The 143,815-nt window shown below is 40.9% G+C and overlaps 9 protein-coding genes and 2 pseudogenes across 12 annotated transcripts; 3 read left to right on the top strand and 8 right to left on the bottom strand.

Moving 5' to 3' along the window:
- The first annotated feature begins 30,290 nt into the window (after positions 1-30,290).
- On the top strand, positions 30,291-32,663 carry LOC144716809 (GDSL esterase/lipase At5g55050-like). Its single transcript, XM_078592060.1, has 5 exons — positions 30,291-30,584; positions 31,071-31,186; positions 31,277-31,516; positions 31,961-32,210; positions 32,302-32,663. Exons 1-5 carry the CDS (start codon positions 30,335-30,337, stop codon positions 32,517-32,519), a joined length of 1,074 nt encoding a protein of 357 aa, XP_078448186.1. The 5' UTR covers positions 30,291-30,334; the 3' UTR covers positions 32,520-32,663.
- Positions 32,664-38,622: 5,959 nt separating this feature from the next.
- Positions 38,623-40,993, bottom strand: LOC144716810 (GDSL esterase/lipase At5g55050-like). Its single transcript, XM_078592061.1, has 5 exons — positions 40,703-40,993; positions 40,100-40,215; positions 39,770-40,009; positions 39,076-39,325; positions 38,623-38,984 (listed from the first exon to the last, which is right to left on the bottom strand). Exons 1-5 carry the CDS (start codon positions 40,950-40,952, stop codon positions 38,767-38,769), a joined length of 1,074 nt encoding a protein of 357 aa, XP_078448187.1. The 5' UTR covers positions 40,953-40,993; the 3' UTR covers positions 38,623-38,766.
- A 15,054-nt stretch (positions 40,994-56,047) lies between these two features.
- On the bottom strand, positions 56,048-59,667 carry PLE (Microtubule associated protein (MAP65/ASE1) family protein). The gene is made up of 11 exons (XM_078592062.1): positions 59,523-59,667; positions 59,200-59,289; positions 58,923-59,129; positions 58,373-58,831; positions 58,139-58,294; positions 57,406-57,717; positions 57,250-57,337; positions 57,107-57,180; positions 56,956-57,030; positions 56,674-56,884; positions 56,048-56,589 (listed from the first exon to the last, which is right to left on the bottom strand). The coding sequence occupies exons 1-11, from the start codon at positions 59,529-59,531 to the stop codon at positions 56,216-56,218; spliced, it is 2,055 nt and encodes a 684-aa protein (XP_078448188.1). The 5' UTR covers positions 59,532-59,667; the 3' UTR covers positions 56,048-56,215.
- Positions 59,668-63,770: 4,103 nt separating this feature from the next.
- Positions 63,771-64,289, bottom strand: LOC144716812 (uncharacterized). The gene has a single exon (XM_078592063.1). The coding sequence runs from the start codon at positions 64,249-64,251 to the stop codon at positions 63,934-63,936; it is 318 nt and encodes a 105-aa protein (XP_078448189.1). The 5' UTR covers positions 64,252-64,289; the 3' UTR covers positions 63,771-63,933.
- Positions 64,290-72,426: 8,137 nt separating this feature from the next.
- On the bottom strand, positions 72,427-76,822 carry LOC144716813 (cytoplasmic tRNA 2-thiolation protein 1-like). 2 transcript variants are annotated; one of them, XM_078592064.1, is made up of 10 exons: positions 76,610-76,822; positions 76,119-76,233; positions 75,086-75,228; positions 74,160-74,279; positions 73,908-74,020; positions 73,746-73,838; positions 73,558-73,664; positions 73,005-73,071; positions 72,817-72,928; positions 72,427-72,725 (listed from the first exon to the last, which is right to left on the bottom strand). In XM_078592064.1, exons 1-10 carry the CDS (start codon positions 76,712-76,714, stop codon positions 72,588-72,590), a joined length of 1,113 nt encoding a protein of 370 aa, XP_078448190.1. In that variant the 5' UTR covers positions 76,715-76,822; the 3' UTR covers positions 72,427-72,587. The 2 variants fall into 2 exon arrangements, with proteins under 2 accessions (XP_078448190.1, XP_078448191.1); XM_078592065.1 differs by having other exon boundaries at positions 73,624-73,664; positions 76,610-76,821.
- A 1,796-nt stretch (positions 76,823-78,618) lies between these two features.
- Positions 78,619-88,171, bottom strand: LOC144716814 (Ubiquitin-like superfamily protein). Of its 3 annotated transcripts, none has more exons than XM_078592068.1 (17): positions 88,011-88,171; positions 87,545-87,674; positions 87,350-87,467; positions 86,702-86,809; positions 86,489-86,610; positions 86,208-86,408; positions 86,069-86,138; positions 85,826-85,977; positions 80,669-80,833; positions 80,534-80,605; positions 80,357-80,453; positions 80,106-80,273; positions 79,751-79,818; positions 79,632-79,679; positions 79,273-79,530; positions 79,005-79,166; positions 78,619-78,919 (listed from the first exon to the last, which is right to left on the bottom strand). In XM_078592068.1, exons 2-17 carry the CDS (start codon positions 87,671-87,673, stop codon positions 78,857-78,859), a joined length of 2,001 nt encoding a protein of 666 aa, XP_078448194.1. In that variant the 5' UTR covers position 87,674; positions 88,011-88,171; the 3' UTR covers positions 78,619-78,856. The 3 variants fall into 3 exon arrangements, with proteins under 3 accessions (XP_078448194.1, XP_078448193.1, XP_078448192.1); XM_078592067.1 differs by having other exon boundaries at positions 79,632-79,691; XM_078592066.1 differs by having other exon boundaries at positions 79,632-79,691; positions 79,748-79,818.
- LOC144700356 (5S ribosomal RNA) lies at positions 86,892-87,014 on the bottom strand (annotated as a pseudogene).
- A 539-nt stretch (positions 88,172-88,710) lies between the features above and the next one.
- Positions 88,711-91,977, top strand: LOC144716816 (uncharacterized). The gene is made up of 3 exons (XM_078592069.1): positions 88,711-89,570; positions 89,656-89,841; positions 91,519-91,977. Exons 1-3 carry the CDS (start codon positions 89,130-89,132, stop codon positions 91,807-91,809), a joined length of 918 nt encoding a protein of 305 aa, XP_078448195.1. The 5' UTR covers positions 88,711-89,129; the 3' UTR covers positions 91,810-91,977.
- A 21,485-nt stretch (positions 91,978-113,462) lies between these two features.
- LOC144716165 (photosystem I assembly protein Ycf4 pseudogene) lies at positions 113,463-115,547 on the bottom strand (annotated as a pseudogene).
- A 3,371-nt stretch (positions 115,548-118,918) lies between these two features.
- On the bottom strand, positions 118,919-126,703 carry LOC144716817 (E3 ubiquitin-protein ligase). The gene is made up of 6 exons (XM_078592070.1): positions 126,570-126,703; positions 125,917-126,044; positions 125,531-125,685; positions 119,539-119,600; positions 119,374-119,472; positions 118,919-119,307 (listed from the first exon to the last, which is right to left on the bottom strand). Exons 2-6 carry the CDS (start codon positions 126,042-126,044, stop codon positions 119,293-119,295), a joined length of 459 nt encoding a protein of 152 aa, XP_078448196.1. The 5' UTR covers positions 126,570-126,703; the 3' UTR covers positions 118,919-119,292.
- A 6,598-nt stretch (positions 126,704-133,301) lies between these two features.
- Positions 133,302-136,267, top strand: LOC144716175 (uncharacterized). The gene is made up of 3 exons (XM_078591251.1): positions 133,302-134,742; positions 135,417-135,995; positions 136,110-136,267. The coding sequence occupies exons 1-3, from the start codon at positions 133,302-133,304 to the stop codon at positions 136,265-136,267; spliced, it is 2,178 nt and encodes a 725-aa protein (XP_078447377.1).
- Positions 136,268-143,815: the final 7,548 nt, after the last annotated feature.

The raw sequence follows: 143,815 nt of genomic DNA on the forward strand, positions 1-143,815 counted from the left end.
TATTAGTCTATATTTTGATATTGAAATGTTTATAGTTAGTAGTCAATTGTGTCCCATGTGAGAAAGAAAATGAAGTAACGTTGGACTCTTTGTTTGGAGTGAGTTTGATTTTTAATCCATGTGGCCTCTGATGGGGGATTGGTCTTCATGAATTTTGAGACTTACATACAGGGTTCACCATTTCTCAACGAAATTCAGTCAACTCAAACCAAACTGATACCATCGGTTCGGAAATATCGGTTTTACCGAAAGTTCGGTACTGGGTTTGATTTCAAGAGAAAACGGAACTGAAAACCAGACCGAATATTATATTAAAAAAAATTACACAATATGTTGACAGTGAGTATTACACTCACACCAATCTTGCTCTATTAAATTGAACTAGGAACTGAACACCCCTGTGATTCCCTTGAACTGTCGTTGTAATTTTATTTTCGATTGACCCAAGTCGTTGAATACTAAAATGAACCAAAATTGCGGTTTAAAATTTTCATTATCTTACTTTACGATTCTTGATGATAATTATGCATTTGTCTCACCAATTGTTTCCCTATGCAGGGTAGCTTCCAAAAAAATTAATCAGCGCACAAAAACGCTTTCAAGACAAAGCTCTCCATGATGTTCTTTGTCTTCCCCATAACAGCAATTCCTGAATTTTCCTCGGAGGTATTTTATAAGGTGCGTAGATATGTGTAAATTGAGATACGTATAGGAGAATCATTTTGTTATTTAATGTCATATATTTCATTTATTTTGCTTCTATATCTACCCGGAGGAGGACAAATCTACATTTCTACATTATAGTTGTCATATGTTTCATATATTTCAATTTAAGACTCTGCTTTAACATTTCTACATTATAACTGCACTTCAAACTTTGTCTCAAATTAGTTTGATATTGGATGAATTATTAGAGAAATTGAAATTTTGAATTGTAATTTTGGATGCCTAGAGCACCTCTCTCGCATGATTTTGGTTCCTTTGAAAGCTCTGCATCGTCCGAGGGGAGTGTTGGCCACAGCGAAAAGAAAAAAAGAGAAAGAATGAATACGCGAATACACTTCATGCAATCTTTGTGCGACTCGTACTTGGGGTCGTGCTGTGATAGTAGAGAAAAATAAGTATAGTTGCAGTATGGTCCTATGGCAACATTTCCTTAATTTGCACCGTAAAGAGTATAAGAGTTGAAGGCTCAAGAAGGCAGCTCTTTTAACAACCATTAATGGCAAACATCTTTGACCAAAAAGGTAATGAAAAATTATACTTCACCGGTTGCCTGTCAGAGGTGAAAAAAGAAGAGCTTGTACATTTCATTTGTTAGTTGGCCTCACCGTGGAACATTGCATGTAAGAAATACTTCATACGACTGCTTAGATACATCGCACAGGAGGAGATATCCATTTAGTTGACAAGGGAGTGGAAAAAGCTTTGATACATGTGAACGAAAAAGCTTTCAAGCTTTATATTAAGTTCAAGGGCGGTATTCGTGACCGATTGGAGAGTGTTGATAGAGCGACCATCACTCTAGATTGTTCGACTTTTGAGAATCAAATCTGATTTATAGGTTTCACTGTTCATTGGGTAGACACGGAGTGGAAAATGTGTGAATGTATCCTTGCTATACGCCAGTTGGAGGTATCACACATTAGGGAGTGTTCGAGCAAGATTGAGTTAGAAGTTCTTGAAGAATTTAAGTTGAATGCAAAGGCTTGTGTATTATGACAGACAATGCTTCGAATAACACAAGAATGATGGTGATATTAGAATGAGAGTTGCGGCCAGTGAACGCCCATTTTACTGTAAAGAGACATGTCTCGTGTATAGCGCATGTGATCACCTTAGTTATGCAGGCCGGATTGAAGGCGCTCAATGTCGTCGACATTGGGCCCTAGTCAAGTTTGATTGATGAAGTAGACCTCACAAACCTTGATGATGTGTTGGATGCAGAGGAGTCTGATCCTCCTGTTATTTCCTTAGGGGATGTTGTTCGGCGCCTAAGAGAGTTGGTCATTGCTAAACGAGGATCGTTGAGGCAAGATGCAAAGTAATTTTTATACTGCAGACAGTTAAATATGTCAAACACGAGGAGGATCCCGATAGATTGCCCTACCAGGTAGAGCTCTACTTTCAAAATGCTATGCGGGTGCATTCATAAGAAAATAGTTATTGATATGATGATGTCATCCACTCTTCAAAACTGTGCTTTACTTGAAGCAAAATGGGACATAGTAGAAAAATTTGTCGACTTACTCAAACCACTCCAGCATGGTACTTTTGTTGCTATTCAGATCAAGGCACCGACGTCAAATGAGGGTATAGTCATTATTAAGGGATTGATGAGACAATCTTAAGCGAATTAGAGTGGGAGTATCAAACTCCTCTATGCTTCCAGTTGGACACGCTATCTCCGATAGGCAAAGGAACGCATTATCTAATGTATGTTTCGCTATGTGGGAGACGCTAGATAAATATGTGTTTGTACTAACATGAAATGAGGATTTCACTATTGCCTCTCTACTTGATCCATCTATGAAGCTTCCCTTGATTGATTCACGGGCTAAGAATAAGGTTCTATCTACCATCCGCAATATCATAGAGTCACATTCGTTATCCAGAAACCTTGGGAATCGACCCACCGGAGCATCTACTCTATCAACGACGAATGATTTCATACAAATGAAGCTCGAAGAACTACTAGATCTGTCTGAGCTACCACAAAGAGTTGATCCGATTGAAGAGCTCAACGTATACGCGACGCGCCCCCCAGCATTCGATACAGAGCTGTTGCATTGGTGGAGGACGACAGGTATCATATAATGTGCATTTTTAGATTCAAAATATCATGGCTTTCCTTCTTGAATATCTGATTGCTTTTATCCCCATAACAGGTCAGGTTTCTTACCCCGCATTAGCATTGGTGGTGAAGGAATTTCTAGCAGTCCAAGCGATGAGTGCCGCGTGTGAGCGTCTATTCTCAGAAGGGCGTCATGTAATCAACTATAGGTGTTCAAGGCTCACGGCAGAGAGCGTCAAAGTCCTGATGATGTTGAAGTCATGATACAACAACGATGATTTGAAAGAGAAAGGGAACGATGACGGTGATGATGATGATGAACCATTTGACATGTGTGTGAATGCACCCACCAGTTAGACTCTCAATATTTTATCTTCATCTTATGACATATACTCTGTTATTGTTCCTTGGCTGCTGTATTGAACTCTCCATTTATTTACACATTGAGAATTGTGTTATTGCTCCTTGACTTGGTGAACAAAAATCATGATGATGGTGATGGTAAATTCTTTCATTTTTTCATGGCGCAGATTAGTTGTCCAACACACGATACCGACGATGAAGATGGAAGAAGACCTTGAGCTAGATGCGAGACTCCTCTAGCATTCTTGTGGAAAACGAATCCTCCATCCAATGTTAAGAATACTCTATAATTACTCTGTCTTGGATGATTGTTCACTCATCTTTCAAACATATTTGGATCAGTATTTTTTAGAATTTGAATGAGTCATGACCCTCATATCTCTTTTCCATTTTACTAATTTTTTTTGGTTAGCACGGCGTCGATCACGCTAAGAGCACCAATCTTGCACAATGTCGCAATCCAGTAAGGGTAGCTAAAAATTTTAGTTTATGAAATGAGAACCCTACTACCCTATCTAATTCATGGTGGGCCTATATGTGCTGATATCTCTACTTTATTGTTTTATTTGAGTGATAGTTACATTCAGAGATTACTTGTTCAATTAGAGAACAAGCTTCAGAACTCTTGACGGAATCTATGGCTACTCTGACAGAATCTATGTCTACTCTATCTGAATTGTATTTTTTCTGGTCATTGAATGTGGTTCATTTCCTTCTTATTGTCTGCCTCGTTTTAATTTTGTGATCTCATTTTCAGAGATATTTACGGACGATGAGGGTGATTCAAGGAAAGATGATCGCCGCCTCCAACATCTAGATTACTCTGGGTTACAGTCAGCGGTGGGACATCAGCATTAGAAATTTTAGCCCTCATGGGATGACCTCACTTACCTTGATAGAGAATTGATCATGCTTTCTTTGATAAGAGCTCACATTCCAGGAAATTTATTTTGTATTAGATTATTGTGTTTCCTAATACAGGAACATTATTTTAGCCCTCTTGTGGATAATTTTTTGTATGATGTATAATGATGATTATTTAAAATATGTCTATGCATTACAGGTGGCTTTGTAATGCCACCTTGGACGTGAGTGCATGTATTTCTTTATGTTAAATTACAGTATGCCTAAATAACACATAAATGAAATCTATTCAAATCCAGCAATAGTATTTGTGACCATGGAAGTCCTTGAGAATAGACATCACTAAATAATTGGAACAGGATTTATGAAACATTTTTATTTTTATTCTATTGGCCTTTAACCAAAGTGCACCGATCAAGGCTCTTATTCTATGCTTCCCTAACACGTCAATTTTAAATTTTACGTCAATCTCATCAGGATACCCAAAATTTGATACTTGATAGCAGGATTCATAAGCATAAAGTCATGAACATATGTGAACAATAACATTATCACGTCGACGTTACATGCCCACTAAAAACTTGTTATTAGGATCATTTGAATTACCAAGATTATTTATTCAATGTTAATGTTAGTTGACATCCAATCTTACTAACAAATAAATACTATAAACATTTTTACCAAAGAATTAATGTTAATTATAAAAATTCAGTGCAATTATCTCACAGCTTGTATGGATTTTATTAATTTTGAGAATTTTGTGCAATTTTTGACTCCATGTGCGAATTTTGTTCACTTTGCGCAAATTTTGTTTGGTTTGTGCAAATTGTTCTAATTGTGAGAATTTTTCTATCTGTGTGAATTGTTCTATTTGTGCAAATTGTTCTATTTGTGCAAATAGTTCTATTTGTGCTAATTGTTCTAACTGTGTGAATTGTTCTAAATTTTCCAATTCTGTTAGAATTGTGCAAATTTTGTGTGAATTGTTCGAACATCTGTTCTAATTTTCGCACAATCAAAGAACAAAACAAAAAACAGACCCCTGTACGGTTCTTTTTTGCATTTTTTTTTTGTTTTAAGCGAACAGAACAGAATGACCATGTCAAGTACTTGCTAGCCAACACTCAAGCCAACCACCATCTACACTGGTGGCTGGCCTGATTGCCACCGACTCCTCCATTAGCGAGCAACTTTAAACAAACCCCCTTGTTGTTGATCTTCTTTTCTTATATTTTTCTTTATCAAATCCACTTAAAGATTAATGTCATAATAATTTCAAAACATTTTCTAAGTGAGATAAAAAAGGCCATCAAGCACTAGATAGAATTTTAGTGAGAAGAAATGGTAATGTTGAAGCTTTTCAAGAAATAATGCATGGGTGGGGGAGTTTATAGTAAAAAATGATAAAATTAATAAATTATGCATAAAATGTTTCTCAGGTGTTACCTTCATCATGCAGGTCTAGCAAAAAGGATGCAGAATGACTTCATCAAGGAAAATAGTAAGAGCATTTCACACCCAACCTTATCATGTATGTTTTTACTTTCCCATTTGAATCGACCCTTTTCTTAAATATCCACCTACATGCAATAAGTGTTATGCCTTTGATAGCATCAACTGAGTACCAAACTTGGTTTTGGTGCATGCGCTGAACTTTCAGTTCCATCACTTCTTCCCATGTCTATGATTTGAAATGTTGAGCCACCACATTAAAAGTTAGAGGGGCATCACCTATAGTGATATGTAAAACAAATTGACCAGGTTGTCGTAGTACTTCTGCAGACATACAAATTATTTGCATGTTCTTGAACAGACAAGGGGTTTGATCAGTGATATCTTGCAAATTAACATGATTAATTAGCGAATTTTACATTATATTTATGTCTTTTAATGACTATATTTGCATGTTATCATATAAAAATAAAGATAAATCACTTACACTTTGATTTAATTTATTTGGCATTTATAATATATTTAAATATTTACCAAGGGGCATCCACGTCATTCGCCCAAAATTCAGGCGAATAAATGGATGTATTTATTTAAATAAGAATAGAGAGAGAGAGAGAGAGAATGAGCGTTATTGGCTCATTATGGCATCGCAAATCGCGATGCCATAACGACCCAATCATAGATCATAAATAATCTATGTGGCACGCAAGGCGATGAAAAGTTTTTATTATATTTATAGTTGTTAGCGCGTGCAATGCACGCGCTAACCGACATTTCTATAGGAATCAACGCTTTACGGCGTCGATTTTCCGCGTACACGCGGAAATCAACGCCGTAAAACAATAATAAAAAAGAAACGGTAAACTTACGTCTCCTTTTATTTTATCATTTTTTTTGTAGGCGCCGACGAACGTTGTGGTCAAACATTGCGGCTAACGATTAAAAAGAAATATAAAAAAAATAACAGTCTTTTGTTTTTTTTATTTCAGAGCGCCGTGGCATTCTCTCAACCATCCAAAAAGGTGCATTATGCATCAACGATTATGCGCTGATGACGTGGACAATCACGTGTCAGGACGCAATCTGAGACAGCGAAAAACGAGGAACAATAATGCTGTCCAATCAGAAAAAGCTGATTTTTGAGATATTTTGAATAGAGATAAAAGATCCAACGGTCCAGATTTATCCTCATTAAAACCTTGATATCTTGAGATCTAGACGTCCGATTGGGTTGAAATTTTGAAGGTAGGTTTGTCTTTTCCCCCTCTAAAATACAGACGGTTGGATCTTTAAATGGAGGTCTGGAAATGGGTGAAAATGACATTTGGAGGCTCTCCCCATGCATTTGGCCAGGAAGGACACAGGAGGGGTTCTTGAAGTCGACAGATGTTGCTTCTACACTCAAATTTGTACCATTCTGATTTGTATTTCAATCATCTTCTTGAACGATTCTAAAGGCATGGGCAAAATGTACATGCCGTAGAAGTTTGTTTTGAATGAAATTAGCACTTGATTTTGTTTCGGATTCAAGATCTGATTTTTGATGCTTACTTCTGCATCATTTTTAAACATTTCTGCTTCATTAGATTTTTAATTTATGGTCGGATTTCATCTTTTCCCCAAATTCTTCACTTCCTCTCTCTAGATCAATTTGTCTAGTTTCTCTCTCTAGATTTCAATTTTTATTGTTTAGGAGTTTAATTTAATATGTAAAAAACCTAAAAACAAAATTTGATTCGAAAATTGATCCATCTTGAAGTCCAATTTAAAAATCCCTTTCTTGATTATTTAATTCCCTATTTTAATTCATAAAAATTGTTTTAATTTTATAATAATTGGGAAATTAATAATCTGAATTAATCTGATCTTAAAATTAAAATATTCTTATCTTGAATTTTCTGACTGAAATATTTAAAATCAAAATTAAGTCTTACGTAATTTTGATTAATTAAAGAATATTATCAAGCATAATTAAGATTTATTAATTGCAAAATTAATTCATCTTTGAATTAATTCATTGAAATTGGATAAAAAATCTTATTTGTTGCCTCCCTGTGGTTCGACCCCTTGCTTGCTCTATATTCTCTATATTTAGTGATTAAGGGAAATTATAAATTTTATTGTATAAGTCGAAACGTCAAATCAACGACAAAATTACGTGCGTTTTTAGGCTTATCAATGAGTCAGTATTTGTATTAGGTTTTGGAATTTTTCTGAGATTAAATTTACAACCATTATTTTCCATACAAGATATTCATCGTCTACTCAGATGACCCTCTTTGAAACAAAAAAATATTTTTCCTCACTGCAGTTGAAGTAGAATCCGTTTGTTTCTTTTGGATGCCCTACAAATTGACATATCTCAGACAACTTTACTTTGGTAGAAAAAAAAAATTATAATATAGCATGGTTAAAAAATAGAAGGTTTCTTTTGTTGTACAAGAAATAAGTCAACTTTTTATCATTTCACTGATTTCAAAATGCTGATTCACCTTAGCCCTTAAAGTCACACATCGCGCCATCACCCATTTCTTTGACCTAGTAATGTTTCTTCCTGAATGTTCATCGTTGATGAATGTTCATGTGAGTCTTCATCTTCATTACTCCTAAATTTGTGCCTTGCTCCTACGTGCAAAGCGTTACCTGCTCATAAACATTCACCTTTGGTTATCTAAAAGATAAGATATGCTACTGCCAATCAGAAAAGTTGTGAAAAGGAGGCGAGTTTATTTGTTGGAGCATAAGTGAGTGTTTATGAGCACAAATGACTTAGGGAGAAATTAAATCAAGGTTATGTGTAAATAAGGTCAAATATATACTGAATCAATACAAAAAATGACATACTTTGTCCTCCCCCCTCTTTGGTTACCTGACATCCATCATATAGAGTTCTCTGGCTTCCACCACATACGTAGATAAAGAGGGAGAGGGGGGCGGATGCCACTTGACTCACACATGCAGGACGGATTTGTCTAGTTAATATATTGGAAAGGTATGGGATCAGCCCTCCCCCTGGCATCGAAGAGTGCCAACTATCATGCCATTTTTGTCTTTTTAAGAAATAAAAGAATCTTCAAAGGAGCTAAAAAAATCCCTTATCTCTTTGGTAAAGTACTGTACTTTACAAGAGACCCAGCCCCAGATGGTTGATTTAGAACAGGAATAATTAAACAGAGTGTTGTATAACCTTCCTCATAGGGTACTTAAACAAACATGGTTTGAGCTTACACATTACTTTGTTTCAACCGTTTGAGTGCTATGGAAGCAATTATGTTAGCATAACCAAACATTCGAGGGAATGCTGCTTATCCGTTTCTCAACAATCATATGTTTTCACAAATAAGCTTTTCTTTTTATTACCAATTTTGTCTTTCAGGTTATGAAGTAACTACAAGAACTTTCAGATTTGGGACTTTATTCACTAAATGTTTCATTCATTCTGAACTACCAAAGTGTCTCGATCACTGTTAATTTTCAACTTTGATTGATTTTAAACCAGTTCAATTGACTTAGTAATCACCTTTCTAACAGTTAGTTATTTATATTGATAACATGATAAATGAATGGATATTTTGATACATTTTAAATGATTATGGTATTATTAATTCAGCATTTATCATCTTATTATTTGAATTAACTAAATATTTATCATCTGATGAGTATTCTATAGTTTCACATGTGCAGAAATTCATAAGAATGAGAAGATACAATTCTTCAAGAGTTGGAGAATTCTCTAGAGTTTAATTATTCTCAAAAGGGGGCTTGAAAGGAGAAAAATGGTGTTTTGGTCCTTCAAATGAGAAATCAGAGGAAGATGGGTCACTACCTGACCAGCCCATTGGGCTTTCAAAAGCATTACAAAGAAAAAAACTGAAGATCATAAGGGGAAACTCTCAACCCATAGATAAAAAGAAGCAAAAAGAAAATTCTTTCAATATACAAATACTCTTTTCTCCCTTATTTCCCCTCATTCAGGATGTTCTCTAGCAAGTGTCTGGCTAGAAGGACATGGCATATTTCAGCATCCAGGTTGTTCAACCTGCTTAATGTAAGTTTTTCAAAGTTTTCATTCAATATTGTCTCTTGTTTGCATTGAAAAATGCCTGATCCTGGAAAAATATAAGGATCCAAACATGAGAGGAAGCATTAAGGGCTCACCAGACTTGCATTGAGGTTTTAGGAACAAAGATTTCCATTTTCACGTCATCATCCATCAATTTACCCTTAAAATCCATCATTTTCTCACTCTAAACACTCAATTTTTCCCTACTTTCTCTCTACATAATCATTTCATTCTCTCTCCAGATCTTCATCCATATCCCTAGTTCATCCTCTTGAAGTTTCATAAAAAATATCCTTCATTTGCACCTTCAAATTCCATCTCAAACTTCTTCTACACCCTCTCATTAGTTTCTCTCGCTATCTCTTCATTTCAGTCATTCTCTGTCTAAAACCATATACTTCTTCTCTAAAATATATTCCATTCTCCCTCTAGATCATCCTTCAGTATTCCTTTCAAATTTCAAAAAAAATATTTGAATTCCATTATTTAGGGCAAAAAAAAGTGCAGTGTGTAGGACTCAGTCAAATTGACTAAGTCCTGACCATATTGGGTCAAGCCCAATAGGGCTTAGCCCATTTGGATAAGTATTGACTTAGCCAATCTGATGCAGGACAACGTCACGGACGAGGTCCTGCCATCACTGAGGGTTGAGACTCGGTGTCGAATTCGTCGGTGCGCGACGTCTACTCAGGGGCAGTCGTCTAGCACGGGATTCCTACGAGGACGAGCTACGATGGAATGCTCCGGGTAGGGGTTTCGTACGTGTAGTTGCCGACAAGCAATGGGAAGCCGACGACCGGGTGTCGACGGGGTCACCCGGAGATGAGAAAGTAGACCTCCTGATCCTCGTCCGACCGGACGAGGTTGCTACGGCACCAAACGGGATATATCCCGCCGGGTGCTGCTTGCACGTGACGAGCGAACCCGACTCGTACCAAACCAGGCAAGACGCTCAAAGTCTCGTAATGTTCTCTCAGCCTGTACCCCTCACCTGCGTCTAACCCGAGCGCGGTGGAGGCAACCAAGAGAATACTGCAGAAGATAAGAGACGACGCAGAACGGCGTACCTCGTTGTCGACCAGTGTGCTGTTCCCTAGCCTCAGCGTGGTTCGGCAGCTAGAGATCGTCGTTGGGAAGCCGGTGGTTGGTGATTGGGCAGCGCAGTGCGAGGGCAGTGCGCGGCGCAGATCAGTTCCCGGCGCGGCGGGGGCTCGTGGCGCGACGTAAACAGCGGACAAGCAGGCGAGCGGCGCGTTGAGCGCAAGGTGTTACAACCCGGCAGCGCGAGATGGCGCGCGAGTCGGGCCTCTACGAGGGCTAGAGGTTGCGGTTACTGGGTGGCGTCCTATCGAAGGCGGGCGCACCGGCGTCGCCGAACGGTAGCAACGGGCCGCGGGCGGTGTCGGCAGGTGGACTTTCAACGGGCTGACGGGACTCCCGGGCGTGCGTTTTCCATGCAGGCGGCGTCGATAAGATGCGCACGTTCGTGGCGGATGCAACTCCGCGCTTGGGGGCGGTCTGAGAAGCACAGCGGGCGAGTCCGTCGACTCTGCTCGGGGGAGAAGTGGTCGTTCGACGGGGCAACGCGGCCGGTCGTGAACTTTCAACTGGCTAATGGGACGCCTGGGCGTGCGTTTCCCATGCAGGCGCCGTCGATAGGACGCGGACGTTCGTGGCGGTGCAACCCCGCGCTTGGTCGCGGGTCTGAGAAGCACAGCGGGCGAGTCCGTCGACTCTGCTCGGGGGAGAAGTGGTCGTTCGACGGGGCAACGCGGCCGGTCGTGAACTTTCAACTGGCTAATGGGACGCCTGGGCGTGCGTTTCCCATGCAGGCGCCGTCGATAGGACGCGGACGTTCGTGGCGGGTGCAACTCCGCGCTTGGTCGCGGGTCTGAGAAGCACAGCGGGCGAGTCCGTCGACTCTGCTCGGGGGAGAAGTGGTCGTTCGACGGGGCAACGCGGCCGGTCGTGAACTTTCAACCGGCTAATGGGACGCCTGGGCGTGCGTTTCCCATGCAGGCGCCGTCGATAGGACGCGGACGTTCGTGGCGGGTGCAACTCCGCGCTTGGTCGCGGGTCTGAGAAGCACAGCGGGCGAGTCCGTCGACTCTGCTCGGGGGAGAAGTGGTCGTTCGACGGGGCAACGCGGCCGGTCGTGAACTTTCAACCGGCTAATGGGACGCCTGGGCGTGCGTTTCCCATGCAGGCGCCGTCGATAGGACGCGGACGTTCGTGGCGGGTGCAACTCCGCGCTTGGTCGCGGGTCTGAGAAGCACAGCGGGCGAGTCCGTCGACTCTGCTCGGGGGAGAAATGGTCGCTCGACGGAGCAACGCGGCCGGTCGTGGACCGCGGCAGCAGGGTCGCGCGACTCGGCGGGGCGTCGTGAATCAGGTGCAACTCCGAGGACGCGACGGGGTGGCGTGGACGGCTGGCTGATCCACCCAGGGAAGGGCCGGACCGGGGGAGGGATGAACCAGAGCGGTGGTCGGCTGGCGGCAGCAGTGGGTGCAACCTTCCTGCTCTTCTTCTTCTTCCCCCTTCTCCTCCTTCGCCTTCTCTTTTCCCTTCTCTACATGCGGGAACCCTTCTTCCTCAACAAGAAAAACATAGCCTTTTCCAAATTCAACGAAATCTGATTGTTAGGGCAACCTTGCTTCCCTTATAAAGGGGGGGAAGTTGGTTTGGCCCATTAGACCAAAATCCAAACAAAATGAAAGGAAAAACACAATAAATGAACCTACGACTTCGAGGGACGAAAACAACTAGAAGAAAGCAAAGGAACGATAGCTGGGAAGGGGGGGGGGGGGTATCCTTATGGGATGAACCTCCCTCCTGACACGCGACCATAACGAGTGGGAAAACGACGAACGAGGAAGACCAGGACTAAAACAACGAACAAACCGGAACATAAAGATGACGACAAGGTGTCCATTACCCGGAATATTTGAATCCAGGCATGCGTACCGTCGCCTTGGCTTGCCGAGCGGGCTGAACGTGTACGGCCGACAGTGTCGGGGGCGATTGTGACGTCGCCGAAGACGTACCTGGGGTTGCTGCTGGTGCTGCCGGGGGCGATGATGACGTCTTCAAAGACGCTACTGGTGGTGCTGCTGGTGCTGCGCCATCACAATCGAGCTGAACCTTAGTGGGCTGACTCACTAAGGCCAGCCCTATACTGCTCCCACCAGGCCTGTCGGCCCATCTGGCCTGCACCCATCACCGCCACCTCTGCCAGCATTGCTGGTGTCGCGCAGCCACTGCTCCGCCTCCACCGGTGCCATGCTGCCATTGCCACCTATGCCACGCTGCGGCCCCCACCACCGCTGTTCTGCTACCACTGCTCAGCCATTTTCGCTGCCGCCAATCACCAGAGCAGGTAAATTTTATATTTTTAAGATTTCAAAATTATTAACAAATCAATAAAAAGCAGAAAAAATAGAAAAAAATATGTTCTGTACTACAAAATTCCAAAAAATCATAAAAACCCCTGAAATTAATGTAATAAATTTTCAGTCTTTTTAAAATCTATTTAAATTCTTAAAAAATATTTAACTCTCTTCTTTAATATTTCTAGTCGCTTTTGGTGTTAATTAAATTCCAGAAAATTCAAAAAAAAATTCTATTTTTAGTGTTTATTTTTGTATTTATGCTTCAATTTAGATCATAGGAAATTATATTAATTGACAAAAAATGCATAAAAATATCATAATTTATATTTCTCACATTTAAACTCATTTCCTTCATTCCAAGCTGGAGAAAAATCTGAAATTAAATTTCCGCCTCTTTGTGTGGAGCGACTGCTTACTTGCCCTATATTAATTATAGATTATTTAAGTGAATATTTTTCATAAACATTGCTGGTTAAGTCTGAATCAAAACAACAACATAAAACCCCAAAATTAGACTTTTAAGTTATGATGAACTACAACTTCAGCTGATTACTTTTAGCTAAAAATGGTTACTGGGGAATGATGTTTTCTAAAGTTTATTATTCTTCTTAATCGGAATATAGTTTTTAACATTAAGATGAATTGACTTTGTAACATTTCAGATTCATCTTGACTCTGCTCTTCAAGTTGCACCTTCAAATAGTGCTTGACCCACTCATAAACTCATCCCTTCTGCTTGTGGTACCTTTATCAACTTTGTATAATGAAGAGTGACCTTTTTTAATAGTGATAAATAATTTGAGAACACTGCGTTGATCTCTAGATCAACCTACTGGTCTTAGAACCATAAAAAATAGGCATACTATACTCTTTGGCTAAAAACATAAAAAAAGCAACTTGAAAATGAAAAACGATAACCTATATTTCATTATGGTGTTGTAATATTGCCCAACATTATGAATGATTTATTAGCAAACGTAATGGTGGTAGAAAATCAAATAAGGTTGTGAAATAAATAAATCATTTTGAACTTGTTTTTTATTCTTTCTTCCTGGTCTCAAGAATAGAGTTTCAACTATCTCTTTTCTTTCAAATATTCACGATTCATTATTATTTGATATACCTGTTTGGGTGGTATTTGATATAACTTTTACTTTTCTCTTTTAGTCCAGATGTGGATGTGAACATCCTAATCAAAGTCGATAAAGGCACCACAAGCAGAAGGGATAATGCACATCCCAAGAATCAGAATGTTCAAGGTTTCCGTACTGTCCAAGAAGCACAAGCAAAAGAGATTAGGATTTCCGTACTGTTCTAAGTACACATCCCAAGAAAAAACATATTAAAATTTAGTCCAACCTTCAAGTGCTTAGTGTGTTCCTGCGGTGCATAAAGGGGAGTCTAGATATAGGCAGTTGTATAACTGTGGCACATTGACAAAAAATAATTTCTGAGGGGAAAATGAAAAAATATTACTATTAGAAAAGTGCCAAAATGTTTATAGTAAAAAAGAAATATTTCTAGTATAAATATTTAAGGAAGAGGAAATAGATATAGAATCTGTTTTGTTGGAGGAAGTGTACATTCTAGAGATATTTGTGGTAGAATTGGGTTAAATAAAGATAGAAAGTGACAGAACTGAAGGAATACAACTGTCATTTTGATGCAATGATGGCCCCAGTTCCTCTTCTGAAATTTGAAGTCTGGTATTTCACTAGGATCTGTCATTTTTATCTACAAGAAAAGGATGAGCAATAGTATGGAAACTTAGAAAAAGTTATGTTAGCTACATTCAACCAAGATACATGGGAGCCTTGTCCTGGCAGCTTGCCACTACTATACCACTTCAACAATGAGGATACAAATTGGATATATGTATGTGGCATGGTCTAAACTTCCCTTATATCATTTCTATCTTCTTCCTATGGCTATTATTTTTTAAACCATTAATTATGGGGTCCACTGTTTTAATTTCATTATTCTTTTCAGAAATAAGTTGAGGGACTAGTTAAGGGATCTAAAACATGGTGGGGGCACTATATGCTTTGATTGACAGTCTGAATTCAACTTTTGCAACAAAAATCATCAAAATCAAATCAAATTAGTAAATATAATAAGAGATTATTCAATAAGTTTGTATTTTTTGAAACTGATTCTACGCTTAAGTTTTCTATGGAAAAGTACATTCAAGTTGTTCATCTATTTAACCTGTAAACATATCCAGGTAATGACTAGAATGGTGCATCTCCTCTTCAATATCTTTAATCTTGCATTATGATCTAGTTTATCTTCCAACAATAAAGTCTGACTAGGGCGAATGGACATCAGAAAGAGGGAGAAGAAACAGGGATTTATAAACATGATCAATATAAAAGTATTTTTATACATTCTAAATAATTTTTTTTCTACACATTCATGGTCTTTTAAAATAACTCTCCTTGATTCATTTGAAAGGGATATAACCAATAGCGTCATTAAATTTTGCAATGCCATAGTTATCCAATGATTGCTTCACCTTTCTATAATTCTATGCGGCACATTTACAATTGTCTTTTTTCACCTGAAATATAATGATGAGTAGGCGACCTGGAGGAATAAAAAATCATATTTTTTGGCAACAAATGCATATCATGAAATTAAAAGCTCAAAAATTGCTTTATTTTTTTATTTCCTGTGCCTACATGCCACATTTGTAATGACCTAACAAGCCACCTTTTTGGCACTTGAATGCAGCGCCAAAAAGGGACACCACTTTTCTTTCAATATTTTAATGATTGAATACTCTCTTTTTTTAGTGCCAAGGAAAGCTGGCACCATGTCATTCACTTTCTGACAAAATAAGGAGCTCTGATTAGCAATCTAAATTGTAGATCTTCATCCATCTTGTGCTCACGTGAATAAGAGAAAACATGGTGTACGCACTCGCCAACTCTTCTTGGCCTAGAATGACACATAAGCTTCTTCAGTTAAAAATCCCCTATAATCCTGGATTGATCTGAACATACAAAGGTGGAGATTAAGCAAAACACAAATGGCAATATGTTGAGATCCTACTGTCTGACTGAGCTGAAATTATGGGGGAAGTTGTGTCTCCTGACATATATCCATCGTACGATTACATCATGGTGTAAGCCCCCTCTTCTTCTTGGCCAAGAGGGACACATAAACTTCTTTAGTTAAACAAATCTCACTAAAATTTAAATTTAAAAAGTTTCACTCATCATGATCTTAAAGTTCATTACTATGTTTTCTTAATATGAACTTGTAACAATGTCGTTTAATTTTAGTTTCACCTAAATCTTGAATTTAACATTATATTTTTAATATACTAAAAAAATGATATTTTAGTTCATTATTGATAAGTCAATATAAAGGTATTAAATAAGAGTTCACTAATGCACATTTTATTCACACTTCATAATAAATTCAAACTTGGAGCATGTGCATTTAGTGAAATATCATGATAGAACTCTCCACATATATTCATATTTAAAATATTATAAAAGTATAGTTTTTTGTTCTTAATATGACCACTTGGGCGATCAGCCTAGTGGGCTTAATTTAATCACTTCTTTGGAGAATTTTGGACCTTTTTCAGAACTAGAAAATTTGCTCTTATGAAAGGACCACGGGACTCTTTATAAAGCCAAAGGAGATCTCATTGGGCTAATGGGCCTCTCTCCTGAGAGAAGACCCAAGAAGAAATTCCAAGAGACCCTTTTAAAGGATTCAGATATTCTGGAAATGGCACTAATGGGCCTATGGGCTTGGCCCAATTCTCACCCACCAAATTGATCCATTGTCTAAGGCTGCCTATAAATTCTTTAGACTCCTTTGTAAAAGACATCCTGAATTTCATTTGGAATTTTGAGTGCAAGGGTGAGAAGATTCTTTTCTTGCTCTCTCTCTAGAGTTCTGAGAGTTAGTTAGGGCCAAGTGGAAGGTGAGCTTACAAGGCTTAGGTGGGAAAGAGAAATCCTGCTCTCTCTACTCCCTCTCTCGAGGGTTCCCTCCTCTCTCTCTGTCTCTCTCTCTACATTGGAGCTGCGAAGGGATCCAAGTAATGAGAAGCGTCCAGGGCTTATGAAGGTGTAAGGAGAGGCCTACAAAGCAGGTAAGCCCATTCTTTCTTTCTCTACCCTTCTCCTTCTTGACTAATCTTAATTTCTTGTGGTAGAAATCAAGAAAAGGGATTCTTTCTCTCTCTAGACCACCTGCCCTGTGGGAATCAGGTGTTCTTGGCCCAAGAACACACCCAATTCCATTCACAACATTTTCCTGATCCCACAAGTGTGGGATGAAACAGAATCTTGCAAATCTTGGTCGAAATTACATTTTAGACAAATATTTGTTCCATAAGAACAAGTCTATTTTCTTCTAAATTTCTTACCGATTTGATTTCGATGAATTAAATCAACTAAAAAATTTAGCAAAATACCTAAAAATCACTAAAACATGTCCGAAACTTACATTAGTTGTTTTACCCTCATTAAAATCATTTAAATGCGGTATTCATATCACTGTCATTTACACACCATTGAATCAAAATAAAATTGAGTATAATTCCTAAAATCTTAGACACCCATTTTTTGTTTAAATCCACTCAAATTTTGTATGGTTTCTTGCTGTTGTTCAACCCTCACTCCCCTATCAGTGATAAATATACACTCATTGACAAATCTGGGTAACTCCTGGCTCCACCTAGGTTAGTGATACTTAGTATCAATAACCTAGAACCATAGTTTTCCAGATTATCAATTATTGTATATTTTCAACAAATAATTTAATTCAGATGTAAATTCAGATTTTTATAGATAGTTTCCCCTTAGTGGATTGAAACCTTCTCTATCCTATACTGCTTCTATTTAGGAAAAAAACGAGCTATATAAATTTTATAGCATAAGCTTTAACAATGACAACACAACTATTCTCACAAATTTTGATTTATCAATTGTTGCCAATAACAACTGTGGATGATCCCTTCTTTACCCCACAATCACGTTTGTAGACTTATTGCTTCATCCAAGCTAAAAGGTTTTGGAATTCACTCATTGGTCATAGCAAATCTTACAACTGTCCACCCACAAGGCATTTCTAAATCTCAAGTCTATGGCCATTTGCACAACTATGACATGAATACCCTTATTCAAGATGAGCATAATACCATTCAGGTATTGATACTACCAACCCTAAGAAATATGACCTCTCTAAGAAACATAGTTTTTGAGTGAGGGAAAGCTATGAAGTTGGACTAATTTAGAAACATTGGGTAATTTACTTTACATCTATGATCTGTCCTTAATGTCTCCACACTAATGCTATACAATCAACCATACTTATCATATGACTAGGACTATACAGTTCTATTATATCATGATATTTTTTGGTCCATCCCGGACATCATATAAATAGGAATGTATAAAACATGTTTAAAGACTAATGATATCCATTTTGTGATGATATCATAATTTACCTAATAATTCCATGTAATCATGGACTTGAGTGATAAGCACTACATTTGCATTATATTGAATATATATTGTATCAATGAATATTGAGTGAGACATTCAATTTCAGATAGAATTGCATACCATGTATGTTCCAAAACTCCTAACCTGCCCCAAATACATCAAAAAATAGGTTTTCTCAAATTTAAAAGAAGAAGGTTTTAACAGATGTGTAAAAGAGGAGAAAGGGCCGAGGAAAGAGAACCAAAAGACACAAAGAATAAGTTTTCAACTATACCATATGCATAAATACTCTCTTACCTTCTTGCTTCAATCATTTAGAAAGTTCTCTGTAAAAGGATATAACATTCTCTAGTGCCTAATTTGTTTATAACTTCAAGTAAAATTTTCAAAGTTTTCATGCAATCTCTTCTCATTGCATCAGAAAATGTGTGATTCAGTTGGAATATATGGATTTAAGCTTGAGAGGAGACATTCCTGGCTCAAGAGATGTGCATCGAGGTTCAATGAAATTAGGTATATAATTTCTAACTATTTCCTATCCATTTTCATGTGCATGACACCATTTTTTGTCTAAACACATTTTTCCATAATTCTCTCTAAAATTATAAATTTCTCTCTAAAACTGCCACCACACCTCTAGTACACCACCAGAAGTTTCGATTAAAAACTCAACCATTTTGAACTTCCAATTCCATCTAAATTATCACCTTAATCTTTATTTTTGGTCTCCATATCTCCATTTCGACCACTTTCTCTACCCAAAAGTCATATGTCTGTATGGAGAGCCCAATCTACATCTCTAGTTTATTTATCTATAATTCACAAAAAATGTCTTTTACCTTATCAAAACTAGAGTTTTCTACCCACTGCTGCCGTTCCTTCTCAACGTAGCCAAATATTGGCTAAGCTCAAAAAAAGATGAACCAATATTAGTTGTATTGAACCCTCTTGGACTGGCTCAATTTGACCAAGAAGTCCAACACAAAAAAATTTTACCATCTATAGCTGCCTACCAACCACTGGACTTCTAAAATATGATATTTTGTTGCACTTCAAATTCCCAAAGAATAGAACAAAATCCAAAATACTACCATTAATTGATAGTTGTTTAAATTTCAAATAAACTATGGGAAAAGTTATGAGACCATAATTATCATTTTGTCTCCTTTTTTAATTTGAAGTTAATTACAAAAAATATAAATAATTAAAAAACATATTACCTCTTTGTTGTACCAAATTAAAATAGAAAAATTAAGATAAATTGGTTCACTTATTTTGCTCATATTAATATTTGAAACGAAATCCTAGAAAACTAAATATCAAAAAAACTAACATAAGATTGTGAACATATATATTTTTTGAAATAAATTAATGCCTTCCTTTGCATCCTGACATGTGGACGTTGTATTAAACATTGTGTATTTAGGTTAAGAAATATCATAAAATCTCTCGGGTATGTTAACATGAAAACAATGACATAATACATATTCAATATCTTAAATAGCCTGGCCAGAAATTTAGTACATCTTCATCTTCAATTCAGACGTATCTTATACCAGGGACAGATGATCCAATGATCATCCTTCGGTCATCTTCTTGTACTCTTGTTTTACTCAAGCTAAGAATAATTTGAAATCCCATGATTATGTACTCATAAGCCATAGTCAAAGCACATTCATCCACATGATGTTTGGTGTCTCAAGTCTACAAACCAGTTAAATGATTCTGCAGAAAATAAACCAGAATGTGGTTTAGCTCTAATATATTTTGAGGATTCATATAGACTGATGAAGAAAAATTCTTCCACAAATAGCACCCACCATCTATCATTTAGTGTATTTATACTTATGACCACAAAATTAGCCATACTTATCATATAAGTAGTTTATGGTTGTTCAAATAATAATTTAGATCTCAAGTACCCTTCAAGAAGGTTTATGAGGGATAATATTTGGAGAAAAGCGATCACTATATTATGATATCATCATAATTCATGAACTCACTCCGTACACAATGTGCCTCATGGTTTATACCCCTATAACCCTAGTTTGGACCTCAAAACATGGAACAATAGGATATCATCCAATACCTCAAATAAATGTTTTCAAAACTCTTATGGAGTGCACAATAACTGTTGATTGTCCTATCATGCAAATATGCAGATTCTAATCATGTATTTGTATTGTTCAATTTCATTGAAAGGACAACATTTTAAAATCATTATTTTTTATGTTGAATAAACTATAATTTTATACTTTTTTAAGATGTTTAAATATTTTACAAATTTCTGACTCCAAATTTTTTAAGAAACATGATGGCGAGGCCCTCAACTTATCCGTACTTTTTCTCTTAGGTATAGGTGAATTTTCATCCTTTTTCTTAGGTTAAATTGTTTTTCCCTTATTTTCCTCAGGGTTCCTATAAAAGGAACCCCACATGTAATAGAACGTAGACTTTTCCTTTTGAGAAAGAAATTTTTGGAAGAAGGTCCGAGTGACCTAGAGCGGCTCCGCCGCCGCCGCCGCCGCTGCTCGTCACCACCGCCGCCGCTCGCTGCCGCCGCCGCCGCTCGCCGATGCCGCTCGCCGACGCCACTCGCCGATGCCGTTCGTCGACGTCGCTTGCCGACGTTGCTCGTCGTCGCTGCTCGCTGACACCGTTCCTCGACGCCTCCACCAACGCCTCGCCGACTATCCGAGGACCTTCGCCCACACGAAGATTGAAACACCCTCCGGCTCGACGAAATGAGGATTCTCACGCAGAACCATACCGGGACATCTACACCGACAAGCGGGACGTGCCGTTCAAGATCGTCCCCGAGCCGAACGAACTGGCCCGCGCTCCTGCCGTGGGACGCCGACAACATCCGTCCTGCGTCAAAACAATTTTATCAGTTTGAAAATATTTATTTTAAACAAGTAATGTATTTATTAGTTTTCATTTTTTTTCTGGAATGCTCTAGCAAGATGTTCAAAGATAAACATAACTTACTAGTCAATAAATAATTTATTTGATATCTTGGCGGTCTTTGTTTCTGTTCTTAATTCCTTTTATGGTCGTTCCCAATGTTTGGCACTTTCCATACTTCGTTCCTGCAACATCTAGTAATTCAATTGATGTCATAAACTTTCAGTATTAAGGTTTTTTTATCATGTAGCTTCTAGTTTAGCCAAGTTTTGCACAACGATTGATTCAGACAACCATTTATCAAAGATTATTATGAGATCATTGGGAAAATGTCGACAAGCTTTGGGGATTGCATTAGCATTGAAGTTTCTCCTATTTCATAAATACTTTTGGCATGGAGAGAATCCTTAGGATCATTTTAGCAGTAATTCTTATATGTGGATCATAGAGACATGGACTAATAAAAAGGTCCAGCCTTTTCTTATCGTATGTGCACATAAGTTAGTATGAAAATTTGAATTTTAAAGTGGCATGTGAGATTGATTCAATAGTGCTAAAATCATTGGGAAAATGTCGACAAGCTTTGGGGTTATGAAAATTTCCTATTTCAACCATCATGTGTATGGCATGATTTTGTTAAGCATGTCATCCATATGACATTAAAATCAGGGACATAATGATGTTAAAACTTTTATTTCAAATATTTGTATTAATGCCCATGAAAGATGGCAGCAGATTTTTTATTGGAACATAGAAGAAGAAAGGAAGAAAACAATTATTTTTTGAATCTGATCCAACTGCTGCCTTTAGGTGAGCATAAGAAGATCCAAAACCTCCTATTATTTATTCTAAATTAAAGTTTCATCTATGGAACCCGCCCATCTGATTAGACCCAGATTTTGGGAGTCTAATATTTGCACCCTATGTCAATCCAAAGTTGATCATTTTACAGACGTAAATAAGAGAAAAACATAGTTTTGAAATTCTCCCCCAACTTTTTTGGCCAAGATGGTAACAACATTTTTTTCAGTCAAAGTTTTATGGATCTTAAATTGAATTTTTTAGTTTCCTGTTAACCATTTCATTTCATTCTTGAATATCTGTGAAGTACCAAGGCATGGGAAGTTGGTTGATAAACTCAAAATAAACATTTTAATAGATATCATTGTTGGAATTGGGTTTAATCAAGATATTTATAAAGTCTTGTACTCAGAAATAAATCTAGCAAATGATTAGTAAAAGTCATCCACACAAGGGACTGCAATTAAGGATATAGATGGTGACTGGTGACTAAAATTCAGATAATTTACACACAATTTGTATATATTAATATTATTGTAGCAGATATAATATGATGATGTGAAAGGGATAGTGTAGAAGAAAGATCTATCTGTACATATACTAAGGGAAATTTATAGTATTGTCTCAATATCAAAAAGACAATTAATTTCAGACCTAGTACACGACCTATTAGATGTAGAAGGCATGCAAGTATTTGAAGAAAAGAGACTAAATCATCTTCTTACTATGTCCACCTGTCACGCGGTCAAATTCCGAGCTAGGACAATTGCTCAAATCTGGCGCGTGCTGGCCTTAGTGATTGGAGCAGAACACTGAGCAACCTTGATCTCTTATAGCGGAAGTCTCTTGCAATACCTTAAGATTGCATAGAAGGGGTTAGAGGAAAGGGAGTGGACGCAGCCCCATCAAGGAATAGTGTCACTGCATTGATATCATAAGAGGTTACATTGTATTCGTGAACATTACATGGGGGAAGACCAGGGTTGATGCCGAGGTAATGAGACGAGGTGTCGTGCTTCTTAGTAGGCCGCCACTACGCCTTGAGGCTCGTAACCCCATGCATGCTCCCACCGGCATCGCTGTTACACGCGTGCCCCGGGGCCAGATGCCGCACGCATGTGGGCCTGGCGATCACACACGCCTACCCAACCTCTATGCAATCACATACGCCACAGCACCCGCGTTGACACCTTCCACTCAGTCCGCTCAGACGCCACCGTGATCGGCTCCCCAAGCTGGGTGCCACATGCCCAGCGCTACCCGAGGGGACGCCACGCACCCCCAAGCCGCCTCGGCACTCACTGTGCACCCCGCACACGCGGAACGCCTCATGCCCCCTGCCCCGCACACGCGGTGCATGCGAGGCCCATGCAGCCTCTGCGTGGCTGCCCGCACAACTCCGCATGCTGCCTCGGGACACTACTGCTTGGCCTACGCATCTCGCGCCCGCACGCGGCGCTTGACGCTCCCGGACGGCACTTGTCGCACGCACGTGGCGTTGGCACTCGCACGCGCGCTCTTGCATCCCGTGCACTCAGCATGTGTGGACTTTGCCTGATCTGCCCCGCCTAAGCATGAACAGGCACGTGCACCATCCGTAGTGTATCACCACTATGGGGGTGATGGCTTGAAAGATCAGATAGGGCGTCACCATCATTAGTGTGTTGTAGCACTAAATAGAACTCAATTATTACAGATCGTGAGTCGAAACGCGAACATGCCATCCCAATAAGCACACAGGCCACTGGGCAGGGAATGCCACTAAGTTAGGGGCCTAACACCACCCCATACTTATGGGGTTACAATAGCCCAGTTACAAAATTAGAGTGGGGTTACAATAGCCCATTTATAATTAGGGGAATGACAACATGACTAAAATATAGAAGATACAGAATGGGGAGGACGTTGACTGACACATATCAATATGCATCATGAACTATGTGGATTCTTCACTAAAGTATTCTTCTCTTTAATTTAATCAAATAACTTTGATTATTTTTACAGATTTTTCCACTTCTAATTTTAAAACCCATTGAATTTCTCAGATTCCTTGGACTTACTCTTCATCTGGTGTATCAATATGAATATAGATAAAGCATTAATAACATTTTTTAAGTTATAATGACAACTCCTTGCATTGGCATGCATTGGTCTGCAAACATCAGAATATACTAAATCTATGATTCCGTTGGCACATTATTATTTCTCTGAGAAGCGTGATTAGGGTAAGCTTCCCCATATAATAATATTAACAGGTTGTGTATGATTCAAAATCAAATAGACTCAAGTATGTACCTTTATCCAACTTAATTACTGATTAATTTGTGACAAGCGTAAGCTAAAAATGTCATAAGTGGGCCATGTTTACACATTGTTTACTCCTCTTAAGAGAAGCATCTACTTAGAGATTGTAATATGAGATATCCATTAGATATAAACAACCTACCAATTGTGCAAAATCAAATAATTTGTTCTAAAAATGAATAAAACAACTTTTGTTCTTAATGGTCACAACGTTACTGAGTCTACCCAAACAATAAAATAGACTTGGTGTTGATTTTTGTTCTAGGAATGTAATAGCAGTCTTCTAAGAATAATACATATTTAGGTCAAAGCTTGAGGTTTATTATTATGGCTGTAATAACAACACCATTTTTACCTAAAGCTCGACATCTGCCTTTTTCAGCTTTATCCTACTTCTCAACACCTAAAAAGTCATTTAAAATATGAGAAGCACATCCAGTATCCAATACTATAGATGTACAATTTCAACAAGACAAGCGATTACATAGATACCTAAATCATCAGCATGGTTCTTTTGAGCTGTGTCATTCAGGTACTTCTCCCAGTTCCTCTTTAAGTGACCCTTTTTATTTCTATGGAAGCACATTCCCCTTTCAGTGTTGTCTTTCATTTCCAGAGTTACTCTGACTTTATTATCTCCCTTTTCCAACATGTTGGAGAGACACTATATTTCACGTCTTCTTGTTCCAATTAACGAAGAGTACTTGGGGCTTATTCTTCTAAAGATTCCTGTCACTTTTGCTAACCATGGTTACCTGATCTGGAAGAGTGATTTAAAGTTTTTTTATGTAAAATTTAATTCTTTCATAGAGATATTGCATCAGGTAAGGATTGAAGACTTATGTCAATGGGGAGATTAACTCCAAGCACTATCAACATTTTGATCCATTTGATCATTCTGAGCATATTACTCTGTATTGATGACAACTTGGTTATATGAGCTTTGATTATAATCTTGGATCTCTCATATATCTGAACTCTACTTTACTCAGAAAACAACACTATCGATGAAGCACCATGGCCCTTGTCTCCATATATTTATGTTGCCTATACATTGCATGTTGACATAGACATGCCGCATTAGACTGTGGAAGAATCATATTTCAAGATCTGATACTCCAATATCTCTCCTTCCATAACATCATTCTTAGGCCATGTGCTCAAACTTAAGAACAGTACGTAAGATTTTTAGCTATTGTGTAAAAAATTGATGGTGTTACAATGCAAAAACATTGACGACATCCTTTATGAAATGGAATAAGGATGGTTAAACACTAGGCATCCATTACTCAATGTATCAGGTTTCTAGATGAAATATTAATGTACACGAGATATTTCTAATGGGCTAAAAAATTAAGCGTACCCTAAGATCGCCGTAAAATTTCTTCCCACAAAAAATAATCAATCCATGGAGTCCTCAAGTATCTTGAAGCCACGAAAAACTGAATATTTCTTAGCTGGGATCATAATCTCAATGTACATGTTGGAACCCTGAGTACTCTCCACTAAAAGAATAATTATATGTATTATCTAGCTCTAATATAATGGAACTTACCACTTGTTGTAATATCTGACCGTGATTGCTCATGTGGCCTGGAGTACGTTCCTCCAACCATCGAGTTTGGTTTGAGGTGTATGTTTATTAATCAATGGGAATATATTTGCCTGTAATCCTGGAGTACACTCTGTTGGGTTCTAGAGGCCTTGATATGGATGAACAAATCCAAAATTCCCCAGCAGAAGACTTGAATGGAATCAAACGACATCTATGAAATCATTGAATGATGTACCTTTGCACGGATCGCATCCGTGATTTCTTGGAACCGCGAGTGAGACGAGTTGAGCTGGTCAAGTGTGCAGCCTCTAGACGTATCCACACAATCCTCGACATGTCGAATCTCCTTCTTCTCCATGATGAGCCCCGTTTAATCTCCTTCATCATCGTTATATCGTCCTGATCACATTGGGGATATAGAGGGGTTGTGGGGAGAAGGGAGAAGAAGGAGAAAGGCCACTGAAAAATTCTGGCCTGTGTGAATTCCATTCAAGGCCTTCCCCTATTTATAATAAGTGGGTACTTTTAATAAAAACCCCAAAACTTAAGTATATCTTTTGACATCGAAAAGAACATTTGTGTGTGACCCTCTAGGCCCATGTATCAGTTTAGTTAACGACTCCTGATGGCGCACGCCATCAAGGTTCATCGACGACACCGTCCGTGCCGACCGCCACCGTCATCGAAGATCAGGTGAAGAGGCTCGTTATTGTTTTTGATTTCCATCATTTCTTTGTCGTGTTTTGTGTTTTTCGTATTCGTCATTTTGTTTTCGTGCCATTCGCGACGCGTCATGTGTGTTTGTCCTCGTCATCATGGGATGAGGCCCCTAGTTCTTTCCCCTTCCCTTTATTTTTATATTTTCAATTTCCCTTTATATTTCTTTATAATGGGGGCCCATTCTATAAGGGCCCCTAATGGATCAGTCTCCCCCCCCCCCTTTATATTTCCCCCCGCGGTGGTCAACTTGGCTCACTCGTTGAGCGGTGAAGCACTCTGTTGAGTCTGACGGATCCGAAGGACCAATCAGGTGGAATCAGTTGATTCCTTTGAATCATTTAGTGGTCATGGATTTTGACCAGCTTGGTTGATGCGAAGAACCAGTGGCCAACGGGCGTAGTAGTCGGATCTGGTCGAAGACCCCCCCCCCTTCATCCCACGGAGGAAACCTCCACTGGGGAACATCAGAGCCGTGGGTGCAACGTGAGAGCTCTTCTAAGCATGGGTGAGCAGAATTTCATGATGGAAATATATGTGGCTGGCAAGCCAATCACACATTCCACATCTCGTTCCATATTCATTAATAGAACATATTCATTATAGTGCACGTGTGATGCATATAATGAAGTCCATGAATACATGATCGGACTTAGTGAATTATGATGAGATCGTAATACGGAGATCACTAGTCTTTAAGCATGGGTTCTAAATATTCCTATTCAAAGGATACACGAGAAGGACATCGAAGCATCCAGATAGAATAGCACTATCTAGCCTCATTCATATGATGAGTATGGCCGGTCCCGTTGCCATTAGTGTGGCGACACTAAGGATAGATAGTGGGTGCTCTTTAGTGGAAAGAGTTCACTGAATTGATCCGTACGACTCCCTGAATGGTATTATACCGAACTGTCAATCAGGTTGATTCACGTCACGGTTGTGTAAGTGGTCCTTAGACTTGAGACACCAATGACGTCTTGTGGACGGGTGGTTGCACTTTGGCTATGGCCAACGAGTCTCTAATCATGGGATTCTAAACGGTCTTAGTTCGGGTGCATCAAGAAGTACATAAAGGCGATTGAGTGGTCAAGATGGGATCGTCCACCCTCGGTATAAGAGGCGACAGCTCAAGGAAGACGATGCAACGAAGTCCTTGGCCAAGGTAGTGAAATATCAGAGAAGAGTTCTCCGATGATTTCCAAATGCATCAATACTAACTCGGATGACCGATTAGGGTTTGACAATTGACCATACCCTAAGTCGTCCAAGGAGCGTCAAGTGGATAAGGGATTATACATACACGATAACCGATGTGAACAGGTTCCATGAGTGAGTCGATACACACTCCTTGGTATCTTCTAGGACACGAGGTGTAGCTTGGCACCCCACATGTCGGAGTCTCGACCTATCGATTGGGTTAAATCGATCTGACATTAATTAATCTATATGATGATATAGTTAATTGATTTGGAAGGCCAATAAAGGTTATTGGGCCACTGGAGTCGTTAACTAGACTGATACATGGACCTAGAGGGTCACACGCAAATGGTCTTTTGGACGTTGGAATATATACTTAAGTTTTGGGGGTTTTTATGAAAAATACCCACTTACTATAAATAGGGGAAGGCTCTGAAGGAAATTCACCCAGGCCAGAATTGTTCAAGGGCCTTTCCCCTTCTTCTCCACTCTCCCCACACCCCCTCTCCATCCCTGATGTGATCGGGACGACGTAACGACACCGACGGAGAAAGAACGGGGCTCGTCAACGAGAAGGAGGAGATCCGACGTGCCGAGGACCGCGTGGATACATCAAGAGGCTGCACACTTGAGCAGCTCGACTCGTCTCGCTCCGGGATCGAAGAAATCACGAATCGGATTCGTGTAAAGGTACGCCATTTTAATGGTTTTGTTGATGCCGTTCGATTCGCAATTACGTTTTCCGCTGCGCATCGTTTTGTGTTGCTCATCCATCTCAAGGCCACGAGAACCCAACAGTGGTATCAGAGCCAGGTTCTGCCTTAATTTGGATGAAGAACGGCATCAAAATCGTCCAAAACGGAGTGCAAAAAGTTGTTTTTCACTTAGTTTTGGGTAAATCCCGTTCGGATGTGTTCTCCGTTCCGTTCTGAGCTCTCTAGAGCTTGAACGGACCCCGTTCAGCGGCTGAGCGGGGTCTACCCATGGCGGAACGGGTCTCCGTTCATCCTTAACGTCACCCGTTGCCTCCCCATGGCGGAACGGGGGCGCCGTTCAGCGGAACGGGGCCTCCACAAGTCGGAACGGGGCCCCGTTCCGCCGAACGGGGCCACCGCAAGAGGAACAAGGGGGCCCCGTTCGGCGGAACGGGGCCACCGCTAGGCGGAACGGGGTCGCGTTTGATCTGAATGGAACCCGTTCAGCGGCGGCAGTCGACTGGCGCTCTAGCGGCGGCCGTCCGGCGGCCCAGCGGAGGCCCGCGTTATGTGGATCGGGTTTGACCCGATCCATTTATGGTGGGGCCCGCGCTGGCCGCCACCTGGCGAGGCCGAGTCAGACCCGATCCGCATTCGGCGGGCCCACGTTCAAACGTGGGTACGCGTGGCGGGCGCCACCTAAGTGCGCCGCTCGCGTGGCGGGCGCCAGCTAGGCGCCGCAACCCCGTGGCGGGCGCCACCTTGGCGCGTTGGCCACGTGGCGGTAGCCACCTAAGCGCGCCACCCGCGTGGCAGGCGCAAGCGGGACCCGCGAACTTTGAGAAACAAAAGGTTTGTATTCTTAAAATAGGGCTGCGACTACTGGAATTTTAACCCTTGTCGCAGCCCTAGGATAAGAAGCTCTCAACCACTGTGTTATGATAGTTCAACTACATTAATTCCGTAAAAAGTGTAATATTATTTATGCGAAATAATTAGAAATAATTATTTTAGGCACGAAATAAAGTCCCAAAAATTCTGGAAAAATATGGAAAATTTTATATTATTGATTCCTTGACACAAGAAAAATTTTAATGTTAAATTTTGATGTCATATAAATCAAAAATATAAATTCGAAATGTTGATTTCCTTTATCTGGTCGAATAATTTTTATCTTAGTTTATTTCAGCCAATCAAATTATTGTATATGTGGCAATGCGGTTCTGACAAATTTTTGTATATGTTGCACCCCCATATTTTCACTTGTGGTGTGGAGGTTTGAATCCCAGCTATGGACGGGATAATTTTTGCAAATCAACCCAATCGAGCAGATTCAACCGTATGGGATCGGAACGACAAGACTCGTCTTGACCAACACGGTCTAACCCTGTCGATCCAGCCTGGTCATATGACCCGGCTACAGGGTATTGATTCGCATCAATCTCCAAATTCCTTCTCGCATTCAGTAAGTTGGACTTGCCAGTTAGATGATAGATGACGTCCGCGTTTACCAAGCGCCCAGAAACGTGGAACGAGAAGGAAGATAATAGAACAAGCCTTTGACCACCTAGCGCCCAGAAAAGTGGAACGACAAGGAAGATAATAGAGCTAGCCTTTGACCTTATCAAATGCTATTCAACACGTTTCAACGTTTGCGGTCCTTTCTTATTTGGTCCACACGCGGCAGAGAAAACGTTTATAAATAGAGCCAGAATCAAGTGTAGCGGACAATAGCAATCGGCTAGCTGCGGATTAAAGATGGGCAGAAACACGAGATTCGTTTTCCTTGCCTTGGTCTTCTTTTTTGCGACGATCACAGAGATAGGAGCAAAGAGAACGGCCGTTCCGGCCATTTTCGTGTTTGGAGATTCAACGGTGGACGTGGGTAACAATAATTTCCTACCCGGAGACCAGTCGAAGGCCAACTTCCCTCACAACGGGATCGACTTCCCCGGTGGGACGCCAACGGGCAGGTTCAGCAACGGCTATAATGGGGTTGACTACTTGGGTAAGCTGCCCGTTAGTTTTGTTGTCTCTGCTTGGCCTTGGTGATATCTTCTTATGCCCTTAGCGCAAACGCCTTCTCTTTTACTATACCTTTTTTTAAGTCAAGAACTTAAAAGTTCAACCATATTTGATTCGGATTGTTCCCCTGCAGTTGAAGGTTTTCCCTTCAGAGAATGACTCGGATCGTTTTTTTTAAACCTGCGAAAAACAAGAAAAAATCTAAAACTCCTTCTTTATGGCCAATTCCGTTTATCTCAAATATTTTGACCGAGGAGAAAAAAATAGTAGAAAAGGATTTGCCAAATTCTAGAATTAACTGTCACCCTTTTAACCCGAAGGCTTAACTTTCAGTTACCGTTTGGAGTTCCACTAAAACCAAACGCGGTCGATCATTTGACAGCTTAATACATTGTAGAAAGTATGCAGCAAATATAAAAATAGATCACCTAATAATAAAACTAAACACCCATTCTTTGTTTTACATCAGCGAAGAAGCTACGGTTCAGAATGAGCCCCCAGGCATACCTTTCCATCACCCAAGATGCTTCCCTGTACCACGGCGTGAACTTTGCCTCCGGAGGGTCTGGCATCCTTGATGCGACGGTAAGTTTCTTTACTGAACTGCGTAATATTATTGCGCGACCCTGGCTTATGATTTCGCCTGCTCTTACACTAAGTATCCGGTCTATTCAGTCCCGGAACCTCTCCATCTCTCTAAACGCCCAGATCGACGACTACCGGAAGATCAGTACGCGTATGAAGAACCGACACGGCACCGAAGCAGCGAACCGTTTCCTCGCGGAATCTCTATTTGTTTTCAGCACCGGAAACAACGACCTGCTCGGTTACTTCGCTAGAACCGGACTTCAAAATGCCACGGAGCAGGAGTTGTTCATCGGGCTGCTGGGAAGTCAGTTCCAAGCCCAGTTACAGGTCCTTTTTAACCCTTTTTACGATGAAATTCTTAACGACGAATCAATAACGATGAATTCTTAACTGCTGGAAAATCAGCTTAAAGAAGATAGAGAACATACCAGAGTCCTTTCAAGTCTTTTAAGTCAACAGTCAGGAACTTTGTGTAATCTCTTAAGAATAATATGGGCCTTTCTGTGTAGATCAACCTGACATGTGAAATGTAATCCTGCTAAATCCATTCGAAGATATCCCGTAATTTTAATTAGGATAGGTTTAGTCTCTAGACATTAATAAAACCCCACAGTTGATGAAACCTCTGAATTCCCAAAGCAGTAGTAGAAAGTGAATCAATTTATGCGGGATTGAACGATGGCCAATACGAATTTCAAACTTCGCATGTTTTAGTTATTACATCTATCCGCCATCTGTTTTCTTATTTCTGATAGATCTCGACCATTACAGACTCTCTACAGCCTCGGAGCGAGGAAATTTGTGGTGTTCGGTTCTTCTAAGCTGGGTTGCGTCCCCATTCTAAGGCGAAATGTCCCCACGTCAGGATGCATTGAAGAGATGAACGAGCTCAGCCAGAAGTTCAACGGGGCCAATCTAGCCGTCCTCCGCAGCCTCTCCTCGTCCCTGACAGACTTCTCCTACTCCTTCATCAACGTATACGACGTTGTCACCGCTATCGAAGCCAACCCTCAAAGATATGGTACGAGAGCACCTGCCATCTTTTATTTTATTTTCCGTCCAACCCGTTGAGCTCGATTGACCCAGAATTTCCTCCTCTCTCTTTCTCTCAGGGTTTACGATTTTGGACTCTGCCTGCTGCGGCTCGGGGAGATTGAACGCTGATGCAGGCTGCAGACAAAATTCCACTTACTGCGGGGAAAGAGACCAGTTTTTCTTCTGGGATCGGCTCCACCCCACGCAGGCTGCCAGCAGACTGATCGCCAGGGCCGCATACAATGGGAGGAAGTACACAACGCCAATAACAGTGCGAAAATTGGCCATCGCTTAGGACGGGTGCTGAGCCCACTGTCCGAAGGCTTTTCATGCTCTGCCAAATATAAGTATTTCTTTATTATGTTTTTTTACTGTATGGACTTGCGACTCGGGATCAAACAGTGCCGTAAATAAATCCATATGATAGCCTAATTCCGTATGTTTTGCAAAGTGTTCAAACCTCTAGTAATTCAGCGATCACTAGTCTTTAAGCTAGGACTTAGTTTCGTAATATCTTAACAGAAAAAGGTCCTCTAGTATGAGTCTCTTAAACTGAAATATTCAGAGTATCAATGGTGATCGAGACATAAATAAGTTTCATTAGTCTAGAAATCAGCGGGAATAAAAGTTTAAGATAAATGAACATTCAGAGATTTAAAAATAAATAAATTCATACACAATACATAAACTCTTTTGGTATTACCGACAAGGGTTAATTTGCATCTAAATGGTTTTAGAGTATATTTGTTATCGCACATGAGCTGAATCCTGCGCTGGTAATGATATTCCAGTTGTTTGATGAAAATACCAAGTTGAAATTCAACCTTTTAACTCAACTATATATTCAGTTTTAAAATTTTTAAATTTTATTCAATTGTAATATTTGTATGCAAACAAATCTTTGTATAATTAAATATAGGAGCATGGTAGAAGGTTAATAAAGTAGGCCATCGGGATATTGAAATGGACATAGTCATTGATAACTATTCCATAATTTTATGCAGTTACCATTAGTTTGATTATCCAAAGACTACATTTGTGATGCTATAAACTAGACTATTTGAGTGTTTATTAATTTCATTAGAACATCATTATATACATAGCTTTTAATTGTTAAGCAAATTTAAAATTTTAATATATTTGAAACTTTACATCTATACTATAATTTTTTAAATTTCCCTTCATCATTCTAAAACAATTATGGGATTATCAGACGAGAAAAGTGTTGGTCCACATGGCGAGAGTTATCCAACAAAAGTAGGAATTAAGTATAGATTAAAAATATTTTCATAAATATTGCTTAAAATTAAAAGATATGCATAGTGTTGTTCAAATGAAATTCTTAAACATTTAACAGGACTTTTATGAATATAAATGTTTATAGAACTTATTTCAACTCTTTTATTTCCAGAAACATCAGGATTTGGTTAACTCTTTTTTTTTTCTATTATATGGTGCATAATTAAAAACAATTTGTCTATGTGAAAAACCAAAATCATGCCTGAAAGTCAATTTATATTAGAAATTGAAAACAGTTCACTCGTAAATAGTTCTATTGATCAAGTTCCTGAATTTTGATGTCATACTTTTGTTAAAGTGAAATAATTTATAATTTACTTATTTGAGTTGTGGCCAACATTTAAAGAATTTTTAAAACATTTGAAGAAATTTCTCCACTTAATTAGCCCTTGAATAGTTTACGAATAAATTATTTTATTAAATGAACCACATTGGAAGCTTTTTCCAATAGGATATATCAGTATAAATAGACACAATACTTGATGTATTGATAGCAACCTTGGTTCTCCATTGAAGGTTCTGGCTCATATCTTTTATACTGTGAACAAAAATAAAATTGTTATAGTCCTCGGATTCCTGAAGGTCTTAGTGGCTTCCTGTAGTACATCACAGGGTCTACAGTATGGGCAGTCGTAGTGGACAATGGGCATGCATTCCCAAAGAGTGTGCGCGTGATCAGTAATGGGCAATGGTCAAAATTAAAAATGGAGAAAAAACTAAATGAATACTAGAGAAAATGGATGGGGATGATTGTAAAACATAGATTTATATTAAAGGGTGATGCTTATGTGCAGCTTCGGGTTTGGCCAAGTTTTAGCCAGTGATTGGCTCAGAAAATCATTGTAGGATCATCATGATGGCATTAGGGTTCTTCATACAAGATTATCTTAGAAATATCATTTTTTAATTCCATTGAGACGTGTCGTGGTGAGAATCCTCAAGACCTTTGAGAATAAAGTTTGACAAAAGGGGCATAAACAATAGGGCAAATAAAAAAAATCCCTGCCTTTGTTCCGCAGAGATGCCCATGAATTACTATGAAATTTTGAGTTTTATAGTGGCACGTAGAATTGTGCTTAATATATTTAAAATTAATACCATGAATGTGTTAACTTTGGGATTTTAAAATTATTACTCTTTTTAACATCCCTGGTACATGGCATGATTCTACTGATTGAAACATGGTATCTTTCTCACATTAAATCATTGTCAAAAGGGTGCAAAAGTATTTTATTTCAAGTGTTTGTACTTTTTTTAGCACCCAGCGCATGTGGCCTGGTCATTGTTGACAAAAAAAGGAAGGATAAGTGACGGGGGACCATCCAGAAGATTGGGCAACTGTTCATGAGCAACCATGGCGTGAAGCTAGAGTTGACGCCAAGAATCCAAGCTTCAAGTACACGGCTGGTTTGTTTTTTTTTCTGTACTTTGTTTTCCTGAATTTTCAGAAGGGCTATTGTGTTTTGGGCCCCGACTGTTGTTGTTTTATTTTTTATGTAATGTTGGACTTTTAGGGGAAAAGTCTTCATCACGGGACTTTTCCCCTAACTCGGCCCACTTGGGCATCCTCCTTACCCAATATAAAGGGAGGCATGCCCAAGGGACTATTTGGAGTTCATTTGAAATTGAAAGTTTGAAGTTTCTTCAACTGGGCTCCCACCATTCTCCCATTGGAGATATTTTTACAGTTTTTTTAGATAGATCCGTGAAAGAAGCTGCATGTCATCCGCAACCATCAAGTTCACCACCGTAGAGCCATTGCCTCCACCAGAAGAATCACCGTCGCTAACAACCTCCACCTCTTCTTCAAGTTCTTGTAGCTGCCTGTTGTCGCCTGGCCACAGCGCCCGTGCTGCTGCAACCATGCCACTACACCAACATCATTGCCTCCAACAACTCATTTCTTGGATGTCTCACCACTATCAAGTGCCGTGTCAGTGCCGGTTCTTGGTAGCCGTTGCACATTCCTTGCACCCCAGCCTGTCGTGCTGCTGTGCCAACCTGCGCACTGTGCCCACCCACATGCCCACCAACGCGTCACGTCTGCTTGCATGCCCGCCAGCACGCCACGCCGCCAGTCGCGGCAACAACACCCGCTGCCATCCATCAACCACATGACCCACGTGCACTCCACGCATCCTCCACGCGCTCCGCATGCTTCACGCTCCTTGTTGCAGCTTCCTACAGCCTGCTCATGCCTCTGACATCAGGGCACCGACCCTCATGTTACACCGCCTCTCCTTTTATTTGCAGTATTATTAGTTCTTATAGTGTCATCATCCGATCTCTCCGCTGTCAATCATTTTACAAATATTATAGGATTAGCCACTTTTTCTCCAGAGATAGGATCTTATTCAAGGTGTTAGATTGATAGCATTCCCAAAGAAAGCTGGGGACGCTTGTAGACAGTATCTGTCCCCTGCCATGTGGGTCTTGAAACTGATTCATCTGGTCATTGGGATCTTGATCACTACCTAGACCCCTCCATATCGTTACCCGATATTCACCTAGTTAGTGGCGTGTCAACGTATTTTATCATTGTGTTTTCAAAGCTTCAGCATCACATAATTCGTTACATCCACCTCATTTATTTTCCCCCATTGTTTAACACATGCCGCTCGATCCTGGCTGTTGTGTTACATCAGAAGGCAAATAACCAATCAGGTTGTCTAATATGACACAACTAGTTCCTGGATGGAGGCGAAAGTAAGAAGATCCCACAAGTGATATTATTCAAAATTAAAATCATAATATCTGGGCATCAAATTGTTTGAATACACTCATATTTTATGGGTAGTATGATCTTTTCACCTGATGCATTCATACAATTGGATCTCTTTAGAGATACTATGAAGAAAATTAAAATAATTTTAAAGCTCACCCAAACTCCAATTGGCCAAGAAGGGACCAACCTATTTCTTCACTTTGAATTCTGTGGCTCTCATAGTGAATTTGTGAGTTTCCTCAAAATCACCAGATTTCTTTCTTGAAAGTATCTGAAATGACAAGGCATGTGCAACAAGTCGAAAAATTGAAAAATAGGGTTTTAATTCACATGGTTGATGGGTTTGATTTTTATCAATAAAATTTTACCAACCCTTTTATCATCCAATAATTATAATAAATTGATAAACAGAAATTAAAAAATATTGTATCATGACTCAAAACGTCAACAGAAATTGTAGTTCAGATTAAATTACACCATTTTGAGAGTCATCTAAAAATTATCTTATTAAATTATTTTTCTAGTGGAATTTAAAAATATCCATGAGTAATAAATGTGTCAGACATAAAACCAAAGAAGGTTAGTTTATAAACACATAATATGCATAAAGTGTAATTCCTTAGAAATTCAGAAATATTTAAATAACATATAGAATACAATATATAATGTAGTATTCAGGTGATCAAATTCATTACAAAATTTGTGAACTTTTACATGAAATATTTCTTATAAATGTATGGAGAACCCTTAAATATTGTTTTCAGATAAATTTCCAATAAAAACTTTGGAGGTTCTACCATAAATTTATGTTCATAATCATGAACAGGTTTTTATCATGAAGTATAAAAATTATGTTAAAAAAGCCACTCTATGTTTTCAAAAAAAAATACACCTGTATATAAAAAAATGATAATATATATATATTTTTAAGAATGACAATATATTAATACAAATATTATTTGAATGCCTGATATATATTTATGTTATCACCTATGAGGATCTTATTTGGTTAGTATACACCTATATTATAACCTTAAATGGATTTACTTATTTTTTTTATGTTAACAGACTTGAAACTTTTATATACATCATAACGCTTGCTACATCACGTTACAATTATTGAATCCTTGGACTCATGGAACGTCTAATTATTGTTTCTAGTTTTATGATGTGCATGTCTTAAATGATATCATCTGAAGTACTTCATCGTATCCTCTTTCTGATAGGAAAAAAATCAGCATTAAGAAATCATTGGAAAACGCTGAGTCATTTACACTTTCATAAGGTCTATAAGTAAAGTTGAATACCATATATAACAGTCGTTTCCTACAGTCAGGCAGTGGTTACCAGCCATCAAGCTACGATGATACATGTTGAAATTCAGTCAACGAAGGTAAATATATGTTTAATGTATCCCAAATTTAATTTAATGACATTAGAAAGCTTTTGGATTTAGGGGTCATCATAGAATCTCATAAGGCCACATCTGCTTACTTTTTTCTTTCAAGTCAGACTTGGAACGATCGCGAGTATTCAAGGATTGAAAGCATTTGAAAGTACGTATATCCGCCATGTTCTATTATAATACTTGAAATATTTATACTCCTTTAATCAGTCAAAGGACAACCTAATACCCAAATAAATAGAATTAAATCGAGAAGTTTCAATTTCAAATTCGAGAAACTCATGTAGAATTCGTAAAGAGATTCGCATTCAATGTTATTAGGGTAAGAAACTATAACTTTAACCATTTTCAGGTCTTCCAAATACTATCAAGTTCTTTTATCTCTATGTAAAAGAGCAAAGATGAAGCTTTGGTAGGGGAAATAATTTCAAATAAAATGATACTTTTCCGTCTCCATGATTCTGATGTATTCTCAAACCTGTCATTAAAGCCAATCATCATCCTGAAAATTCACGTTTTTTCTAAAAATACCCATTTATTAAAAAACTTAAGATCGCCATCTTGAAATGTCTGTACATTATACATCCGGAGACAGCTTGAAGTGGCGGTTGACTCTTCTGTGTTTTCATCTCCTTTCCAAAAACATGATGTCCCTTCAGCAAAATATTTCTGTTTTTTTTTTATTTAGATGTATCATTAGCATATTAAGCTTTTTGGGTGATGTAACCCTTCTCGATTTGTGGAAATTATCGACGCGGGTGGACTCTTAAAATCCTCTGATATCTGTTAACGGCGACTGCAAGATTTGGGTTTCGTAATTCTTAAAAGTATTTTCTCTAATAGAAATATTTTCGGGGGATTCTGAAGCGGAACATTATGTAGCCCCTGCTTCCGTTCCATTAATCTCTCATAACGGGACTTCCCGATTAACTCAGCTCATAATTAAAGGTTTGAACACTTTGCAAAACATACGGAATTAGGCTATCATATGGATTTATTTACGGCACTGTTTGATCCCGAGTCGCAAGTCCATACAGTAAAAAAACATAATAAAGAAATACTTATATTTGGCAGAGCATGAAAAGCCTTCGGACAGTGGGCTCAGCACCCGTCCTAAGCGATGGCCAATTTTCGCACTGTTATTGGCGTTGTGTACTTCCTCCCATTGTATGCGGCCCTGGCGATCAGTCTGCTGGCAGCCTGCGTGGGGTGGAGCCGATCCCAGAAGAAAAACTGGTCTCTTTCCCCGCAGTAAGTGGAATTTTGTCTGCAGCCTGCATCAGCGTTCAATCTCCCCGAGCCGCAGCAGGCAGAGTCCAAAATCGTAAACCCTGAGAGAAAGAGAGAGGAGGAAATTCTGGGTCAATCGAGCTCAACGGGTTGGACGGAAAATAAAATAAAAGATGGCAGGTGCTCTCGTACCATATCTTTGAGGGTTGGCTTCGATAGCGGTGACAACGTCGTATACGTTGATGAAGGAGTAGGAGAAGTCTGTCAGGGACGAGGAGAGGCTGCGGAGGACGGCTAGATTGGCCCCGTTGAACTTCTGGCTGAGCTCGTTCATCTCTTCAATGCATCCTGACGTGGGGACATTTCGCCTTAGAATGGGGACGCAACCCAGCTTAGAAGAACCGAACACCACAAATTTCCTCGCTCCGAGGCTGTAGAGAGTCTGTAATGGTCGAGATCTATCAGAAATAAGAAAACAGATGGCGGATAGATGTAATAACTAAAACATGCGAAGTTTGAAATTCGTATTGGCCATCGTTCAATCCCGCATAAATTGATTCACTTTCTACTACTGCTTTGGGAATTCAGAGGTTTCATCAACTGTGGGGTTTTATTAATGTCTAGAGACTAAACCTATCCTAATTAAAATTACGGGATATCTTCGAATGGATTTAGCAGGATTACATTTCACATGTCAGGTTGATCTACACAGAAAGGCCCATATTATTCTTAAGAGATTACACAAAGTTCCTGACTGTTGACTTAAAAGACTTGAAAGGACTCTGGTATGTTCTCTATCTTCTTTAAGCTGATTTTCCAGCAGTTAAGAATTCATCGTTATTGATTCGTCGTTAAGAATTTCATCGTAAAAAGGGTTAAAAAGGACCTGTAACTGGGCTTGGAACTGACTTCCCAGCAGCCCGATGAACAACTCCTGCTCCGTGGCATTTTGAAGTCCGGTTCTAGCGAAGTAACCGAGCAGGTCGTTGTTTCCGGTGCTGAAAACAAATAGAGATTCCGCGAGGAAACGGTTCGCTGCTTCGGTGCCGTGTCGGTTCTTCATACGCGTACTGATCTTCCGGTAGTCGTCGATCTGGGCGTTTAGAGAGATGGAGAGGTTCCGGGACTGAATAGACCGGATACTTAGTGTAAGAGCAGGCGAAATCATAAGCCAGGGTCGCGCAATAATATTACGCAGTTCAGTAAAGAAACTTACCGTCGCATCAAGGATGCCAGACCCTCCGGAGGCAAAGTTCACGCCGTGGTACAGGGAAGCATCTTGGGTGATGGAAAGGTATGCCTGGGGGCTCATTCTGAACCGTAGCTTCTTCGCTGATGTAAAACAAAGAATGGGTGTTTAGTTTTATTATTAGGTGATCTATTTTTATATTTGCTGCATACTTTCTACAATGTATTAAGCTGTCAAATGATCGACCGCGTTTGGTTTTAGTGGAACTCCAAACGGTAACTGAAAGTTAAGCCTTCGGGTTAAAAGGGTGACAGTTAATTCCTAGAATTTGGCAAATCCTTTTCTACTATTTTTTTCTCCTCGGTCAAAATATTTGAGATAAACGGAATTGGCCATAAAGAAGGAGTTTTAGATTTTTTCTTGTTTTTCGCAGGTTTAAAAAAAACGATCCGAGTCATTCTCTGAAGGGAAAACCTTCAACTGCAGGGGAACAATCCGAATCAAATATGGTTGAACTTTTAAGTTCTTGACTTAAAAAAAGGTATAGTAAAAGAGAAGGCGTTTGCGCTAAGGGCATAAGAAGATATCACCAAGGCCAAGCAGAGACAACAAAACTAACGGGCAGCTTACCCAAGTAGTCAACCCCATTATAGCCGTTGCTGAACCTGCCCGTTGGCGTCCCACCGGGGAAGTCGATCCCGTTGTGAGGGAAGTTGGCCTTCGACTGGTCTCCGGGTAGGAAATTATTGTTACCCACGTCCACCGTTGAATCTCCAAACACGAAAATGGCCGGAACGGCCGTTCTCTTTGCTCCTATCTCTGTGATCGTCGCAAAAAAGAAGACCAAGGCAAGGAAAACGAATCTCGTGTTTCTGCCCATCTTTAATCCGCAGCTAGCCGATTGCTATTGTCCGCTACACTTGATTGAGCTTTTTTTAAAACCTTGTTCTGGCAGCCTTTTTCTTTTATTCAGACCAAAGACTAAGGACTGCAAACGCTGAAACGTGTTCAAAAACTTTGATTCAGTTAAAAGATTCTTTTATTCTATTTCTTGGTCGTCGGCTATCTAAGACGTAGTTCTAACATACGGGAGGCAAGAAGAAAATTTGGGATTCAAGCGAATCCATTGCTTGTCAACTGGAATATCTGCGTCGTCTTTAGTAGACGAGAATCGCATCCGGTAACAAACGTTAACGTTTTTGTTGGCTTATTGCCGACGTGAACGGAGATAAAATTTGTAAGCCGACCAGCTTTATAAAAGTTTGAGTTAACAACTGAGATAACGACCTCAGTTGAAGACAGGTGTTTGTATAGATGAGTTCAAATGTTATGGTCTTACTTTGCGCGGCCGTTCGTCGTCTACGGCAGAAAACGACGTTCCCCTTGTTCAAACGCCCTTCAATGTTGAGATAGCTTTAAACAAATAAAACACAAAAAATATTAACTCATTTCGCAGAGTGCGCAGCTTCCCATTTTCGCTTCCTGGCATGTTCCCCCGGAGAATACAAATGGTCAAAGACGAAAAAAGAGTATAGCTTTGAAAATTAAATTTAGAATGAAATCATCAACTCGTTTTCTTTCTCCTGGATCTTACTCGTGATGGTTGATAAGAAACATGTTTCTCGGACCTTCGAGCTCTAGGTGCCTTTCATTCGACATTAGTAACTTTCTGACGACTATACCGTTCACTAGTTTTAAGTTCGTCTTTATAAAAAAAAAAGTTTGTTCTTTTACCCTTTCTACTCTTTGTAATGTACAGATTTTCTAATTCACGCTGATTAATTTCCCTATGAATTTTGAATTCAGGTTTATTTACTTATTTTTATGACAGTTTTATTCTTACAATAAGATAAATTATATGGTTTTCGAAAATATAAATAAAAAATAAAGAGAAATGGTTGAACATAAATAATTTTGATGTTTTAATAATGATTTCCTATTGATTCAGAAATAAATTTATCAATTTAAAATTGTAATACTAACCAATGAATTGTATTTGATAAAACTCTTATGCCTTTACATAGTATTTTTTAAGTGCAAATAGTATAGTGATTAAATGTATAACTGAATGAGACATGTAAAAGATAATTTTTCTCATGTAATATTTGTAATAAGTATTTATCTTCTTTGATCTATTCTTTTATCCTGAAGTTATTTTAATGTAAATGATGGTCAAATATTCCCTTATTTAACAAAGGTATACAAATGATAAACTGAATAAATGAAAGACATAAAACAATAAAATAGTGAATTTCTATTTTGAAAATATCATGTTAAAGGATTATTTAATTTTTCATTTTTTATGAGGATGATTAACTCAAAAAATAGGTTTAAATAAATCATTGTTAGTTTTGAGTTTAAACTGATACAAGATAGTATATATAGTGGATGATACAGGTCGTCTCCATAGGTAACAAATCTTAGGTATTTAACATCTAGTTGTTCTGACGCATGATAGGGGATATGCAATAGATAAGAGATAGTGACGTGATGAAAATGTGGAGATGATATGGTGATAATGTCCAGGAAATATGGATAAGATGAGCAATAATAAGGGGGAAGACTTTGATTGATTAAGTGAGAAAAAGGGAATAAATTGATAGAAGAAGATATGTGAGAAGAGGATAGTAAGATGAGATAGTGAATAAGTGAAGGTGATGAGATGGATGACTGACGATTTTACATTTGAATGGACTATGGAGTACGAGATGTGATGGGGATAGTGCAAGGATGTGGGGTGATGATGAAGGGTTAAAATAAAAGGGCGTAGTGATGTGTATCTATCTAATTGATGTGTTAAAAAATCATCAATCTAAGGCAAGACAATAACTTTCAGATCACTATTTTCTGTGGCATCTAGGTAATTTGCTGATGCAAATCAGTCTCTCAACTTCTCTATTGAACTTCTTCAAAGACTTGATGGATATTAAAAAATCTCAATCACTTTCAATCAACCTCTGTTTGAAGAAGTGATTTCCATGATGTTTTTCTGCAAAGATCGGAGGCTCATTTTATAGATCCAACCATATGGATGGATGGAGGAGAGAAAGACAAAACTGCATTAAAATTTTCAGCTCTATCAGCCTTCTGGTTCAGAACTCAAGCCCTGATGTGCGATGTCTCCTAGTTGTTGATCTAATTCATATATTTCTCTCTCCTCATCACCATTGCTGCCGCCACATAACATGTAGGATTTCTTGTTAAATATTTCCAAATATCCCCCAAGGATGGTGAGTATTTTTCCTTTTGGTCCTATATGGATGGTGCCATGTGCCCCTATGCCAAAAAAGACAAAAACTATAATATTTTTCCTTTTGGTCTTATATTCATGGCCCACGGTGTCCCATGTGCCCCTATGCCAAAAAGGACAAAAGCTGTGATGTTGTACCATGTCAGCATGCTGATAATCTCAATTTTAGGGTTTTGATTTGTCATCAGTAATTGAGATTATTCAATCAATATATATTCACTCATACTTACTCAGGAATATTTAGCTAGTGATGAGTACAGGTCGTCTCCACAGGGAATGATGATTTAGGATTTTATTTTGTTAGTCTATTAAACAACGATAAGAGAAAAAATAAAGACGAGAACATAATGAGCGAGATAATGATATCGAGTAAGAGGTTGTTAAAGTTGTAAGTCAAACTTAAACTTAGCAAAGAAATAGGAAATAGAAGTAGAATTATGTGACGTTATGAGAATAATAAGAATATTATTAAAGTACAACTCCGCAGCTGATGTGGCATCACACCACATCAGTTTTTTTTTGTCCAATCAGCAGCTGACACGCAAGCGCCACATGTACACGCGTGTGCCACGTGTACACGTGGAGTCATGTCATGACGCCACGTCCCCAATGTCTTTGTTGACTCTTCCAAGAGAGAGAGAGAGAAGAAAAAATAGATTTTTGTCTTTTTCCTCAGTCCACGCAGCATTTATTGTAAATGAAAGGGCTCCTTTTTTATTTGTCCACATCCTCCCTGAGCCAGAAAAAAGGTAAAATGTTATTTCTATTCATAAATGCTATTATGGCTTTGCTTTTTGCAATGCCATAACAGCCCAACTTAAGTGACCTTAATGGTTGGCCTTCGCCAATCATTATCTCATCTCTTTTTGGTAAGCATTTGGCCAATGGAAAAATCCCTGAAAAATCATATTCTAACTACAAAATTATAATATTTAAGAATTTGATGTCATAAAAATCCCAAAAAATACATAAAATGCAGAAATTTCATAATATCATTATAAAAATAGATTTAATCATTTTAAGCTTTATAACATGCATACATAATTAATTAAATGTAAATATGGTCCATGGTGTCGCGTTAGCATGCATTACACCTTATCTTTCTTAAAACACTGATATGTCAACATATGGGCATTGTGTGTATATGTGAATCTGCACGTGTTGACATGTTATCGGAGTCATATATATTAAGAGCTTTTATTATTTAACTTTATCTCTCATTTCTTGAAATTCTATTTATTTCAAAACAGGTCTGGTCTTTTCTAATTAGGCTACATCAACTTTCGTCATTGAAAAATGATAGTGCATCAATCATTGATTAGCCATTATGGCATGGTGATTATAGACCACATAGTCTCACTTTTATACAATAATTTGAGCACCAATCACTTTCGAAACCACTAATTGGTCATCATTAGATGAACAAATGGCGACATGTTGCACCGCACTAAGAAATTCTGAGAATGCTTTCATATTTTCCCGTAATATTTAATGTAAAGCCAAAAAATATATGTTCTCTTGCTTGGAGAAATCACATCTTGACGAATATAATGTCCAAAATTTCAGGAAAATCATATTTGAGTAAAGAAAATTATTTCATAAATGATGTCAGACAAATGGTAAAAATACCTTTTAAAATTAATTCTAAAAATATGACTTGATCATTTTAGGGTTGATAACACCCATATATAATCAATTAGTGCCAACCAATATGTAAATATCATGGTTTTGACTTAGGAAAATATTATCGAGGGAAGTTATGGATATTTCCAATATAATGACAAAAGAATTTTATTTCTGTTGTATGAAATGTTTGGGTCTTATATTCTCTCTTACTATTCTCCACACATATCAAGGTTATAAAAACGACCAGACTTAGGTTTGGTCTATTTTCATGTACCACAGTCCAGGTTTATGATTTTAGTTTTTCTTAATATATTTTCTTAAGCATGATCCATGGACACACATATCACCCCAACTCTATTTTTGAGATGAAATTTGAGCCTCTTAGAGCCATCCAGAATCTGCCTGCTACATCCTTCAACAAAGTTGATGGCTCTAAAATCATAATTTTTTCTAAATAAACTCTTAACAATGTTTCCGAAAATAATATATTTATTTGTTTATCTGTACAATGAACATTTTTCAATTTAGTTTCAAAAAAATAAACTCACTAATGATGTGATATATGTTTAATAGTTCATTGATTGTTAATGTTTAAATTGGGTCCTACTATGTTCCTTGAGGAGATTTATATCAGGTATCTAATATGGTGACCAATCAAATTGAGCAGATACAAAAATTTGAGCCTTCCAATTTAAGGGTAACATTTTCTTCCTCAAACATTGTTATGCCAGAGGCTCATACTGGCATTAATGGTTTTACAGAGGCATTTCTAAACAGCAAGCACCTTCAAGTTACAATGTATAGAACTCCTAGGGATCAGGTAGTTGAGCATGGTAGTGAATTTCCTAAAGTGTTATTACTCAGAGTGAAAGCCGTAGGAAAAGGAAGTAGAATAGAACACCCTCTTTTGTATCCATTATCAGCCTTTCCTATTTTTTTCATTTTCTATTGATTTCTTCTCTTTGGTGTGTTCTTTTGTCTTTTCCTTGCACGCAAAAGAGATTCATTTTTTATAGTTTTGAAATTTAAATTATTTAGGAACATACGTTCATGTTCAACTATTAAATTTATAAATCAGGTGATAAATGGGCCTCAAGGGATGAAAATGTCTAAACCTTAAATGCAGCATGAAAAATTCATATGTTGTCTTGGATTCTGCATCAATTGCAGATCTAAAATTTGTGCATGCTTACATAAATGCTAATCTACATCTTTTTATTTGCATCTAACAAGCATGTAACTATCTTGCAAAAAAGATAACTCTATATTTTTTGCTAAAATGTGGATACCTAGATGGGGCTTCAAATTGATGATGTACGCCGTCTAGAACATCATCCGGGTGGTACCGAGATGATGCTCAGATACCTAGGTGTGTTGTCGAATATCATCACAGATGTTGTCCGACGGATAAATCCCTATGGGAGTGTAACTACGTAATGATGTGTCCTAGGTGGAGCTACGTGCAGGCCCCGACTCGTGGAGATTTGCAAAGCTTCGAGCTTCAAGGTGGGCGACCGGTGATGGTGATAGGGACCTTCTGACCCTCGTCGGAGTGATGACGGTGATTACGGCACCGAACGGAATAATTCCGTAAGGGCTTGTGCGTAACAGACTGGCTCGACCCGTACCAAGGAAGACACTCAAATCGTAGTTTTCTCGATAATTCTCTCACCTATTCTAACCCGAGCGTGGTGGAGTGCAGCCAAAAATATACTGTAAGATGCAATATAACTGACAAGCAAGGGAACAGCATACCTCATCGGTGGCGGCGTTCGTCGTTAGTGTAGTTTTCGAGCCAATGACCAGGACGGGCAAGCACGGTGGAGGCGTGTCGAGAGGTAGCACTGTATAGCTGGACAGCAAGTGACGAAACGATGCTGGAGTCTACTGGGTAGGTCAAAAAAGATGGAGAATGCCAAGTTGCGTCAATGGCAGCGTAGGTCTGACAACGGCCAGAAGGCGTAGGGCAGTCAGCGACACACGATGCATCACAAATCTGGCATCTCGCGCAAGTGAAGGCCGCGGTGTGAATGCCCCGGCTCGATCATCAGGACAGCAAGTGGCACAGGATAGACGGGGGCATCGAACACACACCGAGAGACAATGCACAATTGTTTAGACGAAGTCACCGGAGACCAGTCAGCTCAGCGGAGCAGACGTGCGGTGGTAACCGACTGAACCTTCTAGTCTACGCACGAGGCCTAGGACTTGGTGGGGACCCAGCACAACCCCCCCCCCCCAACCGAGAACACGATTCGAGGGATCTTGTCAGCGGATCCACGAGGCGGTGCACCATTGGGAGGTCGACACGGGACCCCCAGGCAACAACGTAGACTCAGTCCGCGGTGTAAAAATAAATGAACAAGAGGGAGATGGAAAGATAGAAGGTTGAAGAGATGAGAAGATAGAACAGAGACAAATTCTCTTATTGCATAACCCAAAAAAGTACATGCGTAGAGTATGTATAATGCTATAACACAGGGTAAAACAGAGATGTCCATATACATAGGACCTCCTTATAAAATCAAAGACAAAACATGAAAATTCAAAGAAGCAAAAAGAGACACAAAAACATATTTGCGTGATGCACGAACACGACTCGATGATCATGGACACGATGATGACGCGAACGACGGGACATGCGACGATACGAACACGACAGAACAAACACACAAACCGGATAAAACAAAGGACTGAACGAGCATGGACATCCTTCTCTAGGGTATTTGAACCCGGGCGTCTTCACAGTCACCTTGGCGTGCCGGTTGGGATGAACGCAAAATGGCAGAGGCGTTGATGACAGTGATGGTGTCTCCAAAGATGTTTCTGGGGAATATGGCTGTTGCGCTTCATCAGGTGGTGCCATGCATGTTCCCTTTTTCAAATCCAAGAAAATGATTTGCATTTTTTTTTGTCACATGAAAATATTAAGTAGCTGAGCAAAAACTTCTCTATGATGTAACAAGTATCTTAATTAGATGACCCCACATTGGTACCCAGGTGGGCCGCATTTATTAGTGCTTTAATCCCTTAATATTGGTTGTAGTATCCTACTTCCCTCTCTTAAAAACACATTATTTTTACGATTAATCATCTCAATTTTTTTCAAAAAGTAAAAAGCAGACTTAATGTTATAAATCTTAAGATTAAGGCAAAAAATCAATCTATTGGATTACAATATAAAATGCTAAGAACTCGTTAATCAATTATCATTATCATATATGCCATTTCAACAATAAAAATTATATTTGTGGCATATAAAAATGTTTGAAAATGAATAATACAAAGTTCTGGAAAAATTGTAAAACTCTATAAATATATAATTGTTTTTTTTATTGTAACCTTCTAGCAATTAAAGGTTGCATGACTATTTCAATAAGCCTTAAGGGTTTAAGATCACTCTCAACCTAGATGATATTCAAAATGGGACAAAGAAAGTGGTGCTTCATAAAACTGACGTATCGTCACAATCATATTTTTTAGGCTTCTATAGATACGTCATTATGAATTACATCACAAATGAAAGAAATTGTCAATAAATGAGAAGTGGAATATCAAACTAATGATGATTCCTGCATAGTCTAATAGCAATGGTAAGTAGGTTCCAAATAGTTTTTTGCTTTACCACATGGCTCAACTATTTGCGATTAGTGGCCTTGATATAGATGAACAACTTTAAATGATCTGACATGGAAGACTTTCACGAATCCTAACGATATCAATAAAATCATGAAATGAATCAACTTGACACAGATCGTCACAATGATTTCTTCAATCCTCTTGTGAGTCATGTGTAGATGTGCATGTGTGCATCCTCCAGTAGTATCCAAAATGTCTTTGACATGTTGAATCTCCTCCTTCATATTGACAAGCACTATTCAACCTCTGTCACTGCTGTTACGTCATTACGATTGTTGGGTTCTATAGGACTTGAGATGGATGAACAGAACAAAAACGATGAGCAGCGGAAGTCTTTTTGCGAATCAAACGGCATCAACGAAAACCATTAAACGAGGTACCTTTGCACGAATCTCATTTGTGATTTCTTCAATCCCGGAGCGAGACGAGTCGAGCTGCTCAAGTGTGCAGCCTCTTGATGTATCCACGCGGTCCTTGGCACATCGGATCTCCTCCTTCTCGTTGACGAGCCCCGTTCTTTCTCCGTCGGTGTCGTTACGTCGTCCCGATCACATCAGGGATGGAGAGGGGTTGTGGGGAGAGTGGAGAAGAAGGGGAGAGGCCCCTGAAAAATTCTGGCCTGGGTGAATTTCCTTCAAAACCTTCCCCTATTTATACTTAGTAGGTATTTTTCATAAAAACCCCCAAAACTTAAGTATATCTTCCAACGTCCAAAAGACCATTTCCGTGTGACCCTCTAGGCCCATGAATTAGTCTAGTTAACGACTCCAGTGGCCCAATAACCTTTATTGGCCTTTCAAGTTAATTAACTATATCATCATATCGATTAATTAATGTCAGATCGATTTAACCCAATCGATAGGTCGAGACTCCGACACGTGGGGTGCCAAGCTACACCTCGTGTCCTAGAAGATACAAAGGAGTGTGTATCGATTCACTCATGGAACCTGTTCATCATCGGTTACCGTATATGTATAATCCCTCATCCACTTGACGCTCCTTGGATGACTTATGGTATGGTCAGCTGTCAAACCCTAATCGGTCATCCAAGTTAGTACTGATGCATTCGGAAATCATCAGAGAACTCTTCTCTGATATTTCACCACCTTTGCCAAGGACTTCGTTGTATCGTCTTCCTTGAGCTGTCACCTCTTATACCGAGGGTGGACGATCTCATCTTGACCACTCAATCTCCTTCGTGTACTTCTTGATGTACCCGAACTAAGACCATTTAGAATCCCATGATTAGAGACTCGTTGGCCATAGCCAAAGTACAACCGTCCGTCCACAAGACGTCTTTGGTGTCTCAGGTCTAAGGACCACTTACACAATCATGACGTGAATCAACCTGATTGACAGTTCAGAATAATACCATTCAGGGATTCGTACGGATCAATTCAGTGAACTCTTTCCACTAAAGAGCACCCACTATCTATCCTTAGTGTCGCCACACTAATGACTACGGGACCGGCCATACTCATCATATGAGTGCGGCTAGATAGTGCTATTCTATCCGGATACTTTGATGTCCTTCCCGTGTATCCTTTGAATAGGAATGTTTAGAACACACGCTTAAAGACGAGTGATCTCCGTATTACGATCTCATCATAATTCACTAAGTCCGATCATGTATTCATGGACTTCATTATACGCATCACATGTGCACTATAATGAATATGTTCTATTAATGAATATGGAACGAGATGTGTAATGTGTGATTAGCTTTCCAGCCACAAGGGTCTTTCCCTATTTATACTAAGTGATTATTTTTCATAAAAACCCCTCAAACTTAATTATATCTTCTGACGTCCAAAGACTAGTTGTGTGTGACCCTCTAGGCCCATGTACTAGTCTAGCTAACGACTCTAGAAACCCAATAATCTTTATTGGCCCTCCAATTTAATTAACTAAATCATCATCTAGATTAATTCAGGTCCAATCAATTTAACCTAACCAATAGGTTGAGTCTCATGCTCCACAAAATACAAAGGAATGTGTGTCGACTCACTCGTAGAGTCTGTTTGTCATCGATTACCATGTATGTGTAATGCCTTGTCAACTTGACACTCTTAAGATGAATTAGGGTTTGGTGAATTGTCAAACACTAATCAGTCATCCAAGTTAGTACTGATGCGTTCGAAAATCATTGGAGAAGTCTTCTCCAATATTTCACTACATTGGCCAAAGACTTAATCACATCATCTTCCTTGACTTGTATCCTTTTAAACCAAGAGTGAATGATACCATCTTGACCACTCAACCATCTTCATGATCTTCTTAATGCACCCAAACTAAGACCATTTAGAATCTCATGATTAGAGACTCGTAGATCATAGTTAGAGTGCAAATGTCCATCTAGAGGATATTTGGTGTCTCAAGTCTAAGGACCACTTTCACAACCCTGACGTGAATCAACCTGATTGGCAGTTTAATATAATACCATTCAAGGATTCATACATATCTATTCAGTTAACTCCTTCTGCTAAAGATCACCCACTATCTATCCTTAGTGTCTCCACACTTATGGCTACAGGATCGGCCATACTCATCATATGAGTGAGGCTAGATAGTGTTATTCTATCTGGATACTTTGATGTCCTTCTAGAATATCCTTTAAATAGGCATATTTAGAACACATACTTGAAGGCTAGTGATCACCATATTACGATCTCAATATAATTCACTAAGTCTCATCATGCATTCATGGACTTCATTATAATTGTCACACTTGAAAATTATTAATATGTTCTATTAATGGAATGAGATATGGAATGCGTGATTGGCTTAGGAAAATAAATCATGAATTTATCATTTTATCCTAAAATGGTGAATAATGCTAGAGCAAATCTAAAAATATAAGGCAAAAAAAGTATAAAAAGCATAATTTTATTGTTTAAATTTGATGTCATCAATAGGGCATGAAATAAGGCAGAAAATCCATCAAATATCATAAAAATAAAATCAAATTCGTAATAATTTATTATCTTATTTTAAAAAATTATTCAATATAATTTCTGGGTTATAAAAGGGATTTTTTTGAATACCATATCAAAGATACATAAGGTATCAAAACCCCATAAAGTTAAGAGTATCACTTAGAAATTGTATCATCATCTTAGGCTTTAGAAAATACAAAATTCAACTAAACACATATATTTTATAAGAATCTAAAAACTAGTGCATTGTCATCTTTGTTCACTAAATGTTTTAATTCTGTTCTTTCATAAGGGTGTAAGATTCAAAGAGAAATGATAAAAATATATTCATTTGGACAAGAATCAGATAGAACACCCTTTTGAGCCCTAATTAGTGTGACAAAGCACCTTGTGTGCTTTATTTTATTGTTCCAAATTTGTCTCTCCTCTTTATTTTCCAGGTTCATTGAAGAACATACACTACATCATGACATTTTTCAATGTCACCAACCAACCCAAAATTCCTCCTGAACCTGTCATAGTGTTATTGTGTACATCCTTCACAACATCCTGATTCTGCCACTTGTTACAACTCCTATATTCTACACAGGAATTAATATAGGTACTTGATTATTCTTCATTTATTGTCCTAAATTTCAAAAAAGTTCCTCATAATATTTCAATGAATAATAATTTACATAAATTAATATACTTATTTTTTATTCAGTAAATAATTTTAATTATTTTATTTTATTTTTTATTAAATTTAGTTCTGCGAGATAATTAAAAATATAATAATATATCTCAAATTATTTTTGAAACTTTTTTTACTGAGAATTCGTGTTTTAAATAGCTTTGCTGGGTTGATTGGAAAATTATAATTTATTTTCATAAATGAGAACCTTAAAACGATAATTTAACCTAACTTCTAGTTTATCACTAGGACTTTCAACTTAGGAGAAAATTTAAAGCATTATTTCCATATTGTAGTGCATTTCCTTGTAGATCAAAGACAATAGTTGGAGTGAAGAAATTTAAGCTGCCTTAAATTTTCAACTCAATCCGCCTTTTGGATTTAAAGATACCAAGGCTACAAGTTATCACAATCTTTATCAGTGATTTTCTCTATTTTCTCCCTCTTCGTCAGCACCACAGCTACCTTGTTATTGGGTTTTGCATCCATGAATTTTCAAAGATACCTTCCCATGATTGGTCTCAAGTTTTCACATCTTGAACAATCTGCTTTTTGTAACTTGACATGTCCTTGAAATATAATAAAAAAGAAATGCCCCATAAGTCCAGAAACTAATGCAATATGAAGTGACCCTGACATGATGGGACCATGTTTTCTCTACTAATCCAATGTTCCACAGGATTCAAAGTTATATGATGGCACCTTATTGCAATAATTGGCACAGAAAAAAAATGGCATCAATAAATGACTGGTGGCAATCTAAATTGAAAACATTGAGAAAGGTAAAATATGATAAATAACATGACATTTTATGTATAACTAACTAAAGCTTTTAAATTTTTATTCTACCATAGAAAGGTAATAACTCCATAAATCCGATATGAGAAAATTTCTTGAAATTTCCCAAAACACAAATAAAAAATTTCGTTTCCTTCTAAAATAAAATTTATTCATTTTAAGTTAAATGTGTAATGACTTTCATTATAGAAAATCAATACCTAGTGTGCTTCCCTTGGATGCCCCACAGAACAGTTCTATTTGTAAGATTTGAAATACCTGTTCAGTGATTGAGTATTCTACACATAAGAAAAGTTAAGCCCACTTTCTCATAGGCTTTGATCATTTTTACAATAAATTTATTCAAATTTTACATTATTTAGGATAATCTTGCCATGGAAAATTAAAAGCTTATTATCGTTATTTTGGTTTAATTTGAACAAAATAGCGGGCTTTTTTTTACAAATAAGTTATGAAATCCATAATAATCTAAAGAAGTCTAAAGGTGAGTTTTAGCCTACTGAACCCAAATGGAATTTCCATAAACCAAGTAGTATCATTAGGCTTGAATGCTTATGCACAAAATTATCTCAAGATTTTATCGTGAATTTAATACCCATACTTCTTTATTTTTATTTTTCTAAAATCGGACTTAAGACTAGAATTATATTTTATATAAAATAAACATAAGTTCAGAAAAAAATTGATTCACTTAAAACTTTTACCCTCTGAATATTCGTTGATTTCAACATATGCCACTCTCAGTAATTCATGCCTGAAGAAAACCAAAGATAAGATATGCGTGACTTCAAATGGTTTCCACCAACTTAAAAACAATAAAAATTAATTAATATGATTTAAAATTTTAGATACTATAGAATCATTTGAAACATCCTATTCAATAAAATATAAAGGATTTATTTATAAATTGAAAGTTTGGCTTATGGGAAATAAATTATTTTTAAAATATATTAGAGTCTATTATGTGTTGAATACTATGAAAATAAAAATGCATATTTAAATGCATACAATTAATAAAATGGTCTTTTCATTTATAATATTTTTTTGATTAAAAGGAAACGTAATTATCAGGTACCCTATACCTCTATGTGATCAGAAAACACAGTCGTTAATTATAAGTCATATTTTTTCACACTAATTTATTACATAAGTATTTAAACTAATTTTCAATACTGGGCAATCAATTTTTTCAATTTCTTCTGTATAACATTCAAGGTAATTCTCAAACCAAATGATCAAAATAGCTTTATGAAAATTAAATTAATGGCTTACCATTCCAGAGTTTAGTTGTCCTGCACAGTGGTTATAGGCCTCATAACTAAAAACTTAGACAATATTCACCAAACAATGGTTGAGAAAAAAATCATCAAAATAAAAATGTGAGGTACATGGGCTTAAAATCAGTTACAGTTTTCTTGATGGTTCAGATACATGTTTGCGGGATTGGACTTGCATTGGATTTATATGGCTTAAAACCTCATCACACTCATGTTTCACATCTAAGTTCATTAAGCTAAATCATATTCACTAATATTCACTTGGGATGTTTATACTGAATTCAGAGGACGTATGTAATGATTATGATACTAAAAGGATTTGTTGTGATCCCTTATCTTCAAACTTGTATTCTTAACATTCATATTCATCATATATTCAACAAAACCATCAAAATATATGGATAGAATATCACTGCCAACTCTTGTTCATATGATGGGGATGGCTTATCCCATAACTATTTGGGTGGAGAAGTTGGAGAGAGATAGTGGATGATATTCAGGGAGGATTCCAGTGAACTGATCTTTTGGAATCCATAGATGGTATTCCGCAACTTTCAACTGGGTCGATTCATTTGACAGTTGTGTACAGAATCCTTACACCTGAGACATGGATAACCATGTGGATGGACCATCATTTTTCGACTCTAACATAAATTCCTTAGATAAAATCAAATGGATGGTGATAATTATGTAGGATCATGCCTCATAACTTTATCCTCTTGAACAAAAACTATCTTCTTGGAGACTCATTAAAATCCAGTATTAAGTTAAATAAAATATTAAACTAGATATGCCAATGGGAGATATGGAGAAGCCTAAGTCATAACCTGAATTAGAATAGGAGGCAGACTATTTTAGGAGGAAAAAAGCCCAACTTAGCCCTCTTAGAGTCCATATCAAAAGGAGGCATGATTTCTGACAATCATGTCCTTACCTAATGAGCTTTAAAAGGGAATAACCAAATGTCATTGCACATAAATGCAAGATAATGACATTTGACAGCTGCATCTAACTCAGCAAAGCAACCAGGAACTAATGAATCACTTCATTTTAAGAGTAAAGGTGAATTGTTTCATATGAAGAAGTAAATTAGCAACTGATGCATTCGCATGTTGATCTCATGACCCACCTTCTGATGTGTTTGCTAAGCTTCCTATAACCTGACAGACAAATTAATGGAGTGTCAAATTTTATTCAATAATAGTTACCAAATTAATTTTAAATAAAGAAAGGAGTAACTTTAATCAAAAATAAAGTTTTGGAAAATAGATCCAAATGAATACAACTCAGGTGTGATTTTTTTAGATGCAACTTTCACTTTTGTAGAAAAAATTTCTGGACAACTGATTTGAGATCTGTTGTTTATTATGTTGCATACAAAAGTTTCAAAAAATATATATGATCTAGACACTAGTTAAAAGAACATAACCTTATAAACTACAAAGATATGCCCTACCCTGAAATAGGGTTCTAAAGATCCTGATGACATTGAAGTGTGATGTTGATGTTGATGTTAGTTTACGGTCTGTTGACAGCGTCAACCCCAACAGACATCAACATCTTCGGTACTGTCAATTGTCCATACTTCAAATTCTCCATCCATGGCATTAACAGTGACTAGGTTTTACCATCTGTGATACAAACCCATCACGAAAGTCAGCGCCAACCATCAATAACTTGTTGTCATCAAAAGTCATCATCAAAAAAGTGGCCCTCTCTCTGAAAGGAAACTCTCTATAAAACAGTTTTTTTCAGTTATTCAGCAACATCCAGAACTAAAAGTCACAAACCTTAACCACCATTCATAAAACCTCAACTCTTTTAAACTTCTTCAACTCAAGTGTTCAATGGAGAAAATAACAATCTATACAACTAACCCGCGAAGCCAAGGGATAAAAAAGTGTGGGCCTCCCAACCAAGCCAACTGGAGTTGACTTTGTGAAACTAGCACTCATTGGCATAAATAGCCCTGGAGAGCAAAAACCCAGCTCTTCTCTCCTCAAATGAGTACTCCCCATCCTCGGCTGGCACCAGCAGAGGAGTAGCCGTGGCGGCGGCAGCAGCGGCCAATTGCATCGGCACCGACACAGTCTTCGGGGTCTTCGGCACCGGCAACTGCGCCGCCGCCGGAGTCTTGTTGTTCTCTTCTTCTGGAGGCAGAGTGGCAGCTGACTTCACCGGCGTGCTAAGCATAGAAGCCACCTCCAACACTGCGAAGGGCCTCCTCGGCGGGGCCGCCTCTGCCTCCTTCGCCTGCGGCGCGCCACCGAAGGCCAGCTTCTTCGCCGGCAGGCCAGCCACATCAAGGCCTCTCCTCCCTAAGCCAAAATGGTCAAAGTCAAAGTCAAAGTCAAATTATGTATATGAGCATTTTATAAAGTTCAAAACTTAGATTTATCTACCAGCAGATAACATATCCTCTGGCTTCTTGGCTGATCGAGTTGACTTGGGTGGATGAAGAAGGGCTCCTCCCAGGGAGAGCCGGCGGTTGGTGGGCCCCCCAGTTGAAGTTCTTGGCACTTTCCTGGCGCTGAGGTTTTTTGAGGGGCTCGGCTTTGACCCAAACAGCGCTTCTTGCTCTGCCAGAAGCTGATCTTGGAGCTTCTTCTGATCCTGAGAAAAGAAATTAATTGATTCAATTATTAATTAATTACTCTTCTGAGAGAGTGGTCTTTGATCAATACCCGTTGCCGCTTTCGTTCTTGTTCCTTCTCCTGCCTCAAGAAAGTGTACTCTTCCAGCATTGACAGAAGTTGAACCTGTTTGTAAGAAGCAATTGAGGGCATAAAAAATCTCTCTTTGACTGGGATTTCATTTGCTTGCTTATTTGCTTACCCCGTCGTATTTAAATGGGATGCCATTTTCTCTCTCCCAAGCCCTGGTCTTAGAAACAAGCATTTCCACCATGCCTGTCAAAACAATCTCAATCATGTTCGTTAACTGCACATAATTATGATCATAATTCTAATTAAGCTTACCTGGGATTTTGTTTACAGCAGCGCGGGCTTTCTCTGCTCGCTTCAGAGTCAGGTGAGCGCCCCTTCCAGCATTATAACGATTATCATCCTGAAAATTTTCAAGAACAGTAAGATAAACAGTGAAGGAAAATCATAAGAGAAATCGTGAATACCCACCCTGTTGTATTCTTCAAGCCAGCTCTCTTCTTCGCAAGCTGCAATCCATTTCTCCACTTTCTCAAGAATCTCTCTCCTGCTAAAAGCCTCATCTTTGGCGATCGAGATCTGATTCTCAATCTGTTCCAGGATCATGCACGGATCAACGGCTCCTGATTCAACAGCTTCAACCGCGAATTCCACACCACCGTTGGATTCTATCAGAAGATGAGCCCGACGACGGAGTTCGTCAAGCTCGGCTTTCTTCTTGAAGACCAAGTCCTTCATCTTGCTGGCCTTCAACTCCTCCAGCCTAATAACCTCAGCCTCCACCTGTCATGATCCGAATATCTAGAATATTAATAAATTTTTAATAAATAGGTTATTAACTTTTACATTTTTTATCAACTGAATCAAGGAACGCGATGCCACCAGATTAATTTCTCTATGTTGTGAGATATAAATATGTTTTTAGCGCTAGAATAAAAACATTACTTTTTGTTGAAAAACCGATGATTGCACTGTTTTCATGATTTTTTGAAGTCCTAAATGTACTGATGAAAACTATGTTCTTGACAACTTTCAGGATGATAATATATGGTACAGAAATAAATTAATCGGAGTGAAATGCACTTAGTATCTAGAACCTTCATAGTTATGAATATAATCGACCTTCTAGAGTTAAGTAAACAGCTTAAACCTATGAATTTTGGGGATTAAATGTAAGTATCGAATTCGGGCGACGATAACTTACGTAATTTATGTAATCTAGAGAGAGAGTGCCAGGCTCGGTAATCTCCTCTTCAGCCGCAGCCACGTTGCACGTCACATTTTGGAAGACTTGTTGCTCCTCGGCGGGCGTATCCATCAAATTCCAGAGCTCCAGCATCGACGTGGCAAGATCTTGAACCTACAAAAAATATTTTTAAAAAAAAATCAGCATTACCCAGGAAAGGAATTGAATAAAAACGCAGTTTTTTCCACTCACCTTCTGCATTCTTTGCAATTTGACTTCTCTAAGACCGGATATAACGTTTTCTAGTCTCTCAATCGTCTCATTGCTTACGGTGCTTGGCCCAGTAATATCTTCTAAGCTTGGATGGATTTGGCTGATGGTGAGTTTGAAATCAACCCCAAGAACAGAGCAGAGCGAGTTCAAAATCCTTAGAAGATCAAGGACGTGCTTCACTCGATCGCTCTTCTCCTTTTGAAGACACTGTAACTGACGATGAAACTCTTCCAATTTTTTCGTAGACAGATCGGATTCATCGGCAGAGAAGTTTGATGGGTCGAATTCTCCGGGTCTGATTTCTTTAGTGACCTTCTGAATCTGCTCTAGAACTTCTATAAATTGATTCCACCGCTCCGATTTCCTCCTCCGCATCTCTTCCAATTGGGGGAGGACTTCGTTGAGCTCCTCCTTCAAGCTCCCGGCTTTATTGTTCGACTGCATCAAGATCAAGATGAAGATCAAGATAAAGATCAAGATAAAGATCATAATCTAGACGAGAAATGAGAGAGGAGAGAGGATTACCAACCTGTCGAAGGTAGACCGGACGCTCGCCCATGGAAGAACAAATGGCGGCAAGCTCTGCTTCAGAATCAGCGATTGCTTGCCGTAGTTGTGCTCTCGATTTGCTCGCTAAGTCGACTTTTCTGCGGTATACTTCAAGACATTCTTGTTCGACCTCGAGCAATAATCTGTCTCTCTCAGCTTCGGTCTCCCCGACTTCATCCCAAATCGTCTGAAAAAACATTAAAAAAAATCAAGAGAAACAGTCGACAACAATTTTTTAGTTTTTTTTCTGGGATTACCTGAAGCTCGTAGAGTAGAGACCCGCAAGTTGTTTCCATTTGCAAGAGTTGTTCGCTTGAGAGAGAACTCATGACTGTGAATCCGTTTAACTAGAAGACGAGAGGAAGAGATGGTTAAAACCCAAATTAGGCTCGGCTAATCCCCACTTTAATCGCACAAAATCATGGAAAACAAGCGAGATAAGAACGAACAAAAAGGGGTTTTCTCTCTTTTCACCCGATCTAGAGAAATATCGGTAAATCTCACCACAGAATAGAGATCAAAGAATGGAATTTCTGACCAAGGTTAAGAAAAGAAAGAAGAAACAAGAATCGGGGCGTACCTTTTCCATGGCATTCGAGGAATCGAGGAAGCCCTCTTCGCGACGAAGGAATGGCAATGAAATCGGGCTTCTGGTTTGTTTTTTCTCCGCTGGACTTGCGCTCTTCCCTTCCCCCAAAGATGCGCGTCGAAAGCGAGACGTTGCAAAGCTGCCGCCCGTTTGAAATTCAAATCCCAACGGTGTGTGGTATTTTCGATATTTTTTCAAAAGAGGGCGGTTTTCTCGGTAATCCTTTTCAAACTGAATTGAATGCGGTTCTGACAATCCAGTCCTTTCTCTTATTGGATTTGGAATAGTAGATTTGGAAAAACCATTATATTGTCAATTTCAAGGTTAACTATTGATGAGGAAATAATAATAAGTCTAATAATTTCTCAGGGTCCACCATAATAATAAGGAAAACATGATGGCTAACACATACATATGGAAATGGTCACTGAAGTTTAGTTAATTTATACAAAACTAATGAAGTCTAATATTTCTAAAGAAAGAACTCTACCCTCTCCACATAGGTCATCCAGTACAGTCTCAAGGCCATTTTGTTCAGAGTAGTACATGATTTCTTGAAATTATATGAAATAGCAAAATAGTTATTTTAACTAGACACATTTTTATGAATTAGAACTATAATTAGTTGAAAAATAATTAATTTTGTATTTTTAAAGTCAATTATTAATGATGATATACGGCTCAGATATATGATGTAGGTTGAAATTTATATGTTCATACTTTAATATTTTCATTATTAATTATATTGGCTTAATGAAAAAAAAAAGAAACTAAAGCAGAGTTTAATTGGCTTATTGGGCTAATATGGCTAGCTAACCCCACTCGGTTGGTCCACCCAACAAACTCAACCCCCAACATATTTGATTGCATGTCTTACTACCTGACTTGGTATGTCTACTCTCTCACAAAACTTCTCTAAAACAAATATGTTGCATTTTCTTAGGCCTTAGATCGATAAAACAAATATGTAATTAAAGCAAAATCAATATCATGGTGATCTTATCACCTTGAGTGAAACTTTTCCCATGTTTGACTGGTCCTTTGTGTTGGGTTCTAGGGCCTCGATAAAAACTCAAAATGATTCGCAGGATAAGGCATAAACAAAATTGTGAAGGCATCAATTAAACATTTAAATGAACCACATGTGCATGGAAACCATATGTGATTTCTTGGATCCTAAAGCAAGACAAGTCGAGCTGCTCATGTGTGTACACTCCAAATGTATCCACGTGGTCCATGGCATGTCAAATCTCTAACTTCACCTTGATGAGCTCTATTGACCCTCTATCGTTATCGTTACGCTATCACGATCGCATTGAGAGTGAAGTGAAGCTGTGGGAAGAAGCGAGAAGAAGGGAGAATAAATAATTGTCTCCTTCACTTTATTACATTATTTTTCTTGAGTTGTCTCCTCTTATACCAAGGGTGCACGATTCCATCTTGACCACTTAATTATCTTTATCAACTTCTTGATCCACCCAAACTAAGATTGTTTAGAATCCCATGATTAGGAACTTGTAGGTCATAAACAATAAATAATTGTCCATCCACAAGATGTCTTTAGTGAACTCTTTCTACTAAAGAGCACCCATTATTTATCCTTAGTGTCTCTACACTAATGACTACGGGACTAGCCATATTCATCATACGAATGAGGCTAGAGAGTGATATTATATCCAAATACTTAGATGTCTTTCTAGAGTATCCTTTTAGTATGAATAATTAGAACATATGATAAAAACTAGTGGTATTTGTATTACAATCTCATCATAATTTATTAAGTCAAATCATGTATTCATAAAATTCATCAGAAGCATCATACATGCACCATAATGAATATATTATATTAATGAACATGGACTGACTTATGGAATGTGTGATTGACTCGTCTACCACATATATTTTCATCACTTGGGATAGTTTAATGCGACAATGATTAATGCGACAATGGATCTCCTCTTCTTCTTTTCCAACTCTTCTTGAAGACTAGTAGATCTTCTAACCCCTAAGTCTCTCAAATGGAGTGAGTGGAGTAAGAGAAAATGAATGAAGTTAGGCCATCCAAATCTTGCCGACACCTAATAAGGGGTGCCCCCTTTATTTATACTAAGTTAAGAATTTCAATAAAAGTCCTTACAATCTAAATGTATCCACCAATCTCTATAGATCTTATGTGTGTTACCCTCTAAGCCCATATATCAATCTATTTAAAATTTATTGGGAAAGTTACATGTATTGTCCAATCTTGTTGATTAAATGTATCAACAAATAAAGATTAATTGAGGCTCTCATAGTAAAAAATGAGATGTAGTTCATATAAAAATGTATTGAATCGGGAATTACATTTAGATTATATTTGAGTTGAATTGGGACAATTTGAATTGAGCTAGTTTAGGTTGATTTTACAAATTTGGTATTGAGGACACTAGAGAGTGTTTAGAGTGATAGTGAAATTAAATTATCATATAATAGCATATTGCTGCAAACTTGATTGACACATTGAAAAAGGAATATTAATCGTCTCCCAAAAGGCTTGAGGGCTGGAGAAGTCCGAGATGCTTATCCCAGTTCGTTAATTCTTTCCTAACAGAAGACAAGAAGAGGTATCTACAACGATAGTAGATATTTGATATCTTTGTCGTGTACTCCATATTTTTATGATGCTAGATTTAGGGGGCCTATAAGCTTAATAGAGAGAAAAGCAAAAGTTACACTTTGGAATAAGAGAATGATATAGATAACATTTGGTGTCAACCTGAATTTGTGTAATAACAGATGCGCCACACCTTCTCCTTCATTCCCAGGTAGGTATCCTTACTAAGTAGTTATCAGTTTAGTAATTACTTTTTTTATGAAAAAGAGTAACTACTTACAATCTATAACTACCTAAGGCCCACAACTTCTGGAGAAGAGACCCCAACTTAAGAAACATTATATTCCATGGCTGTAGACAACAACATAACTTGATTAACACTCATGTATTGAGTTGACCCTAATTGACAATTTCAAACCAATCAAAACCCACTAAAGTGGACTATGACCACAATGGACAACCAACCAACAATCTAGTGAAGGTTTACTTTGACTTTTGGCTGAGACTGTTAATGGAAATCATGTCCTTCAAGAGCAGGAAAATCTACATGAAAATTCTAAACAAATCACACTCTGCCATCAAAATCTTCTCTAGGTCTCAAAAAAACACTCGTGTTAGGTCCGACCCAACTAAGAACATAACATCCTGGGTTAGGTACATCCCCACTATGTGGAAGTGGGTTGATAGTTGTCAATATATTCAATCCAGAGTTTCAAAAGAATTCCGTAAGTGCCAACTTTGTCATCAACTATGGCTGTTGATGTTGGCATCACCATGACTAGAATTAAAAAAAAACAGAATTTAATCAAGTTGACTGCTGCTGATATTCTGTTGACATTGATGAACAGGGTCAACTATCAGTGATTCTCTATCGACTTCAAGGACAAGGTCAACATCAATGTCAAAGTCATCTGTCAACCACACAAAATTGTCTCTGTCAACATATTCATCAACATCAATCAGGATCAATTGACATTGGCATTGACAAGAGCAGAACAATAATTGCTGTATATAATGTTCAACAGGGCATCATTCCATGGTTTCAAAAAAAAATGGTGGCGATGTCGAGGATGATAATGACGGTGAAGGGGAAGATGATGTCAATGAGGACAGTGACTGGGATGGACCAGGGCGATGATGGTAAAGACGGTGATGCCAGTAAACATTGTGGATCGGGGAGAACCAGACAGCGGTTGTGGATCAGCGGACGGTCTACGAAGTGGCCAAGGGATAGGTGATGGCTACAGGCTAGTGTAGCGGGCAGAGGCTGTATAACATGATTGCTACAAGCAAGTGGCATGCATGTGGAGGTGGGGCAACGGGCTCACTACAGGCGAGTGGCATGTGTGATAGTCATGAGCCGGCTACAGGCTGGCAGTGAGCGGGTGGCAGTACTGATCCAAAGGCGACTCCCTGGGAGAAATAAAAGAAAACTAAATTCCTATTTCACTGTTGTCCACATCAAAGAAGGGACATTTTATAGTCTTCCACATTACCATTTTATGGAAAGAAATTAAAAAGAAAAATTTTCAAAAATAAAGTTCAAAGGTCCATTACCCAGTTATTTTATTGCCCATCAAAAGAACGTCATATTAGGGAAATTCATGCCCCAAGGGCATGGTTCAATCGGCATCCAGATCTCTCAATTCCACAAGCGTCAATTTTCTCCAATAAACGAGACCCATCAACTATTTCAATCGAAAAACACCGTTGGGAAACGAGCGACTATCTTCTGAATCCAAAAAGTCTAGGAGAAATGATCGATCGACAAGAAAAAGAGAAAATTGAGATTGCACAGATGAAATTACCCTAGTCGGAATCGCGGAAGAGCTGTCGGAGACGCGCGGCGACGAGGCCGGAGGAGTCGAGGGCGGCCTCTTCGAGGAGACTCGCCCTGATGAACGAGATGCGGGACGAGAGGAACTCGTTCTCTTCGCGAAGGGACGACGTGTCCTCCTGGAGATCGTTGATGCGGTACTTCTGGCCGAGCGATCGCATGCTGAGGAGCAGCACTCCGGTCATGAAGAAGAGCTGGAGAAAGCTGTCCTTCCTCTTCATCGCGTTGGCGAAGAACCCTAACGCCTTCTTCCCCCCTTGACCCTCCTCCATGCTCCCAGCTCCTGCCATGGCAGCTCTCTCTCCCTCTCTCTTGATTATGGATCTATGGTTTAAGTTAAACCCATAATTATAGCTCCGGATCGTCCCGGACGTCCACGATGGACGAGACGGGACGAACTTCGTCCCCGTCCGACATCCAAATTAAGTGCAGGGACAAAGGACCGGATGAAGTTTTCTCCGGGGACGTCTGGATTAAGTGCTCTTATACGAAAACCGTCCCCTCCAGTCCTCCAGAGATGAATTTTCGTCCCGTCCGGGAAAAAACCATCCCGGTTTTCAGCGCGGACGAAAGAAACCCGTTTTGGAGTTTTCAAATAGTAATATAGATTTTTCTAAGTTTTTTTTAGGGAAATAGAGAGAAGTTTTCTCCGGGGACGTCTGGATTAAGTGCTCTTATACGAAAACCGTCCCCTCCAGTCCTCCAGGGATGAATTTTCGTCCCGTCCGGGAAAAAACCATCCCGGTTTTCAGCACGGACGAAAGAAACCCGTTTTGTAGTTTTCAAATATTAATATAGATTTTTCTAAGTTTTTTTAAGGGAAATACAGAGAAGTTTTCTCCGGGGACGTCTGGATTAAGTGCTCTTATACGAAAACCGTCCCCTCCAGTCCTCCAGGGATGAATTTTCGTCCCGTCCGGAAAAAACCATCGGTTTTCAGCCGGACGAAAGAAACCCGTTTTGTAGTTTTCAAATATTAATATAGATTTTTCTAAGTTTTTTTAAGGGAAATACAGAGAAGTTTTCTCCGGGGACGTCTGGATTAAGTGCTCTTATACGAAAACCGTCCCCTCCAGTCCTCCAGGGATGAATTTTCGTCCCGTCCGGGAAAAAACCATCCCGGTTTTCAGCCCGGACGAAAGAAACCCGTTTTGTAGTTTTCAAATATTAATATAGATTTTTCTAAGTTTTTTTAAGGGAAATACAGAGAAGTTTTCTCCGGGGACGTCTGGATTAAGTGCTCTTATACGAAAACCGTCCCCTCCAGTCCTCCAGGGACAAATTTTCATCCCGTCCGGGAAAAAACCATCCCGTCCTTCAGCGCAGACGAAAGAAACCCGTTTTGGAGTTTTAAAATATTAATATAGATTTTTCTAAGTTTTTTTAAGGGAAATACAGAGAAGTTTTCTTCGGGGACGTCTGGATTAAGTGCTCTTATACGAAAACCGTCCCCTCCAGTCCTCCAGAGATGAATTTTCGTCCCGTCCGGGAAAAAACCATCCCGGTTTTCAGCACGGACGAAAGAAACCCGTTTTGTAGTTTTCAAATATTAATATAGATTTTTCTAAGTTTTTTTAAGGGAAATACAGAGAAGTTTTCTCCGGGGACGTCTGGATTAAGTGCTCTTATACGAAAACCGTCCCCTCCAGTCCTCCAGGGATGAATTTTCGTCCCGTCCGGGAAAAAACCATCCCGGTTTTCAGCCCGGACGAAAGAAACCCGTTTTGTAGTTTTAAAATATTAATATAGATTTTTCTAAGTTTTTTTAAGGGAAATACAGAGAAGTTTTCTCCGGGGACGTCTGGATTAAGTGCTCTTATACGAAAACCGTCCCCTCCAGTCCTCCAGGGATGAATTTTCGTCCCGTCCGGGAAAAAACCATCCCGGTTTTCAGCGCGGACGAAAGAAACCCGTTTTGTAGTTTTCAAATATTAATATAGATTTTTCTAAGTTTTTTTAAGGGAAATAGAGAGAAGTTTTCTTCGGGGACGTCTGGATTAAGTGCTCTTATACGAAAACCATCCCCTCCAGTCCTCTAGGGACGAATTTTCATCCCGTCCGGGAAAAAACCATCCCGTCCTTCAGCGCGGACGAAAAAAACCCGTTTTGTAGTTTTCAAATATTAATATAGATTTTTCTAAGTTTTTTTAAGGGAAATACAGAGAAGTTTTCTTCGGGGACGTCTGGATTAAGTGCTCTTATACGAAAACCATCCCCTCCAATCCCTAGGGACGAATTTTCATCCCGTCCGGGAAAAAACCATCCCGGTTTTCAGCGCGGACGAAAAAAACCCGTTTTGTAGTTTTCAAATATTAATATAGATTTTTCTATGTTTTTTTATTGAAATACAGAGAAGTTTTCTCCGGGGATGTCTGGATTAAGTGCTCTTATACGAAAACCGTCCCCTCTAGTCCTCCAGGGACGAATTTTCCTCCCGTCCGGGAAAAAACCATCCCGTCCTTCAGCGTGGACGAAAAAAACCCATTTTGTTGTTTTAATGTATTAATATAGATTTGTCTATGTTTTTTTAGGGAAATACAGAGATGAGAGAGAATACAAAGGGACTTATGGATAATTATTTCTGAGCGGCGTCAGTTTGCAAGCGAGTAAAAATACAGGGACTTTGATGCAAATTTTCATAGTGAGGGCATGTGGCTACATCTCAACCGTGAGATGTGAATCCGGCGGTTTTTTGTCTAGATTCGTCCGTCCATTGTCCAAGACCCATGATGAATTTTCATCCCGAATTTCGTCCAAAACCTTGGATGGGACGATTTTTTGTTCCAAGACGAAAAAATCATCCAGTCCGCATCCCTGCACTATAGGTTTAAGTGCTTTTATTATAGGGTTTGACAGTCCCGGTCCACACCGGATTTTTATCGAAGACCTACACCTTACCTAAACTTGGGTTCTGTTCCTGTCTGTTCTTGTTCAGTCCCAGTCCAGTTCGCTCTGGTCCCGTTTTGGTCAGGTTGACTAGTCAATGTCAAAGTCAAACTAGAAAATGTATATTCATAGTAATGTTTAATGTCTTCTACATCAAGTGAGTGCCCACAGATGGTCATATATATGGCATCTATGACAAGCTCAATAGAAACCTCTACATCGATTTTGATTTGATATTTTATTAGAATTTTAAACTAAATATTAAATAATATACATTCATCTCCGGTCTGGTTTGACACTTGGACCTAAACCTGTTTGACAAATAGGTCCACCCTCAAATGGAGGACCTACGGTTCAGGATCGGTCTGGTCAAACTGGTCCTCGGTCCTACATGTCCGATCCTACTTATATATACCCAAGGTTTGTGGACGGATGACATCATCCATCATGTAGACTGTAGGTAATGGAACAAAATAACAAAAGCATCAATGCCTTTCGTTCGTCCCGTTTTGTCGTCAAGTGCCGGTGATGTACTCTAGGTTTACAACCGTCCTCTGTCTCCCCATCCTGCTTCTCGAACGGAAATCCAAGGAACCATGGATAGATGGCTGACATCAATTCTCAGATGATGACAATTGACATTGTATGTCCCAGTGCTTGAATGGGATGATTAGGGATTGGCATGTCTGGATGATGATGATGACATTGATGTTGACAAGGGGTTGTTGTCATGTCTTTGATGGTCAACATTTTGTAGATGTTGGGCCCTGTTGACATCATCAACTTCATCACATATCCAACTTGAAAATTGTAATTCTTGTCATTGTCAGTGGGGTTGATGTTATAGGAATTTAAGGGACAATTTAGCTGTTGGCTTTTTAAATCTAAGTGTGAAAATGACGTTTGATGTTGACATGTGGAGTCAACTCTCCATTGTACTGGTTAAAAGTGATATCGTCAGCTGAATATCATCAAAAGTTGAACATAATCATCAACAGGGATCAATGATGTTAATGTGACCATTGATATGGATGATGTTCTACACAAAATTAATAAAAATGTTATGCACATCAGTTCAGCGTAACACCAAGAGATGGACGGATAATGTCAAGTTTGTTATCTTGTACTTGACAATTTTGGAACTAGATGGGAGTTGCCTATATATGTCAGATATCTGATATCGGACAACCGATATCTGACATGGGCATGAAATTGAGACGCTTTCATATACTGAATATCGGATGTCAAACAAGTATCAAATATCCATTCAATACCAGACAGGGTCCAAAGTGTGGCGGATGATGGTACCGGATATCGGATTCAATGTCTGATATCAAACTTTGATATCAGGATGTCTATTTTAAAAATAAGTACCCATTTTCCCAAATGGAGAAAAGGAAAAGTTATAGGAGTATAAACGGTTTTGATGAAGTACAATCTGAAGAAAGCATTGCACTCAGTCTTTCCTATAATAAATAAGCCAACTGGCATAAAACAGGCCTCACTGTTTGTGGTACTAGTTCCACTTTGGGCCGGGGCCAAATTTATTGTTTTATCAACCTACCTATATTAACTGGGAATTGATGAAATCCATTAATAAATATTATTTATACTTAATCAGAGTATATATATAATTCCTATGACTTAATTATACAATTATATGTTTCCAAGTAAAACGATAAATTATTTTCAGTAGATTTTTATTTATATGTCGGATATCAAGAAAATTGTAGCCAACACTGGCATCTGATATCATCATCCAACCCTCGAGATGAAGATGGATACTGACATTGGGGCCGCTAACAATATAGGATATCACTATTGTAGCAGCCAATATCCAGACATCGGCAAAGATGATTATCGGATAGTCCATTTCAGATATCCAGTTCAGCATCCATCCCAATATTGACATCTGATAACAAACTTGGGACGGGCAAACACTAGTCATATCGTCTTATCTACCTTGCCTCCTTTTTTAAGGAAAGCTAATTTTTCAGAAAAAATGATTTTTTAAAATAAATATAAAATTCAAATAGGTTGAGAATAGTCATCATCATGATTTGCCGCTTCAACTAACAGATGAATACCTTATCTTTTATTTTTTTCTCACATTCATCTCTCAATCCAGAAGAATAAAAATTAAGACATGCATCTATAAATCAAGATGGTATAAGTGCCGTTATCATTTACCACTCTACATACTGTTTAAGAGAGAAATTTGTTTAGGTGAAACTATTTTTTTATTTAAATAACTCTAAAGTTCTAATAGCTTGAGAAGAGTCATCCACATGTTTTATCTCTAATAATGACCTATCAGCACCATATATTTTTCTAGATTAAAGTTGGATATCAAAAAGGGGAAATTTTTTTATAAAATTTTATTTTCTTAAAATAAATCTGGAACTCATACTGGTCTAGAAACACTTACCTCATTGGTTGACTTTGGAAGGCTAGTCATTATCTTAGCTTCTTATTACATAAAAGAAAATATTGATATGAATTTATTTACCACACAATTCAATTTGAAGTAATGGAGAAAAACTCATTCAAAGGAGAAGTATTGAGCATAACAGGATTACAACCACAGTCACGTCGTACAGTAAAAAGAAAATACATTACAAAATTTTGAATAATTAAGCAAATATGTCATTCTTAAAGAAAAGCAAAGAAACAAATTCATATCAACATTTGTGACCATGTTATGTATGAATAATATTAAGTTGGAATTCAGAAAGTGTAGCTTTCCTTGATAGTCAATGCTAGAAGTGTCACCGCCTCCCATTGCATCGAAAATCAGGATTCTGAAGGGATAATTAGATATCACAAAGTTCTTTTTTAATTACGAGATATAGTCCACATTTACAATTTGAAACCATGTTTTCTTAGTTTATATGATAATTATTCAAGTGAAATTAATGTTGATTTAAACATTTTAGTATTAAAATGACTTACTTCATTAATTTGGAACTCAAAATTTTATTGAATTTATTAAAACAAATTCTGCAGTAAAGTGGCAATCTGGTATGAGATTTATGCAATAAAAGAAACACAAATTGAATTGGAGCTTTAAAGTAAAACAAAATATTTCGAAGATAAAACCACTTGGCATGGAGTCCAATGCTACTATTTTTTTTCCCTTAGATGAGTTTATTAAGTCGAACAAATTGTCCAACCTCTAGACCTATCCACACAATCTTGGGCATATCATATCTCCTCATGTTCTTCTCAATCAACATCTTGATAGACTGGGAAGGATCTTCTTACCATTATAGTCACACTCGGAGGAAAAAGCATTCATGGAGAGGGGAGAAGAAGGGGGTGTACATAAGGAGAAACTCACATAGGGTATTTCTTGCTTAGGTGTTGTGGTTCCTTTTACACTTTTAGAAGTTTTTCTTTAAATACTTGCATTTTATGAAACTCTGACATCTAATGAACCTAATGTGGTTGACCTTCTATGACCATGATTCAAAATGCTTAATGACTCTATAAGCCCAATAAATATTTTTAGCTAACCCATTAATGAATTATGTCCAACATGCATATTGACTAATGATGAATCTTTCTAACCCAATTGATAGGTTAAGTTTCCAAAACATGAGATGCCAAGATATTGAACCCTAATCTGTAATTCCCGTTATGACTAATATACTGAAAAATTATATGAACTCTCTTTGTAATACTTTCTGTAACACAGCCAAGGTTTTCATTGCATTGTCTTCCTCAAGTTTCTCTCTTATTATACAATGGGCGCACAATCCTATCTTGACCACTCAATCACCTTTGTGAACTTTTCATTGCATGTGAGCTAAGAGTATTTCGAATCCCATCATTTGGAACTTTCAGGTAATAATCAAAACACAAATATCCGTCCACTAGTGGTGCTTTGTACCGTATGTGTATAATCCATCATCCACATACATATACGGTAACCGATGACGAAAAAGGTCCCATGAGAGAGTTCAACACTACTCAGTATCTTCTAGAACACAAGGTGTAGCTTGGCCCCACAGGCTGGAAACTTAACCAATCGATTGGGTAAAATCGATCCTTAGTTAATTAATCTATATGTTGATATAGTTAATTAATAAGGTAGGCCAATAGTTGTAATTGGGCCACCAAAGTTATTAACTAGAATGATACATGGGCCTAGAGGGGCACACACACAAGGTCATAAGGGCATTGGTGGATATATTTTACTTTATAGGGTTCTTGGAGAAAAACTTAAGTAAAATATAAATATGGAAGGGGCACTCATTTGAGTCACCCTAGTCAGCCAAATTTGAGAGCCCTCCCTTTCTCCACTCTCTTCTCCACTCATCCAAAGAGAATGTCTTCATGATGAGAAGATCTTCTAGATTTTCAAGAAGAGTTGAAGAAGAAGACGTAGAGATCCAAGTGTTGAGTGATTATGCGGATACTTCTAGAGGTTGGATGTGTGAACGACTTCAGAAAAATCTGAAGGCGGCAAAGTCAAGGGTGGAACAAGTTCCCCACAAGGTACATTTGATGTTTGTTTTAAAGATCGATTAGGAATTGATTAACACGCTTCCGCATCCATGGAATCATGTTTTCCATGGATGAACCAAGGCACAGAAACCAACAGTGGCAACATGATCAACCCTCTTCATCATATGAGCAATAGTAGATAGTGTTGTTTTACTCATATATTTTGATGTCCTCGAATATACATTGAATAAGAATAGAGAGGAAATGTTTTGGAGATAAGCAATTATCATAGTATGATCTCTTCATAATTCACCCATCATTGTACATATCATTCATTTTTAAAGTATAAACATTACACTTGAATAATAATGAATATGGTTTGTATTAATTAATTAGATATCAAATGAGACTTGATAGAGTTTGATATCAATTGTGGTGTGAATGTGCAATGGGATTACATACTATAAAGTTCTATCAAGCTCCCACTTGAAGCAGTTGGGCTTATTACGATCAAATGACATTTTTAAAAAAATTGTCATCATGTTTAACTTCTCATGTTCAACCTCACTTGATAACTTTATAAAGTCGCTATGAAATTCAGTTAGGAAAATGAACCGTTGTGAGAACTTTTTAATAGTGACAATCAAATTCATGTTGCAAAGTCAATTCAGATTCATCTTCATGCTATGAAAGTCAAAGAAGATTCAGTGGACGAAAGAATCTTCTGCAATAACAATCATACGAATAATGCTTTGAAAGATAAACTTTATTGAATAAATCAAGAGGATAAATATTTGAACGCTCCTAAAAATACATCATAACCATACTCTAAATGTAAAACTATCTTTACTTTGTAACCTAACCATGGATCACACAGTGCGCTGACTAATGAAATGTGGGACAAGAGTACTGAAGACATGGAGAATTCCTCACTAGAACATGATACATCACAAACTGAACAAGTATGAATAGATTGAGTCTTTAACTTACACTGCCTTTAATTTTCTCTGGTTAGTATACCCTTCAATTACCCAAAGCAGTTAATAACCCCTTCAAGGGAGTTAGACTACTCATAGACATAACAACCAAAGACTAGAGATAATTGCCATCCCTCCTTACTGCAAAAAAAGTGCAAGAATGGATATAAAAGATTATTACTTTAATATAACTTTTCCTTTCAATGAGAACAAATATAAAATTCATGCCGATCAATAACCATCCTATTGTTGACCTTACCGATTGACCGTGGAAGTCAACGAGAGAAGTCAACAGTCTTTCTCAGTCAAAACTTCTAGAAATTCAAGGTCCTACTCTGTCTTCTCGCCACACCATTGACCCCATCAGCTCTGGCAACTCCACTTCTTCCCACGCCTAGCTTCGGAAGGCCGCGGTTGAGGCCGTCAAGCAGGACACAAGCTTTACACCATTTCTGTATTTTCCAAAAAACAAGGAATAAAATATTTTCCATTAAGATTGACTTTGAAGCCAAATCAATTTATTATTGGTTTGAGATGGCTAACCTGGCTGGAGATATAACCACATCGTTCGCAGACACCCTGCTCTGGCATCTTTGCAGAGCTGGAGATTCTAAAGCTTTCCCCTGAATGGATGATGTCCAATATTGCTCTTGGTCTGATAAAAAAACTTAAAAATAAGCCAATTGGATAATTTTGTTAGGAAAAATATTTTGCAACATATGGTGACCCACCTCATTTTTTCAATATCTTTAATGAATTCCCGAGCAAACCCCCGATATGCATTTGGAGAATAAATACCTTAAATACAATTATGGATAAAAGGAAAGGTTAGGCTAGATTATTTAAGTTCAACCGCTGTCATTAAGAGCCAGTAAATTTGTTCATAGATTGGAGGGCTAGCGTTTTGGTAAGGCTCAACGTGGTCCTGATCAGATAGAAATTTTAGTATTTGTTTGATCCATCGGATTGATCTGTTTATTGATTAAAACATATTTATTTATTATATTATTTTTTATTATAAATAACTAAAACATCGGGGGAAATAGATCAACAAAAAATCAAAAAGTAACACATGGGAACCAAGTCCGGCAAAAACGGAAAAAAGTCTCCCCGTCATCAAATTTGTGAGATTGCCATTTCAACCAGAAAGACAATCAAGCATGATCAACTTGTATCCGATAAAGATTTGATCAATCCTAATCAATCTTATCGTAATCCTTATCAATCATGATCAACCCTACATTTCAAACTGCACACGAAAGGGAAAAGGCAGTCAACTCCTACTTCTCACAGTTTCATCAACTTTTGTGCTGCATATACGTGTCCTAGGACTGCTCAACTTGAACTTACATTCTGTGGAGAAGTAGTCCAGCTTCTTGAAATAGGCATACGTGGACATTGGTCAACGGTTAACAGGAACGTTTCCACAAAAAAATTAATGCTACTGGAAATTATGAGAATAAAGAGGATATATGACAATCTCTTTCTCGTATGTGTACTTGAAGGGTTTGCATCTTGGGATGGGCCCATCTTCGCCGGTAGTAATTTGGGTACATCGACCCAGTCTACAAAAAATCCCGAACAAATTAAAAGCAGAATAAAATAATCATAGAACTAAGTAATTTTTTTTCTACCTGGCAATGTCACCCCTCAACAAGTTTAAGAGAACTGTCTCTGCGATATCATCTGCATTATGGCCCGTCACAATCTTGTCTGTTTTCATTAGCGCAGCGCCACGGTCAAGGGCCTGCAAAATATTGAGACATTTAATTCCACCATAAAAAATTTCCTCTATTTTCACTGATCGACATCAATTCAAATATTTTTAATTGAAAATTGACGATATTTATCCAATCAAAGACTTTTCAAAGATCACAAAGTCCAACCTGGCGGCGAAAGACACCACAAAAGGTGCAATTATTTTTAAGGCCAATTGCTTGCACTATTTCATCCATTGTCCAGCCGTACAACTCCTTGTATGAGACAATTTTTAGGGGCAAGCCGTACTGGAAAATAATATAGAAACATAATAAAACAAAGTTAAGTATAATGTCTAAAGAATTTGTTTGAGGAAAAAATAAAAAAATTCTGAAAAAATTGGATCCAGCGATCATATTAAAATTCAACACTTAGAAATTCTGAAACACATTTTTATGGACCAGTGATTAGATTGATCTATCAACCGGATCTCGTTTAAGAGTTTCAGGCAACAATTGATGTTACTTTCTGATCAATCAGAGTTTGATCGATGGTGATTGATATGTTGGATCAATCATCCATCAGTCCGAGAGGGAGAATTCCTGCTTCCCGCTCTCTCTCACACTGAGGAATGACCATCGCTCACCCTTGCACTCGGTTTTACCATCGTTTGATTATGCCATCTGCCCCATGGCAGCGCTCAATTGGACCCATCGACCAATCCCTATTACGATCAGATTGAACAGGCTGATCCCATCATCGAATAGCCCTCTGATCAAATCCGCAAACTCAGCCCAATGTTGATGTGACCAATCCGATGTATTAATTCAATTTATCCAATTACAATCGAGGTGATTTGATTGATTAAATACTTTTGTCCCAACTGATCACATAAAATACAATCTCCGACCCCAACGCACAAGTTTTCTATATTCATTTTTTAAAAAGAAAGGTGAATAATTTTCTATATTCATTGCAAAAAAAATTCAGCCAAAATCAAACCAAAGTATAACAGGGCCATGGAGGCAATTATATGGTCTAATCATCTGGATAAGAGGGAATCACAGGAAAGAGTCCAAGCAAAAAAAGTAATGAGAAAGTAAAGGAAACAGACCTGAACTTCATTTCTTTTCACGGTTTCAAGAGAGTCATCCCTGTAACCAGTTATGCCCTCATCAACAGACAGCAGGAAGAGATCTAAACCATAGTTATACTCACGGTTTAATTTTGATAACACATAAGCAAGAACAGTCGAATCTGCAAGGTAAAAAAACATCAAATCAAACATTTACCTACATATGACAAATCGTACTTCAGGCTAGACATGGTTGTTCTGTTCTGTTCGTTTGAAACAAACAAAAAATTCGCACAAAAGAACTGCACAGGGCCTTGTTCTTTGTTCTGTTCTTTTTTTTTTTAAACTAGAACATATTCGCACATTCGCACATTCGCACATTCGCACATTCGCACATTCGCACATTCGCACATTCGCACATTCGCACAAAACTAGAACAAAATTTGCACAAAGCGAACAAAAGAACCGCACACGGGTCTGTGCGGTGTTCTGTTCGAATTCATTTTTGTTCTGTTCGGAAAACCCAACAGAACGAACAATTCGCACAAATTCGCACAAAAAGAACAGATCGACCACGTCCACTTCAGGCGGATCAATAATTCTATAAATCCATTTACTCTAAAAGTATTGCTCGAAAATAGAAATATTTTTACAATAAAGTATTAATATAAAAAAATAATAATTTTGATGACACTCGAGCAAGAAGGGTTGAATCTGCAAGATCAGTAGAACACCAGATAAAACATTGACCTACACCTGACAGTTCATAATCCAGGCTTCTATTCGTAAACTTTGATTCAAGTACTATAAGAGTATTATCCAAAAAGTTAAAATTTGATCACATGTAAGCAAGCACAGTAGAATATCCAAGGTCAGAAGAGCATCAAATAAGATCCTAACCCACATCTGACAAGTCACACTCAATGCGTATCAATCTACATCTATAACTTCAATTAGTACGAAACATATGAATATTATTCAAATATTTTGGTTTGCATTTGGGAAATATTTGTCACAGAAAATTTACAAGAGAGTAGAATTTGGAAAAAATAGAGAAGATCCCCTGCGATACCTTTTCCACCCGAAGCGCCGATAGCGATTCGCTCACCCCGCTTGAATAGCTTGTTTTCCACAATAACATTATGAATTTCGCCCTCAAACACCGAGTAGAAACATTCTTTACAAATCTGACGGAAAAAAAACCCGAGATTAAGATTTTCCGAAACGTATTAGCAGCTGAATTCGCGCGGAATTTTCATGCGACTCCAATTTGAAAGTCGAAAATCCAAGAGAGGATTGCCATAAAATCGATTGAACAGAATCCCTTGAAAACCCGCATACCTAAAGAACTAAAATAAAAGGAAGTGTTTAATAGGTCCAAGAAACCGTTCCAAGAGCTAGGGAAGTGATCAAAGTTGCTGAGATACTTCCAGTATGTTAAAAAACTTCAAAATAACCAACACAACTACAAAAAAATACAATTAAAATGGAAAAGGGTAATTAACGGGACACTGCGGCAACTGCGGAGTTACAATTACAACGAAGAATTAAAACTTCGCTCACCTGCTCAAGGGTTTTAGGCCGCCTAAGAGCAGCTTTGTTCTCCCTACAAAGCGAGCAAAGACGACTTGCCGAGCTCTTTGCCTTGCCCTCAACGCCAAAATCCATCGACGCTTCTTGCGATTTGCGACGTGCTCACCGCTGCAATATCAGAATATCAGAATCGATCAAGATTCGTGGATTTTTCGTGCGCTTTTACTTCTGAAATAGTAATTTGAGCAAGTTTTGAACTTGAAGGTTTTGAAAAATACCACCGCAAATTTAATCATATTTTAAAACAGTTTCACTTTATCATTAATTTCACTTTTTCAGTTTTTAATATCTTCGCAAACTTTATCATTAATTTCTTGTTTTTCCTGTATTTTTACGAGGGGTAATATCGAAGTGAGAGTTAAACATGCATCAATTGGTAAAGAGAGAGTTTTTTTTAATCATTTGTAGTTTACTTTAATTTTTTATTTGTCATTTTTACTTCAAAGTTTACAGGTCATGTAGGGAACCCTTGATAATTGTCCGAATCTATATGTTAATATAACATTCCCCCAAACATATGACCCATCTCCTTGGTAACTGTTATAATATTAACACAACAATCCCCCTATTATTTTTGCCACATCTCTTTGGTAAATATTCAATATTATCACTACAATCCCCCAAAAGATATGACCCATCTCCTTGGTATTATTCTAATATTAACACAACAATCCCCCAATTATATGACCTATGTATAGAGGTGTTAGAATAATTTCTTAATCTATGGACAATTATATATGTGTGTATGTAATTTCAATTACAAATCCCAATTAATGTGATTCACTTAATTATAATGACGGGATTAAGACATTAGTAACAATAAGTATGGTCATTAAATGAGCCATGGCTAAGTCTGTCTTAAATATAACGATGGGAGTAATTAAGGTAGACTAAAGTATCACCTCTTCCTATAAATAGCGGCCAAGTCCTTGTGTTAGAAGGTAATTGACTTTCTCCTGAGCATCCCGTTACTTAGAAGGACTTCAGTAGGTAATCTTGTACTGATTCAAAAGGCCTCCCTTCAATACTATTCAATTCAACAAAGAGAAGACGCGATGGATCAAGATTTGTTGTATGTTAATGTGCGATCTTCATCATCCTTAAGAATCGGCACAAGCCTCCTACAGATCTAACATTTGTCAAGTGTTATAATATTAACATAAAAATCCCCCAAAATATATGTTTGACCTATGTCTTTGGTAACTGTTATAAAATTAACACAAAAATCCCCCAAATATGTGATCTATGTCTTCGGTAAATGTTATAATATCAACACAACCATCACCCAAATATGTGACCTATGTCTTCGGTAACTGTTATAATATCAACACAACCATCCCCCAAATATATGAACCATCTCTTTGGTAAATGTTCAAATAAAAATACAACACTAGGATTTGGTAGAATATTTAGATCCTCATGCTAATCACCTTCAACTATTTCCTCCTATTACTCTTTTTTTCTGCTACCAAATATGGTACTTGTACTGTATACAAAGCTAATAATATGATATTAGCAAACAGTATGGAATTACTGGGATATGATAAATACATTATTTTTTATCAGGGACTAGAATATTAATCAGGCCCCTGACTTCATTGACCTCTAATAAAGTGATATCCATTATTTACTGGGTTTTAGAGGAAAGAATCCCCTAAGTTATCAAATATGATCCTTTTCTTAATAGAGTAATTAGACTCTGGTAAGCTCTTTTATAGATTTTAACTGGTTTTGCTTCGGATCCTTCACAAACCCCTGTTTTATGATCAAAACTACTCTTAGGTATCTGTATATTCTATGTTATTAACATCAATAATTGTTCATCATTTGAATATCAAACCATATGAGCTCATTGAACTCCATTGGTTCATTCTGTCAAATGCCATCATAGGGATAGTAAATCTTCATTGGCTGGTTCTCTGCCAAACTTTTACCAGAAAAACCAAAAAATCATAAGTAATGACATAGCAATAACCATAAAAGAGAAAGAAGGCAATGAAATAGATGAATCCCGAGTAACTCGGGCTCCAAAATATTTTCCTAATACTGATTTTAAAAAATCAACTTGGCATATCCAAGACCTTTCTTGCATCTCACCCTCTCTAGAGATCTGTCCCTAAAAGCAATCATCAACAGAGAAGGTAATGGATCAGAGATGATCATGGCATGCCACAATGGCAATGGCACTAAGAAAGAACAACCATCACCATCCATCGACTACCCGGAGCTGCCAGAACCATCCTTCTCACGGCGCACTTTCTTCATCATATCGAAGAATCCCTGAAAACACAGAGAGATTCTCTTGGATCAGATGCAACTAACAAGGAAGAATCTCAAGCGAACGTCAACGGGCTGTGGTTTTTACGTCCAGGATCTCATCATCTTCGCCGAGCGCCTCTGCCAGGTCCTGCGAGCGCTGGTTACCGTCCTCACTCATCAGTCTAACCGCGCTCTCCACCATGGCTTGGAACACACTGCCTCTCGAGTCTCCGTTTACGAGCCGCTCCAGTACCGCCTTGATGTCGGCCTGCATGCATGCAAACAGTAACCAAGAGAGGGGCAAAATGGTCAATTGAGGCTGACCCCCATATATATATGTACAAATAAATGTATGAAGGTAAAGACTATATAACCTGGGAGATCTGGTCTTCTGGCGGAGACAGACGGGGAGCATCGCCGTCCGCTGACCCGGCGGCCCCCAGAGCCTGGGAGACGACAGGTATCATCTGACTGAAGAGCCTGGAGAAGTCGAAACCTCCCCCTTCTCTAGACTGTTCGTTCTTCGGTCTGCTGCTCCCGTTCCCGGCCTCCGCCTGCGACGCCAGTGTCTGTAACACTTGTTGGCCTATTGCCATCGTCTCCGACTGCGGCGCCGTCCGCTTCCCTCTACCCTGAACAAGAAAGACGAAAATGAGTTAGAACAGCTCAAAAAGTATTCTCCTTCTTCCGCCGCAGCTTTTCACCTTTTTTGAAAGAATTAAATAAATAGTACCTTGGGCTGCTGCAAACCTCCCAGACCCAGACCCCGAGGAACAGCTTTCTTCTCAGCAACCTGGGTGGGTCAAAAAATTATCAGACTTTAAAAAGACTAGAATAAGCACTTTTCACTACCTTGGTGCCTTCAACTGCAGTGCTGCTGCCACTGCCCGTTGCCGGTCCCTCCGGTGCAGATGAGGAAGCTATCATACAATCACACATTGATCAACCAAGCGTCCCAACTCAGGAAAATCACAAACGAGGAGTGGTCGGTAATTGATCTAAAATCTAGATCTGACCGATCAGATTGGTAGACATCAAATTACAGTAGCAAGATCTGTTGAAAACTTTGATCGATCATGAACCAGACATTTTTTTTAAACGAAAAGGACGTCAGATTAAAACCTGATCCTCCAATTGATCAAAATTTCGTAAATATGACCCCCGGAAATGCTCAGATTAGAGATCCCAAGATAGAAAGAGTACCCACCAGTGGGCAATTGAGCAGAAGAACTGGCCTTGTGCTTGGCTGGGGCAGAGGGAATTTCTGCAGATCGGGTTCTCGCCTCTGGTTCTTCTGTCTGCTCGGGCCCTTGAGCCGGAGGAGCTGGATGTCCTTGGCCTGACATCGAGTCCCCAGTTGGCCGCACAGGGGTTCCTGATGATCAAACGACTATATTAGTTTCCCATAATGAAATGAACGGTGAGAGCTGTGTCCAAACAGAACTGGGGAGTCCTTACCAGAATGTACGCGAATGTTCAGATCATGGATAATCTCTCCCGTCCTCACCTGCCCAGGATAACCACCGATTCCGAATGGTATCCCATACATTGGAGGCTGCGCTGGGAAGAACAAAGTTAGAGAGAGAAAGCGCCGGGAATTATAAGGAACAGAAGAAGAGAGAACCGGGTTTGGACCTGGACCATGATTGGGTTTGGACCCCTTTCTGAAATATAGAGTGCTGGTCCTGTGTTGATGGTCGCTGAAGCCTGAACGTAATACACATTGACGACAAGTACAAGTACAAACAGAATGGAGATAGGTCAACTTACAGGTGATACGCCCATTTGAAGAGTCAGAATATCACGACTCAGTTCCAACAGCATAGCTCCCAAGTGCTGCATGGCAGCTCCCACGTGTGATGCCCGCAACTGAATCCCAGCCCGTAAGGTCGGATCAGTAGCAAATTGTTGCCTTCGTAGCTTTTTTGCAACATCCTACATAGATATAGATTCTTTCTCAGTAGTGGGAAATAATGGCCAGGACATCAAATAAATCCACATGACTTCAACTTAGAGTGCATTTTCTAGTTATCTCAACCTCAGTTAACAATATCCTAAGCATCAAAGGGCAGGACACGGTAACCCCAAGGATGAACCCAGGGTTGAACCTTAAACAACAGGTTGAACCACAGCTTGGATTTCCCTGTCATCTCTCCAGAGTTGGACATGCTCTTCAGCATCCTCCTGAATTTGAATCAAGTCTATTCGCATAACATATAATAAATGCTCCCTCCACTTCACCCCACTTATTTCTACATAAAATAAGCATCCACTGAGTCCACTCTCAATTCCAGTTCTTTCTGTGTCATGCTTGTCATTGATTAGATCCCTGAAGGATATCCATCTGAGTCTCAGAGGGTTCAAGGAGAATAAGGGTAGAAGGAAGCAGGAGAGCAAGAGATGATAAAAAATCATATGCGCCAGTTAAGGAAAACCTTCACCCAATGCTTTTGCGATGGGTATCTCATTATGTTAACTATTTAAACCCTTCTAGATCCAAAACAGTAATGACTTTTCCTCACCCTTAATCTGACGCTATGCCAACATTTTTATGCATGGCAAATTACTCTGGAACTTTCAACTTCTATGGTCATTAATGATTTGGTAACTACAACAGTATGCTTGAGAAATATCTAAGTCAGAACCCATTGAAACTGAAAAACTTTGGAACCTCAATTAGGCAAGAAACAATGATGTCGACAAAATCAACGCTTGACTATATCACATGCGAGCTACAGTCCTCCCATGGCGCGAACAGATATGCCACTCAGGGCACACATGACTAGGAGACAAGTGATTCTATAAATGAGAATGTCCAGTACAACACAAGATCAAGATTTGAATTACTGAATTCATAACTGGGTGATTGGCTGGAGTGTGGAAGATCCTCTGATCCACAGGGAAGCCACGACCATGAAGCATTTTGTTCATCCTTATCCTTGCAATTCCATATTCTCTTCTCCTGTCTCAAGATTATTGATTCACTCTCCTCCAACGTGATAGGAAAGCTACATTGTAGAGATTCTATCCTTATCCGTACTACCGAGACGTGGTGTGGTGGGAGAGTATTTGCGGCAATGGGGGGCCAACATAGTCTGCTTGCAAGAGATGATGTTGGAGAGATGCAATGCTAAGACATGGAACTTGGTGGGACGAGGTTTCCTAAAGGGATATGTGGCAGTCAATTCAGTTGGTATATCCGGGGGATTACTGGTGGCTTGGCATACATCGACTTTTGCCCTGGAGGGTTCTTGGAAGGGTCAATATGTGGCGGAATTAAAATTGAGGAGAAGAAGCGACAATTTTCTATGTGTGGTGGCCTCAGTTTATGGTCCAGTTATTGCAACCCGTCAACACAGGCTATGGGAGGTGCTGGAAGGTGTGGTCTCGCTTTTCCAAGGGAACCAATGCTGGATGGAGGAGATTTCAATGTGACACTTGAGTCGGGGGATAGGCCAAATGGGACTGGAGGCCAAGCCCAAGGTTCGGTGGAGTTTTGGTCCCTTATCTCAAGCGCCAGTATGCATGAAATGGGACTGACAAACTGTACCTACCCAGGTTCGGTGGAGTTTTGGTCCTACTACTTTCTCCTGTCCAGAGAGATTTCTCTGTTTGGTGGAACTCCTCGAGGAATATCCATTGGCCGATGTGCGCACACTTCCTAGACGGCTATCGGACCATGTCCCAATTATCTGGCAGGGTAACGACGGCCACAATAGACCCACGTATTTCAAGTTGGATAAGTCATGGTTAAAAGAAAAAGGATTCAAAGAAGAAGTGAAATCATGGTGGACGTCTTAACCCATCCAGGGCACCACCACGATGCCACTAGCCAACAAATTGGCAGGGCTACGCCTTCACCTAATAAAGCTTAAGAAAAAGATCCGAGAAGGAAGACACCGTCGAGGAGATGAAGCCCTGTCAAGAGTCCAGCAGCTGGATGCCACAGAAGATACTCAGAGTTTTACAAACGCCAAACGCAACGAGAGAAAAAACTGCAGAAAGGTAGTGGAAGAGGAAGACAGGAAGCTAGAGTTAGACCGGAGGCAATGCTCTTGACAGTTTTGGCTGAAAGAGGGGGATGCCAATACTCGGTTATTTCACTTGGTAGCGAATGAAAGGCAGTGCTCGAACCAAATACTTCGTGTGCATGTGGGGAATCGAGAATTCGTCGGGTCACAAGCTGTCGGAGGAGCACTGGCTGATCACTTCAGATCGGTAACTAAAAAGGGGCTTAGAACCAGTGGAGATAGGGTGGAAGGAGCACTTCCAAAGTGACGCAAGAACAACAAGCCGAGCTGGTAAAATCAATCCACGTGAAAGAAGTTCAGGAGGCCATCCAAGGATTAAATGGTTAAGGAGCACCAGGTTTAGATGGTTTTCCAGTCTTATTTAACGAATTCGTCTGAGGTGATGAGCACATGCGACGAGTTCCGACAGGATAACTTTGGCTTGAAATGACTTAACCAATCACATTTATTTCTTCTGCCAAAGCACCCCGGTGCCATCAACGTGGGGGACTTTAGGCCCATTGCACTGTCGAACTCTATATACCTTGTCATTGCCAAAGTACTGGCGAACCGGTTAAGGGCGGTAATTGGGGACCTAATCGGCCCTTTTCAATCGGCATTCATTCCAGGTCAGCAGTTGGTGGACAGTGCGATGGTGCAGGAGAAATTGTAACGGCATGGAAGATAAACAAGAGAAAAGGCTTCATTTGCAAGGTCGACTACATAAAAGCATATGACTCGCTCGATTGGTCTGTAATGCGAAAGTGTGGGTTCCTCGAAGAGTGGGTGGCTTGGGTGAGGCAGTGTGTTGCGTCCCATTCATGCTCGGTCCTGCTCAACGGCCAAGCCGAAGGAGGATGGATCCACCCACAAATGGGACTTCGCTAGAACCACTGCTATTTGACCTTGCTGTTGACACTTTGGCCATGTGCACCACTAAAGCTTGTGAGCAAGGCCTATTGAGGGACTTTCAAACGGCAAGCTACCCCGAGAGTATCCCATTACTACAATATGCGGATGACACAACATTTTTCATGGAAGCCTCGGTGAAAGAAGCACGTATCCTGTTGGCCCTATTAGACTTATTTGGCGACTTCTCGGGGTTGCAACTCAATCGATCCAAATCTGCTTTTGTGGGTTTTGGGCTTTCGTCGGAGGAGTAGTGTGCCAATGCTCTAGGCACACCACATGGCTCGATCCCGATGAACTACTTGGGTCTTCCACTAACAGGGATGCATATTTTAGCTGCAGAATGGCAAACAGTGATCGAGAAGGTGGAGAAGAGGCCGGAAGGGATGCAAGAACAAAAATTCTATCAAAAGGGGGCTATCTAGTACTCTTGCGATCAGTGCATTCAACAATTCCCATATTCTACTTATTGGTATTCAAAATTCCTGCAGTCGTGGTATATCGGCTGGAGGATTGATGAGAAGGTTCTTCTGGGGAGGCAATAGCGAGGAGGAGCATAGGGAGGTGCCCCTAGTAGCGTGGGAAGTAATATGTAGACCTGTGAAGCAAGGAGGACTGGGGATTCTTCATTTGGAATCCATGAACTTGGCCTTATTGACCAAATGGATGGAAAGGATTGTGTCATCAGCAGCGGGACTAGTCTTCAAGGTCCTGAGGGGTAGTTATGGCTACACGACAGATTGGGAGAGGCACTGGGCTAGAGTGAGGGGGGAGTCCCCCTTCTGGAGTGGCCTACATCAAGCTATACCCCACATCTGCAAGTTTTTTGTCCACAGACTGGGGGACGGGGCCGATAACTGGTCCAATCAAGGGACCATGAAGCTGAAATTTCCAAAAATCTTTTCCCTAGCAATAAATCCAAATCCCATGGTTGATGACTGTTGGGATAGGGTTTGGGTCCCTAACCTGACAGGGGCATTATCAGATCTACGGTTCGAGGAGCTATTGGGGATGCAAGAGATCCTTCTTCCCCTCCCCCAGTTGGCTCATTCTCGAGATGGTTGGGTGTGGCCAGGGCAGCCGTTCTCGGTGAAAGATGCATATTTGAAGATTCGAGGCGAAGTGGGGGGCGACTCGACAATCAACAAGACATGCCACCCGCTGATGAAGCAAAAAGTTCCCCTCAAAGTGTGGATCTTCAACAGGATGTTGAGGCGAAGAAGGTTAGTCACACGGGTTTTTTGTAGGTAGTGGGCCCCAACAGACTCCATCGAATGTCCTATGTGTGCAAGCGACGGTGATGAAGACTGCTCCCACTTGTTTTTCACGTGCCAGTTTGCTCAGGGTATGTGCATCACAGCAGGTCTCAGGGTTGGTTATCTCCTCAACGAGGCATTTTGGGTCGCAGTGACGGTTAGGAGACCCAAGAGCAGGGTATTATGGGCGTTATAGCTCCACCAGAACGAGGTGGTGTTTAAGGGAAGGATGACTTTGGTGGAGAATGTCATCCATGACATTCAGGCGCTAGTGTCCTTGTGGGTTGGAGGGGGCTGAAAGGCAAAATCATTTTGGTTCTTGACTGTATAGCTGTGCTAGGGTCATTTTGATCAGTTCCATTTATTTGCATTTCCCTTAACATAAGGCACCCCTCCCTTTACGAGGGCAAAGAAGAAGTAAATCAAAATTTTTTTGGTTCTTGTATCCTTATGATGTTCATTCCGCTGGTATCCCTCGCCCATCTTCTAATTATATTTCCAGGAGAGGGTCATGCCTCAGTCTCCCTCTTTATCCTTATACTTCATATAGACCAAACAGCTAAATTAAAGCTCCTTATCATTTTTCGCCCCAAATCATCCCCAGCATTCAGTTTAAGATATTTATAATAGCTTTTGATTAAGGGCATCACCAAAGGATTACAGTCATGTGAAGCGGTCAATGTACGTAAAAAACGACCAACATTAAGAATCTAATGGCACAAAATGCATAAACAACAACGAATATAGCTTACAAAAAGTGATACAGCTCCTTGCCCAATGAGCATGTAAAATGCTTGCATCATGACATCACCTAATCTTTCCGGGGTCTGCAAACCGGCAGTAGACATTGGGATATCATTCAATCTGGAGGATCCCTCATTACCAGGAGCAACAGACTCATAACCTGCAAGGCAAAAAAAAACTTGTTCAAGCAAACCTTCAACAGAAAACAAAACACTTTTTCCAAATTTTGAAGGATGTTTGGATAACACAACCAAGCGATGCAAACATGGACTCCATTCGACTCATGTAAGATAATAGTGTAGCCAAAGAATCAGGAGTTGTCTGCATGGAAGCCAAAGGCCACACCATCATCAAACTAGAAGAAAAACTTGAATAAGTAAAAACATTTACCACTGGATTCTGGTCATGGACGGCTATTGGAAAAACATTTCCGGAATTGTACAAAAGATTCTCCAAGGAAGTAGCATTTGAAGCACCCATTTGTGTGGATTGGCTAGATGAATTAGCCTGAGAAGATGTTGAGTTCCCCATACCTGCCGCACTTGGTGTTTGAGTTCCTAGTCCCAGAGAGCTGAGAACAGACCCAATTATCTGGGAGCAATAACAAAACATGCAGTTTCTCATAAGTGCTCAATTAAAGAGGTAGATCACGGTTTGTAATAGGCAGGTACCCGAGTGACTTCTGGGCCAATATTTGCAGTTTCTTGACCAAAATTGATGGGTCGAATAACAACATTTTGCCCTACTGCCGCGACGACCCCGCTCCAAGGATTGCTGGCAGCAGGATTATTCCCTGAAGAGCAGATATAAAGTAGATAATGAAAATTTTATCTTTTATTATTATTGCCTTTTATCTGGGAAAAAAATTGAATATCCTATAAAACCTTGGGCTTCTGCATTTCCAGTTGCACCTGCCGAGCTGGTTAACAATGGGGTTTCACCTTGAACAGGCTGTCTTGAGACCAGGTGAATTGTATCCCCATTGTCAGCGTCTGAATTAAGTTAAGGCACCAAAATCAAGGGGAGAAAACATCGGTTTTTTTTAAAAAAATTTTAAACGGTGATTGCCCATGCTGTGGTCACCAACGAGGACTTCCCAGGCGGTCACCCATCCTGGTACTGCACTCGCTCAAGCACTCTTTAACTTCGGAGTTCTAATGGGATCCGGTATACTAGTGTGCAGATACTAGTGTAGAAAACGTCTGTTGGCACCAAACTGTTGAAAACTTCCTCGGGTAGGAGTAAGAGTTTGTGTAAGTGATAGTGCGAGAGAGACAGTGGGATTGAGGAAATTGGAGTGAGAAGGTGTGAGAGAGAAAAAGAGAGAGACCCAACTTCCAACGTAAACAATGGGAAACATAACTAAAAGTTAAGTAGTTTGTACACAACAAGACTCAGTCACAACTCAAAACCAGGAAAAACTGTTTATCACGATTTTCCACCAAGACATGGGGAAAAGCAGCGATTAAAAAGGAAGAATAAAGATGCACTCCGAAGGGGAAAAATAGAAGAAGAAAGAAAAAAAAGGATACGATAAGCAGACAGAAGATGATCATCTTTAAGAACTTTCCCCCTGAAAATAAGCCGTTGCTGCTCCACCGGAGTGCCAATTACATTCGCAATTTTCTCTTTCAGTATCAGAACTGTAATCTGTAGAAACATTCAAGATCTAAGACGTAAGACGAAGACAAACAAATGATTTGAGGCCTTAAGTTGAAAAATATTACATTCTTTTTCACTCGGAAAGGGAAAACTCGAGAATCCAAGGTCTTGACGTTTATCTCGACGGTGGCATCTAAATCTTCCTCACCAACTCTGCTCGAATTGGTAGCCTCCGCATCGCTTTTGTCCGCCATTCTGTCACAGGCGATCGCGTAAGAGTTACGAATCAAGAATTATGTTCATGTAGACAAGGGTCGAGATTGAAGTTTCGTTTAATACCAAAAGAAAATTGAAACTCAAAGGTAATCTTTTGTTCGATAGCAGAGGCAAAATCATAGGAGACGAACACGCAAACCGTTGCTAAACGGCTCAAGACTTGCCCTTGCACTCACATCAATCGCCAAGAAAATTAAAAACATTGTTCCCGGCCCAATAATTATTGGAAAATCTCAAGATCGTGCCAAGAAACCAAGACATTGGGCGCCGAACGCAGCAATAATGATTTAAACAATTCAACGGAAGAAATCTTACACAGTCCGGGAGGAGAACACCGCCTAACAAATTTCTCAAACGTGAAGATCCGACACCGAAAACAGCTGCAGAATTCAAGATCCGTGGCCCTCTAGATTAGACTTTGTTAACTCGCCTCTCTCCGTACCAAACCTCTTCTTCCTACGGTTTCCAGAAAATTCCAACCGACCTCTCTCAAAGGGCACCAGACAACCGTCCGATCCCAATCGAACGGCCCAAATCTCAAACCGAGAAATTTCTAAGCATTTCCACAAGAAATAAACGACCCTTTTTCCGAGGAGCAGAAAATCTACCGGAGCAAAAAAATTCAAACTTTTATGCCTCGCAGCAATCCCACTTCAGTTCAGAACCGTCCGATCTTAATCTAACAGCCCAAAATCTCAGAAACGTAAAACCGTAAAACCATCTACTCTCGAGTCACGAAGAATTTTGACCATCGTAGAAGGAAACGTATGAGCCGTGCGATCCTAATCGAACGGCGAATAATCTCAAACAAAAATTTTCGAAGAATTTCCGGAAAAAAAAATCGACCCATTTCTGACAATCAACAAAACAATTGAGGGAAAGAAAAAAAATCAAATCTTTAGCGCGCCCGCCGAAAAATATGGGCCGCCGGGTCACGTCCAGAAATGTATCAGACATCGTCGTCCTCTCGAAACCAGCAACGTTTCCTTCTTTCCTCTCTCTTCCGCCGTCTTCGATTTCGAATCCCATTTCAGACGAAAGTAGGAGAAGCCAGCTAAGTTCCTTTCTTTCCCCTCTCTTCCGGCCTATTCAATCCAAATCCCATTTCAGAGAAAAGAAGAAGCCAGCAGAGTCCCGTCCTTTCCTCTCTCTTCCGTCCTCAACCCAAATCCATTTCAGAGCGACGACGACGACGAAGAATCTAGAAGAAGAAGAAGAAAAGGAAGAAGAACAAGAATCTAGAAGAAGAAGAGGAAGAAGAGAACAAGAATCTGGAAGAAGAAGAGGAAGAAGAACAAGAATCTAGAAGAAGAAGAAGAATCTAGAAAAAGAAGAACAAGAATCTGGAAGAAGAAGAACAAGAGTCTAGAAGAAGAAGAAGAAGAACAAGAACAAGAATCTAGAAGAAAAAGAAGAAGAAGAAGAGATCGAACGATGCACGCGAAGACAGACTCGGAGGTGACGAGCTTGGCGGCGTCATCGCCGCCAAGATCGCCGCGTCGTCCGTTCTACTACGTGATGAGCCCGTCCCAGCACGACCAAGAGAAGCTGTCCATCACGTCTTCCCCGCCGTCCTCTCCCTTCCACCACCATTGCCACGTCAGCTCCTCGATCCACCACTCCCGTGAGTCCACGTCAGCCCACTTCTCCTCCTCTCTCTGGAACGGCCCCTGGAAGAAGCTCTCTTCCCCCCGCCGAAGCTCCGTCCATGGCGAAGACCAAGACGAAGACGACGACCAAGAAGAAGAAGAGAGACGCCTCGGCACTCGTTGCTACGCCTTTCTCTTCTTCCTCGCCTTCTTCATCATCTTCTCCTTCTTCTCTCTCGTTCTTTGGGGCGCCAGCCGGGCTTACCCGCCGAAGATCTCCGTTCAGGTCTCTTTCTCTCTTTATCTTTCTTTCTTTCTTTCTATCTTTGATGATTATTCTGGGAAATTAAACGAAGGTTTTTTCTCTTCAGAGTATAGTTTTTGAGAGCTATAATATTCATCCCGGGCTGGACTGGTCCGGCGTGCCGACGAAGATGCTGACGCTCAACTCTACGGTGAAGATCTCTTTTGAAAACCCGGCCACCTTCTTCGGCGTGCGCGTCTCTTCGACGCCATTAGAGCTCTTCTTCTCCGACCTGCCCGTCGCCACCGGCCATGTAACCATCTCTATCTCTATTTCTTTCTCTTTCTCCTTCTGTATTTCTATCTCTATCTCTACCTCTGTCTCTATCTCTATCTCTATCTGTGGCTCTCTCTATTCATATGTCTATCTCTATCTCTTCTTCTACCTCTGTCTAGATCTATCTCTATCTGTCTCTCTCTATATCTATATTTCTATCTCTATCTCTTCCTCTGGCTATATCTCTATCTCTATCTCTACCTCTGTCTATTTCCCTATCTATATTTCTATCACTTTCTCTACCTCTGCCTATATCTCTTTCTCTATCTCTATCTGTCCCTCTCTCTCTTATCCATATTTCTAACTATATCTCTACCTCTACCTCTAGCTCTGTCTATATCTCTATCGCTATCTGTGACTCTCTCTCTCTCTCTATACATAGATATATCTATATTTCTATCTCTATCTCTTCCTCTGTCTATATCTCTACCTCTATCTGTGTGTGTCTCTCTCTCTATCTGTATTTCTATCTCCATCTCTACTCTGTCTATGTCTCTATCTCTATCTGTGTGTGCCTCTCTCTATCTGTATTTCTATCTCTATCTCTCCCTCTGTCTATATCATTTTCTCTACGGTTATCGCTATCTGTGTCTCTATCTCTACCTCTATTTCTATCTCTGTCTGTCTCTATCTGTATTTCTATTTCTATCTCTACCTGTCTTTATCTCTCTCTATATCTATGTACCTCTATCTCTCGCTCTATCTCTGTCGATATCTCTATCTCTATTTCGACCTATCTCTGTCTGTTTCTCTACCTCCCTCTATATCTCTATCTATCTGTATCTGTATCTCTATCTCTCTCTATATCTATCTCCATCTCGATCTATATGTATCGTTATCTATATCTATCTCTACCTCTATCTATATCTATCGTTATCTATATCTATCTCTACCTCTATCTCGATCTATATCTATCGTTATCTATATCTACCTCTATGTCGATCTGTATCCATCTTTATCTACCTCTATCTCTCGCTCTCTAATTCCCTATCGCTATCTCTATCTCTATCTTATCTCGACCTATCTCTATTTCTACCTAGCTATGTCTATATCTCCATCTCTGTCTCTTTCTCGTGATCTATCTCTAAGTCTATATTAATATCTATCGCTAAATCTATTTCCATCTCTATCTTCTCATTCGTTTTCTGCTATAACGTTGACGTTGTCTATCTCTATCTCTATCTCGAACTATATCTATATCTATATCTATATCTATATCTATATCTATATCTATATCTATATCTATATCTATATCTATATCTATATCTATATCTATCTCTGACTCTATCTCTATCTCTCTCTGGGTCTATATCTGTCTTTATCTATCTCTATCTCTACCTCTACCTCTATCTCTATCTTGATCTATCTTTCTCTATATATCGCTGCCAAGTTCTCTCGCTATCTCTTTCTCTATCGCTATCTCTATCTCTATCACGATCTATATCTACCTCTATGTCGATCTATATCCATCTTTATCTCCCCTATCTCTCGCTCTCCACTTCTCTATCATAATCTCGACCTATCTCTATTTCTACCCATCTATGTCTATATCTCCATCTCTGTCTCTCGTGATCTATGTCTGAATCTGAATTTGTATCTATCTCTATCTCTATCTTCTCATTCGTTTTCTGCGATAACGTGGACGTTATTGCAGATGAAGGAGTTCTACCAGCGGAGGAAGAGCAAGAGAGTGGTGACGGTGAAGGTGGCGGCGAAGCAGATACCGCTCTACGGCGGCGGAGTGGCGTTCACGAGCGTTCGGGACGGCGGCGCCGCCGCCAACGTCCCGCTCAACCTGACGTTCGTCGTCCGGAGCCGGGCGCGGGTTCTGGGGAAGCTCGTCAAGTCCAAGTTCTACCGTCGGATCCGCTGCCTCCTGCACTTCCGGGAGATGCGCCTCCGTCGGCCGTTGGATCTCTCCCGGGCCTGCCTTTATCGCAGTTAGCGGAGTGTTGCCCGTGAACTGTTGTAATTGTTGAGAAGAGACGATCTGTCTGCTGCCATGGCCTTGGCTGCCCTGACATGTCAGCCTTGCGCGTTTATTTATTTGGGGTTACGTGTGGAAGAACCGAGGTTGACCTGGTTCGCTGGGAAAGGATGGATTTACACAGCAGACTAATGGTACGGATCTAAGATCGTCCCCATGTGCAGGGACGGGACGGTTTTTAAAATTTTGATATACTTTTCTAAGTTTTTTACGGAAATATGGAGGAAAGAGAAAGCAGAGGGACATATGTACAATTATCTTATATGGCTATCTCTATCTTATCTCTATCTTGTTTGTACATCCGTTACAGTCCACTGTCCGAGACCTCCGGATGGCACAGTTTTTTCGTCCAGCGATAGGAAAACCGTTTTGTTTGTTTGTCCCGAGACAAACTTCCATCCCGGTTTTCATCCAATCTCACGGAGGGGATGATTTTTTTCTCCTGGGAAGAGAACCATCACCTCCGCGTCCCTGCACTATACATCAGAGCCAAGTTTTCTTTAGGGTTTTTCGGACAGAGACAATCGTCATCTGTCCGAAGACTGGACAGATGATGGATGACCCTGGAAGTTCTGAAGAGTGGGAGAAAGAAGTTGGATTAGTTATGTCCTATCATTTGTATTCTATAAAACTTATCTCCTCCATTATGCAATGTCTTACAACACCGTGACTGCCACTGAGACGACAACATACATATTTGGGAGCGTTGTTGACGACTGAAATCATTGACAAGGATGATGAGTGTTGTTTACGATGGCTATGAATATAACTTTACCATCCTTGACGATAATGAGGACTGTTAATATAGAGGCACAATGACTGGTGTCACCAACATTTGTCGAGGACAGGGATGAAAGGTAATGTGGACAGTGAGTTAATGTGGAGGATAAAATTGTTTTCGACGATGATGATGAAAAAAGTCAACATGTTGATGAGATTGATGGAAGTGTCATCCAGATGGATGATGGCAGTCATCGAAGAAGGAGACAACTTTCATTTACTAAGACAACTATTGCCGGCCATGAATATATATCAATGATAACGATGATGACTGTCATAAAAGAGGGCTGTGATTGTCATTGACAAGGATGAAAAACTGTAGTTAAAGATGATTTTTGTTGCTAACGACAACGTCAACTATTCTTACAATGACAATAGACAATGTCAACATCAACAAATTCGATGAGGACGACGAATGTCGATATTCACTAGAGAGACAAATGTTGTTGACGAGGATGTTGACTATCGTTGATGATAATGATGATTGTCATCATCAATGGGAGAACAACTGTTATTGACATGGAAATCACTATCGACATCATCTACAATGACTACGATGTCGGCAATTGTTAATGTCGATGTCCATGCAGCAATGATGCATGTCAATGTACATGCTGATTTCGTGTCAAAGTGACTGTTCAGTTATGTCCCCATTAGTCCAAAAACATGGCTGTGGAGCTATAGAGAGGAAGGATATCCTAAAAGGAGTTTATTGGCCTTCTCAGACCATTCAAAATCTGCTTCTTCCCTCTCTCTCTCTCTCTCTCTCTCTCTCTTGCTCTATCTCTATCTCACTTTCTCCCTCCCTCTATTTCATTTGTTTTTTCATCCATACTCTGTTATCCGTTCTGTTCTTTGTCATGGATGAATGACAGAACATGACTGATGACTGAATGGTAATGATGAAAAACTTGGACGGATGACGGTCAAGATAAAATCTAGTTTTCTAAGTCCATTAGGACAACTGTGAAGACAACCGATGACTGAATGGACGGTTGTCCAGTCCTGTTTCATTAGGCCAACTCTGGTATCTGTCCAATAACCCTACTTTTTTTCTGTCCATTAGGAATGGGGGATGCATTACATAGGACATCAATGAAGGGATGTCAGTTTCAATCATATATTTAAAGCATTAATTATTGATTTGATCATCATACGTTGACATTTTTTCAATGTATTCATACGTTGACATTTTGTCATCAATCCCCATCAGTCATTCCTCCGTGATGAAGAACAAGTCTGATGACAGAAATGATTCCCTCTCTCTCTCCCACTCAAAATCTCTCACTTTAATTCCCTCCCTCTACATACGCACCCATTGGAAGTTGGTGCTGTTGACATGCCCACATGCCGCCGCCACCTTAGGTATCCACCCGATCACTTGTTTTCCCTCTAAATCACTCCAAATTATTTTTTTTTCTCTCTCTCTCTCTCTCTCTCTTTCTCTCACTGTATATATATCTCTATTCCCTCCCTCTCACTCTCTCCCCATCTCTTAAATCTAATGATAACCATCATCCTCTTGATCATTCTCTCTCTCTCTCTCTCTCTCGCTCTCTCTCTCTCTATCTCACACACACACTCTCCAGCCACTTAGATCTCTTTCCCTCTCATTCTCTCTTTCATTCTCCCTACCTCTTAGGGATGGGAAATTCCCTCTCATTCTCTCTTTCATTCTCCCTCCCTCTTAGGGATGGGAAATTCCCTGTTCGGCGTCTAAGGAATGCTGTTCATCGATGAATGAACAGGGAAACATTTGTGTTCGTGTTTGTGTTCAGTTTGTTGAGGTTCGTTCTCGACTGAACACGAACGCTACGCTTTTTAAAAACGGTAAAAATGTATGATCAGAGAGATAGAGAGAGAAATAAGAGGGGAGCAAGGGGGAGGGGAGCACGAGAGGGGGGAAGCAAGAGAGAGAGAGAGAGAGAGAGAGAGAGAGAGGGAGAGAGAGAGAGAGAGAGAGAGAGGAGATGGAGCGAGGGGAGGGGTTGGAGAGAGAGAGAAACTAGAGAGGGAGCAAGGGGGAGGGGGCACAGGAGAGGGAATGGGAAGAGAGAGAGACCGGGGGCAGGGGAGAGGGGAGAAAGAGAGAGAGAGAGAGAGAGAGAGAGAGAGAGAGAGAGAGAGAGAGAGAGAGAGAGGGAGAGAGAGAGTAAATGAGTGAGAGAGAGAGTGTGAATGAGTGAGAGAGAGTGAGAGAGAGAGAGAGAGAGAGAGAGAGAGAGAGAGAGAGAGAGAGAGAGAGAGTGAGATAGAGTGAGAGAGTGAATGAGTGAGAGAGAGGGGCAGAGAGAGAGAGAGGGGGGCACTGCCACAAGGTAGAGGGGGGGTGGGGAGGGCACGGGAGAAAGAAAAGGGTTCAGGGAGAGAAGAGCGGGGAGAGTGAGTGAGAGAGAGGAGGAAGGGAGGGAGGGGAGAGGGGAGGGGGGGCACAGGAGGCGGGAGAGGAGGGTTTGGGGAGAGAGAGATTTCCATTCTCCCTCCCTCCCTCTCTCTCTCTCATAGAGAAAAATAATAATTTATATTGCAAACAACATTACCTCGGGAATGCCATCTTTTTGCAAACGGTTCGTCTATTTGTAATCATGTTCGTTCATGTTTGTTCACATTTTCACGAATGAACGGAACATTTTTTCCTATCCCTACTCCCTCCATCTTCCAATACATAACCTTGGTACACAAACAATGTAGGAACATGACTTAAATCCACAAGCCTTGCTCTACTTGAAGCACCAAAATCCTGAAACCATAGAACTAGCTTCTCCAACCCTTGAGTCCATAAGCACTGAAGCACTCTCTAGCAAAGATAACACTCAAAGGGGAGAAACAAGAGTTTCAACAAAATAATGGGCATCATTAATGATCCTTCAAGGGTACACATAGGCCTTTTATAGGCCACAACAGGTGCACAGTCTTCCATAATGAAAGTACCCATGGAAAGACAACTCAAAACATCGAGAAAGACAACTATGACGATAGGCCTATGCAGAGGTATTCTCCAGATTTTTGGGGCATATAAAATCTGTCAAAAGATATTGTGTGGCTCAAGAAGATTGTGATAAGACAATGCATAAGATATGCACATCTAACAAGTTGTAATAGAGATATTCTACAAATTGTGGCATATGAAGAATCTGTCAGAGGATTTTATCAAAGAAGAATCTATTAGATAAAAATCTGTTCAAGGGTCTATTGGGTCTCTCAATACTTTCTTCTGATCCTGGCAGATTCTAGAAGGATCTGCTTCTTAGGCCACTAGCTGCTAACGAGCCTTAGGAAATGGGCCTGAGGAAATGGACTAAAACACCCTCTTAATTGTTCGTCCATTATTTTCCATATGTTATTTCCATGAACTTGGATGAATGATTCTCGGTAAATAATCTTGAGAAATCAGCAGAAACAGGAGCAATGGAGGCAATGTTTTTAGAAATTTTACATAAATAACATTACACAGTTGGTTGCGCCTACCTTTAAGAAGACAATTGTGAATTTCCAAGCCCCAAATCCCCAATGAAAGTGTATTTCCCATGAAAAATTTATGCAGGTTGGATTTATGTGATCTGTTTCTCCTCCTCCTCTGCCATATCTCCATATTTGTGCCTTAGTTGACTAGGTGTAATTGCTAAGAAATGTCAGATGCCAAGAAGTATTCATGAAGAGGGAATTAGAGAAGAAGATGTAGGGTACATCTCATGATCCTAACTTATAAAGCCATTCAAACTGAAATAGTAAAAGAGAGAAAGCTAAAATTAGAGTTTGGACAGGGCAATGGGCAGAGCTGCTGCTATCGAAGACACAATTTTCTAAGATAAACCTCACGGAACTAAGTCCATTAATATGTTATTATAGCCTCTAAGTGAGTCCATTTGACTCCCAACCATTGCCTTCAGTTATAACAACTTATATTTACACTCCCATTTCAAAATGAGATAATTTCAATACTGACCGTTGTCCTTCAATTATAGCGATGGATCTTCATTTCCTCTTTTAGACGAGGTGGACCGTTGTCTTCTTAATAATGTCGACCATAACCTGGCTCTTCATGTGTCTGTGTGGGAGTTACTCCCTGCATACCAAAGAGCCCAGGTCACATGTTCAAATCCTAATGTGGTCGTGCTGCGATAGAGCAACTCCGGTTGGGTGTAATAGTATACAGGTGATAAAGGGGTTTTTAGTAGTAAAAATATACACATTTTAGAATTATTATATGCATCATTTTGTTAATTGTGTCTTTATTTTAATATAATATTTCTCTCCATGCATTATTTCTTGAAAATCTTCAATAGGGCCATTTTTCTAAAAACCTATCTAGAACTCGAAAGCCATTATTTGATCCCATTTAGAAGATATTTTGAAATTACCATGACCTTAAAATTTAGGTAGATTCAATATAGAAAAGAATAAAACTAAAAATAAAAATGTTTTGAATGGCCAGGTAAGGACGAGCCGGCGACACTCAAGCCAGCTGCCAGCCAGCTGCCAGCCAGCAAGCGCACATCGTTCAAGTTGCCCAATAGGCGGCGACACCACCACAGAAGGAGCCCAACTTCTGGCCCACTAAGCACACATAGAGACCCCATTTAGGCCTAACAGGAGGCCCACAGAGGCCCATGGAGGACTCCGCGCATGCACGCGAGAGGAGTTAAGTGATTTCAGAAGTAAGAGGAAAATGGGATTTATATAGTATGTGGCATTTTTGATTTCTTCGATATGGGATAATGGATGGTTTGTAGTTTTCAGATCCCGGTTGGGACAAGCCCAGAAATAATAAAAATGATCACGGTCCAACGGACTGTGATCTTAAGAAATGAAATGAGAAATTCTAATCAAGCTTCAAGCCGACCTAACACAAAGCCCCTGTAATTTTGGGTCGTTTCTAAGTGGAAGGACATTATCTCAACCGTTTGATTTTATAAAGTAAGACCGAACAGATAGATCTGTTGGAAATATCTAATTATTTCTTATTTCTTTATCAGTCCTTCTGATTGGCTATCACAAATGATGAGGATGGGATCACCAAACACACGAATCATGATGGCCAACAATGATGGGGTGATAAGCCAAAAATAGGGGTAAATTTTATAGTTTTCTTTTGAAATGCACCTGAATACCCAGTTAAATCTCTCAATTACTCCTCTCAATCCTAATCAGGGTTTTTACATGCCACTCGAGCCAAGCGATTTAGAGGTTCAGACCAGAATTAAGAAGAACAATCAAGAAATTAAACTAACTTCATCCAAAATGCACCAAAATTCAAATACAATGAAGGGAAAGGTACCAAATCGGTTGATCCAAGATGGGGCTCCTCTCTGTCTTGCAGCTGTGATAGAGAACCATCAAGAATGACCCCCTCCTCTCGAAATTCGGCTTTTATACTTAGGTTAAATGGTAAAAATTACCATTTTACCCCTAATTAGTAATTAATTTTTATCTATCAATGTAGGCTTGATCTCAATGATCCAACCATATAGATAGAAAAAGGGGATCAAGAAGAGCAAATCCATAAAAAATTCATCTCAATCAGACTTCTGGATCAAAAGTTATGAATTAATGAATTTAAACCAATATTAGCCATTGGATTTAAATCCATTTATTTATAATTTTTCTTTTAAAGCGCGCGCTGAGATGTCATCCTCTGACTGGACGGCGACTTTTCAACTTCTACCGGCGGGTTCATTTTTCGTTGCGCCACGTACCCCCCTGGCGAAAATAAAAACAAAGAAAAACTCATAAGTTCGCAATTTGAATACTTTTTGATACGCATGTAAATGTGCGTTTTATCTTCGTTCTTACCATTCGGAACTCGCCACGTCACCACCCGTGAGTGCGCTTTGTATGCGCTGCACGGGCCGTAAACTTACCGCCCACTGGGCGCTAGCACTATCCACCGTCGGATTCTCATCCGACAGCTATGATGAGGCCACGTCATCGCAGTTGAGGGTCGCTTGTCGTTTTACACATAAATCCTTTTTAAAAGATCAAATTTCCCCCGAACGCCGCCCAAAAATAATTGTGTATATACCCCTTGCGCATTCTCTCTCCTCTGGTTTTTCCTAAAAAACATTAAAAAAAATATTAAATCATTTGCAGTCGAACCCTACAAAAATTTAAATGATATCTTTACGCTTGCAACCACGACTGAGAGCTTTTTTGAGGGCATGATTGCAACAAAAATTTACGAAAAGCCCTTCAAAGTTTGAATATAATCTTAATACCCATTTTTTTCCTTATAAATATATCTTTTTTCTTAATAAAAATGTATTTCTTCCTCAAATAAATCTCAGAAAATTCCAATAACATCCTAAAAAATTCTAGAAAATTCTAGAAAATTCTAGAAAATTCACTGATTCATCCCCGTACTAATAAATCTCGAAATTAAATATTAAACTTGTCATTTTCATTCAAAAATAATTATTTCAAGCTCAAATAAATCCCTTAAAATTCATAGAAATAACAGAAAATTAGGGGAAAATCAGAAATCACTTGAAAACAGTATTTTTATGCAAATACATGATAACGACCCCCATTTTGAGCCTCTTTAAATGCATAAAATTGTGCTAATAGCATGAAATAAAGACCAAATTTAAGGTGTTATCACGACGCATGCTGACGGGCATGCTAATGAGGCAAAGTAGGGAACACCATTCAAGATGGGTCCACGGCAGTGATTTAATCACAGCCATCAACCCATCAATATGGAGATCGAACGGTGAGGGGAAAGTAAGGTGGTCATCCTCGCCGGCCAGCCAACGGTGGCCGGAAATGAGGGGGACAATTAGGCAATCCAACGGCTCAAAAAAGCCATTGGATCAAGGGAGAATGAATTAAGGGTCAAGAGAGAAGATCTTTCGACCATATAAAGATGCTTTTTCTATGCTTAATGAGTATCTCTTGTCAGAGGAAGAAAGCGGATGGTGGAGGTTCCTTTCAGAGATCAGAGAGCTCGGCGGAGTCGTGACACCTTCATCTTGGCACCAGGAACTTGGGAAGGCTTCAAGGAAGAGCAAGGGAGTAAGGACTCTAGACCAGCAAAGAAGAGAGAAAAGGAGGGAGAAGCACACCAAAGTTAGGGGATGTCGATTGGCGTCCCCATCCCCGTTCCTTGATTCAGGGCGGATATGGTAATTCTTAAGATCATTCTTGTTGCAATTGAGTAGAAAAACAACATATATTTGATTAAAGTTCTTTAATCACAAAACTATTTTGGTTCGATCAAAAGTCAGTAGCGCGATTTCGTTCAAGCATTTGATTGAGCATCTACTGTGCATTCGAAAATATTACTTGATATACCTAAGTTCATTCTGATTTATCCTTATACAAACATATATATCAAAAAATATATAAAAAAAGTAAATCATCCAGTATTTTGGTCTCTTTGGAGCATTCTGTCAAACAGATCCAAGGTGTTTGACGAACTACCCCCTAACTTCCGATTCTTTGCTATATACAAATATATAAAAATATCTATAAAATAAATAAAAAATACACAAATATATGACTATATAGTAACTAAAATATCTATGTATATCGTAGCCTAATAGTTTAATCGCATTATTAATCATATATTGTCATTCTTATTACTCTTCTTAGTCTCTTTATTCGCTCTTAATCTCTCTCTTCCTATCTGATGTCGGACGTCGATGGTATCATCCTCCGGACGAGTATTGAGACTATTCTCTGATACCAAGATGATGCCGGACGTTGATGGTGTCGTCGTTCGACGGGTAATTCCCTAGGAGACTGTAACTATGTGAGTGAAAATGACCTAGGTGGAGTGTATGTGCAGGCTCGACTTGTGGGAATTTGCCGAATTCCGAGATCCGGGGCCGGGGACCGATGACAATGACGTCAACCTTCTGACCCTCATCGGAGCAACGACGGTGACTACGATGCCGAACAAAATGATTCAGTAGGGGCTTGCACGTAGCAGACGGGCTCGGCCCGTGCCTAGGGAAACACTCAATTTGTAGTTTTTCTCGATAAGTTTTTTTCTCTCACTTAAACTAACCCGAGTGCGGTGGAGTGCAGTCAAAAATATACTGGAAGATGTAATATAATTGGCAAGCAAGGGGACGACGTACCTCGTAGGTGGCATTGCTCATCATAGAAATCTTCGTTGGTGTAGGGGCTGGAGTGGGCAGGAAGGCGTAGTCACATCGTTGACGTCGCACGGCGGGCTTGACTGGCGGTGATGTCACGACGCCGGAGTGGTAGTCTGAGCAGAGACAGGGAAGAAGGGAGTAGTGACAAGACTCTACGAGCGAACGGTCCAAGCTCGACGGATCAGTGGCCAGGGCAAACCGAACTGTGGCTGTCATGGCGTGGTGACGAGCTTGAAAGATGGCGAGAGAGGCTTTAAGCAATAGCAGCGGCAGATGGGCCTCGCCGGTACGATGTGCGCCTCAGTGGCTTTGAAGTCGACACACAGTGAAAGTCAACTAATGCAGTGTGGAACACTCTCCCATAGTTGCGTCGTTATGCAATGGCGAAATAGCTGATCGCCAACAACGCGGTACTGTAACGTACAGGCAACTGGGCGGGTCTACAAAATGCAGCCTTCTGGGTGACATAGCGCGGGCAATAGAAGACCAAGCGCGATTCTCTGAGAATTGCAGTGACCTCGCATACTGTAAACGTGAATGGCGTGGTGCAACACCAGGCAACGCGGGCGTGGCAGTCCACGTGGAAGAGAGACTCATTGCAGTGCTGGACGAACAGGATTCTTGAAGAAAAGCCAGGGATTGCTGATAGGGCGCTGTGTAAGGAATCCACATACAAGGTCTCAAACGCGGATCGACAGACACACCGAATCAGATGTGACCTTGATTCAAGCATGCAACGGTGCATCACATAGGCGATATGATGAACTTGTGAATCAACTTCACGACGCTTGCACGATTCTTCCCCCTTCCTCAAAGTATCCGTAGGTAGTGTGATTGATCAGCCAATGGCATCCAACGGTGATCTGGACGGTGAGACATGCGGGAAATAGTGATGAAAGGCGGAGTTGCTTATAGTGCGATAGGTTGAACCAGCGGTACTTTCCTCCTCCTTGCACCTTCTTCTCAATTCTTCCTCCTCCTTTCTTCTTCCTCTTCTCCTCTCTTCTCACAATGAGAACTGGACAATGAACAGTAACTTCCAAATACAAACTTCCAGATCTGAAAGAAAGATGTGCCATCATGGCCTTATATACGGCCATGATGGGCCCATTACAACAGTCATTAAAGGGGCCCAACAAGGAACCCCTCTCACAACACTTAAAGTAAAAACAAAAGAAGGAAATTTTAAACGATTTTGGAATACAATGACAAATAAAACACGACGAGTACGGTGAACTTGTCGTGAAGAACACAAAACATGAAATTGGATGAATGAAAATGGAGAATTAAAACTCGAGCACCTGTGTGGACGTGCATTATCCGAGATATTTAAACCTGAGCATCTTTAGAGACGCTTTGGCGTGCCGGTCAGGCTGGACACGGACTGGCACTGATGCTGAAGACAATGAGGATGGCTCCAATGACGTTTTGTCGATGTTGTTTGGGCGCGCTCCATCACTATCTAGCTACTTTCTTACATTATAAATTAGATAATTCCTTCTTCTCTTCCCTTCTCTCTTAAACTTAATCTTAAATTCTTAGCATATACAAATACTTCTCTAGCTCACTTATCTACACCTAATTAGATACTCTCTCTCCCATCTATCAAAATCATACTCATATTCTTCATTTTTCCTCTCACATTATATTACAATAACTATTCTTATTCATTGAATACTAACATCGCATTAATATAACTCCTTATTCCCCATCTAACTAAGGTCTTAATATCTTTATCCTTATGTTCACTTTCTATTCTCATATAGCTCATTACTAATTAATTAAATAAATAACCTCTCAGTCTCTATTCATAATATTTTACTATTCTATCTAATTTATAATGGTTGCAGGAACTTAACTCCAATAATGGTTGAGGGCTTAGGATGGAAATGACTTCATAAATTCATCTGTCCATTGGTTTGATGAATGAAGTATTGGGGAAAAAGGTGAAAATCTGTCTTCTGTCCTCCAAGAGTGAGTGCGCCACATCCAAATGAGAGAGAGAGGGAGAGAGTAAGAGAGAGGGGGAGAGAGTAAGAGAGAGAGAGAGAGAGAGAGAGAGAGAGAGAGAGAGAGAGAGAGAGAGAGAGAGAGAGAGAGAGAGAGAGAGAGAGAGAGAGAGAGAGAGAGAGAGAGAGAGAGAGAGAGAGAGAGAAACATAGATGAGGGCAATATAAATTGGGCAAGGTAGAGTGATGACATGATAAATACATGGTTATTTCCATACATTTTAGATGGTTTTGGTATTATTAATTTGGAATTTATCATGTTATTATTTGAATTAATTGAATACAGTTCCAATTTCTGCATGTTATGGTTATTTTTAACTCACGTCCTTGAATTCTTTGAAGTCAAGCAGTTTTATTACTGATGAATATTTTGTAGTTCCACATGTGCAGAAATTTACAGCAATGAGAAGATACAACTCTTAAGGGATTGGAGAATTTTTGGGAGCTAATTAATTGTACAAATGGGCTTGAAATGATCAAATGGAGTTGTGGGCCCTCCAAAAGAGCAGTCAGAGGGAGATGGATCACGATCTGACCTGCTTATTGGGCTTTCAAACACCTGAAAAAGAAGGAAGCTGAAAATCACAAGGCAAAGCTCTCAACTAATGAAGAAAAAGGGCAAAATGGCAAGAAAAGAGAATGGAAAATACCCAAATGATTATTTTGGTAACTATCACTATGTATAAATATTTTTTTTCTCCCTCATTTTCCCTCATTCGGGACGTGCTCTAGCAAGTGGCTGGCCAGCAGGACAAGGCATTTTCAGAATCCAGGTTGTTCAACTTGATTAATGTAAGTTTGTTTAAGTTTTCTCTTAGTGTCATCTTTTGTTCGAATCGAAAAATGGCAGATCCTGGAAAAATATGAGATAGTCTTGAGAGGAAGCATTGAGGGCTCAATAAACTTACATTGCGGTTTTAGGAACTTATATTTCCAGTTTCCCATCAATCTCTATCCATTTCCCCTTTGAGTCTATCACTTTCTCGCTCTAAACATCTATTTTTCCTACTTTCTCTCCCTAGAATTGTCAGTTTCTCTCTATTGACCTTCATTCATACCTCTATTTTATTCCCCAAAAATTTCATAAAAAATCCCACTATTTTCACCTTCAAATTCCACTCTAAACTCCTCCTACCCCGCTTGTTCACTTTCTCTCTCTATCTCCTCATTTCGACCATTTTCTCTCTGGAAACCATTTTATGTCTCTCTCTAAAGTCTGTCACTATCTTACTCCAGATATTCCATGATATCTCTACTTCATTTCCCAAAAAATTGCACAAAAGTTCATTACCTAAGCTAAAAAAATGGATTTCTTCTTTTGCCGCCGCCGTCGTGTGCTGTTGTGCGCTGCCGTACAGTGCATGTGCGATAGGGATGCCCTTCCGCCCACTGTTGATTTCTTCTCTGATACCAATTTTTGAATTATTGTACTATGAATGGCCTAAGAGGGGGGGTTGAATTAGGCTATCCTCTTAAAAAATTTATTTGAATATTACTGTAATCCTATTTTTGTATTTATTGATTTATTTATTTTATATGAAGAGTTAAGGAGGAAGATGACACCGAAGATTTTTATACAGGTTAGGGCTAGTCCCTTACTCCTGTCGTGGGATATCTGATCAGATTGTTAATCAGTCCCCAACCAGGTCTTTATATCCCCCCAAGTTAAAACTACCTTGTAATAGGGATAGACAGATATCTCCTATCTAGGAATTAAAAAATGGGAGTTGTCTTCGGCCCCCTTAGCCTTTGCAATCCCACGCGCTTTCTCCTATCCTTTCAACGGACCACCCAAGTCCTTCACAGCTGGCTCAATCTGCTTTCACCCAGATATTTACCTATCTTCTTTCAAAAGTTAATCACATTACAATGGCAAATATTCAATATGAATCATTAGAAAATATAAATATTCAATATGAATCACAAGCAAACGAAAGATAATAAAATATCACAAATTGAATATAGAATGTCAACCTGTATACCTTTTAGTTGAGTGATCATTTGGTCAATGTTAATCGTTCTCAATTTCCAATAGACACTTAGCTTTGATCAACAAAATCTGAGATCTTCTTTAATAAGGAAATATTACTCTTTCAAATATCTGATTTACAGTAATTAAAAATATAAAAATTCAAATGAAGAAAAAAACTGAAACCAAACCTAAAGAGACTTGTGAAAGTTTTTCTGTACTCCTTTCAGATATATGTGTTGACTTTTCTGCAATGTTTGTTTCAACAGGCAAAAGCTCTCCAATTTCACTATAAGATGTTCACTTAGGATTAACCTAAATAAACCCTGATGTGGCAGGCACACTTGATGTTTAATGAATTACAATCACCAATTCACAGATAGCAGGATGTAATTAATATTGTAGTTCAGAAATTTTAATAGTGTATTTCCGAAGTCAATTATAGACACTGAATTACATTCAGTTTGACACATTAATATACATTGATAAAGTAATTAACTTCAACGGAATTAATTCAAAGAGTGACTGATTCTAAAAATGATTGAATTGGTTTAAGCAGATTTAGAAATTTTGGTCAGTATTTATAGCATATTTAGAAGTATTAGTGTTTGGATCCACAATCTAAAGGTATTAAGAATTCCTTGATTATATATATCTATGTGATTCAATTGGAAGGATTTTTATTGAAATGAACCGTACCAAAAAATCGATATTAGTCTGTAGAAATATATTTTATCTCCCAGAGCCTTCACAGATTGTGTCAATTAATTTGCAAAAGAAATACAAACAAACAAACAGACACAATCTAACCTCTTTCACCAAAATTTTCTGGTTTTTCAGGATTTTTGGATCTCTGGAGCTCGATATGTTCAGATAAGATCTTGATAAGTAAGCTCAGCTGATGAACTCAAAATCTCTTGGTGCCTTCTCAAGATGCCTGAATTAACCTGCAAAATAAATACAAACAAGCAGACAAAAGCCAACCTTTTTCACCGAATTTCTTCTGGTCGTTCAGGATATTCGGAGCTCCAGAGCTCAAAATTTTCAGAGAAGATTTTGTTTAATAAGCTCAGCAGACAATCCCAAAATCTCCTCACACCTTCTCAAGCTTTCACACCCGTGCTTCAGCTCGTAGATCCTCCTTGAAGAATATTAGAGAGAAAGAGAGAGACAGCTGAAATCACAAGAGCGAGAGAGACGGCCAAGATTGCAAGCAAGAGAGAGAGAGAGCCAAGATCGCAAGCTGCCATTTTAAAACCTTATTTCTTTCCATTTCGTGTCTATTCCTTTATTTTGAAGATTCTCACTATTTTTACTAAAATGCCCCTGCAACGCTTAATGTAACAGTTACTCCTTGTTGAGGGTAAAATAGAAAATAAATAAATAAACTTGAGATTAAGTAATAATATGTTTTCCAAAATAATATTTTATTTACTTATGAATCTGAAATAAAACAGAATATTTTTCATGTATACCTTTGTCCTTCAACTTGGTATTATTTTTGAATAACAGCTAAGAAAATTATTCAGATGATTTTGACCTAAACCTTAATCTTGACTTCTGAATATGTATTAAATTCATCAAAATTCCCAAAACAAGACTGATGCTTATAGATCATCGTCAGATTTAATTTAAATCTATGTATTGAAGTGTGGGTGAAAAATAAGACGAGCATATGGCTGGGGTGTCGATCGGTGGCCCTTGACTTTGCTGTGAGTCTTAGCTTGCCTCCTCCATGCCTGCAGGATCTCAGTCTTCTGATGCTTTCTTGGAGCCACCTTGAGCTGTTCATGCCTCTTGAAGCTGTCACGAATCCTGGTCAGCCTTCCAAAAACATAGGGTGCTCGTCTGCCAAGCTTGGAACTTCCTATCAGAAAACGTTGAAAATAGGATGATAAAAAATATTTTAGGGGTCAAGTATTTGTCCCCCTTTACCATGGATGGGATGGAATGCGCCTGGGAAATATTTTGAGTGTCGTTGGATCATCTTGTGGCCTTCCCATCACAAGGAGCTAGCATGAGGCTGACAAGGATGACAACCTGATCTTGAAACACGGGGTTAAGATTGACGGCTTTACCCTTTGCTGTATGAACTTTCAAAAGAGGGAGTCAACAGCAGTTTTTAAATTTCAGCCATGGACCCTTTCTTTGTCGTTGCTCCCACGTACACATAACCTTTCTCCAGAGCAATCACTCTCTTCATCATCATCTATTGCCAAATCGTCTGTCTGCTCATGGACCTCGACATCCTTGTCAGCGGCCCTCAGCTAATTGCATGCCTGCAATTATAAAAACAGTAATAGTTTTTTGATTTTTAGTCTTGTCGTTTGATCTTATTGAAGAAGATCAGATGGTTAAGATCATATATTATATTAAAGAATGGCTCATTCAATCATTATGACTGATTTGCAGATGATTCCAGCCCATTGGGCCGATATCATGTTTTGTCATTATTTTTTGCCCAACCCACACTACAACTAAGAAAAAGTAGAAAATCAGTCATATAGAAGCGAACGTTTTAAAACTCAAAAAACCTATATAAATCTCAAGAAAATTTGTATTTTGAATTCTAAATAACCCTTCTGCAGTGTGTGCGCGGCTCCATACTTTTACTCTGGGCTCCATGTGGGGAGCCTATTAGGCTAATGTTGCATGTTGTGCCTGTTTGAGATCCAACACTCGCTGGCCGTGGGTTCTTAAGTGTGGCCACAACTGACTTAAGTGCTGTCGCATTTTCAGGCTGATGGGCAGCCCACATTTTTGCTTCTTCTTCATCATCTTTTTAAATCAACGCTAAAAAAAGAATTAAATCCAGAGAATAGTTAGGCTCACAATCTTCCACCAATAAAGACCTACTATCACAATGAAACTGACTTCATGATACTATCTATCAAATATTTAGTATGTAAATTATGTGGAATTCATAGTGGAAAATGTTAAAATAATATAATGGACCAATCAATGCATAAAGTGAAATTATTTTGAATTAAAATGAAGATAATAAAAAACATAATTATGCTAAAATTGGGCTTATATGTCTAAGATTTCATGCATACTATTAGATTGGTCAGAGAAAGAGAGAATGAGAGACTGATAAAGGGACAGAATGAAAAAGTGAGAGAGTGAGAAGGAATGAGAGAGTGAGAGAGGGAGAGGAGAGAGTGAGAGAGAAGGATAGAGTACGCAAGTGTGAGAGGAAGAGGAGGAGAGAGCAAAAGAGGGAGAGTAGAGGGAGACAATGAGAGAGATTGTGAGAGTGAAAGAGAAACATAATAAAAGAATGAGATTATGGGAAAGTGAGAAGTGTGAGATAGTAGAGTGAGATGGGAACAAAAAGAGTTAGAGAGGAGGAGACACTTAAAGTGAGAATGTGAGATAGGAAAATAAAGAGGTAAAGAGGGGGAGACAACGAGGAGGAGAGACAGATGCAAAAAGAAAGAGGTATAGAGGGTGAGATGGTGAGAAAGAGGAAGTCAGATGGGAAAAGAAAGAGTTAGATAGGGGGAGACAGTGTTAGAGAGAGAGTGAAAAGGAATGATAGGGTGAGAGAGTGAGAGAATGAGAGGGTGAGAGAGGGAGAGATAGAAAAGATAATAATAACATAGTGAGGTTGAGAGAGAAAGAAAGAGTGTGAGAGAGGGAAAACACAGTGAGAGAGTGAGGAGGTGATAGAGCAAGAAAGAAAAACAAAGTGAGAGATGGGAAAACATAATAGACTGAGGGAGTGATAGAGTTCCTTCCTCTCTTGAATACCCATATTTGTGAAATTTCTCTTTTGTTTGTGAAATTTCATCAACATACCAGTTGCTAAATCTGCACCAAAGTTAAAAAAATTCTTCCTCTCTTGAATATCCATACCCATCTATTTATGTTTCATTCACAAACCTTTATCAACATATCAATCACTAAAGTATCATCCAAGGTCATCAATCTCATGAATATCATACCCACTGATATATCTTTCATTCCTGAAATTTCATAAGCATATCAAATTATAAATTTGTTTATAAGTTCATCAAAACCTTCTCTCTTGAATTTCCATCTCTCTTTCTCTCCCGCTCTCCCCCTCATTAACAACATATCTAGCACAGGGGAGATAGTGAGAGGGAAGAGTGGTATTCAGAGAGTTATAGAGGTGGAGACAGTGAGATAGACATTATGAAAGAGCAAGGAATAAGAGATTGAGATAGATATAGAGGGAGAGAGCAGAAGAGGCTGTGATATTGAGAGAGATAAAGATGGAGATAACAATAAGGTATGAGAGGTTGAGAGAGATAGAAAGGGAGAGCAGTAAACCTGGAGTGAGAGATAAATAGAGGCCATACTGAGTAAGGCAATGGTGGTATCATGGTGGGGACTAGTGAGCAGAAACAACGTAGGTGGAAAATGGTTGAGCAGCGGTGATCACGTGGATGGTGCCAGGATCACAGTTGTGGTGGAACCATTTTTGATGTGGGGGGGGGGTGTTTTTTCCCTCTCTATCTATCCTAATAATGAACTACCTATTATTTAGTTTTATAAAATATAGTATTACTATGGGTCTTCAGTCTGGTTTGATATGCAAATCAAAATCTGACTGGACATTTGGTCAGCCCTACTAATGTGGTCTGTTGGTCTGGTTTGGTCCGTCTGTTCGAAATTTGGTCAGAGCATGACTTATCCTAACTATAGATTTCTGGATGATGATAACGAAAGTAATATTGATCAAAGTGTGAAAATGATAAAATACATGATATATATTAAAAATATGTAAAAGTCTAATTTTGAGGCCCTACCATCTTTGTCTCTCCCAACGGGGATCGGCAATTGTAGCAACAATGCGTGCAGTTGTGACAGTGGTCACATCAACAACAGCGGGAGTAGCGTAGGAACCTATGATGTCACCTACAATGTAAACTAGGAAGATGTGTGGAGGGATGCATATAGATAGATCCCGTTGCCTTCATAGTCACCTCGTCCTCTTGGTGATATCATCATTCTTACTCATTAAATCAATGACGAAGACCACACCTTGTCTATTACTGCAAATGATATGTTGAAGATGATATCATCATCATCAATGGGAGTATGAAAAACCCTAGTAGTTATCACACATGCACCTTTTGGTGAATTTTGATGCCATAATGGTGGATTTGTATGAATTTTATAACCATAGTGGCATGTTTCCCTCACTTTTGAGGTCCCACGTCTCAGGGCTAACTTATGTGGCATTAAATTTTCAAAATCCTAAATTATTTTATTTACTAAAGTATAACCAATAATATATTCACTTAGATTTTTTCCCATATTACTGATGACTAAATTGATGAATTACTAGTGAAATGGTTTCAGAGTAAGAAACAAAATGTCTCCTAATGCTAGCTAGACTTGTTAATATATATATGATGATATTCCTTAGTTTAATATGCTGATAGAAAGATAAAACTTAATGTATCTTATAAAATGTTGATCCATGTACTAACTTCATCAGTTAATATAATATTTATTACTTGCATTATTAAAAAATGATGATGTCCCAAGTCTTTTAAGAGATAGTTCCTTGTTTAACCATGGTTTTCAAGGCCTATTTGCATTAACTAATGTTTAATGAAAGATAATTTCTTAGACAACAAAGACCCTTCGAAGTATTCAGTTGAACTTATTTCATAACAGATGGTGCCTTCTCAAGCTATTCAATACATTTTCCTAGGGTCAACCACAATTTTCAAGGCTTAATTGCATTCAATATGGTTCATAAAAAGTTAAACACTTCAACTGTAAATACCAACAGGAATTTGATATTCAGTTTGAGTTATTGCATAACATATGGTAAATTTCCAAGTCATTCAAGACATTTTTCTTTGGTTAACCCCTATTTTTAAGGCTAAATTTTCTGACTATGGTTTGAAAAAATTTAAATACTTTGTAAGTTTTTGTATACCTTGATTCAAAAATAATTTTCAAAAAGTAATTTTTGTGTGTGAAGAGTTTTTTGTGAAGGAGATTACTATGGGAACAATTTATCAACTTCTGGTTTATGCTTGAAATTTTATATTTCTCGTGAAGTGAAACTATTAGTAGTTCTTAAGAGAATGGAAATCTCATGGTAGTATTTATCCCGTGATTCAAAGGTGACATATTTTAATCTATTATAAAAATTAAAAAATAAGGGAATTGTATACAGTAAACCTTTAAATGGTAATAAAAAAATAAAAATTTGCTGAACATCCCATTTGAATGCTGATAATCTCAATTTTAGGGTTCAAATTCGTCGTTGGTGATTGAGATTATTCAATAAAATATATTTGACCGTACTTGAAAATACTTAGTTAGTGATGAGTACGGATCGTCTCCACATGGAACGATGATTAAGGAATTACTTTCTTAAACTAGTGATGATCAATGAGCGATCGACAAAAACACAATTCAAGGATATGAGCGAGTGATATCGATTAAGAAGTACTTAATTTATATGTTAATTTAACTTAAATAAAAGAGTAAGTGATTGTGACGGACACGATAATGAACTATGGTATGAACGAGGATAGTGGTTGGATATGGAATGGTACGATGGCATGGATGCAGAGATGAGAGAGTGGGGACGTAAGTAAGTGAAGTGATAAATGAAACGTTGATAAAAAAAAACTATAACTATGATAACGATGATGTTGGGAGAGAAACAACGTAAGGCGAAGACACTTACCTTAGATCCTTCTGTTCCGCCAGGATCACGGCGATTTGCGAGTGCCGGTAAGCTTCCCCTCTTCTCTTTTGTCTCTTCCCACACACCCAAGACACCAAGAACACTCTTGATGGATCTCAAAACTCACTCTCTTTCAATCAGCCCACAAAAGTGGGAAGCAAGTTCAAGATGGTTTTTACAATGATCCAGGCCTCTATTTATAGATTAGAGGGTATGGATAGAAAGAGGAGGGGAAGATGAAAAGTTATGCCAGTTGGAAGTTGAAGCAATTCTAGCCTTTAATTTCTTCTCTCTCCTCATCAATGTCATCAGTTTGTGCCTGTTAAGAAGTCAAAGCACTTGGTATTCTGTGGCTTTTCATATTCCGTGGCTTTTCATATTCCATGCCTTTTTTTATTCCGTGGCTTTTCATATTCCATGCCTTTTTGTATTCCGTGGCTTTTTGTATTCCGCCACTTTTCATATTCCGTGACACATGTGCATGTCAAAAGGACAAAAAACAAAGAAAAAATCTCTTTCTCAACACTGACGTGGCGGCACATCCGCACGCCACGTCACACTATGCCATATAAAAAACCAAAATACTTAAAATTTCATATTAAATCAAATAAAAGCCCAAAAATACGTATAAGTATATATTTTGAATCATAAAAATCATATATTTCCAAATTTAATATCCAAAAATTCCAGAAAAATCATATTCTTTCTCAAAAAATTATATTCTTTTAGAATATACTATTAGAAAATTCCTAAAAATATAGAAAATTCAGAAATTTGTTCTAAAAATAGATTTAATCATTTTAAGCTTGATAACATGCAAATATGAGTAATTTAATGCATAAAGACGCATAAATATAATAATATAAGGCACTAAAAATGCATGTTATCAAATGCATCTTTTACGTAGCACCTTAGCCCAACATATTCTTATGTTGAAAAAGAGTAGGGCCTGTCGTCATTGGCGGTCTTCTTATTACCATCTAGGGCAGCCATATCAATGTGGCAACAACCAATATTTTTTTTCGTATTTTTACACACAACAAAGCTTATTTTATTTTAAAAAATGAGCTCTAGAACTTGATTAAGATCTATAAAACATCAAGTATTCCTGAAAAATTCATTATTAAGTTACACTCAAAGTTGTAATAAAATATTCTGGAAATAAATGATTGAACGAACAATAAAAGATACACAGAATACATAAGTAGACTCCACAAACTAATAAAATCCATCTTTAATATACCTATTATTGTGACTTCTCCCTATATGAAATTTATGAAATTTGATCACTTTGTTATACTTTTAAAATGATGTCTTAGACTTTATTATTTTTAAGATGATTTCCAGAATATTCGTTGCATTAACTAAAATTTTTTCACCTTAAATTATTTAAAATGATTCAAATTTATCTATACTATTTTGATGATAATTACTGAGTTTTTTTGGTATCCTAAAGGCGATAAGTGATAAACAGCTTCCTTTAAAAAATAGAAAAATGATTTTAGAGTTGAAAAGTGGAAGGTGTGTAATATGAAAGCTTTTTAATCAGGGAGAGAGAGTGGGAGATCAGGAGATAAAGATATCCAAGAGAGAACAAATAGATAGGTTTAGAAATATAAATTAGAGAGAAGAAGATGCCACAATGTGACTAAATGAGAAAGAGTCTGGAGAAAAAAACTTTAAAAATAGAGGGAAATGGAAAAAATGATGTAAGTCGGGAGAGAGAGAGGAGTTTGAGATAAATGAACATTTAAAATCTTAGAGAGGGAGATATAAATGAAAAACAGAAATGGGAAAAAGAAACAAGTGTCACGATAAAAGATGATTTGGGAAATAAAAAATGGTACTTACGAAAGGAAAGATAATAATTTGAATTTGGGAGAGAAAACATAAATTAGGAGGAAGGAGAGAGAGTTAAGCTACATATAAATAAATACAATATGCCAGGTTCCACTCGAAGAATCATTGTGAAGAGAAATTTGATTTGTATAAAAAAGAGACCATGCATACTCCTGAGTCCGTTACCCTATACTTCACTTTAAAAGTAGTCATCATGCCTGCATTTTATTTTAAAATCCTTCAATTGGTATGCGCAAGAAATAGACTAATCTCACATCTTTTATTCCATGACTCTATGAGTTAAATTTTATTTAGTCTAAATTAAAGGAATAGTTCCTTGGCCTGAGACTTTTTATAAGGCACACATAGAGTATTAAGGACTTCTTTAACCTCCACTCTGATTGATTGTACAGCACTTTAATGGACTTGAAGGAGCATGCGACAATTTCAGGGAAATCCCCAATGAAAAATATACAATATTTTTTCTTTTGTAACGAATAGATCATAACCACTATCTACATTCCACAAAATAACGGACCACAAAATAATGGACCACATAATAGTGGACCACTAATAAAGAGACCCACAGTTCCATAGAAAGATAGTATAATCCCTTGTTGAATTAAAGATAGTTCCTGAGATGGAAATAAGATATCAGATTTTTACCAAGATAACCAGACATTCCAACAGCTATGAATCCTAGTGAACCTAAAAAAGGATACATGCCCAAAAAAATTTACTTGTTTTTTTAGACTTTTTAATAATATATGGAATGATTACTAGTTGATACTATACTAGATTGAATATTATTTGATTGAAATTTAGAGAATAAACTAAATAGTTGTGACTTTTATTTTGCTTTTACCGAGATAACTCTAGTTAAATAGCAGTTCATGTGAACCAATAATGATATTTGGTTAGATACATTGATTTTACACTATAAATGAAAAAAATGTGAATGATATTTTTTAACTAAACATACCTTCATATACATGCATTTATACATATACAATGTATAAACATGGAAATGGTTTTATATTAATTTTTCATTCAAAGAAATCCCATATCATATCCAAAGTATACTTAAAATAGATACTAAAAAATGATCTATTGTTAAGTGGAATAATTTTTTGAGATTTGTGATGTAAAACGACGGGCCGGGATCAAACGGCTCATGTCACACAACAGGGAAGTGCAATGATGCGTGGTGCAAACGTGGGTAAATGATGTGCCTGTTTGAAAATCGACGAGAAGTACAACGAAAAACCTACTGATCCGGGACAGTGAGCCCGATAGTCGACACGAGAAATCTTGGCAACGGAGAAACTCCCAATGACCAGGATGATCAGCTCGAAGGCGGATGGGGAGGGGAACAGTCACTGTCTGTGAGGGTCCCAACCATCGCCAAGAGCAATGTAGACCCGACACCAAAAGAACAAAATGCCTAACTCAAACTTAGATGGCTATTCGTACGACTCAAAAGCCCTCGACAGCTGAACAGACTAGGACGGCACTGAAGGTCATAATAATACTGTAAAACTAGAAAGAGAATATGACCTGTTGCGAGCGTCGTGGATGGATGAGGAAGTTCAGGACATAATTCACATTGCAGAGGGCCGGGAGTAGATGCGGTGAAAGCCACAAATTGGCACCGAGGAGAGTTACGCTCAGGGCGGTGAATGCAGTGGTAGACGCAATTGGAAATCCCATAGAGTGGCAAGGATGGCGGGCATGCAGCTAGCGTCACGAGAGGGCGTGCGGGGCAGCGGCCGAAGCAAAGAATGTAGCAGACGACCGCGCATAATGACAGCAGCGCGCATGCAGCAGTAGTCGGGAAGAGAAGGATGCGTATCGGGTGGCACACAGTCACGATCGTGAGAGAAAACCACGATAGTTTAATACTATGGCCATGGTGGCCGCAGGTGAGACCCCTTAATGGAAGGGACCAGGCGGCTGAGTGCAAGGGACAGCCGCGGGAATGATTGTGAAGACAGCAGGTGGCGCAAGGAAACCACGCTTGAGATTTTGAGAGCGCCGGCAGCATGGGGAAATCCACGGACGATGTCGGTAAGGGCGGGCGGCGGTGCAAACTTGCACTGCCGATGGTGCAAGTGGAAGAGGTCGGACCGACCGCTTATTTCAGATGAACTTCGATAACCCGCGTTGGCGACTCGCTGGAAGCAGGGGCCGACGTACAACACTTCTATAGTCTGCGAACTATAAAAAAATACAAGAGATATCCCTCGAGGGGGGGAGTGGCGAGGCGGTGATGAGCGCTTGGGGCAGGTGATGGGAAGGGTCCGGTTTTTTGGCATGGACCTAAACCTTACCTGAAGTTCGGTCCAATTCCGGTCCAGTCTTGTTCGGTCCCTGTTCGGTCCGATCTGACCAGTCCTCGGTCCAAAATGTCAAAGCCTAGTCGTGATCAAGCGAGTAAAAACTAGAGAGTAGGATGAAGGAAGGCGTGAAGCGGTGATGATGAGACAAGATGAGAACTAATGATAAGAAGCATCTGATTTATATTTTAATAATTTGGGTTTAAGAACTTAGGGTTTAATAAAATATAGGAGGGTGTGAAGACGAGACAGGGTAGAAGCGACGAGATGAAATGTGGTGATGAAGGTGGTATAATAGGTTTCGTAGGGAAATATAGAGGGGACACATGACGAGACCGTCAGGGCGTAGGTGATATGCGAGGTAGATGGTAGATGACAATATATAGGGATGGATGACTGATGTTGATGCATATGGATGATAGATGATCTACCTAAATGTGTTGAAGAATGACCAATGTAAGGCAAGAGACTAACCTTAAATCCATATGTTTCGCTAGGATCAAGGCATCTTCTAGATGCAAATCAGCCTCCCCACCTCTATTTATCCTCTTCGAGCACTCAAGACACCAAGAACTGATGCAGGACGGATCGCAGATGTGGCCCAGAGAGAGATAGAGAGGTTTAAAAAGGAGAGAAAGAGAGGGAGAGTCAGAGCCAGAGAAATAGCGCTACTGAGAGGGGAAGAAAGAAGGTGTTAATAAGAGATAAGTAACGTGAAAGAGGGAGGGAGAGGACAGATGTTTGAGAAAGAGAGTAAGAACAACCACACGATCAAGAAAGAGACGGAGATAATTCGATGGATCTGAAGAGCGATCGAGTTTTTTGGAACAAGCCTCGATGAGGGAGATAATGGGAGAAAATAGAGAAGATATAAAGAGAGAAAAAGAAAGGAGGAGAGTGTGAATGATAGGCGCATGGTCGAGAAAAGAATTAGGCGACGGAAGGAGAGGGAGCAGGCGGGGAGAGAGAGAAAAAGGGGTGTGTGATAGAGAGATAGCATCAGAGAGGAGCTCGCCGAGAGAGAGAGAGAGAGAGAGCTACAGAGAACTAGAAAGAGAGTTGACCGAGAGGAATAACTGGGGAGAGAGCTACGATTAAGAGAGAGAGTCCGATAGAGAGAAAGAACGATGGAGAGAGGGTCAGAGATTGTCGATAGAGAAAGAAGAGAGAAGTAGCACGGGTGAGAGGGAGGGAGAGCGTTACTGAGAAACAAAATAGAAGGAAACAGAGATAGGGGGAGTAAACAGGGCGATAGAGAAAGGAAAGACGAGCGTGGTAGAGATATTGAAATAAGGAAGGGAGAAATCTAACGAGAGAGTATTGTAGGGAAGAAGGGAGACAACGGTAAGGAGAGAGAGAACGCCGTTCAATAACTGAACGTACAGGAGAAGCGGCAAGCGACAGAGAAAGAGGGAGAAAGCCGAACAGAATGTGATGGAGAGAGGGGTAGCGAGAGAGTGAGAGAGATAAACGAGTTAATGAGAGAGAGAGGGCGCACGCAAGAATTAGCGACAGACGGGATCTAGAACGGGACGCGACTGAGAGAGATAACGGGAAAGGGAGAGCGATTGGGAAATAACTAGAAAACAGACGATTGAGAGAGAGACGGGAAAAAAGAGAGTGATTGAGAGAGAGAACGGGAAAAGAGAGAGAGTTTGAGAGAGAGATCGGGAAAAGAGAGAGCGATTGAGAGAGAGACAACGGGAAAAGAGAGAGAGCGATCCGTGGAAAAAGAAAGAACGGTCCGATAGAGAGAACGATCGATGGGGACAGCAGCAGGAGAGCCTCCACTCAGCGGCGGCGGTGGCGGCCCTTCCAGCTGCGACGGCGACGGCGGCTGAGGAAAAACCGATGGGCGAGATGTATCATAGATACTTTCTTCAAATTAAAATCGCCATCAAAACATTGAAAGTTTTGGGATCTTTATAGATCCATAGAGGAAAAGAAGAAAGTGGGAAGCGTGGGGGAAAGAAGAGGGTGCCGGCGGTTGGCACTCCAACCGCCATGAACGTGCAATCTTCATCGTGCAATCTCCACCAAGAACACTCTTGATGAACCTTCATAACTCATTCTTTCAATCTTCCACTACGAGGACATGAGCTTAAAGATAGTTTTTACAAAAGCCCCAGGCTCTATTTATTGATCAAACTGTATGGATGGAAAGAAGCGGGGAAAAGGAAGTTCTACTCAAACTTTCAGCGCAAAACTCCTTCTAGATGGTCAGATATCACGATTTGAATTTGGATTATTCTTAGCCCTCCGGTTTCTATCTCCTCTGATTTCCTCTCTCCTCCGAATCTAGATTATTTGGGAAAGTCATAGAGTAATAAAACCAGCATAGTAAGTAATATAGGAATCGAACTATCATTCAGGTAGAAAAACTGAAAAAATACAAGAGCAGTTAAAACATTGCATATGTAAATAGAGCATATAACCCTGCACTAAGTACCATCAAAACTGGCACAAGGATTCTAATACAACTACATCAAAGTATATTTTATAATAATAAAATACAGATCAACACAGGATCTAACAGTTAGGTATTTAAGAGAGAAAGAAAAAATTATGACATTATGGAGAACAAATGGATTATCAATAACAATAAACATGGGTTACGGCTAATGCAAATTGGCAACCAGGAGCTAAGGTATTTGGCCAGTGACTGATCCTAATGGTCTGAAAATTAGAAAGACAATTATGGTCCATCGCATTAGTCAGCTAGTCTACATCAGATTTGAACGTTGACCTTTTGTCAATTCAATGCCAGAAATCCCTGGAAGGCACTAACAAGAAAGCTGACACTCAAATACTTCAGCTTGTCTCCCCAGTAGGTCACTTTCGTTGAGCTTTAATTCAAGCCTTTCTGTTGGGCATTCATTTTAAGGATTGATTTTCATTCTCTTTTCACGGCTTTACATTTGAGTATTTATATCTTAGACTTGGTATCAAACTTCTAAAATTACCAAGTACTCTAGGTATCTTTGAGACTTCTTTTCACTGATATAATCTTCTTCTCTAGACCTGGTTTGAGCAACTCCATTCCTTGTGTTTCTCAGTCCCTGTTTTTGTGGATAAGACAGGTAAATGTTTTCACATTTAGGTGGATTTACAGAAGAAGTTCCTCAAAAGGGAAGTCGTTAGATCAAATGAGAGCTCATGATGGACAATGAAGCAAAACTGCAATTCGTTGAGCTAAAGAGAATTGGAAAATATTTTTCTCTTCGAGAACTCTCCTATTTTTTGTTCTTGTTGTGAAGTGGAGAAATATTTGAGATTTAGACGCAATTAATCCCTACCTACACTATTGGAGATGTTCAAGTGATTTATAATTTGAAAATATTAATGTCATGTGCTTAAACAAGGGAAAACTCACATTAACAGGGTTTTACATTCGTGCGTCGAATAACTTGTATTGGCGGGACAAATGTTTAATCACCCTCAAAATTTCATCTGTGGGCTCCGTATGCAGTCGCAAAAGATAAAAAAACAATGAACAGAATTTGAAGGCACAGAATTTTCCGGGTTGAAATTAAGTAAAACCTTGTCACTAATCCCGCATTCCCGAGTGTGCCCGGCAGAATTTCAAAAATGGCAAAGATTTGAGCTTGGGGTTCAACTTGGATGAACAGTTTGGCAGTCGAGCCTTATAAATGGGATTGAAGCTGCCGCCAAAAGTAGAGGCGTTTGAAGCCTCTACTTCCTCATCTCTTTTCTCTTGCGGATCTCATATTTTCACACCCTATTGTGAGTAAATAAAACCATTAAATGCAAAAAAGGAAGATAAGACAGATGACAGAGTATGTACCTTCTTTTTTTTCTTCTCTTTCTTCATCTTCACCTCCATTTTCTTTTTCTTTTTCATTTTCTTCTTTTTCTTTTTCTCCTGATTTTTACTATCAGGTTCCTAGAGAGATGCTTTAGATTTCAGTGAAGGGAAGAATGAGAATCAGATTTGTGCGTCGAAACACACCTCAGAGATATCGTCAAAGGAGATCACATGGCGTACTGTTCTGCTACAAGTCGATGAGCCACCTGTCAAGGAAAACAGGAGAACCAATTTATTTATTTTTCTCTGCCAAAAAGTTGAGGCCAAAAATGGTCGATATTTATTTATTTTTGACATAAAGTTCATGGCCACCCGAAGCTTGTTCATCACATCATCAACAACGCAAATAGTGTAATGGTATCCATGCAATTCACAACAGAGTGAAAGTCAAGCAACCCATGACGAACCAGTCCTTCAGATGAACACTTAATAAATCAACACCAACAAGAGTAACAATGATGGCTCTTTGCAGGGAAAAAAACAAAATTTTCATAGATTAGTGATCATTGAATTTAAGACTGAAGAGATGCCTGTCTTGCGAAAGTGGATCATTGAAGTTAAGCTAGAATTCTAACTATTGATCACCATTCATGAAAATAAAGGAGCAAAAGTCAGATTGAAGAGAAAACAGATACAACAGCAGAAGACAATTTGCTGGCCTGAGCAGCCATAATATGAGTAAAATGACACAGAATTTTCAGTTTCTCAGAATGGGGACAAGGACGATTACAATAAGTACAGGCATTAACAAATGATGAGGTAGTGATCCACACCCACCGGCCTACACAAATTCATGTCACCTCAACAAATGAATCATACTGGCAGTACTGCCTGAGGAAAGGGTGTAACCACATAAACCCCTTCGGCATCTTGACGGGTATTTTGGTCGTTTTGCACACATGGTGCTTTCCCCCTAAATGGAGCATCCCTATTTCTAGAAGGACACGAAACAATACAGAATTGAAGTTTAATAGTGAAGCAGTTGAATAGTTTAATCCTTTTCCTCTCATCCCTCTTAATCCCTTCCCTTAGAAGCCAAGCCTTACGGCACTTTCATAGGGTCCCCCTCATAAAAATCATCTTAAAGATTTGGTTTCCCATCTCTTCTCCCATTGCTGTCATCTCCCTCTCTAGCCTCCTGAATACAGTCCAACTTGCAGCATTGACGACAGTGCTACTCTCTCATCCCCAGCAACAACTTTTCTGTGGAACTCTACTCTCCTCCTGATAAGATACACAATTGCAGCTTGGCTCATTTTAGGAATTTTGTTTTAATAACTTTCTTTCTTTTTGCATAGTGTAGCCCACTGATAGGAACCTCTCTCGTTCCTACCAGAATAAGCATGCCATGAAACTGCCAGGCACAAGAAACGGCCCAGATGGACACATGCAGGATCGAACTACCAAGATCAGTGTGGAACAATCTCTATATAAAGGCAGGAGATCCTGGTCAAAGGGGATCGACCAAGCATTTGTTAGTCGCTGACACATGGCTGGATTCCAGGGAAATCTTTCTCGATCCATAGGAGAATGAGTAGTCAATTTGGTATTCTTCTCCGTTATCCTTCTTCCTTTGATCTTTCTCTCTTATCTTGGTTATCTAAGTCTTGTTTTTTTGAAACTTGATTCTCTTCCTCAAGGATTGAATCTACATTTCACGACAAATCAAGTAAATAAGATAATATCCTAACCAGGATCTTACCATCTCTTCTCTTCTCTCTCTCAGTGTTTTGTTTGAGATAAATTGCTGAGAGAGAGAATCGCATTGTCAGGTCATTACTACCAGGGGTGGTCGTATCACCAAATAGCAAATAAACTAGACACTCTAATGTTTTCCTTCTCACGGGCATGAAAAGCAGTGGCTGAAAAAAATCATATTCAGCCTTAAGCTCCTTTTTTTTTGAAAAAATTCAGCCTTTAGCTCCTATCTTAACACAAGATCTTGAGTAGAGATTTAATTGGACCAATGCCACAATAACTCACCTAAAACTGGCTGGGCCAAAAGTTCTTATCATTTGGGTTTCTGATATGATTCCTTTCCGGAATGATATCAATTTTGCCACAATTCAACGAAAATGCAGATCCAATAACAAGAAATTCAGAATACCAGTTCGCGAAGATTGAAGTTCCAGAGAAACATAGTTCCTAGTACAATGTCGATCCCAATCCAGAAAGATACTATGAAGATCGAGGAAGATACATGGAAAGAGAAAGATAGGAGGTGGACGACGAGGCAGATCATTCTTGTCGTTTTCTGAGGAGGATCTCTGGCTCAGCCGAGGTAGCTAACCGCTTCTCCAAGAATGCCCCCGATGACTCATCGGCCCCTTATTTATAAGCTTGGGCCTCCGCTATTAGGACCGCTGTGTGACGTGGCCCCAGTCAACTTCTTCTTTTCTTCCTTTTTTCCATGTAGGTCCGGGGAAGACACGTATCAGTTTGTCTCCCGAAATCTGTGTCAACTTGGGTTAGTGGATCGCAACTCCGTTACCCACATTTTGTAATATCTGTGTGGCCCATTATTTCTTTATCTTTTTAATGAAAAAGGAGAATCACCTGAAACCAGTCATCAACCAGATACTGAAAAATGGTATAAACAAGAATTACAAGGACCAAACTGGTTCCCCCCAACCATTCACGGCCTCCTAAATCAGCATGAAACGAAACCCTCCAAATTGTGAATGACGCTATCAGTGGAAGCCGTTCTCCCCTTGAATACAATCTCAAATAATACAGCCAGATTGCCCATAGAACCACGGACGGTCTTCCCCACTCCGCCATCCTCAGTAATCCACCACTGAGAGGGGCCCAGAAGTCCTCATCTGAAGTAACATCTACCCATGAAATCTTATGCCTGGCCCAAACCACTAGAACGGACAGGCACTTCAAAGAAAAGATAAGAGTAGTCTTCTTCACTCCACAGTATCCGAGGATAGGCACTCCAAGAAAGCTCGTCTAACAACTCTCTGTCCAAATAACAGCCAACAAATCTGCACTTTTAAGGGAACCTTATGCTTCCATAAGAGCCTGTACGCGCCAATTCATGCTGGCTCTTCCTCAATCTGTCCGTCTCTGAACTTCACGTAAAAACCACGGATCCCACCTTACGCACAAAAAGAGCTACCTTCCCAGTCCTAGTAATCCTGTGCTACATTCAGAGGTCTACTATGCAGTAAATAATTCTGCACCCCCAAAAATCCTTCACCCTCTGATATGACAGAGCACCCTCAAAACTTGGATTCCATGAGTCATCCCAACAATTGCCAACTGCGGCTCGAGGGTGCCATGCAATCAAAAAGATGCCAAACTCCTGTTGCAGAATTCCTCGAGCCAATCAGTCATTCAACCAGAACAAAATAAGGAACCATCCCCTGGTTTGGCATAGAAGAATTCATGGACTCGGGGAAGACCTGCCTCAATTCTGACCCAAGCCGCACCCCACTCCCAGTCGAGCCACATGCCATAATTCTTCTTAGGTACCTTCAAACCACATCCTCTCCACAAATCATGGTCTTGCCCCCGCACTTTGTCAGACGCACCAAGTTCATCTGTAGTTGTAGAATCCCCAGGTCCTCCGCATCGACAGGTCTGCAAACCAGATCCCAAGAGATCAGCGCCATCCCCCTACCCTACCTGACCCTGAGCCTTTCTTGAGAAATCTTCTCATTGAACCTTTCAACCGATTTCCAACTCACATGAGTTCCTTAAAGCACCAACCGCTACAGCACCAGACGTCCATCCCTAACTTGTCACCCTTCCAGCCTACTCTCCAACTTCCTTATTACTGCTGCCAGTCCATGGTTGAAAGCTGACCATCGCCAATGGTAGGCCCAAATAACGCATGGGCAGTGCCCAAATTCTCGTCCCACGGCCTTGAGGCATTGGACATTCTCCTGCGATAACCCAAACCCAACACAAGCTTATTTGGTGCAGGTAATTGGGAGACCCAAAAAATCTGCAAATAGATCCAACAGTATGGAAAGATTCGCAGCTTCTTGAATAAATAATGTGGCGTTATCAGCATATTGCAGTAACCCCTCAACAAGCAGCCTGGACAGGCTTTTGTCATACATGTAGCAAACGCATCCACTGCTAGGACGAAAAGGAACAGAACAAAGTGACATCCTTGCTTGACCTTTTTTTGCATATGAATCCAGAAACCCTTCAGGCGCTCATTAACCAAAGCCGAGAAACAGTGTGAAGTAAGGCATCTCTTGACCCAAGGCACCTATTCAGAGGGAAAGCCTCTCCTTTTCATGGAATCCTAATCTAGGGAGTCATAAGATTTTGGCAAGTATACCTTCACAATGAAATCCCTGGTTCCTTTTCTCTGCCACACTGGTACAATCTCTCCCGACACAGCTCCCTTGTTAAAGTCTGAAAGTGATACACCAAAACTCAACCAACTGCTTGTGTCCTCATTTACTCCTGAATTTCCATGTTCAACCTTAATATCTAGTTTGATCTCCTCCCATTCGCCATGAGATGGTGGAATCTCATGTCGGCGTGCTCCTCTCTCAGTCATCTCTGCCATGATCTCCGTCTCCACCTTCCTATCTTCTTCAGCGGCAAAGTCCCTACACCCCTTTCTCTCCATTGCCTTGTCTTCCGATAAAGCTCTTACATCATCTAGATGGTTCATCTAAAAAAGCATTTTGAAGTAGCAGATCATTGTCTCTCCTCCCCTCAACGTGTAAGTCTTGTCGCTTCCTCTATGATACTCGTCTCTTCCACTCACCTAAACTTCATCGCCTCTACAGGCAGCTTGTCACTGGTTGAGCCCTACTTCCTCCATTTGACCCCTCTTTCGACCATTCCCGTTCAACTCTCCACCCTGATAACATTAATCTGTCTTCTCCCCCACCTTCTCTGTTATTTGGAACAGTGACTGAATCGAAGCATTTCATAATCATTTGTTCTGGGAATTACATAGAAGACGATATGCCTACCCAGATTGTATCATCCTTTCCTCTTGAAATTTGCTTTCTGAACCCAATGAGGTTCCTCCATAACCCTTCAATTTTCTGAGCCAGCCTTGCCGTTGCCAGTCCGTGATCAGATGTGGAGATTTCCAACTCACCACCTCTTTCCTAAAACCTCCCTTCAACAGCCAAGATCTATTCATCTTGAAATATGTGGATGTACCAGACCCCACATGCGCCTGGCTAACAATTGGGGAGTGATCCCCCAGCGGTCTAGGAAAAAACCAGACATCCACCATGGGGAAGCACTCCAAAAGCTGCAGTGAACACCAGAACCTGTCCAGCCTTGATAGGGAAATAGGACCCGCCATGCTCCTCCAAGTATACAAGCAGTTCATGGGTCCCATTTCCTGTAAAGCCGCCCCCAATATGAAGGACCAGGAAGCCTCCAAGCTCGGACGTTGCCGCAAGATATACAAGCCCTATAGATATCCCTCACTTTGTCCTAGAGGGCCCATAATACTAGGCCCACAAAGACCCCTATACAAAGAGGTTCTGCCCAGTCAAATCAAACGTTAAAGTTCTTGTTGTACACCTTAATTTATTGACCGGCGAAGAAGGCCAGTGACAACCATTGACCGGCAACCTCTGCAACTTGTCATATGAATCTACATGGATGAAAAGCCATCTCTTCTGTTTACTTGATACATGGATATTGAAGTGGATTGTAACAACATTCCTTTGCACCATCGAGTTTGGATTATACTAACTTTCATCCCTCTCCATAAAGGGTTCTGATGCGTCAGCAAATAGAACTAGCATAGAAAAAGTGAATATGAAAAACCTGTACCTTTTCCTAGCCAATCCCTACCAAAATTATGAAGTCAACACTTTCTCTACTAGCCTTCTGTGAAATTTTCTATCCACTGAGTTGTTCAATCATTTTATTTATTTATTATTATTTATTACCCTGACTAAACTCATGGTACCTAATTCTCATTCTTTCAACCTGATAAAAATAAGATTGTTTAGGAAAAAATTAAGGAAAGTGCAGAAGTCCACACATCCAACCCACACGCCAATGTAACGAAAAATCACGAACATAAACACACTCCATCGCCAGTGATAGTTTCTTTTCAACGATGAAGAAATAAATATTTTGGTTTGGAAGAATGAGAATTAAAGAGAACAAGAAAAAGGCGAAGGTAACTCACTGGCCTTCACTGTTTCTTTGGCGTTCTTCACAGCAAGTTCTAGAATATCAGGATTTATGGATTCCAATCCACCCGGCTGCTTAAGTTTCCTCTCCAAGAACTTAGCCAACGCCGCAGCCTTGTTTGTGGTAAGTGGTCCCCCAGGGTGCGCCAACCTTGTCAAATATCAATGGAAGTAAACAAGAAGTTCGAAGTAGTACATCATTATCAGTGATGAAAACCTATTTTGGTTTGATTAAAATGAGATGAAGACATAAAAATTCGAGATCAAAACGTCTTAGAATTTTCATCTTGCTTATGGACTCTAGAGAAGCATGAACAAGGAAAACAAGCAGACAAAAACAAAGAAATAAAGAAAAAAATAAGGCAGAAGATCAGAGGTCCACCTAGGCTGGTGACGAGACGAAGATGACAAGTCATTAGACATTGTTAATGGGACGAACTTGCTGCCCCTCATTGCCCGCCGCTCCTCCTCGCTAAGCTCCAATGAACTGTAGTCTCGAGTGCCATTCATCTTGGCAAGAAAAAAGGCGCGACACAGTTAAGGAATTGGAACCCTATCCTATGATCGATTCTTAAGAACAGTGATGCTTTCGTCAATTTATTCTTTAAATAAGCGATTATAATAATGCCATGGAATTAGAACCCTATTACACGATCGATAATTAGTCAATCTGATCTAGACAAAAGCGTGGTATCTGATTCCTACAAATCAAGTTCCTCTATCACCCGATTTTGAAATATATTACGCACAATCAATAAGAGGAATCCAAATACGACGTTGAATTAACGAGATTTTCTGCTTCCAATACATAAAACTGCAGTTGAAGGTCAATAAGTTGCTTTTAATTCACTGAAGCGAGCACAACGGATAATCTACAGCATACTAGAGTGCAATACGCGAGCATAAATATGCATCAAGCGGTACCCACACGACGAAATACCTAGCAAATAGAGAGCCTATCTCCCTTGATATCTTTATATTAACAAAAGCGGAACGAGAGAAAGAATTTGCTTGCCGATAAAGGAGAAATCTTACAGTGCTGAAATTTGTCTGCCGACGAGACCGAAGTTCGTCGCCAAACCCCGGCCGACAAGGCTGGAAGAAAATACATGAATGAATTTCGTGGGTGGCAACCCCCCGATTTATATTCTCCACAATTTAAGAAAAATATGAAATTTCAGAAGAAAAATACTGTGTTCTCCCCAAAATACTTCTATAAATTGGTTGAATAAAATAATCTGCATCATTGATTTATGGTTTAAAGTTAGTCAATCGCAGGGCAAATCTTGAAAGGGCTACTTTGACTATATCCTTATTGATTAGATGAATGATGGATAGTTATTTCAACACTTCTAGATATGATTGACAGAGGAAGGGGATGGACCTAGCTGGAAGATCTATCAAAATAATATGGTTTAAAGTTTTTGAACCATTCTGTCGAACATATTTTTCACAAGCACTAACGTGGAAACAACCTATTGATGGCTTAAAGTTTTTGAACCATTCTGAATGGGCATAGCTTAAGAAATAATTAAAAAAACAGAATTAAGATTAAATACTTTGAATATCAATAATTTGAAATGACTAGCTATACATTTATCTATAATTCATTTTTACCTGCTTAATTTTGCTTAGCCCATATATCAAATATAATTTATTTCTTGGGGTTTGAAAAATAATCCAAAAGTTAATATGTGGGTGAGTGGTCAAGTAGACAAAAACTAAAACATTATAAAGTATATCTGTGATGAATTCAATTAGGGTAAAAATATATCATTTTGAGGAATCAAGTTCAGGGTACAAAAAATTAATTTTTCGATTAGTAAGAAATGCTTGAAACCACAAGGTGCTTCGACATTGAAATAACTAAATTACTTGAGATGTTTTAATGATTCAGAAAGGATTATTTTTTTGTATAACTATTCTCCCTAATTTATTCTAGTGAAACTTGTCATGAATTCAAAATTAATCATGAAATTATTTTTTACTAAAATTTATGGATTTTTCATATTCCTTTGCTGGTGCTAAGAGGTGGTTTCTGGGACCTTGGTAGTGGACTATGGATGCGTGTGGTGGCAAAGGCATCACTAGTCGAAGCAAGCGCATTGGTACCTGTGGTTGTGGACTGATAAATAAAGATAAAGGTATTAAATAAAATTTCACTAAGGCACATTTTATTCGCATTTCATATTAAATCCTAACTTGGAGCATGTGCATTTAGATAAAAAAACATTATGATAGAACTCTCCACATATATTCATCATTTAAATAGTATAAAAAGTATATCTTTTGTACGTAGTGTAACCCACTTGGCCAATCAGCCAAATGGGCTGAATTTAACCTCTTCCTTGGGGAATTTTGGACCTTTTTCAGGACTAGGAAAATTGCTCTTATGAAAGGACCAAGGGACTCTTCATAAAGCCAAAGAAGATCTCATTGGGCTAAATGGCCTTCCACTTGAGAGAAGACCCAAGAAGGAACTCCAATAGACCCTTTAAAAAGATTCAGATCTTCTAGAAGGGTGACTAATGGGCCTATGGGCTTGACCCAAATCTCACCCATCAATTTGATCCATTATCTAAGGCATGCCTATAAATGCTTTAGACTTCTTCATAAAAGACATCCTGAATTTTCATTTGGATTTTTTGTGAAAGGGTGAGAAGATTATTTTCTTGCTCTCTCTAGAGTTCTGAGAGTTAGTGAGGGCCAAGTGGAAGGTGAGCTGACAGGGCCTAGGTGGGAGAGAGAAATCCTTCTCTCTCTACTCCTCCCAAGGGTTCCCTCTCTCTCTCTCTCTCTCTACATTGGAGCTGCCAAGGGATCCAAGAAGTGACAAGCATCCAGGGCTTGTGGAGGTGGAACGAGAGGCCTACCAGCCAGGTAAGCCAGTACTTTCTTTCTCTACCCTTCTCCTTGACTAATCTTGATTTATTGTTTTAGAAATCAAGCTTAGGGGTTCTTTCTCTCTCTAGACTACCTGCCATGTGGAAATTGGGTGTTCTTGGCCCAATAACACACCTAATTAAATTCAACACACTTGGCAGATCCCACAAGTGTGGGGTGAAACAACTTCTTGGTAGTCTTCGCCAAAATTCATTTTCAACAAAGATTTGTTCAAGAAGAAGAAGGCAATTATTGTCTTCATTAAAACGTGCAATGAACTTATTTAAATTTTTTATACTCATTCAAAATCATTAAAATGGGAAAATTCATAAATCACTGTTTTTTACACTCCATTTAATCAAAATAAAATTGAATATAATTCCAAAAATTCTTACGCACCTATTTTCAGCTTAATCCACTCAAGGTTGGTCTAGTTTCTGTATGTGGTGTGACGCTCACTCCACTATCATAGGGGAATATAAATTCATTGATAAATCTAGGGAACTACTCACTTGACCTAGGTTAATGATACTTTAGTATCAATAATGTAGAACCCTAGTTTTCTAGATTATCATGAACATGCAGAAATGGCTATAACTGCAGGTGCATGAGTCAGCCGTTGTTGCATGATGGTAGTGGAGGTAATGGGCATGCAAGCATGTGGTTGCAGTGATATAGAATAGAATCACTAACACTTGTGTGATGAACCGCTTAGGTTTGTTTGCATGCAGCTGTTGCGCGGTGGTTGTATAATTGGGGTGAGACAAAAGTGTGCGGTGGCAATTACAGCATTAGGATGTTGCATGTGACCATTGCATGCAGTGGCCATTGCAAAGAGCAGAGGCGAGTGGCGGTTACCACTGATGCCCAATGTAAGTGTGGTGCACATTAGAAGGAATGGGGTTGACCAAGAGTGGTGAGAAGGGTGGAAACATAGATTTTATGGTGGAGGTGCCTATAACCTACTATAGGACGAGGACGAGGTTAAATTTGGAATATTCAAGAAATGGAGGCCCACAACCCATAAACTGATGCCAGTCCTTGGTGGAGTGGTACCAAAACACCTTAGCTTTTTAAGAATTTTAACTTTTCTTCATCCACGTAACCCTTTGAACAAAAAAACACAAGGATGTGCCCAAAAATCAACGTTTCATTTGATTGGCCAATGCTATGATGATGTTGTTGAAAAATTGAGTTTTACATGAGAGAGGGATACCAAATGATAATATGAAATTCTTGTTATTGATCCTGGTTTGACCCCTAAGGATAGGTGGTCAAGATGCATTGATTCACTCATTGGATCCGTATGATGGAGGCCATCCAGCAGATGGCGGCTCAGCGACGACGACGCCACCCGAGGACGCCACGATGACGCGCCATCAGCCACGTCGAGGCGCTCGAGTCGACGTCCGTCATCCGGGGTTCAAGTACTCCGGGTAAGCAAGCCTTTATCATTCTTTCTTTTATCGTGTGATGTATTTCTTTTCGAATTATGGGACTGGGCCAATATCGTAGGGCCCATTCCCGTCCTCGTCTTTGATTTTATATTTTAGAATTGTATTTGAATTTGTAAGGAGAGACCGAACCATGTTTCACGACGGTTCGATCTCTCCCCCCACGTTCTCTTGGCACCCCTCCTCCCTATATAAGGGGAGGGCATGCCCAAGGAACATTTGGAGGTTTTTTTTGAACGAATTGAAATTTCAAAGAGCTTCCCTTATCGTAGTCTTAGCGTAGGGGGTGTGGCTGGCCCCAACCACGTCGAGATCACTCCGTGGTTAGAGCTCGCGATCCGCCCGTCGAGATCACTCCGGACGGGTCGTGCTAATCGTGCCGTCGAGATCACTCCGGCGCGTTTAAAGATTCAAGAAGTCGGCATCGCCTCGCTGGACTGAAGCCAGCATCGAGATTACTCTGGAGGCCTCTGGACACTCGAGACGCCGTTGACCTGCGCTGCATCGGAGATTTGTCTTCATCGAGAGGACTCGCGGCGATCAAGAACCTCTACCGCCAAGGTTCTTGATTCTCTCTTCCACCTACACCCTTCTCAACTATTCGCCCGACCATCTTCTGCCCCAGTTTCTTGATACTCCACCTCGCCCATACCCCTTCTTGATCCATATTCACCCATTTCTTGACCTTCTTCCATCATCCATCCTTCGTTTCTTGACCAAGAACCTGTTTCTTGATCATCACCCTTCAATTCCCACCCATTTCCCCTTCATCCTCCATCCTTCTTGAACCTCAACTACTCCTCCTGATCGCCTACTCTCTTCCTCCCCATTTCTTGGCTTCCCATTGTTCCCCCCGTTCTTGGCTCCGTAGCCCCACCCCTCCGTCGTGGTCCCCTGGCGCCGCCCGAGACGCATCTGCACCTCGGCCCTGAATCGCACTACCGCTCCGGTCCACGCCGCAGCTCCGCCCGCGACGCAAAACCCCCCCTCTACGCGGAACCAGCCCGCGCGCCGCGGCCCCGTCTGCACCGCCATCCGACTACGCCGCGACTCTATCAGCGCCGCAACCCGCGATTCGGCCCGCGCCCGCGGATCTGCCGCGCCGTTTCTGTCCACGCCGCGACTCTGTCAGCACCGCAACCCCGCTCGTCGTCACGGGGCTATCCCCCGCGTTGGGTGTTCCTTTCCGCGCCGCCACCCTGCCGTGCGCGACCTGCCCCTGCGCCCCGGATCCGTTCCACGCCGCCGCCCGGGACCGCACCGCAGCCCGCCAGTACCGCGGCTCGACTTGCGTCCGGTTGCATCTGCACTCACGGACTCTCCTCACGCTGTGGTTCCTCCCACGCTGTGGTCCCAACCAGCACCTCGGTCCTCGTCCGCCCTACTCCAAGCCCCGCACGCCAAGAACTCACCATCTCGGCTGTGCCTTGGACTAAGCCACCATCAGGTTCGCTCGTCTCCCCTCCCACTTATTCCAGTATTATTACTGCTTGCAGTCCGTCGCCGCTATCGCGTCCCCTGCCGAGACCTCCGGATCGAACAGTGGAATAGGTGTAGCCACCGACGTCGAGAGCAGGATTCTTTGAGGTAAACGGATTGTCTTTGATTGCTTAAATACCGAACTCTCTAGGGCCGTTAGACGCCCCTCCCGTCCTAGTCGTCTAGTGGATTCTGCGGGTCATCGGGAGTCTGATCCCCGGATCGTTCTACCCCGTGGCACGTCCCAATCTACTGCGCTTACTTGTCCGCGTCATATCTGCCCGTTTATAAACTTCAATCCCATAAATTTGACAAAGTTATATCATATCAACATTTCACTTGTGACGTGAAACGCGCCGTTCGATCCCGGCCGCCGACGTTTCACATCATATTGGTATCAGAGCCAGGTTATGTTAGCTTTTGCTTAACACGGTTGGTTGGATATACTTTAAATTGATATTGCGCGCATCATATTTTGAAAATTCATTCGCATATTATACGTCACCACATTTCATCCATCACGTGCATTCCCCTAGGTCATCTTTAGGACGTGAATGGTTGACCATAGAATGGTTCGTACGCGAGCTCAGTGTCGGGACACCGACTACCTTGATAGAGACGAGGATCGTGAATACGATCCCGTCATGGGGGATCCTCGCCTCGAGAATCCCTTTAGCGAACAACCACCGGACGAACCATTGGATCCGGAGGAGGCATTTGTTCCTCCTCCCCTATCTCGAGGTCCCGCCCCTCGGGACTCGATCGACGGAGCTGAACAGGCGCCCGCGGCGAACCGACCTTCCGAAGACCGGCATTCCTCCGCCGCTGTCCCTACCCGTAGGGTCACGGCGACTGATCATTATGACGAGCCAATGGCCCGTGAGGTGACCCAACGACCGGGCAAGGCCCCATGAGGACCCTCGTCCAGAGCAGCCGCCGTGTTATCCCGAGGCGCCACCGACTGCCTACGCCTACCCGAAGGAACGAAGGGACCACCGACGGTCCCCACCTAGGGATCACCACCGTGAAGACCGCCGGAGAAGCCCAAACCGGGAGTATGACGATCACCGCAGCGACCGACGCCGCTCCCCGCTACGGGATGAGAGACGAGACATCCGACACTATGATGATTGCCCCTACCCTCAGGATAGGCGCACCTATCCCGTAGGAGGCCGTGGCAAGCAGCAGCACGATCCTCGAGTCGTTGGGGCCGACAACCCCAACCGCATTCCGGTGCGTAATGCACCTCATTACTCCTCCCGCCTGGATAGTCCGCAGGATCCACCACCCGTCCGACACCCGGACGCCGCCATTTACGGTGGTAGCTTCGCCTACCCACCGCACCATAGTACCGCACCCGTCCATGTGCCGGATCGTTACCGGGATGCCCCAGCTCCCCCCCGAGCCCTATCGAGGCACGCTCCCGAGTGCGACCCACTACCTCGACGAGACCCGTATCCGGATGATGATCATCGCTATCCCCGATATCCTGATCACCCGCATCGTCAGGATGAGGGATACCACCCACGATATGCGTCTCCTCCGAGACACCACTACCGTGGCAGTACCCGATGGGAGGCAGCACCGACAGGTCCCACCCGGCGTGTACTACTGTTATGAGGAGCACCATGACTATGATCATCCCCGAGGCGCACCACGCCATCCTCCTGCCCGTCGTTACGACGATGAGCACGAACGACGACGTGAGGCACACCGGGCGATGATACAGAAGAGCGTCCGCTTGGAAGTCCCTATTTTCGACAGATCCCGGAACCCGAAGGATTACACTGATTGGGAATCCGACATGGAGAGTTATTTCCAGTGGTACAAGATGGATGACTATCTTTGCGTTGAGTGCGCGAGGCGGCTTGGAGGTCAGGCCAAGATATTCTGGAAAAATGAGAAGGAAGCCGCACGTTAGCGACATGATCCACCTTTCACGTGGGCCGATATGTCACGTAAGCTTACGGACAAGTACGTCCCTAAGCTGTACATGACGCATCTGATGCTATGCTGGATGAACTTGCGTCAAGGAAAACGCAAGGTCTCCGAGTACATCGTAGAGTTCGAGGAGTACAGAATGCGATGCAAATTTGTGGATAGTCCACAAATCCAGATCGCTTTCTTTATTCACAGGTTACGACAAGACTTAGGCACCCGAGTCTTGGAGCAAAACCCGGCTACGGTCGACCTAGCGTATAGCCTCGTTGAAAGCAACGAGTTCAGCACGGAGAGCCTCGCCGCCACCGCCCTACCTGCTCCTCGACCGGCATCATCAACGACCTCGGCAGCCCCGTCACGCACCACTTGGACCCGGAGCTCGGGATCTGCGCCCAGGACGACCAGTACCACCCCGACTCCGACAGCACCGGCCGCGCCAACTACCGCTCCGGTACCGACACCGGCTACCTCGTCGGCCCTATCTACGGCTCGAGCTCCGAACGCCCCCAGAGAACCCATGCAATGCTTTAAGTGCAAGGGGTTCGGACACCGACGCAGTGACTGCCTGTCACTTATGATTATGGACATCCACGGGCAACCCGCCGAGGACCAACAGGACGACGACCTTGAGGTCGATGAGTATCCTGGCGAAGACCCCGATGGTGATGAACTGGATGATCCCCTAGGATACATCCAGATCACGCCAATCGCTCCTACCGCTACATACCCCGTCGCCACCGTGGACACTCGAGAGATTGGAGGATCCACTAGCACGCCGCGAGTGGGTTCCACTTCCTCTGCTACTACTGCGGCTACTCGACCAGTCGACGTTGCTCAGCGAACGTCGATCTTTCACACGTACGTCAAGATTGGAGGACGTACCTACAAGTTGATGGTCGATAGTGGGAGCTGCATCAACAGGATTTCGGAGGATACGGCGACCCGCCTAGGGTTACCCTTGATTCCTCATCCGACGCCGTACCAGGTTTCATGGATTGACGCATCGACCATACCGGTCAAGATGCAGTGCTATGTACCGCTGAAGATGAGTACCTACGACGAAAGGGTCTTATGCGACGTCCTGCCAATGAAAATTGGTAGCATCATCTTGGGCAGACCGTGGCTATTTGATCACGATGTGCAGCTGTCCGAACGAGCGACCACTTGCTCGTGTATATACGGCGGGCGCCGACTTGTTTGGTATCCCTCAGTGCGGATACCCTCGTTGCCCACGCGCTCAGCACCCACACCCACGCGCCGAACTCCTACCGCCATCGTCACCAATGGGCTGATCTTTCGACGGGAGCTGGAGGACGGCGATGACCCACCACAGATTTGTTATGCGGTCACACTGGCTGACGGACACACCGAGCCGACGCTAGACACTATACCACCGGATGTCGCCCAACTCCTTGACGAGTACGGTGACATTTTTCCCGCCGAGCTACCTAGTGAGCTCCCTCCACTCCGGCACATCCAGCACGCCATCGACTTAGCTCCAGGGGCTACCCTCCCGAACCTGCCACACTACCGGATGGATCCGGTTAAGTACGAGGAGCTATATTCGCAGGTGAAGGAGCTCCTAGCGAAGGGCCTGATTAGGGAGAGCCTCAGCCCTTGCGCCGTTCCGGCACTGCTCGCCCCGAAGAAGGATGGCACATGGCGCATGTGTTGTGACTCTCGAGCCATCAACAAAATCATGGTGAAGTACCATTTTCCTATCCCTCGAGTACAGGACTTATTCGACGAGATGGTCGGCGCGTCTATCTTCTCCAAGATAGACTTACGCAGCGGCTATCACCAAGTCCGTATCAGACCGGGAGACGAGTGGAAGACGGCATTCAAGATAAAGGATGGCTTGTTTGAATGGAATGTTATGCCGTTTGGCTTTCGAATGCCCCTAGTACCTTCCAACGGCTAATGAATGAGGTACTCCGTCCATACATTGGACGATTCGTTGTTGTATATTTTGATGACATCCTAGTCTATAGTAAGACTAGGACGGAGCACGCCCAGCACCTTCGGCACGTGTGCGACTCACTACGACAGGAAAAGCTATACGCACATCCGAAGAAGTGTTCCTTCTTCACAACCGAGGTCTCTTTCCTAGGTTTTATCTTATCAGCACAAGGAGTGGCCGTCGACCCGGCTAAGGTTGAGGCCATAGTATCCTGGCCAAAGCTCAAGAGCATTCATGATGCACGAAGCTTCATCGGCTTAGCGACATTCTACCGTCGATTCATTCCCGGATTCAGCGGAATTACTGCCCCTATCACGGACATCCTCAAGGGGGAGAAATTCGAATGGACCGCGACGGCCGATCGGGCCTTTGAGCTTCTCAAAAAGCTCATGACCGAAGCTCCGGTCCTGAAATTACCGGATTTTGGTGACGTCTTCGAGGTCGCCTGCGACGCATCGGGAGTTGGAATTGGCGGCGTGCTTAGCCAGCAAGGACATCTGATCGAGTTCTTCAGCGAGAAGCTGAATGACACTCGCAAGCTGTACGACAACTATGACCGAGAGTTTTACGCTCTCGTCCAGTCCCTCCGCCACTGGCGCCACTATTTGCTATCGAAGGAGTTCGTCCTCTTCTCGGATCACGGAGCTCTACGTCATTTGCACGACCAGAAGAAGGTCAGCGATCGCCACACGAGGTGGATCGCTTACCTCCAGGATTTCACCTTCGTCATCCGCCACAAGAAGGGCAAGGACAACGTAGTCGCTGATGCCCTTAGTAGACGACCTACTGTCCTTAGCATCATAACCACCCAAGTCTTGGGTTTTGAAAGGATAAAGGAAGGCTATACGGATTGCCCAGACTTCTCCGACGTCTATGCCTCCCTCACGAGCTCTTCCCCGACTCGGTCCAAGGATTACCTTCTGGACGAAGGATATCTGTTCTACTGCGGCGACTATGCATACCAAGAGCCTCCGTCCGGGACTTCTGGATCCATGAACTCCACGCGGGAGAACTAAGTGGTCATTTCGGGGCCACTAAGACTATACACGCCCTTGAAGAAAAGTTTTACTGGCCATCGCTGAAGAGAGACGTTGGGAAATTTGTTTCCTGATGCCTCACTTGCTCCCGATCCAAGCTCACCAAGCAGAACTCGGGGTTATACACCCCCCTTCCTGTCCCCGAGAGACCCTGGGAGGATGTGAGCCTTGACTTCGTCCTAGGGCTACCTCGGACTGTGCGTCGGCACGACTCCATCCTGGTCGTGGTCGATCGTTTCTCCAAAATGGCGCACTTCATTCCGTGTTCGAAGACCTTCGACGCCTCGCGAGTTGCCCGCCTCTTCTTCGACCACGTCGTCAAATTACATGGAGTACCCAAGACCATCGTCTCCGATAGAGACGTAAAATTCACGAGTTATTTCTGGAAGACGTTGTGGGTCCTCATGGGCACACAACTCAAATTCTCGTCAACTCATCATCCGCAGACCGATGGCCAAACCGAGGTTGTCAATCGCAGCCTCGGTAATCTTCTCCGATCCATCGTAGGCGACCATGTCGTTGCATGGGATCAGGTTCTGCCTCGAGCAGAATTTGCCTACAACTACTCGGTGAATCGCACTACGGGCAAGGCGCCATTCGAGATCCTCTATGGTCAACTACCACGTAGGCCCCTTGACCTCATGCCATTGCACGAAAAACATAGAGTATCAGATAATGCATTAGAATTTGCTGAGTACATTAGAAACATGCATCATGACATTCTTTCACGCATTTCTGTTATGAACGAGCAGTATAAGGCTAAGGCAGATAAGAGTCGTAGGTCTGTGACGTTCTCCGAGGGAGAACTGGTCCTGGTCAGATTGAGGCCTGAGAGGTTCTCTCCTGGGGTCGCTACGAAGCTTCATGCTCGTAGCGCCGGGCCTTTCCCGATAGCCCAACGGATCAACGACAACGCCTATGTCGTGAGCATCCCGCCTACTTGGGGGATTAGTTCGACGTTTAATGTCAGTGACTTATCCCGCTACCAACCCTCGCCACCCATCATTGAGCCTCACAGCCAATCGAGCCTTAGTAGCAAAGAGAGTGAGAGTTCACCCGCCACCTCCCCGTTTCCTACCCTTGTACGGCAAGACGCGATAGAAACGGTACTGCATGAGGTAATTCACGCTGAGGGGAAGCGAGTTGGCCGCACTTTCTAGGTCCATTGGCAGGGGCGTCCGTCTTCTGACGACACGTGGATCTCCGAGGACGACATGCGACGACTTCGGCCGGACCTGCTGCCGCCACAGGAGCACTTCGCGGAGCTTCGCTCGCCGGAGTCGAGCTCCTCCCACCCCGGGAGGATGATGGAGGCCATCCAGCAGATGGCGGCTCAGCGACGACGACGCCACCCGAGGACGCCACGATGACGCGCCATCAGCCACGTCGAGGCGCTCGAGTCGACGTCCGTCATCCGGAGTTCAAGTACTCCGGGTAAGCAAGCCTTTATCATTCTTTCTTTTATCGTGTGATGTATTTCTTTTCGAATTATGGGACTGGGCCAATATCGTAGGGCCCATTCCGTCCTAAATCTTTGATTTTATATTTTAGAATTGTATTTGAATTTGTAAGGAGAGACCGAACCATGTTTCACGACGGTTCGATCTCTCCCCCCACGTTCTCTTGGCACCCCTCCTCCCTATATAAGGGGAGGGCATGCCCAAGGAACATTTGGAGGTTTTTTTTGAACGAATTGAAATTTCAAAGAGCTTCCCTTATCGTAGTCTTAGCGTAGGGGGTGTGGCTGGCCCCAACCACGTCGAGATCACTCCGTGGTTAGAGCTCGCGATCCGCCCGTCGAGATCACTCCGGACGGGTCGTGCTAATCGTGCCGTCGAGATCACTCCGGCGCGTTTAAAGATTCAAGAAGTCGGCATCGCCTTGCGCGGACTGAAGCCAGCATCGAGATTACTCTGGAGGCCTCTGGACACTCGAGACGCCGTTGACCTGCGCTGCATCGGGAGATTTGTCTTCATCGAGAGGACTCGCCCGCGACGATCAAGAACCTCTACCGCCAAGGTTCTTGATTCTCTCTTCCACCTACACCCTTCTCAACTATTCGCCCCGACCATCTTCTGCCCCAGTTTCTTGATACTCCACCTCGCCCATACCCCTTCTTGATCCATATTCACCCATTTCTTGACCTTCTTCCATCATCCATCCTTCGTTTCTTGACCAAGAACCTGTTTCTTGATCATCACCCTTCAATTCCCACCCATTTCCCCTTCATCCTCCACCCTTCTTGAACCTCAACTACTCCTCCCTGATCGCCCTACTCTCTTCCTCCCCATTTCTTGGCTTCCCATTGTTCCCCCCCCGTTCTTGGCTCCGTAGCCCCACCCCTCCGTCGTGGTCCCCTGGCCGCCGCCCGAGACGCATCTGCACCTCGGCCCTGAATCGCACTACCGCTCCGGTCCACGCCGCAGCTCCGCCCGCGACGCAAAACCCCACCTCTACGCAGAACCAGCCCGCGCGCCGCGGCCCCGTCTGCACCGCCATCCGACTACGCCGCGACTCTATCAGCATCGCAACCCCGCGCCGCGGATTCGGCCCGCGCCGCGGATCTGCCCGCGCCGCGGCTCTTGTCCACGCCGCGACTCTGTCAGCACCGCAACCCCGCTCGTCGTCACGGGGCTATCCCCCGCGTTGGGTGTTCCTTTCCGCGCCGCCACCCTGCCGCGCCGCGGACCTGCCCCTGCGCCCCGGATCCGTTCCACGCCGCCGCCCGGGACCGCACCGCAGCCCGCCAGTACCGCGGCTCCGACTTGCGTCCCGGTTGCATCTGCGCTACGGACTCTCCTCACGCTGTGGTTCCTCCCACGCTGTGGTCCCAACCAGCACCTCGGTCCTCGTCCGCCCTACTCCAAGCCCCGCACGCCAAGAACTCACCATCTCGGCTGTGCCTTGGACTAAGCCACCATCAGGTTCGCTCGTCTCCCCTCCCACTTATTCCAGTATTATTACTGCTTGCAGTCCCGTCGCCCGCTATCGCGTCCCCTGCCGAGACCTCCGGATCGAACAGTGGAATAGGTGTAGCCACCGACGTCGAGAGCAGGATTCTTTGAGGTAAACGGATTGTCTTTGATTGCTTAAATACCGAACTCTCTAGGGCCGTTAGACGCCCCTCCCGTCCTAGTCGTCTAGTGGATTCTGCGGGTCATCGGGAGTCTGATCCCCGGATCGTTCTACCCCGTGGCACGTCCCAATCTACTGCGCTTACTTGTCCGCGTCATATCTGCCCGTTTATAAACTTCAATCCCATAAATTTGACAAAGTTATATCATATCAACATTTCACTTGTGACGTGAAACGCGCCGTTCGATCCCGGCCGCTGACGTTTCACATCACCGTGTCTTCTCTAAGTTCAGATCTATGAAATAGGTACCAGGTTTGAATTTATTCCAGATTCAAAAATGCATTAACTGTTTTAACTAAGTCATGGACACCTAATTATTCATAATATGGGCCTTGAACACCGCTTTTGTGATTGTGCCCTATCGTCTGGTCCAGGTCATAGTTTAACTCATTTTAACTCTTTGACTCTAAAAATAGTCCTTATACCCAAGTCATCATACTCAAATAACCTCAATAATATGTGAGAATCTTGCCATTTTATTCCAATGAAGTCGTGGTGTTACTTTAAAAATAATTTTTATATACATAAATTATACATTTGAGTAATTATGCAGTAAAAACATATTAATCATGTTTTGAGAAATAAATCAAGTATAAATGGAGTCTCACTCTAATATTCATGAATATTCATGCTCATTTTATTGTGCATCATCAAGATAATGGAGAAAGTTTTTTCTCCTTCCAAAGAAGTCCACCAGATAATCAACTGGCCCCCCGCGCCGCCTGCGCCCCGAGCTGCCGCACCAAGGCCGCTTGCACCCCGCGCCGCCGCGCCTTGAGCCACCGCGCCCTGCGCCGCCGCTCCCCAGGTCGTCGTGCCCCAGGCCTCCAAGCCCCATGCCGTCGTGCCCTGAGCCGCCGCGCCCCATGCCGTTGCGCCCTATGCCGCCACGCCGCGCCACGACGCCCACCCGCGCGCCGCGCGCCGCACCCAGCCGCGCGCGCCGCACCCAGCCGCGCCGCCCCGCGCCGCACTCCAGCCCGCGCCGCCCCGCGCCGCACCCAGCCCGCCCAGCCGCCCGGTCCAGTGGGCCACCTCGCCCATTGGGGTGGCATCTGCCAACCAGGCCCATCAAACCAGCTAGGCCCAGCCGGCCTGGATCCCGCGCGTTGAGGTGCCGTAAATTCGCACCCCAGGGCCCCGTAAATCCGTGCCCCAAAGCACCGGTTACCCTAGCCGGCGGGCATGCATCCCGAGACACCTGTGACGTCAGCCCTAGGTCCCTTAGCGGGCCCGTCTTTTTGGGCCGCACCTGGCCTGGTAAACCTCCCGGGCCAAGCCACCATGGACCATGGCCCAGAACCGCGGCCCACTGCGCGGTAGGCCGCGGCCCAAACCGCCGCTAGACCACGGCCCAGTCCGTGGCCCACTTCGGCCGCTGTCGCTGTCGCCGCCTTGGGCGCCGCCGCTCGATGCTGCCGCCGCTTGACGCCGCCGCCACTTGACGCTGCCGCCGATGCCGCTCGTTGCGCCGCTCGATGCCGCCGCCGCTGGCTTCGCACGCGACCGTCGACGCCACCGCCACCGCCGCTCACCCCGCCGCCTCCGGCCGCTGCCCGTTGTCGCTTCCGACTGCCGCCCACCGCTGCCTTTCAAGGTCGCCACCCGCCACCGTCGTCGAGAGCACCGACACCGCGACGTCCGTCGCCGCTGCACTGTTCGCCGCCGTCTTCGTCATCTGACCGGCTGAACCGCCCCGCCCACCGATAGTTGGGCCCACCAGCGCCTCGACGATTATCCGTGGAGCGACGACCGCATGAAGATAGAGACACCCTTCGGCCCCAACGAATTGAGGACCCTCGCAGGACCTTTCCAGGACACCCCACCCAAAGTGAAACGTGCCGTCCGAGATGATCGTCCCCGAGAAGGACGAACAGATCATCAACACTCTTCGCCGCAGGATGTCGACAACGTCCATCCTGCATCAATATTAATAAGATAGATAGGGAGAGAATTAACCAATTATCTAACTAAATAAGTGTTTAGATGGGGGCCCGGAGTTGAGAGGGAACCCTAATCGCAAGTGTCGGAACGGAGCTGGCCGGAGTCGGGAGCAGACCCTAGCCACTAGAGTTAGAAGTGGCTAGCCAATGCTAGAGTCAAATCAGGAACCCTAGCCACCGCTGGAGTTGGGAGCAGAGTGGCTGGAGTCGGGAACATAGTCGACGGGGGTCGGGAGTGGAGAGGGACCCTAGCCGCTGGAGTCAGGAGCGGCTAACCGTCGCTGGAGTCAAGATCGGGTACCCTAGCCATCCTTGGAGTTGGGAGCAGAGCCCTGGAGTCAGGAACGGAGTTGGCAGAGAGGGAACCCTAACCGCCGGTGTCAGGAGTGGAGCTGGCCGTAGTCGGGAGTGGCTAAATGCCAGAGTGGAGAGCCCTAGTCGGGAATGGCTAACTACCGAAGTGGGGAGCCCAAGTCGGGAGTAGCTAGCCACCGCCAGGAGCGGCTTAACCCCAGGAGCGTCTAGTCATCGGATGCCCTAGCCACCGCCAGCCATAGCTACTACCAAGAGCAGCCCGCCACCAGAAGCCCTAAAAGCCAAGGGCTCTAGCCTCCGCTAGGAGGGACCAACCGCCGGGGGGAGCCTAAGGAGACTAGGCGATTAGAGAGGGCGGCAGTGGTGGTTCCACTATCCGTCCCTAGACTGGGACGACGAGCCCTCAATCGACAAAGCCAGGGGCGCCCGACTATAGATGGCAGCGACTTGAGGCGCACGAGGAAAATTGGGGAACAACAGTAGCATGCGCTAGTGAAGATGGAGTTGGGAGCTAGGGGCCGCACCAAAATCAGGTACGCATCTTTTAACCATATATTATTGCTTTCCTGGAGAAAGGAAGGACATGAGAAAACAAGTGAACGTAGCTGGGTGGAGGTTTGATTGACGCGTGACTGACTAAGAGATCATTTACATCAAGGTAAACTTCCCGTTGCAATAGTGATAGGTAAATCCTGTCAGTATCTTGTTGGGAGCGAAGTCGGCCAGAGTCGAGAGAGGAGCGAGAGTCCTAGCTGCTGGGCTCGGGAACGGAGTCGGGAGCTGAGCAGAACCCTAACTGCTGGAGCCAGTATTTTAATGGGAGAGCCAAGCCGCCCTTGAGGGTGACGAGGGCCACCGGTGGTGAACACGGGTTGCACTGCGAGGAGTGTAAGCAGTGGTCATCAAGTAATGACAACCTAAGAAGTAATGGAGGGAGGGCAATAGGACAACGCTCCCCATTCGTGGGGAGCGGGCCAAAGCCGGTAATAGTAGTAGCAAGACACCTGAATTTGAGCGGGTACTTGAAGGCGACTGAGACAACAAGAGTTCAGAGTTACTCAAAGCAATGCCGATTGAATATTGGGTTCAGGGGCAATGGTCTAAGGTGGAGGGGAGCGAAGGACAGATGTTTAATTGGTCATGAAGTCAGTCGCCAGGGCAGCATCACAAAGGGGGAAGGCGAGGACCATCTTGAGGCCAAGAGGACACACGACCTTGGGGTGTTGAACGACCCAATTCTGTGGCAAGGTCCACGCATACACTCATGAGGGGCCGAGAGAGGGGGCTAGCATGCCAAAATGTGGCCCCCAAGGGACGCTAGTGCAGTACCCCATTAGAGATAGAGGAGAAGACTGGAGAGCACCGGGATGGAAGCATGATATTTTTTGGCCAAGACACCAAGGCATCCACAAGGGAGGGCACAGGATAAGACGCCAAGTGGTCGCAATGGAGGTAACTTTAATGGGGGAACAAGCCAAATGCACCGGGGTTTCAGAAACACCACAGTTACAAGGGAATCCTAGAACCAACATACAAACCCGAGGACATTTTGAAGAAAGGAGGTTGCTCTCGTGGTTTGGAGTGCAAGGACCAAGGAGGGTGATAAAATGCATTTTTGTACCTTATATGTTCATATTTACATTTTTATCTGCATTAAATTATTCATATTTTCATGTTATCAAGCTTAAAATGATTAAATCTATTTTTCGAATTAATTTCTGAAATTTCTGCATTTTTTGGATTTTCTAACAATATATTTTAAAAGAATATAATTTTTGAGACAGAATATGATTTGTATGGAACTTTTTTCAGATTAAATTTGGAAATATATGACTTTGCTGAGTCAAAATATAAATTTATACGTATTTTTTGGGCTTTCATTTTATTTAATATGAATTTTTAAGTATTCTTGGCTTTTTTAAAGTAGGGTGACGTGGCACTGTCACGTCCACTCATTTCAAACAAAGAAAAGAATAAAAGGGTGACGTGGCGGACTAACGCGCAGCCACGTCAGCCTCGAGAAAGAGGGTTTTTAATATTTTCTCTTTGTTTTTCTTTGTTTTTCTTTATCTTTTTTTAGGTACATGATAACATGCAATTTTATCATGTAAAATCATGGAATTTATAAGAAAT

This window comes from Wolffia australiana, chromosome 2, assembly GCF_029677425.1.
Source record: "Wolffia australiana isolate 7733 chromosome 2, ASM2967742v1".
NCBI classification, from domain to species: Eukaryota; Viridiplantae; Streptophyta; class Magnoliopsida; order Alismatales; family Araceae; genus Wolffia; species Wolffia australiana.

Excerpts from the sequence above, each read along its gene's own strand:
- LOC144716809 (XM_078592060.1), top strand. The coding sequence starts at position 30,335 with ATGGGCAGAAACACGAGATTCGTTTTCCTTGCCTTGGTCTTCTTTTTT. Across the intron at positions 30,585-31,070 it reads TAATGGGGTTGACTACTTGG|CGAAGAAGCTACGGTTCAGA; the intron begins GTAAGCTGCCCG and ends GTTTTACATCAG. Across the intron at positions 31,187-31,276 it reads CTGGCATCCTTGATGCGACG|TCCCGGAACCTCTCCATCTC; the intron begins GTAAGTTTCTTT and ends CGGTCTATTCAG.
- LOC144716810 (XM_078592061.1), bottom strand. The coding sequence starts at position 40,952 with ATGGGCAGAAACACGAGATTCGTTTTCCTTGCCTTGGTCTTCTTTTTT. Across the intron at positions 40,216-40,702 it reads TAATGGGGTTGACTACTTGG|CGAAGAAGCTACGGTTCAGA; the intron begins GTAAGCTGCCCG and ends GTTTTACATCAG. Across the intron at positions 39,326-39,769 it reads AGTTCCAAGCCCAGTTACAG|ACTCTCTACAGCCTCGGAGC; the intron begins GTCCTTTTTAAC and ends CGACCATTACAG.
- PLE (XM_078592062.1), bottom strand. Across the intron at positions 58,832-58,922 it reads GTCCGGTCTACCTTCGACAG|TCGAACAATAAAGCCGGGAG; the intron begins GTTGGTAATCCT and ends ATCTTGATGCAG. Across the intron at positions 58,295-58,372 it reads AATTGCAAAGAATGCAGAAG|GTTCAAGATCTTGCCACGTC; the intron begins GTGAGTGGAAAA and ends TATTTTTTGTAG.
- LOC144716812 (XM_078592063.1), bottom strand. The coding sequence starts at position 64,251 with ATGGCAGGAGCTGGGAGCATGGAGGAGGGTCAAGGGGGGAAGAAGGCG.
- LOC144716813 (XM_078592064.1), bottom strand. The coding sequence starts at position 76,714 with ATGGATTTTGGCGTTGAGGGCAAGGCAAAGAGCTCGGCAAGTCGTCTT. Across the intron at positions 74,280-75,085 it reads TGAAAAGAAATGAAGTTCAG|TACGGCTTGCCCCTAAAAAT; the intron begins GTCTGTTTCCTT and ends ATTATTTTCCAG. Across the intron at positions 73,665-73,745 it reads TACGAGAAAGAGATTGTCAT|GTATGCCTATTTCAAGAAGC; the intron begins ATATCCTCTTTA and ends ACCAATGTCCAC.
- LOC144716814 (XM_078592066.1), bottom strand. The coding sequence starts at position 87,673 with ATGGCGGACAAAAGCGATGCGGAGGCTACCAATTCGAGCAGAGTTGGT. Across the intron at positions 79,531-79,631 it reads GAGGTTTGCAGCAGCCCAAG|GGTAGAGGGAAGCGGACGGC; the intron begins GTACTATTTATT and ends TTTCTTGTTCAG. Across the intron at positions 79,167-79,272 it reads CAGAAGACCAGATCTCCCAG|GCCGACATCAAGGCGGTACT; the intron begins GTTATATAGTCT and ends GCATGCATGCAG.
- LOC144716816 (XM_078592069.1), top strand. The coding sequence starts at position 89,130 with ATGCACGCGAAGACAGACTCGGAGGTGACGAGCTTGGCGGCGTCATCG. Across the intron at positions 89,571-89,655 it reads CGCCGAAGATCTCCGTTCAG|AGTATAGTTTTTGAGAGCTA; the intron begins GTCTCTTTCTCT and ends TTTTCTCTTCAG. Across the intron at positions 89,842-91,518 it reads TGCCCGTCGCCACCGGCCAT|ATGAAGGAGTTCTACCAGCG; the intron begins GTAACCATCTCT and ends ACGTTATTGCAG.
- LOC144716817 (XM_078592070.1), bottom strand. The coding sequence starts at position 126,044 with ATGAATGGCACTCGAGACTACAGTTCATTGGAGCTTAGCGAGGAGGAG. Across the intron at positions 125,686-125,916 it reads TCGTCTCGTCACCAGCCTAG|GTTGGCGCACCCTGGGGGAC; the intron begins GTGGACCTCTGA and ends ATATTTGACAAG. Across the intron at positions 119,601-125,530 it reads CAAAGAAACAGTGAAGGCCA|GTGGCTCATCGACTTGTAGC; the intron begins GTGAGTTACCTT and ends TTTCCTTGACAG.
- LOC144716175 (XM_078591251.1), top strand. The coding sequence starts at position 133,302 with ATGTCACGTAAGCTTACGGACAAGTACGTCCCTAAGCTGTACATGACG. Across the intron at positions 134,743-135,416 it reads TTTTCCCGCCGAGCTACCTA|CACAAGGAGTGGCCGTCGAC; the intron begins GTGAGCTCCCTC and ends TTATCTTATCAG. Across the intron at positions 135,996-136,109 it reads CGTCATCCGCCACAAGAAGG|ACTTCTCCGACGTCTATGCC; the intron begins GCAAGGACAACG and ends CGGATTGCCCAG.